Source organism: Pituophis catenifer, unplaced genomic scaffold (assembly GCF_029215685.1).
Source record: "Pituophis catenifer annectens isolate HBS135680 unplaced genomic scaffold, rPitCat1.0.hap2 SCAF_1, whole genome shotgun sequence".
In the NCBI taxonomy this organism is placed as follows: domain Eukaryota; kingdom Metazoa; phylum Chordata; class Lepidosauria; order Squamata; family Colubridae; genus Pituophis; species Pituophis catenifer.
Genome location: NW_027256881.1, coordinates 179,419,232 through 179,563,410, shown reverse-complemented (window position 1 = coordinate 179,563,410; position 144,179 = coordinate 179,419,232). Strand labels below are relative to the sequence as shown.

Here is a 144,179-nt window from a genome sequence, read left to right as displayed (position 1 = left end):
GTGGAGCTGTTCAGCTGGGCGGAGAGGCACCTGCTCTCGATCAGGGCAGACCATATATCAGGGGCAACCAATGTCAGAGCGGACTGGCTCAGTCGAGAAACAATAGATCAGGCGGAATGGCAGCTCCACCCTCATCTGTTTCGACAGCTCGCCTTACGTTTCGGAAGTCCGGTGGTGGATCTCTTCGCAACCCCGGCCAACGCTCAGCTCCCCGGGTTTGTGTCACGCTACCCGACACCACAAGCGGAGGACCATGATGCTCTGCGCTGCAGGTGGCCCGAGGGTCTGCTGTACGCATTCCCACCAGTTCCTCTACTCCCACGCCTTATCCGGAAATTACTGGCAGAGGAGGCCGATCTGCTCCTGGTAGCCCCGAACTGGCCCCGGAGACTATGGTATGCCGACCTAGTGGCGCTGTCTATCGTCCAGCCGTGGGTGATCCCCCCACAGCAGCTCGTTCTGTGCCAGGGGGCGGTCACACACCCAGACCCCCAGTGGCTTCAATTAGCTGTCTGGCATTTGAACGGGTCATCTTAAAGAAGGACAACATACCGGACAGCGTCGTTGTCACCATCCAGGCGGCTAGGCGCCTGTCTACGGCACGCATCTACGAGGCATCATGGCAGACATTTTGTCGCTGGAGCGCCCGCCAGCATATCGATCCAACTTCGGCAGATATTCGAGATATCCTGCGATTCCTACAGGCCGGCCTAGACAAGGGCCTGGCTCCCGCAACCTTACGAAGACAGACAGCGGCACTGTCGATGGTCATCTCATGCACCCCGTATCAATCGCTCTCGCACCACCCACTCATTAAGGGGTTTCTGCATGGGGCCACTAACCTGCGACCACCCATGGTTCACCGCTACCCATCTTGGGACTTGCCACTCGTATTGCGGGCTCTGTCCAGACCACCATTCGAACCTTTAGACACGGTTCCTCTCAAGCTCCTGTCATTTAAAGTTACCTTTTTGCTGGCTATCACCTCGGCCAGGAGGGTCTCAGAAATAGCAGCCCTCTCGGTCCGCAAAGATTTGTGTATCTTCCGTGATTCCACGGTGACGCTACACCTAGATCCGGCCTTCATTCCGAAGGTCAACTCGTGGTTTCACCGGGCCCAGGAACTCATCTTACCGGACTTCTGCCCTTCACCTCGAGACCCCAGAGAGAAGAGGTGGCACACACTGGACGTTCGTCGCGCAATCCGCATTTACATCTGTCGGACTGCACCCTTTCACCGCACAGAAGGACTCCTGGTCTCCTTCAACCCGACGTCTATGGGACAGAAGATATCAGCAGCCACGGTCAGCAGATGGATTAAGGCCTGCATCGCCATGGCATATGACCTGAATGCCAGACCAGCTCCTGGCAAGATACTACCTCATTCTACCCGCAGCGCGGCCACCACGGCGGCATGGGCCACTCAAGCCTCCGTCATTGACATCTGCAGAGCAGTGACTTGGTTGTCCCTCACACCCTTCATCCGCCACTACAAGATCGACGCGTACAACTCAGCGGAGGTGTCGTTTGGCCGCAGAGTTCTCCAGAAACTGCTGACGGATGAGAACTGTGGGGGCAGTCAGCTTCCCGCCCAGGGGGTTTGAACTTGGGTATATCCCATGCATGGATAGTGGGAGCAGCGCACAGGAAAATGGACGTTGTCTTACCTGAATGTCCCTTTTCTGGGCGCTGCATACATTATCCATAACCCTCCCTTCATGGCTGCCTTCCCAGCAGTGCTGTGGAGTCGGAGTCGGAGTCGGAGTCGAGGAGTCGGAGTCGGAGGAAATTTTGGGTACCTGGAGTCGGAGTCGGAGTCGGCAAACAATGCACCGACTCCGACTCCTACTAAATTTAGATTGGAATTTTAAAAAAAGCAAGTTTAAATGTCCCAATTCACAAAAAGTTATAATTAATGACTTCTCTACTGTAAGAATAAAGACCAATGCATGCAGTGCCTCACGTAACCGCAAAATGAACACGTTAAGTGACCGTGAAGAAGCATGCTTTTCATGTGCTTCACTATAAGGCACGCAACGCACAATTAGGAGTGGCAATACTTATACTTTCCATAGTGTTGTGTTCTGCTGTTACAGGGAACGCAGCGCCCATGGGTAACCTAGCCTCTCACTGATAAGGGATTAAGTAAATATGTTTTTTGCAGGACTAGAGACACTTGCATAAGTGAAGGGAATGGAGGGTCAATAGTTCAAGACTGAAGCTGTAAACCATTTATTGCCAATAAATAGTGGTGGGCGAGGGGCGGGCGACCCAGCAATTTAACAAATGGTTCGGTGGTTTTTTTGTAATTTTATTGGCCCACGGAGCTTCAGCATAGGCTAATTAGCCCTTGATTAGATCGGCTCCCGACCCCCAGCTGATTTGCTCTGAGCTGTTTTGCTCAGTGCTCTTTTGCTTGCTTGGAAAGACTGCAGATTTTTCCCCCCCTAGCTATACTGAAAAACGAAAGAGAAAGTAAAGCAGGCTGTTGGTTTTGCATGTTAGAAAATTAGGCAGGCAGATTTCTTTTCTTTTTCCTCACCAAAAAAGGTAGGTGCAAACAACGGGAAATTTAGGGAAAAAAGGAGATTTTAAAACACAAAAGAAAAAAAGCTCTATTTAACTAGGGAATTGTAATAATTGAGATACTATTAATTGTATATTGTGTTGAAAGCAGAAATGGTTAAGTTGTGGTTTGGAGGAATATATGGGGGAAATTATTTGGTTTATTATTATTGGTAAATATAATTAATTGATTTGTAAGAAATTGGATTGCATGGAAATAATTGGAATATTCATGTTCATATTGATTAATATACAAAAAAGGTAGTTATATAACTAATTGATTTATATTAAAATGTTGAATTCATATTAAACAACTGTAATATTACATAATTAACCAATGTGAGGATGGATATAAAAATAGATGACAATGGGAAGGGGTATAATATAGAATAGAAGGGAAAAATTGAATTTGATTAAGATTAGAGATGAGGATGAAGGGTAATATTGGTTTTTTACAAAAATAGATGAGGAATAAATATGGCAAAAAGGAAATATAGAAATTGTAAATTTAATTGAAATGACTAAACACTGTTTAAATTTATGAACCGGCCAAATACTCTGTTCAAAGAAAATACATTGTATGTTTGTATGTGTGTTTCTAATTATTGTTATTTATTCATATTTGTTCTCTTTTATTCTTTAAAGTTTAACAATTCATTCTTTATCTTAATATCTTTATATTTGTTTGGGGTTGGCTTTCTTCCCTTTCATCTTTTTTATTGTACAGCAATCTTTCTCCTCAAACCTACCACCTCTCTCTTTTCTTTCCTTCTTACTTTCTCTTCCTCACCCTCTTCTTCTCCTCCCTACTTCCTCTTCCTTTCTCCTTCTCCTCCTCTCTTCCTCCCTCTCTTACCCTCACTCCTACTCTAATTTCCCTTCCCTTCCTTCATCCCTCTCTATTGCTGTATCCTTTTATGTATATGGACTACTCAGAGGGCTGAAAAAGTTATTTCTGACTGGTCCTCTCCCTTTTGACCAGTCCTCGAACTTACGACTGTCCTCACATTTTACGTTTTTGCCCTATCTTGTCACCATGGTGAAGAGAAGCAGTTGTGAAATGAGTGACATGGTTGTTAAAAATGCTGCACGGGCATAAATGTGAGGATGGTCATAAGTGTGAGGACCAGTCAAAAGTGCGAGGACCTGTCAGAAATGACTTTTTTCAGCCCTCTATACACATAGCCATGGCCACCCGGTCACATGACCAGCTAGCCACACCCACCCAGTCACATAACCTCCAAGCCATGCCCACAAAATAAGCCACGCCCACAGAACCGGTAGTAAAAAAATTTAGAACCCACCCCTGGTTGGGGGTCACCACAACATGAGGAACTGTATTAAAGGGTCGCGGCATTAGGAAGGTTGAGAACCACTGGCTTAGAAGAACTTGGTGGAACAGCTTCTTGGATTCAACTGTAAGTGTTTATATTGTATAGGACAAATCATGTCTAGGTTTAGTGCTGGGATATATAGCTTATTTGTTTGTATAAAGCCATGTACGTACAACTTACAAGACTGTGTATGTTGATATTAAAAATCTAATTATATGCCAGTTAGTATAACATATTTTATATTTTAGGGAAAGAGGCATCCTAAACAATGGCAAAAAGACTGCTAACAACAAACACAACAAAGTCTACTGTTTATGAGCACTTTGCATTATCAAGTGATGGAAAACATTACGTGTGCCAATGTATTAGAAAAGATGATGATGGTGAAAAACAATGTGATGCAAAAATTAGCAGTTTCAGTGGGCCTGATAAAAATGCACCTACAAGAGCATCAAATTTGAAAAGACACTTACAGCGTTTTCATCCCAAAGTGTTAGAAGCCGTGAATGAGAAAGATAGCAATGAAAACATTGCATCTACTTCTGTGACAAAAAACGTTCAGAAATCTACTGGAGAACAATCACAAATAAGAAAATTCTTTATATCTGACAAAGTTACCATAAGGATGACACCAGAAAAATTCAAACACCACATTATTGAAATGGTAGTAAAGAATAGTGTACCACTATCCTTCTTTTCACAGACAGCCTTTTTAGGCCTAAATGGAGAAATGGCAAAAAAACTTGGTGTTTCTCTGGAAAGAGAAAGTATAAGGAAACTTATAATTGAGGAGGCCAAATGTAAAAAGGAAGAACTACAGAAAGTTATGAAAGGACGTTTTGTCTTCCTTAAAATGGATGCATGCACACGTCACAGAGTCAATTATTTCGCTATTAATGTTAGATTTGTGGATGAAAATAACAAAACAATAACACGGACCCTCGGAGTAAAGGACTCTCAGGCACATCACACCAGTGATTACCTTCAGAAGTTAGTGGAGGGTGTTCTAGAAGATTTTGAAATTAAAAAGGAACAGATTTTATGTGTTGTGACAGATAACGCTTCTAACATGTTGAGCACAATTGAGAAGATGAAGGCAGATGAAGAAGGTATCAAACAGATATTAGACTTAGAGGAAGACAGCTCTGCAAGTATTAGAGAAAGTTTAGAAACTGAAGAGAATGCTGACATTTTTTTAGACAACTTTGTTGAAGAAGCATTGAAGCTTGCTACTATTCATCATATGCGATGTGCTGTTCATACACTGCAACTTGCCATAAGAGATGGATTAAAAGATCGCCATGCAGCTACATTAATTGGCAAATTACGGCAAGTAACTTGCAGCCAGGGCCCCAAAAACAGATGCAATTTTGAAAAGACGTGCAGGAAAAGGAGCCATTTTGGATCAAACAACTTGCTGGGGAAGCACTTATTTAATGGTGAAGCGTTTGCTTGAACTTAAAGACTTCATAGAAGAAATGGACAATGAAAATCTTGCATTAACTGCAAGCCAGTGGACACAAACAAAAGAGCTGGAGAACCTTCTTTCTCACCCCTTCACTGTCACCAAGAGGTTGCAATGTGATGATCTAACCCCGGGTAAATTCCTCTTGGAATGGAAGAGCCTGTTATATCGCCTGAACAAAAATGGAGGGTTAATAGCTGAGGGCATTGCATCTTCAATGATGAAAAGAGAGAGTCTTTTGCTGGAAAATGAAATCTTGTTAGCGGCTATTTATGTCGACCCAATGAGCCGACTTTTATTGAACAGTAAACAGATTGCTACTGGGAAAAAGGCCCTCTATGATGTAGCAGTTCGCATGAAGGGATTACGACCTGAAATACCTCCACAGGAGGATGGAGTTCTTTTAAGCAATAGTGGTAACTCAGAATCATCTTCTTCAAACGAAGAATTAGACTTTGATTCCTTCTTAGACAAAATGGAAGTTGCTAAAGGAAAGCGACGTCGCATAAGCGTTACAGAACCAGTAAATGTCCAAATAAAAAAATTCCAACAGGAGTTTTATAAAGCACTAAAAGAAGTTGAAAAGTATGATCGCTCATCAAAACTTACTGTTGAAGAAGCCATCCTTGTTTATCCAGAGATCGTTAGTGATGTGGCCAGAATAGTTACTGCAATGCCACCCACCCAAGTCAGTGTCGAAAGATTATTTTCAGCCCTAAAAATAATAAAGTCTGATTTAAGAGCCTCTATGAAAGAGGATCTGGCAGAGGCAATTCTCTTCCTTAGAACTCTACATTGAATTGATTTGCATTTGCTAAGCCTATAACTACATTTCAAGATTAATATAAACCATTTCTAGGTTTTACAGATTTTGTTTTTGGTTCATATAGATAAGCTTTGTTTTTGTTCTAAAACAACCAAATAATGTGGTTTGTATTTTTGAACTGGTAAAGTTCCTGTTCCTGATGTTTATGCCTGCTGCTACTATCCAGCAACTTGATTAATTAAATTAATAAAAAAAAATTAATAAAACTTTGTTGTTTTCATTGTGTTTGTCTTTTGCTTAAACTGTTCAATACAGTAGACTGTTGGCTTCCCAGCCAGTAGTCCTGTGGTAATGACATGTATGTTGCCTTTCTTTCCTTCAAGGAATGTATAAAATACATTCGCATATTAATACAGAGGAGTCGGAGTCGGGGAGTCGGAGTCGGAGTCGGAGTCGGAAGTACAAAAAACTGAGGAGTCGGAGTCAGAGTCGGAGTCGGAACATTTATCTCCCGACTCCACAGCTCTGCTTCCCAGCCTATAACTAAGACTAGTTCTTTCCTGTTATGTTAAGTTGGTGTTAATAAAGTTGAGTTTAAAAAGTACTTCATGATTTGGTTCCTTGTCTGCTGCGCCTTCATTCAGACTGGGGGATCATGGGATCAGGGGCGCGGCTTGGGAACCGGAAAGGGGAAAAACCTTTGTTCTTTTCACTCAGTTGTTTGCCAAAGACTGAAGGATTAACCCATGCATGGATAGTGTACGCAGCGCCCAGAAAAGGGACGTTCAGGTAAGACAATGTCCATTTTACTGGAATAGTAATTTTATAAAAACTTCATTGGCTTCTAAAATATTTCTAGTATAAGTTCAAGTTGTTAGTACTGAAGTGACAATATGTCTGGCCAATTTTTTCATAGTATTGAGATTGTTATGGGAATTTTTTTATGTCCCATACTTAGGAGTCTTTCAATGATTTAAACCAAAATTAATCATAATGAATTATTCTGTTCTCCAGCGCGCTGCTTGGAGAATCCAAAGTGTGGGTAATGTTCACGTTGAGTTTGTCAGAGACTGAGTGTATCACTTTAAATTTTCTGCCTCGGTTCCGCCCCTTCTGCTTAACTGCTGTCAGTTTAGTTCACTCAGTCGAGTGGAAGAGACTGAATTTTGGCTTGCTCTGACAATCCTCATCGTTCTCAATTTTTTCTACCCACGCTTTGGGACTCTTTTCTTTTACCTTTGTTGTTAGTATTGTTATTTTCACATTCTGGATTGCTCGTATTGACTTGACTTCGGATTTCCAATTCCCTAAGAGGGGGTGAGTTCCCCCTCAGGCTTCAGCCTGCCTGGGACAATTCATTCTTCTTCTCAATTTACCTTCATTTGACGTTTGCTTGAATTTCCGCCAGAAGCAAGGCTTCCTTGTCTGACTTTAATCCTCGCTAAGCCTGGGGCGCGTTTTTCAAACTTTGGACTCGATTGGAGAACGCTTAGCCTGAAGCCTTGTGCCTGGCTAGTGTTTCTCGCGGCTATTGGCTATCTGGTGTTGCTGGCTTCCGTGGGGAAATCGCTTGAGCGACCCCCGGATTGTGCCGTGGATTTTATCTCGGGGCTGATCGACCCGCCGTGGCATCGCCCCGATCGATTTGCCTGCCGCTTGCCCTGCCTTCGCCTCAGACTTGCCTTGGAGCGTTGGTTTTTCCGCCCGCCGCCATTTTACTTTCTACCTCTCCCGCCGGCGGTTGCACTCGCCTCTTCGTTTCGGAGGGATCTTCACTGAGACCGTGCTCTTCTGCCTTCTGGAATTGACTGCCGGGCTGCTCTTTGCTTATTTGTAGCGTTATTTTATTTTCTAAGTTGGCCCAGCCTTGCTCCGCTCGTTTCGGCATCCAGCGCATGCGCAGAACCTTCCCCTGCCGGCGAGCACCTCGGACTTCTCAGTGCTGTTCTCGGCCTGCCTGGCGTCATTCCCTCCTACGCCATTAGTTGCCTACTCATTTCAGCCATATAACACATGCGCACAGACTGTTACCCTCTGCTGTAATTGTACTTCTCCAGGAGTGTTAATTCGTTTTCTGTCATCTACTCATTGCTGTGTCGTGCTGCTCCACCTTACAACTTCTCACGTCTCCTACGACTTGCATTGCTTCCGGTTGCTTCACTTTGTGACCACCGTTTCGCTTAACGACCAAAAAAAAACATTGTATCTATACTTACATACTTGATTCCTGTTGTTCTCCCTTCTGACCTCCGCTTCGTTTAGTGACCACAAAAAAAAACAGAAAAAAAACCTCACCTGACTTCCTGCCTCCTTCGATGGCGACCCTGGACCTTTCTTCTGACCCTGACCTCTCAGACGATCAATCTGTCATGGATCCTCCCCCTGCAAAAAAGAAAACCAAGTCACAGTCACGTTCTGCACGGGCGGTTTCCGCTCCCCCGCCATCCTCGATGCAACCCGTTTCCGGGGGTTCCCATTCATCTAAAGATGAACAACGCCGACATCGCGCTCTCGAACGACAATTCCATGTCGCACAACAAAAAGCATTGGCCTCTGCTGCTCCGCCTTCGTCGGGATCGGGTCCTTCCTCTGCATCGATAATGAATCTTCCGCCTCCCGCCAAGTCCGGGAGTGTTTTCGCATCTTCCCACCCTGAGCCGGAGTCCGGCTCGTGTCAATCGGCTAGCCGGCCTGCCCCATCGGCTACATTTACGCCTACTGCTGCTGGTTTGCGACAAGCAAATGCTTCTCAGCCTGACCCCCCTTTGGATGTCCAATCCATCGTGGCGGCTACTATATCTAATCTAATGGCCTCGGGCGCCTGGGCTCCCGCTGTTACCCAGGCCTCTCAGTCATCTCAGAACCAGCCCCAGTCTTTGAATTCTACGTCTTCCAGGCGTTACTATGACTATGAATGCTACCAGGACTCATTCCACAGCGAGGACTCCACCTGGGAGGAAGAGGAACATATTGACTCTGAATTTTTGGAAGATGAGGGCCTTCCGCCGGATAGACCCCCTCTGACCAGACTCTTCCGACCGGCCTTGTTTAAGTCTCTCCTTCACAAGGCCAAGGTCTCTACTAATTTGGCGGATTCCTCTGGTCAACCATCAGCGTCCTTGTCTGCCTCCCCCTCTGATGGGCTCTTTAATCTGCAGACTGCGGCTCAGGATACTATTCCTTGTCCTCAGCTGTTTACGGAAGTCATCCAACGCCCATGGAGCCTACCGGCCTCTTCGCCAGCTCCGAACGGCCTGGACAAGAGGTTATACTGCTCGGCGCCTAATCTGCAGGAGATGCTACAACTGCCTTCCGTGGATGCGCCCGTGGCCCAACTTACGGCGTCGTCAGTTCTGACCGGCGACGCTGCGGACGGCTTACGTGCTGAGGACAAACGGGCGATAGCCGCCTGGGCTATCAGGGCTGCTACGTCCTCGTCCTTTTTCAATCGCGCGTCCCTCATCTGGCTCCGCCAGTTGCAGGATCGCCTACCCCAGGACGACAAGCGCTTACACCAGGATATTAATAAACTGGTTGCGGCAGCAGAATATTCGGCGGACGCATCACTGGACGCAGCCAAATTCGCCTCACGATCCCTCGCAGCCACCGTCGCTTCCTGCCGCCTCCTGTGGCTTCGACAATGGAGAGCTGACAACAAGTCAAAATGGCAGCTGGCTTCAGTCCCCTTCAAAGGGGCGAGCCTTTTTGGCGAGTCGCTTGATCCCATACCCGTTGAGGATAAGGAGAAGCAGAAGGTGATGCCGACCTCCTTCAGACGCGGGGATCGCCGTTATTCTTCATACCCTCAACGGCCGCCCTTTCGGGCAGATTCCGGACCCAGCGGGTCCTACCGATACCGTCCGCCTTCCCAGGGCCTCTATAGACCCCCCCGACCATGCCAACTTTCGTGACAGGGGCCATCGCCAGTCCTCCTTCAAGAGGCCTTACCAGGGCTCCACCTCCCACCACTACAGGAGGGGGAAATGACTCCCTCTCTTTGGCTCCCATTGGCGGTCATCTACATCTTTTCCGGTCTCAATGGGAGCAGACTACGACGGACGCTTGGGTCCTCCAAACCATCTGCCTCGGCCTCACCTTAGAATTCAGTTCCCTCCCTCCTCCCAGATTCATCACCTGCCCTGTCCCAGCGAATCCAATAAAACGGGACTTGATGGTGACGGAGATCCAACATCTCCTCGACATTCGGGCTATAGAGGCGGTCCCCCCGAGTCATCAAGGGACCGGCTTCTATTCCGTCTTTCTCCTGGTGGCCAAAAATTCCGGAGGATGGAGGGGAATTCTGGATTTAAAGGCGCTCAACAAATTCATAAAATACCATCAATTCAAAATGCAGACGCTGCGGTCGATAATGGACTGTATTCATCCGGGAGACCTGATGACTTCCATCGACTTGAAAGAGGCCTACCTGCATATTCCCATTCGTGCAGCACATCGTCGGTTCCTCAGGTTTACCTTCGACGGTCTGCATTACCAATACCGGGCGATGCCATTTGGCCTGTCGTCGGCTCCGCGGGTATTTACGAAGTTGTTGGCAGCGGTAGCCGCCTCTATGTCTGATCCCCATTCGGCTTTATTGTTACCTCGACGACATCCTCATCCTGTCGTCGTCGCCCGACCTTGCCATGAGGGATCTCGAATTGGTGACATCTTCCCTTCGTTCACACGGCTTCACCCTGAACATCAAAAAAAGTCATCTTCATCCCACCACCAGGATTCTCCACCTGGGGGGATTCTGGACTCTCAACTGAGCATGGTTTTCCTGTCGGAGGATCGTCGCCTCAGCCTTCGCTCCTTGGTCCTCCAGATTTTGTCACTTCCCTGGGTGCCGTTGCTGCTTCTTTCGACCCTTCTCGGCAAAATGACATCCTGCCTCTTCATTGTACCTTGGGCCAGATTCCATTCCAGGCCTCTGCAATGGTACCTGCTACCATTTCAGAAGACACACCGAAGCAACTCCAAATCCCGAGTCCGGCTACCTCGAGCAGTTCGCGATTCCCTACGTTGGTGGATCTCGCCATCAATGCTCTCCGGGTGTTTGTTCCAAAACCCTCCGCGGGCGACAGTGACCACAGACGCGAGCTTGCTGGGCTGGGGTACCCACTTTCAAAACCAGGTCACACAGGGTCGCTGGTCTTCTGCAGAAGCAGCCAACGACATCAACTGGCTGGAGCTTCGTGTGATCAGGCTCGCGCTGTCTCACTTCCAGCATCTCTTGAAAGACCAACACGTCCGCGTCCTCACGGACAACGTGACGTAAATCGCGAGGGAGGAACATGCTCGGCTCCCCTGATGGCGGAAGCAACGATGCTCCTGACTTGGGCAGAACTACACACTCGGTTGTTGACGGCGGACCACATAGCCGGAACTGACAACTGCCAAGCGGATTGGCTCAGCCATCAGCAGATCGATCAGGCAGAGTGGCGACTCCATCTGTCCCTCTTTCAAGAACTGTCCGCCAGGTTCGGTCGCCCCATAATCGACCTGTTTGCCCATCCGGCCAACGCACAACTTCCAAGATTTTTCTCCCGGTTCCACTGCCCCACAGCAGAAGGCACCGACGCCCTTCTCTGCCCCTGGCCACGGGGCCTCCTATATGCCTTTCCTCCCCTCCCGGTCTTGCCGAGGGTGATCCGGAAGATCCTGCTGGAACGAGCGGACATCCTGCTTGTCGCTCCCCATTGGCCGCGCAGGTCCTGGTTCGCCGACCTGATGGACCTTTCGGTGGCCCCTCCGTGGCAAATCCCGGACCACAGGATCTCTCTCAGCCAGGGGGTCATACTGCATCCAGAGCCTCAATGGTTGCAGTTGACCGTCTGGCACTTGAGAGGATCCTTCTAACCAAAGACAACTTGTCCGGAGAAGTTGTTTCCATTATCCAGACCTCCAGGAGACCTTCTACCACCAGAATTTACAATGCCACTTGGCGCTCTTTCGCGTCCTGGTGCGCTGCCAGACACTCTGATCCCACTTCTGCTTCGGTCTCCGACGTGTTGGAGTTTCTACATGCCGGTTTTAACAAGGGCCTCGTGGCAAACACACTCCGCAGGCATGTGGCTGCCCTGAACACCGTTCTCTCTACCGATTCGGATGTTCCTCTGTCTCACAATCAACGAATTAAGTCTTTTCTGAGGGGCGCCTCTAATCTCCGCCCTCCATGTGTCCATCGATATCCATCCTGGGACCTCCCACTGGTCCTTCGGGCCTTCATGGCCCCTCCTTTCAAACCCTTGGGGTCTATTGGTCTGTGTTTTCTGACACTCAAGGTCGTGTTCCTGATTGCGGTGACATCGGTCCGACGGATATCTGAGTTGGCCGCTCTGTCAGTTCGAAAGGACTTGTGTATTTTCCATTCTAATCGAGTCGTCCTCAGATTGGACCCCTCATTTATCCCGAAAGTCAACTCGATTTTTCACCGTACACAGGAGCTGATCCTTCCCGATTTTTGTCCGGATCCCAGACACCCGTTAGAGGACCAATGGCACACCCTTGATGTTCGGAGGGCTCTACGTCGGTACATCAAGAGGATGTCGGCATTCCGTCGTTCTGAAGCTCTCTTTGTTTCATTTCTTCCTGCTTCTCTTGGCCAAAAGGTTTCGTCTACCACGATTGGACGATGGCTAAAAGCATGTATCTGCAAAGCTTACTCCGCGTCAGGCAAGCCTCTTCCGGGCAAAGTCTTTCCTCATTCCACCAGGAGTGCCTCCACATCAGCTGCGTGGGCAACTCAAGCCTCGGTTTCAGAAATTTGCAGAGCAGCCACCTGGACCACCTTGAATCCGTTCATCAGACATTATAAAATTGATTCTTTTGCGGCTGCTGATGCTGCCTTTGGACGCCGTTGTTCTCCAATCGGTCGCTGCTCCACTGCCTGCCCCGGACCTGTCTGATAACCCCCCCTAATTAACTTGCTTGGGTACATCCCACGCTTTGGATTCTCCAAGCAGCGCGCTGGAGAACGAACGTTGCTTACCTGAACGTTCCTTCTCGGCGCGCTGATGGAGAATCCAACCCTCCCTACCTTAAGGTTTCAGGTCCGGCGCTTTGATTGTGGACTACCGTCGTCTCCTTACCTGTTCTTCGTGAACTAAACTGACAGCAGTCGAGCAGAAGGGGGGGAACCGAGGCAGAAAATTTAAAGTGATACACTCAGTCTCTGACAAGCTCAATGTGAACATTACCCACGCTTTGGATTCTCCATCAGCGCGCCGAGAAGGAAGTTCAGGTAAGCAACGTTCGATTCTTAGCAAAAAGAATCTTAACTGTAGTGTCTTGGTTAAAGAATATATTTTCCCTAGAAGCTTTAGTCAATTGTTAAAAGCCAAGATACACAAAAATCTAGAATATATCAAGTTGAAGGTAGTATTTTCGAGAACTGAACAGAAAGTCTCCAAGTATTCATTACTATTCCAGTAAGAACCTATTTTAATAATCTTTTAGGAAAGATTTGCTGAATGATTGCTTAATACAGAAGAGAACCAAACCATAAGACGTTTTCATTTATGTTGTATTGTACCTAGAACAATATGGGTTTTCATAGTTTAATTTGTTTTCTTTCATGCAGTTTCTTGCTAACTTTAACATTCCATTGTTCTGAAGAAAATAACATTTTAATAGATAACCACATTTAAGAATATGTATCTGTTGGAAGATTAGTTTAATTACTTTACCATCATTCCTGTGGAGACTAGTGGCAATCAATTTAAATTAGAATGTTGTTTCTTATAGACCTCTTAGTTCCAAGACACTACAGTTAAGATTCTTTTTGCTAAGAATCAGAATAATTCATTATGATTAATTTTGGTTTAAATCATTGAAAGACTCCTAAGTATGGTACATAAAAAAATTCCCATAACAATCTCAATACTATGAAAAAATTGGCCAGACATATGCTCACTTCAGTCAGTGATGGCACCAACTGATTGGTAAAAAAGAAACCTTTGCTAATAGAACCTGAAAATTTTCACCTCAAACCCACATTATGGCTTTTCTGAGAGTTATCCTCTGTAACGTAACCTCTTGTAGGAAATCTACCTTTTCTGGCTTCCTGATTCAAAGATAAATTTGGGTCTGGCATATGGCCAGCAATTTGTGGAAGACTTTATTTTCATCATTGCCAAGTCAGACAATATAATGAACTATATTTAAATATGTAAACATTGTTTCCATTTTCTAGATTCTAATACAGGTTTTAAAGGAGCTAGTACTGTTTATTTACTAGCTTTTACTAGCCCTTTCTAAGAAAAAAGGGAATTTTGCCATCTTTGGTGAATATTATTTTAAAAATATTTTACGTTGAGGTTATTTTTATTGTGACGAATACATTAGAGATAAGTGTAATACTGACACTGTTGAAAGTGATCAGTCTTTAATTTTTTCAGAAGTACTTTATTATTATACTGTAGTTTAGGGAATGTTTCTTTTTGCATTGTGGAGAAATATGAAATTATTAAAAGTACAAACAATTTATTGAAATTATATTCGGTCTCTTATTCCCATACATATTTTTTTAAGAAATAAAATGGGATTTGACATTGTTGAATGTTATTTCAGTCATATTGTTATAATATAAAGTATTTCCACTTCCCTGCTATAATACATTTGCAAATCTAACGATGAAGATTATTGCTTGTTTTGCACCAGTTTGTACCAGTTATATAAAATGTAGGACAGAACTCCTAGAAAAATTCTGTTACACTTACCGGTATTATGATTGATTTCATCTGTTAAATGATTTATGAAAATTTCATAAAAATGAAAGCTACTTACTTGGTAGTCAGTGAAGGAAAAATTCCAACATATTAATAGTCCTTCAATTTTCCATTCAAGCTCCCTCCAGAATTGAAAATTTGTACTTATATTTGTTAGCAAAATGCTCAGAAATATTTTGGTTTTTTATTCAAATTGAAAAGTACCCTTAAATGGTCTGCTTTTCTTGGGATGGTTTGAGAGGCTTCTAGGAAGTGAACTGCTACCATCTCTATTCTTTGCCCTGTCCTGAAAAGCACGTTTGAAAGATCAATAGATAAACTAAGGCACTTCAGATTTTGCCTTATTACAAAGAAGTGATTTGATTGCTGTGCACCCTAGTTCTTCTACTTCTCTGCCTCCCAGTTTTGACATTTAAAATTCTAAATGGAGTTTTTCAATGTTGTGTAATCTTCATGTCACAAGAAATTGGGCTATTTTTTTTACTTATTTTTATTATTTCTTATTTCCTTAAAGGTATTTTATATATACATTTGTGATATTCTCTATAAACTTCTTCATGTTAAGAATTTCCTAAACATGTACAAATTCTATTTGTCTGTCCATCCATCCATCTCCCAAATTGGGAGTAATTATTACTCCCAATTTGTAATTATTACTTTTCATACCCTACAAATTAGGGTATTATTTCTAATAATATTGCATTTTGCATTTTAGAAAAACAATCATATATCATGAAAATCTATATCAGGAGTTCGCCGCCGCTACCACCTATCGTCGCCTCCCTGCATCCCATTTTCGGCTTCCATGCATTCTGTTTTCGTCCTGTTCCCCGCTGCCTATCCCCACCACCTGGAATGGGCCAAAAATGGGACACGCGGAGATGGCAATGTATGGCAATGATGGCGATGGGCGGCGGCGATCCCCGCAACTTGGAACAGCTGATTGGTGGTATTCTGGGAGGTAGATCCAACCGCCAGTCAGCTGCCCGTGCTAAATCAGGCTGTGCTGAAGCTCCCCAGTTTGCTGTTTATTGCAAGGAGGCAAATTGCTAGGAGGCAGAGGCCGAAGAGTGGGCGGGGCTTCAGCAACATTCGCTCTATAAGACGCACAGACTTTTTTTGGGGGGAAAGTGCATCTTATATTCTGAAAATTACGTATATCTCACCAATAAGGCAACCTCTGGGAGGCTTATATGTGTTGGATGGTGCATAAATCATGTACCCAGTGTAGCACACATAAGAAGCAGATACCTATCTTGAAAGCATTATTAAAAAATGAAAATTCTCTGCTAAAATTAAAGTCAGCTTAGTCTTTTTTTTTAAAGCTGCTGGAGGGTGTCATGTATCGCAACATTACCAGCTCATCTTCTAGTATATTGTGCAGTATAGTACTCACTTTGGTAGTTATTTTGTGAAAATGCCATAACATGCTCTCAGTATTTCAAATGAGCCCACCCTGATAGGTTGTACTGAGCACTACTTTAAAAAACAAAATGTAAAGCTTTGAATTATGTAATTGAAGTTAGTGTTAGCTGACTTCAGGTAATCAGCTTACAGTAGTAAGAATACACTTGAGATTGGTTAAAGTAGAAGTATAATTATGTACTGGTTGACTCCAGTTTTCTTGCTGGTAGACAAGTCAGTTGAAGGTAGTCTTCAACTTATGACCACAGTTAAGTCCAACATTTCTGTTGTTAAGCAAGACAGTTATTAAGTGAGTTTTGACAAATTTTACAGCCTTTTTGTCACAGTTGTTAAGTGAATCACTGCAGTTGTTAAGTTAGTAAAATGGTTGTTAAGTGAATCTGCTTCCCCATTGACTTTGTTTGTCAGAAGGTTGCAAAAGGTGATCACATGAATCCAGGACACTGCAACCATCATAAATACATGCCAGTTGCCAAGGGTCTGAATTTTGATCATGTGTCCATGGGGATGCTGCAACGGTCATATGAAAACAGTCATAAATCACTTTTTTCAGTGCTGTTGTAACTTTGAACAGTCACTAAATGAATGGTTGTAAGTCAAGGACTAGTTGTACAGTACAGAAAATCCTTGACTTACAATCATTCATTTAGCAACTGTTTTAAGTTACAATGGCAATGAAAAAAGGGACTTATGAAGAGATCAGTCCTTGCCTTTATCACCAGCATCACCAGAGTCACCTGAGCAGAATTTTGGCATTTGACACCTGGCATGTATTTACAATGGTTGCAGCGCCCCAGAACCATGTGATCACCATTGGCGACCTTCCCGGCCAGTCATCTTCTGACAAGCAAACTCAATCAGGAACTGAATTCACTTAATGACCATGTGATTGCAAAAAATAGTAAAAAAGATTGTAAAATCATGTGCAACTCATTTAACACCTGTCTGGTTTAACAATGGAAATTCTGCTCCCAGTTGTGGTCATAAGTCGAGGACTGCCTGTAATGCATTTCAAATTATGAAATAATTTGGAAACTAAAAAAGCAGAAATGCTTTTTTTTCCTGACTACGAACAATACTAGAACCAAGTTACAAATAGCATCTGAATAAATCATTTTTTTTGCATATTAAATGAATTGGTGATTGCTCAGAATTACCAAGTGTGATTAAGATTACATTTGTTACTTTCATAAATAGTTCAAAATCAATTAGAGGTAGGAAACTCCTATCTCTATATGGCAGATTTTCCTTTAAGCCAGTTCTTTTATCTTTTCTTTGATGCCAGCAATTTATATAATAAAATATGAAAGAACAATTTGACCTAAGAAAGAAGTTGTGAGAAATGACTATAATGTGTATATTGGCTTAAAAAGTTGGAAGATGCACAAATTGTATATGAAAAATGTACAGTTTTGATTATTATTTTTTCTTTAGTCACCAGATAAACAACGGGCTCTAGAAGAAACCAAAGCATATACAACTCAGTCCTTAGCTAGTGTAGCCTATCTGATCAACACTTTGGCAAATAATGTTCTGCAAATGCTGGATATCCAGGCATCCCAGCTTAGGCGAATGGAATCATCAATCAACCACATTTCCCAAGTAAGATAACATACTTACTCACTTTATATTTAAGGCTCAATGTAATACAGAGAATATTGCACTGTTTCATGTAGGCAGATACAATCTGCTGTCTGTTAGTTTTTATGGAAATATAATTTTTTTTGAAGAAAATAAAATAGACATTTTTTGAATAATAAAATAACTTCTTTAGCTAGTTTTACGGTGTAAAATTCATACTTGAAATGTATGATTATTGCAACAAATGCTGAATATTACTATTACTATCCCAAAATGTTCATTTATGGCAATGAGTTTCTTCAGTTTTTGGAACCTATAGCATTAAAAAAAATCTACAAAGAACCTGAAAATATAATTGTTTTCTATGATACTGTCTCACATTAGATAAAAACAATATTAGCAAGCATGGCATAAATCCTTTCATTCCAGGAAGTCCATATTGGGACAGTAGTATGTTTTGCACAGTTGTAACTAATGTTAAGTTTCTGTAGAGATCTTAGAGAGCAGCAGACCTAGGTATCTATAATAGACGGTAATCAATGTACAGCAAGAATCCATGATGTAACACTGTTAATCACATAGAATGATTCATGAACATAGAATGATGTTTCTAGAAGGAATATATTTTCACTTAATGTTAGGGAAAATGTAACTGTTATGAAAATGTATGTCATTATTTTCAATTATCAGTGTCATTTGTATTTTAAAAGAATTTGTTTTTTTCTTTAATTACTTAACATCAGTATAAGGACTATTCTGTATATCTCAGAAGTTTTTGTATGAAATTAAATTCTATTATACCAAAAGAAATAAAGCATGTATCAATTGTAGCTGTTTTATTTAATGATCTTTAATGATGATTTTTAACAATGTATATATTCATTATGCCTGCAGACAGTTGATATACACAAGGAAAAAGTGGCTAGAAGGGAAATTGGCATCTTGACTACAAACAAAAATACTTCAAGAACTCACAAAATCATTGCACCAGCCAACTTGGAGCGACCTGTTCGTTATATCAGGAAACCTATTGATTATACAATTCTTGATGATATTGGACATGGGGTAAAGGTAAGTGGTAAGATGAAATAATTCAAATGAATTAACATGCCTGTATATTTTAAGAATGCAAAAATGTTTGTGTGGAGATGCTCCCTTGCATTCTCCAATTAATAGCATGGTTTATTTACCTTTTATATTATTGATTCTGTACTGTATTGTTCTTTGTGTCTCAATGAGCAAAAAATAAACAATTCATTTGTCTCCTTGATTTTGATTTGGTTATCTAGCAGTACTGACTGACAATGCAATACTTCTTTTCTTTTTGCTTGTGAACTAAACTCTTGTTATAATACCATTGCAAGCATGATATTAATCTTTCCTTTGGTCAGACCAATTTATTTATATTTATTATATGGATTTGTCTGCTGCCTACTCCCTTGATTCTAGACTCAGTTAATTCCAGACTTGCATAATAAACAAAATTAAGGAACTAATCTTTGAATATCCCTTTAAAACAGAAAAATAAGATAAACCAGAGAAAATCTCTAGGATCCACTGGGTATATGGCTCTAACAACACCTATGATTTAAGTGTTGCTAAATTACAGGGAGAATTACATATTAAATTTGTATGCATGCACTGTGTAGCTACACATTTAATTGCACGTGTAAAGTTTGTTTGTTTTCTTGCATGCATCTCTGGAATACAACCTTAAATATACAAAGTAATTAAAAGATGTGAAAACACCAATGAGAAGGAAAAAGTTAATGTAAAAAAGAACAATTTACAGTACTTGCAGTGTTTAGGCAGCATAGTAACAGAAAGGACAAAATAATATGAAGTAGTATTTTCTAGGGAATTATTTATCTTGCAAAGAAATGCATTTGTTTGTGTGGTTCTTCATGAACTAAGTATATTACTGTTTACTTCACAATCCAGAACGTAATGATTCAGATTCTACGGTGAAGCTAATTAAATTTGAAATATATTTAAATACATCTTTCTTCAGTGAAAACATTTACTATGTTGATTATAATATAAAACTATTCTGAAAGTGCACAATAACCTTTGACTGAAATGCTTACTTTAAACATTAGTGAATTTTCTAAAAATTGCATGCATAGGACAGTCGTATGGTGAAAATGATTTATAGAGTAAACTACAGCTATTTTTCTTATTGTTATCATATCTTCAGGTTTTATAAAACAAATACAGAGAGTTTCTGTAGCTGTTACACATATTTACATTTGGATTGTAGAAATAACATAACATCTTTGATTTATGAGATAGCATGTTTGGTTCTGTTTTTTTCCAATAATGCCATCCTGGAGGCAAACAATAATCAAATATATGTATGTCAGTTTGCACTATCTGAAATAATATTTGAAATGCAAGTTTAATTTGCAACAACAGCAAAAATATATAGCCATGTTATATCATATTTAATGTAATCATTATGAATTCTATCTAATCTATCAAAAATTCCTGTTCTTCCATATATCTTCTAAATCTGTTCTGGAATGTTAATTAATGTTCTGGAGCAGATTAAGGAGTGTGGATTGCTCACACAGAAAAGGGAAATCTGCTTTGCCAACCGTTTCTCTTGTGCTGGTGGATAGACTGATTAAATGCAGTTCAGTCGCTGCCCCTACCTACAAGATAATGGTAATGAATAGTGGAGGTAATGACCAAATAAAACCTAATTTTAAGGGAGTATACAAGCAATTAATTTAATTATTCTGTAACATGAATGCTATAAATAGAAAACCAGAATAAAAGTATTTAGGAATAAAAATTATTTATGGAAAACAATATAGTCAGAACAGATTTTGATAATGCCTTACTTTACCTGTGCTAAGCAGAAAGTCTTAAACAGAAGCTGTGTCCAGGTTATAAGTTACTTGTGATACCTGTTTGAGAACCCTGATTCAGGGAGCATATTGTGTGCTCCAAAGCATCTATTTCTCTTTAAATCTGAACTGTTGCAAAGTCCCATGGGTGACAAGCTGCTAGGCTTTTTTAATCAAGTGAAATATTATTATTTGAGAGTAACTTTATTATTGAGTCTACACATGGGTAGGGGTATGTACTTCATCAGAATATTTAATAGATTTCATTGGCATCCTTCAGTCTCAAAAGACTATGGTATCGTGCTCTGGAAAGAGGTCCTAAAACAGCATCTATAGTGTGACTAAAAAGGCCAATTCGAGAGTTGCAATCCCTTCCACACTGAGGGCAGACACATTCTGTCCCCTACCCAGCCCTCAGATTTCGCTGGTTCTGGGACTGCCTAATAGATTTAGCAATAGAAGAATGGATAAATAGCAAATCCTGTATAGCTGAATAAATTCTTTCAAACAAGGAGTTTCAGAATATAAGGAATCATGTATAAAGAATCTCTTTTTGATTTATTAAAACAGTTGTGTCCTTTTGTACACTTTTGGCTGCTTCAGAAGCTGTTCTCAGTTGTCTCTGCATATGTGTGCATGCAAAGCAGGCAAAAAGCAACTGGAAGCAGCTTGGTTTGTGCAGGTATATAGAGTTGGCTGGCACAGCAGGTGTGGGAGCCCAGAAAAAGATGCCACTGTTTTAATGATCCAAAGAGAGCTTTGTTTTAGCATGGACTGAACCACTTCTGAAGGATTTTCATAGCCCCTAAAATCTATATTGGGTGAACTTTTTCCTCAGTATTTTTAGCATGTATGAGATTTATGAATATGCTACATGTGCAAAATAATAATTTAGAATTCAATTTATCATTGTTATTTGTTAACAGATTTGTTAACAAATTCTGTTAATAATATTTTAAAACGTTATTCATTTTGAAAACCTTTATTCATAACACCTTCTGCTTTAATCACTCTTTCTATGATCTATTGATACATTATTTAGTTGATGCTAAGTGCTTAACTTTTCTTTTTCCCTTCTTTCTCCATATCCTGAAATTTCAACTAACCTTTCAATGCTTTTCTTCCTTACCTCTTTTATTTGCTTCATTTATGCATTAAGTGGTTGCTTAGATTTAAGGTAAGAAACATCAGGGCTGGATTTCATTCTTATATTTGAGACTATTACATATGGGGAGAACGTTGTTTCTTGCCAAGCTCATGGGAAGAAAGTAATCTTTAATATATTTCTTGTGTCTTAAAAATATGCTAGATACTGAAAGAACTAGATATCTAGCAAGGCCTTCAGCAATCAGATTTTACATGAAAAAAATAAAGACTTGTGACAAGTCTTCTCTCCCCCTGTGTAATAATATATTATTATTTATATGATGTGATTTGATCTCATTTATGAGCCAAGTTTGAATTTGCAAACTTATTTTATTTTGCAAAATCAAATATAACTTGGGGCATGTTTTATTTTATATGTTTTGAAGTTATACTATCAATTATTAAGCAAACTTTTGAACTGCTACATCAGTCCTACTGTTAGGCTGGTGTTGCAGATCTATATATTGTAGTTTGGAAATATATACGTTTATATATTTTCTGCTATGTTTGTTGTCTTCATTATATTAATTAGAATTTAAGGTTACTTTTAATGTTCTCAGTATTTTTATATTAAAATACACTCATGCCCAATATATTTACAGTTAAGTAATATAGAACAGAAAAAATGTGTGTGCCTAAAGTCCATTTGCAATCAACTCCTTGAGTGCACAGAACTAATTGCCTACAAATTAGACAATTGGGCAGAGGGAGTCATGCACTGAGTAATTCTTCCCTTTTTTGGGGGGGTGGAATATAAAGTAGGAATAGATATAACAATATTATAAGTACCAAAATGAATCTCCTAATTATCCCGAGCCCTTTGATTATACTTTATAAGTAACCTTTGTTGGTTTAATAATGTGAACAGTCCTCATGAAATTCAACCTAGTGCTGGTAATTTGTCCCTTGTGGCTAACATAAGAGATGTAGATGAAAGATGAAAGGACAATAGAGCCTCTAAACTTGTGCTGAATTGAACATAATGGGATTTGGTACCGAGTAGCATGTGCTGCCAACTTTGGCTTATTTATGTAGTGACTTTTATGTATAATTAACCAGTATTTGCATTTGGAGTTCAGTTCTGTACTGTGCTAACTATAATCTTCAGCCACTCACATACTCACTTAAATGTAGTTTACAAAGTTCTTGTGAGTCTAAAGTGGGATTGTCCTTAGGGATATTACTGTATTCTTGCCCCTGGAGGAGTTGGTCATTTAATAATGTGGAATTGATTTTTTTAAAAAGACAGTATAACTGATGACAAGAAATTGCACTTATGCCAAATACATCTTAGAGTCTTAAATGTCAACATATCACAATATATCTAACAATTATCTGAAAGGCAGTCTACCAAAAATAAGAATATGGAGGACTTATTTTCTTCTGAAGTAATCCCTAAAAGCTTGCATTTCAGCAATGGACACAGCCATAACTGCCTCACATGGTCTTTACTAAGGTCACCACAACCACTATTACTTCTCTCCTATATTGCTGTGTTGTGAGGAATAGTGAAACAACTTGTCTGCGTTTATACTGGCTGGAAGATTTTTTTAAAGAAAAATCTTAGAATATATTCAGTAATCTTGAATTAATATTTCTGTATATTTGGCATTGATTCCCTGGATAGTGTATATAGATAATCTAAAGTTACCAAGTATTCTGCATATATTAACTACTAATTAATTATTAGTATTGACAATCTTGTTTAACTTGATGCCATCCAAGAATTAGATTTAGCTTCCATCACCTCCAGGTTTCATAACATTCCATTATAATGGTAGCTGCAGAAAGCCACGCTTCATGGACTTTATTTATTGTAAAGGTATCCCCTTCCTTCTATATTTTTAAAGATAAATTTTACATGTTTGACAAACTAAACAAACAAACAAACAAATAAATAAAATTCAGAAGCTTTAAACTGTAGGGTGTCCCATAAACTTACAGACACCGTGAATGCATTATTAGTGTTGCTTTTATGGTAAGGAAATACAGTTGAATAACTTTATAAACGCCATGTCAAATCCCAATTCTTAAACCTAAATTGACTGACCCTCCAGTGATTCCTTCATTTAATGAGCTTTTTTTTAATCTACAGAGAAATAATCACAATTTTATCTATCATATTTATGATTGATAAAAATCCTGCTTATTTCATAAAACATTCTGTTGAACATGAGACATTTACTGTTTATACCTTGAATTTATAGCATCATTTATATAGTTTGATTTACTGATATGATCAGTAAAATTATTAACTGAAAAATTGAGGTAATTAGTGCATTAATTATAACTTGGGTTTTTTTGTATTTACTATTAAGTAAGGAAAATATTTTTTACAGTCTTGTATACTACTTATTTTATTTGCATATTGATGCAATACAATTATACATTAAAATATTCATGGTAAAAATAATTAAGAAAAAAATTAATAATATCCCAGCAACATAATAAATATAAACATATTTATCCTTTGTTACATAATACGTCATAATATGTTTTCTATAATTCAATTTATAGAAGCTTCTGGAAGTGTAGTAATATCAGTGTGAATTTAAGGTTAAAATTTACAAGTATATTTAATATGTAACGCTTATGAAAACCATTTCAAAGTTTATTTAAATATTTTTTTCTTTGGGGCAATATTGGATTATTTACCTTATAAACTCAGAATGAACAGTCCTTTCGGAAGCTACATGCTTGAAATTTTAATTGCCCTTTGAATGTATGATATTAGTAATATAACCCAGCTTATTTCTGTTTTATTAAGTATGGCTTCAATAAATTTATATAATTGCAACTAAATTTAAATTTAGTACCTGTTCTTTGGGTCAAATTCTTCTGCTCTTCATGCCAAGAATGAATCCCCCATCTCAATATTCTTGGGGAAATGGCTTATGAAGAATTACATCACAAGCCATATAAAGGGAGAGGGACTGAATAGAATTCTTATCATGATGATGAAAGGACCTTATATGGAAAGGACAAGGGAAGCTGTTGGATTGGCATTTATCACTACTTCCTGTTGCTGTTGACTCCAGCAAACCTTTGTGTCCCATTAACAAATGGTGATATATGATTAATTGGATTGAAAAGATAATTGGATTCATATTTCTCATTCCAATTTTGTTATAACACTTATTAATGAGACCTCATACACTTTAGGATTTTCCCTGGAATATCTGATAAAATTATATGTAAGGCATTAATGAAAAGAAAATTGTTCCTGAAAGACACCGCTCAGAGGCAATAAAATCATATTGGATTTTCATATAATATACAGTTGTAAATTTGTATTTCTTACCAAGAGTATGTGTAGCAAGAATCAAGCTCCAAACCAGCTTTTGAGCATGTAATTGATTACATGTAGTTGAAAAACTCACATGCATATAGTATAATTAAAGCACAGCCAATAAAATGTTTCAGATACAGTTACCTTCCAATCTCATTGGAGTAGACAACTAGGGTACTGCATTATTGCAACGGTAAATTTAGGAGTCTGAAACTCCTAAGTTGAGCCTAGAAAACTCAACAACTTTCATGGAGATAGATTTGCCATGCCACATTGCCAGTGATCTATTCTGAATGTAAATGTAAACTCTGGCTCAAAGCCACACCACATATAACCATAATTTAAGTGCACCTAATAATTTTAACGAGGGTAGAGTTAGCACACATATGTATGACTAGTTTGGTTTTTTTCTTTTCCTTTTTTTGATTTGCACATTTCCTTGTCTCTTTAATGTAGTAGATCAAGTCTTTAAGGACTCTTGTTTAAGTCTGAAAAGTTTGTGAGGTTATTTTTTTCCCATTACATCTTACACAGGTTAGCACGCAGAATATGAAAATGGGTGGTCTGCCTCGTACCACACCACCCACCCAGAAACCACCCAGTCCGCCAATGTCAGGGAAAGGAACTATTGGGTAAGTATAATTGCATTTACATCAGAAGGTGGAGGGAGAGAATGTAAAGGGGAAATCTAAAACTTTCTTTTAGCTTTTACAATTGTCTCTTGGCATAAAGGTACTTAAAAGCTGCAGTCTGGGTTTTGAAGGCAAGCATAAACTTATCCATAATATCACCAAGAGGTGTTACGTAGTCATTCTGTGGAAGCCTGTGGGATAGTGCTTGCAGTTTGAATAGCTGTACACTATTTTCTGCTGTATTTGGAAAAAATGACCAGCCTGGATATCCTGTGATAGATGAATAGAAAATTTCATGACCCTGTACCATAATGTGGGGATTTTTTTTTATCTCCAAAGAATCCTATTCTTTCTTCCTTTCTTCTGCATAGGGATGCCTGTTACACGTAGCATGACAGACCATCAAGGGGAATAGGAACTCTGTGCATGCCTCTTATAACCTAATCCCATCTGTCCTTTCTGCCCCAGTACATAAATAATCTTGAGGAAAAAGGGAGGGAGGGATAGTTTATGGCAGGCATGCATGGATCTCTTTGTGAATTATCTACAGAGATGCCAGCTGGGAAAGCTGGGCCTAAGGAAATCCTACACATATGCTACTCCTGCAGTGCATTGGATCCAGCCCTGTGCATTTTTGAGCAGAACAATCTAGCAGGAATTCTGCACTGCCTTGGCCAAAAGGTTTTTGTATTTCATTGTCTGAAATTGCTTCCATACATGTTTTTCTTGTGTAGGCGTCACTCTCCCTATCGCACACTGGAGCCAGTGCGTCCTCCAGTGGTACCAAATGACTATGTACCTAGCCCTACCCGTAATATCGCTCCCTCGCAGCAGAGCCCTGTTAGAACAGCTTCTGTGAATCAGAGGAATCGCACTTACAGGTATTCACTCTGCTCCTGCGCAAAATATTAACAATAATTAAGACAAACTCGGTTTATAGCAATCTGCTTTTAACCACCCCACCCCACTCCACCCCACCTCTCCACTTAGAGCTTCATAAATTCATGTGATTTCCTGGGAAATCCATTGGGAGATAGAGAGACACCATGCTGCTTATACTACGTGTTGTGTAGTGTGAAGTTGTTTGTCTTGGAACAGGTTTTTGTTTTGTTCAGAAGCAATATACAATACACTATTGCATTGTGTAACAGATATACTATTATATTTGATGTATTTATTTTTACTGCCTACTTTCTCTTTATAACTGGTGTGATACACAGCTTCTAAATGTGGTACCTGCTAACAAGAATACTGCAACTGTGAAGTTTATGTACAAAATTCTGAAGTGGTGAAATTTTGATGCTTGTGAAAGTGCTGCCAATTTTAAACAAATGTGTAGTTCAGTTGACTTGAAATGTGGCTAATATTATTTATTTCCATTGACCCTTAGAAGGTATATTGTAACAGTAGGAAAATAGCCTTGGTAAAATAGTTTTTGCAGTGTGGAATCAACCTGCAGAGCAGGTCAGCAGTACACAAGGGGAAAAAAAGTTAACATAAACTAGAGAGCTCTCATGGCCATTTACAAAGAAAACTATTTTATACATAGATGTTTTTAGTTCAAAGAGCATTATGCACTTTAAATGAAACAGCTTCTTTCCACTGAAGGTCCATATTACCAAGACTTTCAGAAAATGCTCTTGAAGGTGTTTTTCATCATTTCATCTGTACTATTGATCCTGAACGATGTTTCCTAATTTTAGCTGAGGCATTTTAAAAACATACCCAGTTTTTATTGGTCTCTGAAATGGCAAATTTAGCAAGCTTCTATAAATGTTGTGTAGCTGTGGTTTACCTGTTAGAGAATGGAATATAGTTACTTTGGTGGTTTGGATTTCTTTTAGCAGCAGCGGAAGCAGTGGAGGGAGCCATCCAAGCAGTAGGAGCAGCAGTCGAGAGAACAGTGGGAGTGGAAGTGTCGGCGTCCCTATTGCTGTCCCTACTCCATCCCCTCCCAGTGTGTATCCAGGTAATGTCCCTTTTATTCCTAGTCCTGTTTTGTTCTTTTGATTACATGCTCAGTTAGCCAGTGGTTTGGAATTGCAATGAAGTGTGTACAATTTACCATATCTTTTTAGTACTGTTTAAATGGAAGTGAATATTTTACATTAATTTGGAATGTTAAGATTTATTTATAATCTTAGCTATTTTGTTTCACTATTCCATGTGACTTAATGTTGTAAGCCTCCCAGAGCCTCCTTGTGGCGAAATGGGCAGAAAATAAATTTAAATAACAACAACAATAATAATGATGTGACTAATAGCAGATATAGTTAAAGCTAGATTTTGCTAGTATTATAAAATACATACTGCTTATAGGTAATCCTTGACTTATGATCACAATTGAGATGAGAATTTTTGTTGTAAATTGCAATTGTAAATCAAGTCATCATACACAATCAATTTTATGACCATTTTTTACGGTGACAATAAGCGAGTCACATGCTTGCAAGTGTGAATCCAGTTTAATCAATGGTATTTTTTGCTAGAAAATAGCGAAAAGTGTCATATCTAGTAATCATGTGACTATGGGACACGGCAAACAGTTGTAAATGCAAACTGGTTACCAAGTGCCTGAATTGTGATCATGTGACTATAGGGACAGGATGATGGTCATAAGTTCAAATTTAGGTTTTAACTGACTTTTTGAGAGGCTGTCATTAATTCAAACCATTGTTATGTGAACAGTCATATGTTGAGGATTACCTGTTAACACTTTGAATTTCAAAAATTCCTCATCGAAATCTCCTGGACCATAAGGTTCTCTTATGGATTGGTATGACTCAAGATCAGGAAGTAAAGATCAAAAATAGATTGATACTGGGGTTCCCTGAGCAATTGTTTTGGGGTTGCAGCATTTTCTTTTTGTCTAACCAGATGTAACAATGAACAACAATGTGGCCAACTTTGAGGAAATGGCTTATTTATCTCTGTGTTTATTTGTATCCCACTTTATTATTTTTACAAATAACTCAAGGCAACGAACATGTCCAACACACTTTTCTCCTATTTCCCCACCACAACAGCCCTATGGGTGAGTTCTTTCTACTTAGAAAAGAAGAGAATAAGAAGAGTCTGATATAGGTTTGGGGACTCATAATTGTAGATTGTAGAGTCATCTTCTTTTAAGCATGTTGTTGGAGCCATACAGCAGAATCCTGGTCTAATCCTGTGAGCTTTTGTTACAATTTTATAAAAGCACATTAGTGCACTTCTAAAATGTCCTTCTTTTGTTTTCTTAGTAAAAATAAGTCTTGTTATATCACCACCGGAGCCATATATTTTCAAATGCAGTTTCTGTATTTTGCCAACCACAATGACAATAAACATGCTTTTGCTACAACTAATTTTTTCAAGGCTAATATGTTATACAGCTTACAGATTTGTTATAAGGTATATAGAAGTCTATGGAGGCATTTCTATCTAAATTTTTAGAGCATTGCTATGAATTTCTTATTGGGATGGAATCTCATGAATCTGGCCCAATTTCTGTGGAAACTTGTACACAGAGAAACTTTGCTACTTGAAATAGCACTTTTTTTGTGGGGGGGGGGATGGCAGCTGAAGAATGTTGTGGAAGTGAGGCATTCTCACAATCTGAAACATCACCAGCCTACTGTTTCACTTTGTGCAGCCCTGAGAGAAGCTGCTATAAGCTGAAGCAAAACATCCTCAACACTGATACTCAGTATGACCTAAGCAAAATTCCAGTGCTATATGGAAGGAGAACATTTTGGGAGATTCTTTCCCACACTAAATGCTCAGCAAAGATCTTTATGCCCATTCCATAAGAACCTTTTCACTTTTTTCCATTACAGTGTTTTGCCATCCTTGCTGTTTAAGAGGGAGGATTCAATAGTTTCCCTATTTTGTCTTGTCTGCTTGCAGAAATGGGAACCGTCTGTATAGTTTGGTGATCCAACCTAGTAAATGCTCTTCTTACTTCATTCTTATGCCATTTCCTTTTAGCTAAGAAATCACTATCAAATTTCTAACTATTTAGCAATCTTGGTAACTTTGAGAGTTTCTGTTCTGTATCTGTTTCTATCTAATCATCTGGTTAGTACAGTATTTCTCTGTTATGTTTATTTTGGTCTTTGTGTGTTTGTTTTGGTCTAGTTGTGGGATTAAATATGGAACTGCATACCTAAATTTCTACTAGTACACAAACTTAACTTGCTGACTTATTTTTTAAAAGGGAAGGATTTTCTGTAGCAAAAAGCTATATAGTTTGCATGCTAATTAAAAGCTTTACACTCCTTCTGCAGTTTACCATTACTGAATATGTGACTATCTCTTGTGAAAGTTTATCTATTGTGATATGTGACTAGCATACAGGATAAAATAATGCAAAAGGAATCCCAAAATTAATTGCTGTGGTACTTGGTGTTTGTGAATTTTTTTTTTAAACAATAGAATATCTATAAGATACAATCTATACATTGAAGTCTACAGGTGAATATGTATGAATCTAAAATCTCTATATCAGGGGTGTCAAATTTGATTTCATTGAGGTTGTGTTTGACCTCAGAGAACCAGGGGTATGGGTGGGTGTGGTCATAGTGGGCGTGGCTGGGGTGGGCATTTGACACAGGCCCAAGATGCATTTCCCCCCCTTCTCTTATTTCTTTCCATAGTTCTTTACGATAACCATTTCCCTATCTCTTCTACCAGATATTACTTCTTCTTCTTCTTGTGCCATGTCCGTCATCGGACGTTGGCGATCATGTTGGCAATCCTAATTTTTTCAACAGGCGTATGAAAAAGTGCTGCTGAGTTTTGTCCAAACCAGTCCCTTAGGTTTTGAAGCCATGATGTTCTTCTTCTGCCTGGGCCTCGTTTGCCTTCAATTTTTCCCTGGAGGATTAAGTGAAGGATGCTGTATTTTTCTGGGTGTCGCATCACATGTCCAAAATAAAATAATAACTTTATATTACTTTATATTGCCAGATATTACTGGCGAACATTTATTACTTATTCTTCATACTCCATTAAACTTTTTATTTCTAAATTTATAACCCATTGTTTAATAGTAAATTGCTTTTCCAGGCAGAAAAGCTATTTATACTATATATAAATAGTATAAAAGCTATGTATACTATTCAACTAATAATAAAAATATGATAGCATAAGTAACATGATAATATAAGTTCTAACAGCAGAGGTAAATTTCCAGGATAGTAAATAGAAATGGCTGTCAATTATAGATTGTTGATTGTAGATTAAATGGACCTACAGTATGTAAAATCTGGCATTAAACTGTAGTATTAATATAGGATATTGCTTGTTTTCTATCCAGATCAGGCACTTACTTGAGGCCACATAATTGTAATCCAGTCCTCCTGTAGCACTCTACCGGCCAAAAATGTTTTTGGCTGGCACAGTGCTGAAAGAGGTTATGGTGGCTGAAAATGGGCCACATAAGGCCTCCTGTTGGAGGCCTGGGAGGCCAAAAACAGGCGGCGGGGGAACCACACGTACCCTTCGTAGTCCGTTTTGGCTGGCAGAGGCACCGCGGGCCAGTCCTTTGATATTTCCAGGCCGGCCCCATGAGCAGATTTAAGCACCCGGCCCACGGGCCTTAAGTTTGATACCCCTGTTCTATATTGTAAGGTTTATATAATAAAATAGCAATAAGGCTAGAATCTATATAACTATAAATATAGATTGTACGGGCTAGTTATTGGCATATTATTCTCTATTATACAGTGAGCATAGACTTAATTTGAATACTGTCAAATTATTCCATCCAGATCAGAACTATCTATTTTGCTTGGTTCCAGAGGATGAGGAGAATTGGAAACTTTCTCACTCATACCTAAGGATACTGTACATTTCATCTGGCACTATTTGATTGGAATTTATATTCTTTTTCTAACTCTGTTCAACTTACATTTAACATTTTTAGCAAGATGGGAAAGGCATTTTATACAATTGATTATCACTTCATCTTTTTGAATCACCTCATCAATTATCAGTCTACTTCAGATTATCATTAATATAACTGTTGGGCTGTGAGATGGCTGACTTGTATTAGCATTTCCAAAACTTGTATTTTAATGAATTTCTCCCTGAGGTCTTTATGGCCCTGCTCTTTCTGTCACTGAGGAAAACTTAAAAATCCTGGTTCTCCCAACAGGCCCTGGGTCAGGGTGATTTGTGATCTTATATGTATTTACATATATGTAAATACATTGAATCAGGGAAATACCATAACAGTTAAAATACACACAATACATACACATGTATTTACATACATACATACACACATACACACATACACACACACACATACATACATACATACATACATACATACATACATACATGTATTGTGTGCTTTTTAATTGTTATGGTATTTCCCTATTCAATGGTTATTTTAATCTGTTAATTTATTTTAATCTGTTTAATGTTTTATGATGTACTTTTAAATGTTTTCATGTAGTGCTTTGAATTGCTCATTCTGAAATGACCTTATGAATAATAACAGCAATAATAATAGCAGCAGCAGCAGGTCTACAAATAATCAAGTCCTAAGTTTTAATGTTTAAACACAACATTAATTTATACTTATAAAAATTTAGTAGTCACATTGAAACATTTCATTCATATCCACATATATCATGCGAAGTAATGAAGGTGAAGGCTGATTCTAACAAGTTATTGCCATAGTTAGAAATCTCTTGTTTGAATTGTTGAAGCCAGCCTATCAGTTGCACAACAGCTACCAGAATCAAATGCATAGCTAATTGCATTTTAAAATTCAGAATATGATAACACCGTTTAATGCAGTGGTCTTAAGTTTTGTTTGTTTGTTTTTTTTAAAAAAAAACCTGACTGATAAGCAACAAAATATTTGCAAAGAAAAAAATGAGAAGTAATGAGTTATATTATTCTACATGTTCAAAGGACAGAGATAAATGTTCAACATTTATGTGAAGACGCTGGGTAAGATCATCCGTGGTTTTGGGGTGAAGTGTCATCTGTACGCTGACGACACTCAGCTGTACATCTCCACCCCAGACCACCCCAACAATGCCCTTGATGTGATGTCTCGCTGCCTGGAGGCCGTGCGGGTCTGGATGGGGAGGAACAGGCTCAGACTCAACCCTTCCAAGACCGAGTGGTTGTGGCTTCCGGCGTCCCGATATAGTCAGCAGGTGCCATCGCTGATTATTGGGGGTGAATCTTTGCCCCCCACAGAGAGGTCTCGCAATCTGGGTGTCCTCCTGGACGCACGGCTGTCTTTAGAAGAGCATATGACGGCCGTGGCCAGGGGGCCTTTTATCAGGTCCGCCTGATTCGCCAGTTGCAGCCCTTTCTGGACCGGGACGCCCTGCGCACAGTCACTCACGCCCTTGTTACCTCCCGGTTGGACTACTGTAATGCTCTCTACATGGGGCTCCCCTTGAAGAGCACTCGGAGGCTCCAACTGGTCCAGAATGCGGCCGCGCGGGTGGTTATGGGTGCAACCCGTTGCGCCCATGTGACACCCCTCCTGCGCGAGCTGCACTGGCTCCCAGTGGTCTTCCGGGTGCGATTCAAGGTGTTGGTCACCACCTTTAAAGCGCTCCATGGCATAGGACCTGGGTACCTTCGAGACCGTCTTCTGCCACCAATAGCCTCCCACCGACCAGTCCGCTCCCACAGAGATGGTCTCCTCAGGTTGCCATCGGCCAAGTCATGTCGGCTGGCGACACCCAGGGGGAGGGCCTTCTCTGTGGGAACCCCAGCCCTGTGGAATGAACTGCCCCCAGAAATTCGTAAGATTTCTGATCTCCGGGTATTTCGCTGCGCACTCAAGACCCTATTGTTCCACCAGGCTGGGTTAGCAACATAATTTTATATTGGATGTTTTAAATTTTTGGGGTTTTAAATTAAGCCAAATTTATTTAATACTTTTAAATTATTTTAAATTGATGTCTATTCTGTTTTTAAATAGGCTGTACACCACCCTGAGTCCTTCGGGAGAAGGGCGGTATAGAAATAAAATTATTATTATTATTATTATTATTATTATTATTATTATTATTATTATTATTATTATTATTATTATTATTATTATTTCCATGTATGGAGTAAAATAAATATTTTTATTGAAATATAAAACAATGCATAGCATTTGTAATACTTTCTTTTATAGTAAATCTAATTTTATTAAGTAAATGAAATAGGCCTTTCCTTAATTTTGTGTTATTTTAATGGGTGGGGAGATGGCAGTAAAAAGGAAAATTATCCATTCTTCAACCCCAAATAATCAGAAGCTATTCTCTTTGTTGGTGACATGCACCTTGACAGTAAGATTGGGTTTCCCATCATAGCTCCTTCACCTGATAAAAAGAAAATTGCAGTCTTTTCTTATTTCATTCCAATCGAACAGAACATTGAAAAAATGTAAATGTGTTTGTAATTCTGTCTGAGGGTCTGTCCATCAGTAGGATAGAACAGCAGCAAAATTGGTATGAGGAGAAAAACTAGTGGAAGTACAATTGCGTACAAAAATGGACTGGATTTGATTGGAGGCTGCCGTGAAATACATTCTAGAACATCACCACCCCTTGTGTGTCTTCCACAGTTGGGCAGTAGCTTAGAATGCTGCTGACTGCTCTGTTGTAAGATTCCTGTCCTGCAGCCTACCTATTGCTGTTCAGTAGCAATTGCAATAGCACTTAGACTTATATATTGCTTCATAGTGCTTTACAGGCCTCTCTAAGCAGTTTTACAGAGTCAGCATGTTGCCCCCAACAATCTGGGTCCTCATTTTACCGACCTCGGAAGGATGGAAGGCTGAGTCAACCTTGTACATGTAAACATAGATGCAACGTGAAGTGAGAGCAGAAAGACATGTATAGAGATGCATCTGTCTGTCTGTCTGTCCACCCATCTACCCACCCACATATTGTATAATAGGCTGCCTGACACATATACAAAATCAGGCAACATATATGTAGTCATTCTAAATAGACCTTTTTCATGCACACCCAGGCAATGCACATGCATCCACTCTGATTGGATCCTGAGACACACACAAATAGATGCAATATGAACTTATGAGGAGAAACATACACGTATCATGTTACTTCGTTACGTAGAAAAAAAAGTCAGATGCCACCTCTGGAAGTTGAATTCCAAACAACATGGTTCCCCTGTTTTTCCTCCTCCTTCCCTTCAAAGAGGGAAGATATTAGAATCGGTGGGGTCAAATTCTTGCTTTAAAAATTTTATTTTGCGTTTTGGGTTGGGCTTTTGTTGAATTTGATTAGGAGTCAAATAGTTAATAGAAAAAATTGGCCTGGGACCATAAGCAGTAGGTCCAATTTGCCCCCCCCCCAAAACACCAACATGTAAAACCACATCAAACCCTCCCCCCAAATCTGCCCTCCCCACACAAATTTTGGTCCTGCCTTCTCTGAGGCAAAGAATCACACTGTGTGGCAAAGAACCACATGGCACTCTTGTTCTATATCAACAGCTAAAACAAGACATGATTTAGGTTTATGAGGTTTTTTTGTATAGAATGCATTCCTGTTCCTTTTGTTTTTTTTTTTGTTTTTTTTAGTTTGGTGTTTAGCTGTATATGTAATGGGAAACTCCTCAGTGTAAACATTCCTGCTCTGTCCATTTTTTTTTCTTTCTTTTTTTTTCTTTTTGCTAATTTTTAAAGAATTGACGAAATCTAACAGCAATGATTCAAAAAGCTTTTCTCCTCCTTGCTAACCTGAACTATTCCTTAATGCTGCCTCTTCCTCCTCTTTCAACATAGCCCCTGCCAGTTCTGCTGGCACTTCTCCTCTTCCTGCTACTTCTGCCTCTGCTTCCGCCCCTCTCACTCCTGCTACTGCCCCATCCTCTGCTACCCCAGATGTTGCTGCTGCTGCAGGGGGTCAGCCCCTTGCTGATGGCTTCACTTCTCCAACTCCCCCTGCTGCCTCTTCCAATCCCTCTTCAGGTGAGTTTCTGCTGCTGATTGCTGACAACTGAAAAGTGCAATTCCTGCCTAAAACTGACCAGATGTTTTGAGCTTTTAGATAGATGGATATATCCATTGTTTCTCTTTTTCCTTCTTGAGTGAGGAAAAATGCCTTTTCCCCTAGAACCATATCAGAATGAAGATGATTCATTTTGGAGCTAGTGGCTTTTATTTTTCTGATGTTCTGGACAAAATTAGAAAGATGGAAGCTCAAAAGAGAAGATATTATAATGAAATGTTATATTTAATGTGTAGTAGATATGTATAAAAATGTATTGATTATATGAATAAGTATGTAACAAAAAATGTGTATGTATATAGTTGGCTGAAAGATAAATAGGATATTACTAAAAATGCCGGTATTGGAAAGCTGTAAAAGTATAACTAAGATTTAAAAGATGTAAACGTTAAATAAAAACAATTTAAAAAAATATCAAAAGATGGAAGCTACAATCAACCAAGATGCATTTTGCCAGATTAATTCTGTGAATAGCAAACTCTGGGATATGCTCTAGTTCATATTATTAAATTTATATATAGTTTTATTTCTTAACTTCATATAATACAGCTTCTGGTATCAGCTTGGCTTATTTTATTCCTATATAAGAAGTACATAGTTTTGGAGTGAAATAAACCTTCCATATATAATAAAGCACAATTGGGCTATGTGAAATTCATATGTTTTAAATTACAGCTCTTAGAAACTCTTATTATATTTGCACATAGAACTTTGGATTTTTTTTCTTTCTTCCATTCAATCATATCTAATTATCAGAGACTGCCTGGACAAATCCCTGACGTTTTCTTGGCAACATTTCAGAAGTGATTTGCCATTGCCTCCTTCCTAGAGTGATCAGCCCAAGAATACCCAGCTGACATTGTGCTAATGCAGGACTAGAATACAGGGTTTCCTGGTTTTTAGCCCAGTGCACTGTACCAAACTGGCTGTCATTCTGCATTACAGTATTTTCTATTTGTTCTGTTGACTGTGATAACAACTGCTCATTAATTATGATCACATATTTATATTAAGAAAGCTGAAAATGATTAAGATCAAATATCTCACAAGATTTGAGATGGTAATGCTGAATGAACACTGATAGTTTTACAGTTGGCAATATTTTGCTATTTTTAAAAAATATTTTTGGCAATCAATCAGGAGAATATTTATGATTCCCAGGAGCCACCAGTGATCCTGAGACTACCAGTTCCAATCCATTGCCCTTGATTTTACCTTGGTCCTGACTTTGAAATGTTGACCTTAAGCTAGTCAATAATAAGATTGTGGAAATTATTCAAAAAAACATTTGGGCAAAGCAAGGTGGCAGCAGACTGTCCTGTACTTCTGCGAAAGAGCTGTGCATGCAGAAACAACTCTGGAAAGTCCAGGCATGAGAAATTCAACATTCTGTAATTAGCGAAACCCATTCATATGGTACTTGAGTAATACCCAACTGCTTCACAATGCAATATCTGACATGAGATTCTTCTGCATTCTGGCTCTTTACACTTTCACTGTGAAGCACTGTGGCCGGTTATTAAATAATTAACTTGCATGTTATGTATGTATTGAAATGCTGACTTCCAGATTATCCATCAAGTTATCTACTTCTATATTTGGCCACGTTTTTTCAGAGTCAGAATCAACTCTAAGAATGTTTTCTTCTTAAATTTGTTTAATATACTCTCATCTACATAGGATTTTTTTCCATTAGAGAACTTGATGGAAACATATGTGTTTTTAACCACTTAATTTGAATTGCATGCCTAAATTGAATTACTTCATCTAAAAATGCATTGCTCAAGGTTTTATATTTTTTCTAACCTGTCAAAATAGGTCATCCTGTTCAGTTCTACAGCATGAACAGACCTGCTACTCGGCACACACCTCCAACAATAGGGGGTTCTTTGCCATATAGGCGCCCTCCATCCATCACTTCACAGAACAGCCTTCAAAACCAGGTCAACGGAGTACCATTTTATAGCCAGAATCCAGGTAAGATAGGCCCTTGTAGAATTCCCAGTTCTGATCCATTATAGAAGAGAAGAATACTAACCAGAAGTAGCTGGATATGTTTAGCAAGAACCTTCTATATATCATAGCACATAACTAAGTCCTGGCTTTAATTTTTTTAGTATGTTTGTTTATACTAAGGAATTGGTAATGGAAGAATCAAATCCAAGAACACCTAGTTCACTCGCTTTAAGTGTCTTTTGACACAGTACATAATGGCATTATCATAATCCCTATATAATGCCTATAGAGGCATAGAATGAATAGAAAGGTACCGTACATTACAGCTGTGGTGCTGCAGTGGCTGGAATGCAGTATTGCAGGCTAATTCTGCTGACCGCCAGCGGTTTGATCCTCACGGTTGAGACTCCCTTCCATCCTTCCGAGGTCAGTAAAATGAGATCCCAGATTGTTGGGGGCAATATGCTGACGCTTAGTGCTGTAAAGCACTGTGAAACAGTTTATTAAGTCTTAAGTGCTATTGATATATATGCACAAGTACATACATGTTATGTTCAGATACATATATTTCCCCTTCCCCAAAACTTGCATGTACTTTTTAAAAATGTGAAGTAAATTGCTTAGGTTTGGACACTTTTTCTTCTGCAAAATTTTTTATTTTCTTACTATTCAATATATTTGGTAGAATACTTTGTAAAATAAACTGTTGGAAGATAAATTATTGACATTTGTTATTCCATTGTTGATATATCATGGAAACTACCCAATACAATAATGTATAATAATAGTAATGTAATCCCAATTCAATTTATCTAATCAGAAGAAAAAAATTATTTAAAGTTGTTGCTTACATTGATTGTAAACTTATAAAAATATAAATATTTTAGTAAATGCAATTCAGGACTTAGCCACATAGTCACACTCTTTAAATGCAGTTAAATTCTCAGCCCTAAATTAATTTTGATTAAGCAGAAATGGATCAACAGTCCATATTTATATCAAATTGATAAATATGGAAGAAGAAACATTTCCTCTTAGCAGCATTAATAGTGTAGCAATATTTCTATTTGCCACAATAATGTTGTATGACATTTTATTAGCTATAATAAAATAAGTATGATTTAAATGGGGCTGTTTCAGGAATATTATTCTGTAGATACTGTAGATGTTTCCCAGAATTCTAAAAAAAATTGTTTCTTAAAAAATCTGGTTATCCATTTTCAAAGTTCTGCACAATTAATATTACCTAGTTTTTAATTATCCAGTCACTCCATTGGATTTAGTAAGATGCCACATTGTCTATCCAGTTATTTCATATTTCTATACTATATTTCTGATTGGAGTCTATTTGTACTTCTTCACTGCAGTGTCTCTTGCACCACCTCCTCCCTCCATCCTACAGGTAACTCCTCAGTTACCATTAATGGGATTTGTGGCCAGAGTTCAGGAAAACAGTAAGTTTGCCTTTTTATTGATCTGTGACTTAAGTAAAGGTCTTTCAGTTTTGCGTTTTGCTTTTAAAAGAAAAAAAAAAGCCTCTGACGATCAGGCAACTCAGCTGGGATCATCAGAGCCTTTTAGTAGCATTTTTTTTACAACCTCTTTGGCCGAAAAGGTTGTAAAAAAAAAATGCTTTTAAAAGTTTTTTTAAAAAAAAGTTGGCTATGCCCACCCAGTCACATTACCCCACACCAAGCCACGCCCACAGAACCAGTAGTAACAAATTTTACATTTCACCACTGGGTCAACCAAATTGGGGTGGTGGTGAGGTTGGTCTTAGTTCACTTGTGGCTACATAGAGATCCTAGATCATTCCTCTTTTAACTCCAACCCCAGATTCTGCCGTTCCTTTCCCTACAGTGCTGAAAGGTATATGATATCATCTTTGACACCATACTAGCTAGGAGTTGGATTTTAATAGCTGATGGATACCAAAATTATTTGATTATCTCCATTAAACAGATTATGTACATTAGAAGAAGGGAAGCAAAGGAGTCTTGCAAATTCTTTGCTACAAAACAATCTATATAAATGTTATGCATATAACTAGCCCTCATTATCTGTAATTATCCACAAGTTTGTTTATCTGTGGCTTTGCTCATCTATCAATGAAAGTTTTGAAGAATGAAGGAAAATTTGAAGCATAATCTGTAATATTATTTACAAGATATCTCTATATTTCCACTTCGGGTTTCATGTGTAAAATTTATTACATTGCTATTTATATAAACATCTAAGTCAGGAAACTTGAATGTTTTTTTATTTTTTTAGTTTCAGACACACCTCCCCCTCCACCCCCTGTAGACGAAGCTGTTTTTGATGAATCTCCACCGCCACCCCCTCCTCCAGAGGATTATGAAGAAGAAGAAGCAGCTGTGGTGGAATACAGTGATCCTTATGCTGAAGAGGATCCACCATGGGCACCAAGAACCTATTTGGAGAAAGGTTAGTTGGTTGGAGTTATAGGAGGGGATGGAAGTTTGTCTCCCTTATTGGGTCTGAATTCAGTGCAGTACATTATACAGATGCCTTTTTATCTTGAGAACTTGAGAGTCACAGGTTTTCTACTTTTTGCCAAGTAATAGCACTAGAAAAATATTTTGTTCTCTTATGTGATGTCCCAAAGTGTGACTTCTGATGTGATTGTGAAATAAAATTATTATTAGCCATCTCCAACTCCTTTTAAACAAAATGTAACTGGCTCCTTTCCCCAAGAACCCAAACTACATCCAGATATGAATGTAATTCAGAAATTTAATTTTATGCATTCAGTTTTTAAAAATGCTTCCCTATGTCAATTACTAATAACTGTGATTGTATTCCATTTCATCTGTGTGTCATATGTAGTCTTTGACCTACATCAGCAATTGGGACCAGACTTTCCATCATCGAGCAATGCAGTAATAAAGCATGACTGCATCTTTTAGTGATGCAGTCCATATAATCCTGATTGCTATTGTTACCATACTTTTTGGAGTATAAGACACACTTTTTCTCCCCTAAAAGAAGGTAGAAATGTTGGTGCATCTTATACACCGAATACAGCCATTTTTGGCTTCCTGAAACCCTGCCCTACATGTCCCGTTTTTTGCAAAAACAGGGCCTGCAGAGAATTTGGGAGGCCTGCAGAGTGCTTCTGGGGACTGGGGAGGGCAAAAACATGACACGTAGGGTGGGGGTGGGGGTTGGGAGGCAAAAAACGGGCCTGTTTTTTGCAAAAACGGGCGTTTTTGCCCTCCCTAGCTCCCAGAAGCACTTTGCAGGCCTCCCAAACCCTCTGTGCGTCCCATTTTTGTGAAAAACGGGCCTGTTTTTGGCCTCCCAAAACCCCCATGCGTCATGTTTTTGCCCTCTCCAGCCCCCAGAATCACTTTGCAGGCCCCCCCAAACCATTTACGCATCCTGTGTTTGCAAAAAAATTGGCCCATTTTTTGCAAAAACGGGACACACAAAGTGTTTGAGAGGCCTACAGAGTGCTCCTGGGGGCCGGGGAAGGCAAAAACTTTTTTTTTTCTTGTTTACCTCTTTGAAATCTTGGTGTGTTTTATATTCTGAAAAATATGGTAATTGAAATCCACAGTTGTTAGGTGAGGCAACTTCTTGCTGGTTTCTTACACCAAACTTAGTGGAGAAGCTGACAGGAAGTTGCAAGTCCTAGGCCGACAGGCAGGTAAGTTGTTGCTGCTGGAGGTGAGTGAGATCAGAGACCAAGGAGGTGTGTGGGGATGTAGGGAGGGAATCTGCAAGTGGTGCTGGTCAGGGAAAGTGTGAAGAGTGCATGAGAGGCTTTGTGCAGGTCAGTGAGAGAGTGGTGGGTTGCCTGAGAATTGGAGCGAATTAGATGCATGAAGTTGCATGAGAATGAGGTGTGAGAATGTTGAATGAGGGCATGCATGACATGCCGATCCAAGAGGGTATTACAGGGAGGTGCAAGTGGCTGGCACAGCATGATTGCAGGGGGCTGGTGCACAGGTGAAGGGGACTTAGCCCAGTGACTTGTGAGATTCCCTGTTGGCCTCCCCATCGACTTTCTGGAAAAGTTAGCAGGGGACATCATAGATGGCGATCATATGATCACATGGTATTTGGCAACTGGTTATGTGATTGACTGATTGTGTGAGTGTTGGTTTAGCCAGAACACTGACGATGAGTCATAACCCTCGTCATTCAGCACTGTCATAACTGAACAGTCGCTGAATGAATGGTCATAGTTCAAGGACTACCTGCATAGTATCTTGTGGGGGGGGGTTTGTGTGTGGGGGGGATTGCTTTGACTCAGGGTTTACTCCTGGTTACTGACTGGATAACTCAGTTTATTTTTCTTGGCAAGATTTCAGGAGTGTGCCATTGCCTCGTTCTTAGAACTGAGAGTGAGTGAGTGGCCCAAGGTCACCCAACTGAAATTGTGGGGCTAGAAGTTTGGTGTTTGAGCACGAGGCAAAAAAGTTTTTGAAAAACTATCCACTAAATCATTTTTGTGCTTTTCATTTCATTTTCAGCCATATGAGAAATAATTAGAATTTAATTAAGTCACCAAAGCATTGTTAGTAGTCCTGCACCACATATCCTGGAAAATCACTGTTAAAGGAAAGATGTATGGATTGAACTCCCACTTCTATTATCAAAGAAACCTTGTTGCCCTGTCTGTGGACAGTTTTGAGGAATTAGTCATTTAGTAAAATTAGTCATTTTTTAAAATTTAGTATTCCATCATTTTAGAATCAAAATGTATACATGTCTATGTTTTACAATGTTGTGATAGCAACTGTTTCTGTAAATGGGAAGGAACTCTTGCATGAATAGCCAGTAAAGAAAATGCCTACTTTTTGATACAAGAGACCACTTAAGTGAAAGCTGTAATTGCCTTGGGTTCAACTGCTTATTTGAAATGCTAATTTTGTTTTTCTTCTTGTTCCTAGTTGTGGCAATTTATGATTACACTAAAGACAAGGAAGATGAACTTTCCTTTCAGGAAGGTGCCATCATCTACGTCATCAAGAAAAATGATGATGGGTGGTATGAAGGTGTGATGAATGGAGTAACTGGACTCTTCCCCGGAAACTATGTAGAGTCCATCATGCACTACTCAGAATGAAGACCACTATGGCGAGAGACAGAACCAAAAGATTGTTGAGCTGCCCAGGTCCCATTGGCAGCTTGGGGGAAACCTGGGCACCTGAAGGAAGGAAGGATCATTGTAACAAAACCACTCCCCTTTCTTCCTTTTTATAAAATGGTGATTTGAATTGTTTTGAAGAATGGCTCTTCCATTTGCCAGCAGCGACCAAGCTGAATGACCAATATTAATGAGCTGACTGATCAACATGTAGATACAGAGATGTAATGAACTTGCCAGTAAAGGGATCCATTGCGACCCATTCAATCAAAATATGGGATTTTTTTTCCTCAGGAATACCATGCCTGGTATTGGGGCATCTTGGATGTTAGTGCTGAAGGCTTTGTTAGGCTATCTGCCATCTTTTTCCCCCTCTTTATTCTGCACATATTACTGTTGGATGTGTGTTATTGTACTGGCAAACATTCTGAGATTACACACCAACTGTGTCTCAGATTGGTTCCTTGCATCTCTAATACAGCAATTCTGCAATTGTTTCACACATATAGCTTGATCTAGGCTTGTAAGGAGCTGTTTCATTTCTTCTTACAGGAGGACATAACATCAGAGATAATCTCCCAATATATTGAGACTTCCAAGTCATAAACTGAGCTTCTTTTGTATCATTCAATTATTTTTAAGAAGTTGGACTAAAGATCATGAAGGACGATAAAGTTTGACATTTTAAAAATGGCCTCTGTCCTTCATATAATTATATAATAAGCAGCCTTATTCAGCCCTCAGTATGCAAAATATTTGTGAAATAGTTTAAACCTGCCCTCCTGATAGTGTTCAAAAACTGCTTTTAATCAGGTTTTAGCCCTGATTGTTGTTACAAAGGCTGACAGCAATGTTCTAAAATTACCTCATGTTTCATAATTTGGGAGTTGGAAAGGGACAGAAGTATTTTATAGAGAAAGGCTTTTGTCTGAACTGATTAGCCTGCTTCAGTTGACTATAGCTTGTCCAACTCAGAATAAGTATGTACTAATGAAATTGGCCATTTGTTCTATTTCAGATTTTGATACATAGCATAAAGGACCTTTGAAGGCAGACAAATATTGCTCAAAGATTTCCAAATGCTGTTGGTTTTCTTTGAACCCTAATTTAGAAACTGGCAAAAGTGTAACTGCTTTTTCTCCCACCAGTAAATATGTGGGTGATTTTCCAACAAGGGAATGAAAATCTGCTATAATGTCTGTAGGCACTTTAGCAACAAGCTAGAAGATATACAGAATGTGTTTATTTTTGTTATCCATCAATCATGGAGCTATCAGATTCAGGCATGAAGTGAGGGGGAAGGTGTGGAACTTTTTTCTATACTGTAGACCATAGTCCTTATGAAACTTGCTTTTGCTTAGCTGCTGGTTTTATGCTGATAGCAGCTGAATTGGGGGGATTATGAGCTCTGTGGTGTATTGTGAGAAGTTAAGTTTTAATCCCAGTCCAATTCTTCGCTGCTGATTAACATAATAAAAGTTTTCCCAAATACACAGAATAAGATATTTCTTTTTAAGGCATTGTAAACATTTCATACTTCTTACTCTTAGTTGATTTGCTGGCTATATTGCTCAAGATAATGTTCATTAATCATGTGCTTGGAACACTGATTGTAGTGGTCAGCCTTCCTTTCTCACATAAGCTAGCTCTAAATTTACTAACAACTTTCTGAGTTATGCAGATTATGTTGGTATAACTTCTGTGGCTTCCTCGGTTGCTTGTTTGTGCCATTAATAAACCTCAGGTGCTACCAAAAGTCATTAACTTAACATCAATTGTTGTAGCTCCCATTAGTAGGACTGCTAATGAGATCCAGGTCCCTTCAAAGATTACTGTTTCAAAGCTTGAGACCTACTGTGATAATGTTTGTCACTGGCATCCCCAAAAAACAAGATGATCATCAAAGCTGCCTCCCCTTTTTAATGTTGTCGATATTGCAGAGGTACAGAGGAGTGGGAGTTCAGTTACATTCTGTGACCATCAGTTTGCCTTTACTGGCACCCCCTCCCCCCAACAGATGCCAGTGTTTATAGTATAAAGATGACTGAGGACTGGCTTGTTTAAAGGCATCCTGATTTGATTTGTCCAAGAAAGATTGGTATCTCTGAAAGCTGGATATATCAGTAGATGTTGGAATACTGGAGCCATTTCTTGCATAAACACTGGACCTCCAATTGAGAATGATTCATGAGAGCCTGATCTGTTAGGACAAAGGGTAGATTTCTACAAAGGACCAAGCATGATGGGTATGCATATAGGCTTTACTGTATAATATCTTATGTGTGGTGTTATGGTGTACAGTCTTGAGACACAACCTACCATATGAAGATGGGAATTCAACCTCCATCGATATACTTGTTATAAGTGGCTGTCACTGCTCCATGGGGACCCAGCTAAGAGAAGACTCTGCTCTGAGAAGTTGAAAATGCAACTATAATACTTGTTTGGCGCTTTGGAGTAGGATTCTGCTTCAAAGATCATCAGTGGCACCCTGCTTTCTCCTGAGTTTTGCAGAGCCTGCCAAGAGGATGAACAAAAGAAATCAGGGGTTATGGCAAATAATTCTGGACAAATTTTGTGGACTTGCGTGGGATCAGTTCTGAAAAACTAACATTTAAACATATTGGGTGTTGTGCCTGCAGGCTATGAGCTGTGTTGCAAACAATTTCTTTAGAATGGAAAACCTGAGCCACAGCTAATTAGGAAAGCAGCATAAAAACATAGTTTATTCAAATTTCCTCTCCCAATTTTTCATATTCTCCTTTTTTTGTCATTATTGATGCAGTTATTGTCTGGTGCCGTGATTTTATGGTTCCATCAAATTCTGAAGAGTGCTCCCCCCCCCCCCCAAAAAAAAATCTTGTTTTCCTTTTTCAGAAACAGGTTGCCTTAACAATCCTTCACATGTGGTGTCTTCTCTGCTGTTCTGGGAAATGTGACACTTGTTTTTGGTTGTAGAAAAGACTGCTGTTATGCCTGGAGCTCTCATGTTGAAAAGTCAGTAATGTGAATTCTTAACTGTCCCTTTGCAAGACCTAAACCATCAAATTTTATTCCTAGAACAAATAGAAGTTGGAAGATGATTCTGCGGCAGAACATAAATGAATCCTGGTTATGAAAGGGAGGGTTGGAGTGGGTTTGTTTTTTATTGATAGCCTTTTTGTTTTTCCTGTTTAAAAGTGCTTTCAGTATCACATGATTTTTATAAGATGCTACTCATTTGCTTGTTTGGGGAGAAACTGTACAGCTTCTATGGAGGGCAGGGCCACAGTTCCCTTATAAGAATTTGGAACTCTCTGATTGTATGACTGCTTCCTGTATCCTTCACGGGCCAAGATCATCTTCCTGCAAACTGCTGCAGAGGGTGTTTACAGATTCCTTGCCTCCTGCTGGTTTAATGCTTTTATTCTGCAATACTAATGTTGTGAAAATAATCCTTGGATTTTATGCTTATTTTTTATTTTGTACAATTACAATTTTGAATTCTGTAGAATGCCTATGGATGATGCTATGTACAAGGCCCAAAGTAATCAGACTCTGTGTGTATGTAATGTTACATAGACTGCATGTTATATCAAGACAGTGAGAGTGGTTTTTCAAATATCATTTACTATTTTTCCCAACTTATCTTTTTTCCCCCACTAGTGTTTAATTAAGAAAAAGGGGTGAAGAGGAAGGGCCTGGATTTCTCCCTTGTACCTATCCTCTTTCCCTAGTCCTGCTGTAAAGCTATTAAATATGTTGAACATTCCACATTCTGTTTCAGTATCTTGTGGGGAAAAACATGTAGTAGGGAGACCAAAAAGAGCTCAGTGTCAATTTTTTAAGCTTTTCCTTGACCATAAAATGGCTTTGATTCCCTCAGCGCTCATTTTTCCAACCATGCAATTATGGCACATGTATCCATATTCATGAACATTCTTCTGCTTCTTTTAGAGAACAACATTTGTTTGCTATGGTATGAATTAGCAGCCCTTTGGCTTCATGTAGCTTCTCTACATCCAGTTTGAGCCCCTACCACTGCGAGACATGCTGTCCAAATTCATAAGCCAAGTAGTTGAATTTAAGATGGGCTTTGCCCAAATTAAAGATGGGAATGAATGGAAATGTGAAGCATGACAACCCTAATTCTTATCTTTCCATTCTCAACATATAAATGATTTGGGGAGATACCGTAATGTAGGGCCTTGGATGCATTGAGGGCAAGAATAGGAGCCTCTCCTGTTCGTATTTCCACAGGTCAAAACTCTTGATCCTATCCTTTGTGGGAGAAAAAGATTGCTCCTACAGCCCTCCAGAAGATTGGGAAGTTGAGCTTTGGCCCAAAGCCTTCAAATATTGCTGTCCTAGAGGATCAAATCTTCCCCTATGGAAAACTGTTTTTTGTTTATCATAAAAACAAACTATGTTGGTGCCTTCAGGCCTAAGGATTATCCTTTATAGGGGCTTTCTTTCCTTCAGTAGAAATGGAAAATTTCTTTTCCTCATTTGAGAGCTGGCATCATAGTATAGGAGGAAGAGGCAAAGAATATGATCCAGAGTCTATTATATCATTTGGCTGCTCTTTTGCTTGAATTTTACATGGTTTATAAGAATGGCATAGAGATGTCGCTTGTGGGTTTGTTATTTTACCTTGTTAAATTGGCAACATTTGGGAAGGGAGAAGGATAATTTAATGAGAAAAGTGAATGTTCTGGGTGATCTCTAACAGCTAGGCTTTTGTAGGGAGTTGAGGGAAATCTAACCTTTGCAGATTGTGTTGTGGTTTTACCTTTTATTATTTTCATAATTTATTCCTGATTTCTATGTGGAGTGAAAAGTGAAGAGTTAAACTTTTTTCACATAAGAACAAGGACTTAAGAAGTGTTTCTGGTGAACAGGACTTTAGGCATGTTTTGCTAGAGAAAAATTAAAGGTATAGCTATCTTAGATAGTTTTGCACCACTCCAGAAGTTAAAATGTAGAAGAAATGAAGTGTGTTAAATTAATTAATAATGACAGCATGTCTTCCAGTTTTGGGTTGTTGGAGCAGCCTTTGTTTATAGCAGTATTTGAAAATGTCATCAATGAAGGGAATGTTGAATTAGATAGGATTAAATTAGCTATGTGATGACAGATTTTGAGCATCCACACATATTCTGTGAGAGCTGATGTACTAATTAGAAAAATATAGACATTCTCTATTATTTTAGATTTCTCAGAGATTATACACCTGTCTTAACATTTACAGTATTATACATCACTTTTATTAGACAGGATACTGCAGTAAAACAAAAAACAAGTTGTTGTTACTCAAAACAAAGAACTTAGACTGGTGCATTTTTTTTAAAAAAAATGCTGATAGATTCGAATTTGACAAGTGAGTCCCCTTGGAAATTCAGAGGGAGCTGTTAGGTTTACCTATGAAGAGAATTTGTAAGGTCTTCTATGCCTAATTATGTATACCAGATCAATGGCAATGCTAAAATCCATGCTATAGAAGAATGGTGCCCCCCCCCCCCCAAAATATGCAGCAGAATAGGCAGCAATTCAAGGCAGAAAATATCGTGATAAATCCTGCCTGGCCCTAATGCACTACTATCACTCTTTTATTCATAGACACCATTATATTCTTCATCTATAACATGGGAAATAGCACAGAGTGATTTCAATTGGAGTCTTTCAAAAATCCTGGCTGAAATTTCATCAACATTGGATGCTGTTTTTCAGATATTGAATTATGTGCCTCGTGTGGCAAACTTCATTTGCTATCATATAAAAAAAATAGGCATTTGATTTAAAATCAGCCACTTTACTAGTAGTGGCTCTGGCCTCTGAGCTCTTTAAGTATCCCAGTAGGGTGAGAACAGTGGGGGATTTTAGGGAAGGAGGCCTTGCTGGTTTTGATTTATTGTGTGTATCATTAAACCATTTGGGGGTGGGATGAGGGAGGAGACATAAATTTTTAATTTTTTAAAAATTGTATTTGGAATCAATTTGTTGCTGTGTACTAAACCCTCTTGTTACAAGTCCTAATAAATAAATCCCCCAAAACTTGCACTGCCCTCTTGACAATTGTCTTGAACTTTTTCATGATTAATTTTTTGCTGTGCACCTAAGTTATTACTAGATCTAAACCTATTGGTTTCTGGCTTTTTATATATGCATCTCTTTTTAGTAGTTTAAGAATTAAAATGAAGGGTCTCATAAATATTTTAAGTCTAAAAAATTATGATATGTGCTTGTTAACACTGATGTCCTTAGTGTGGAAGAGGAAAAAAGTAGATGTATTGAACTGCCAACCTAGGTTGTGGTCAGTGTCCTTCTTTGAACATGGACAGGTTGATCAATTTGAATATCTGCATGAATAGGCTGGTGTCCAAGTCACCTGAATCTCATTAGCTAAATCAGTTTTCTCATGCAGTGTTGTACTAGCATATCACCTCTACCTCTAAATAGTTATACCCTACTTTAAAACTAGCCAATTCTCCAAATTGTGTGTTATTTGATGTCAACTGTTTTCTTTAGTGTGTTCACAAGAAATGAACAGTGACTGTTTTATGCTCAAGAAGTAAAAGCACTTAGTGAAGTTTCATTGCCCCTATCTTGAGTAACTTTGTTTTGGAAATATCTAAATATAGGTGTATAAATATCAGGGTGTTACTAAAAGACCACATTTACAAGATAGTAAAAACACGTGCTGTCAGATACAATATGGTTGCTTTCGCATTTTCAGTATGCTAGTTCCTTAAAAGGAGTTGAAAAAATGATAGTTTGGGCAACCTAGTTTTAAAACCTCTTGATACTGTTTCAAGGCTTTTGAAAAAAGGGCTCCCAAGATTTGGTGTGCTTCATCATCTGTGTAGTTTCCATGCAGCATTCTTTCACTGAGTTCTACTTTTCTAGTTTAATAACTATTGGGCAAACCAGAAATAGCAAAGACAGGCAAAATATTAAAACAGGCAAGATATTCTCCCTCATGCAATTAGAAAGATGATAGTATTCCATTTTTAGAAATATAGAATTCAACACAGGTGAGAATATGTATTTCGCTATGTCTACATACAGAGAAAGCCCTTGAGTCTTCCAATTCAGAGTTCTAAATTGGGATAACTGGTTCCCAGAACATTTTTTTAAAGAAAGATTACATTAAAATTCAGTGAAAATCATAATGTATAATCTTTTTAATGATGTGTTTTTTACTACATTTGGAGGTGGGAGGGTAAAATAAAACATATTTAACCTCTGGTGTGCTTAAAGAACCCCTTTTCTCAAAAAAGAATAAGTGCAGGCCCAGCCTCTTCCCAAAACACTGACACTGTTGGAAAAGAGATGTCCCTCCTTCTGCTGCAATCTTGGTTGCTATATACATTCCTTGATGCTTTAATTTAATTTACATACTGCCTTTCCTCATTAAACCCAGAACACTGTTTGGAAACAGAACTGTAGCACGGTTTACAAGAAACTGAAGTCTGCACATATTTTAAGAATCATTCTGGGTCCTGGGTAGATAAGTTGTGGTGATCTCAACCTTGCTGAACTACTATGAGAAGATCCAGCTGAACAGCCACAAGTAGGAGGGGAAAACTATTTCAACAACTTCTAAAAGTTGACTGCTCAAGCTGTACAGCACCCAGCAAGGACTTCTACTTCACTTTGGACTGCCCAGGGCCCTCCAATATCCATGCACGAATCAGCCAATAAAGTAGCAGCAGTGATGCTTTGCTTGTTTTTGGATGCTTATGTGGCAAATAATGCTATGGCCTCTGACTGTTCAGCTTTCTGTCCCTACCTTCTTCTCTGTTATAGAAACTTTAAATTTGGGTATGGTAGAACATGTTACTAATTTCCCATCTATGTGATGAACAAATCTTAAATTTTTATTTGGAGTCATCATATGAAAGAATATGAATTTCCCGAATATTGGTGGGCAGTTTTGCCAGGTAGATGCCTTCTAGAGCAGAGGCAAATTATCCCTTGAAACAACCTCAGACAAATTTAACTATATCTTTATTGACTTGTGCATATTCCATTGTATAATGATTTCTTAGTACTTTCCATGAATGCATTTTTATTTCTTTACCCATGCTTTAAAAAAGTATATTTATACATATTTATAGAATATTTATATAGAAAGAGCTCTTCTCAATCATAAGTTCTTACTTGCAATGAGCTTTCATTCTTAAAAGGAAAGGATATGGGGAGGCAGTCTCAGAAAGAATGTGCAATTTTTTCCTGTAAAGCGGTAAACATACGAATATATTTACAGCACATAGCACACATTGGCTACACAGACAAAATCATTGATTTAACATTGGTGGTTTACATGTGCATAATCAGATACAAGAATCACCACCATTGACTCCATCCAATGGCTGCAAAACAAATCAAATGTTCTTTCCCACAATTTACAATCCTAAAATTTACAATTACAAAATAGGAAAAGCAGGGATAAGCAGACAAGTATTGACCTCACCCATTTTCTGGTGACAAAATACAAAGATTGGTGGGGGGAGGGGGAGGAGAAAGTATGTTGCAGCAGCACAGTCACAAATAGGTACCTTAGAATGATACACCCACATTAAAATAAAAGGCAATACCCATTTGGATCAGAAACCTTGTTTTCCAAAACATTTGTACTATGGCCTGCATTCATGAAGATATAAGCAGTCCTTGAGTGGTCGCAGACTATCCTATTTTTCTTTGGTAGACAAGGTCTCCCCCAATTTTGCGGGGCTGTCCTATTCACTGCTGAGGGCATTGAATACCGTACAGAGGTTCTCTTAACTCTCCAATCTACACATTCTAATTTCCACCAGGCAGAGTAGGCCAGTCATTATAACAATGCAAGAAAGTACTACATGAGCGAGATGCTCCTTCCTGTTACATTTGTGGAAGCTTCTATAAGCTTCAAATGTATGAACTAGGGAAGAATACAGTATAATTAGTTGAAGGAAACCCAGGAACCAAATTTTAACTGAACCCTACACTGAAGCAGCAGATACCAAATAACATTTTGTACATCACGTAAGACTGTAGATTACTGATTTGATTGAAATAGTTTGCTATCTAATGATAAGTTCCATAACCACAAATGGCAAGCATTTTATGCTTTAACAAAATGAGAGCTATAGTTTTAGATGAGAATCGGTTCAGCTATAATGTATCATAGGACCAACCATCCATTCATGTAAGGTTAGAGGTATACATGTATAACATATGCAGCACACATAGAAATAGTTAATAGTAGGAGATAATTGTGATGCACAATTTTCCTGCCCAGGGACCTCAGCCCAACTGTGGGCAGCCATAGGGACTGATGGAAATTCCCTTTGGTCTTAACACATTCCTCTCAATAAAGATAGAGTTTCATCATATTTTAAAAATATTTTAAGCTTTTATATATTTTCAGAAATTATTCAAAAGAATAACTTATTAATAGGTTTAGAGGGCATATAGAAGTCACTTAAAAATATTGTGAAGAATCATTTCATCCTATTAGACAGTACCTATGTATGTTAGACATACCTGCTTGCAGAATAATTCTAAGAAAAAATTTGCTTTTGGTTCTAACCCTGTTTTTTTTTTTAAATCTAAAACCCAATTTATATCTTTTAAGAATTAAGTATTTAAGGCTAAAAAGCTGTTCAAATTTATATTTTACTGATCAATGTATGAACCAAAAAAATAAATGCCAGTGGAAATGAGATGTTTATTCATCAAAAGCTGAATTGAGCCATAATTCAGACATTCTCTTCATGATATTTAGGCATTTAACCATCTCTGGTTTAAATATACTTGCGCTTTTTGATTTCTCAGTTTCAAAGTTGATATACCATAATCTCCCAGATTAGAGCCTTTTGGGGAAAATTTTGAAGAAAACTAGCCCTGAGCTAAAGACATTAAACGTATTTAAAGTCCTAATTCAAAAAGAAAAAATGCTTGAACAATCTGATACAGAACTGAGGCCTTTGGAAAGGAATTACATTAGGCTCAGGGCAATGATTCTAGTGGAAACTGCAGCCTACCTATTTGGTTCAAACCAATCAAATTGACACTGCTCTGTGATGCTTTATCACTTCTGATACTTAACCAAAGGCCCTTGAGAAGGGTTGAAAAAGGAAGAGCCGCAAGGGCAGAAACAGTGATGTACTAAAGCCAGAGGGGACAAAGAAAGTAGGTAATGAGACTTCATTATGTTGGTAATAAATACATACCTCCTTAGAGAAATAAAGTGTAGAAACCTACCTGCAAAATGGGAACAACCGGGAAAGAAAGTTCTATATTAATATTTTTTTTAAAAGACTGAAAGTCTGGGAAAAGGCATCCCTGTGCTCCTCCTCCTGCTGCCGCTGCCCAGGTCAAATTCTGTATCAAAAACCTTCCTTAGCACATAATTTAATTTGAATGCCTCAGATATTTAACTAGTACAATTTTCTTTGTCATAGGTGGGTACTGCTTATTTTTTGCATATGACAGTATTTTGTTACAATTAGTGAATTCAGGCAGTACTTCAACACTGCCTGTCTTCAAAGGAACATGAAGGTTCAAAGGAATGAGGTAAACCAACTGCCCCACAGAAATTCTCTGTTTTATATCCACAAAATGAGACCTTCTCTCCCAGAGCCAACAAGCGGCAGCGGCAGCAGCAGCAACCAACAGGAATAAAAAGGCAGAGCACCAATGCATTCTCAAAGCAAAATTAAAAAAATAAAGACCATACCATAAGACATAAACCAAATATGTGTTAAAGTACACTAATGCAAAAGTGGTTAATAGCTAAGGACACTTTGTAATCCCAAACACTTTGAAAGATACAAAAAAAGTGCCTTCTAATAGCAGTACTTTAAAAATGCACAAAATGGTATATTTTTATTGCTCAGGTAAAATATTGTCAAATAGGAAAAATATGCCCAGGATACATCTGGGGCAGAGCAAATCATCCACTATGATTTCAGCATCCGATGACATAGCACCACTTTTCTGTTGTTAAGGGTTATTTTTGAAATCAAGTTCTACAAAGGAAAAAAAGTCACATTTTCTTACTTCTTTCTAGAACAAATACTCTGTAATGAATTTTTTAATAATTCTAACAGAAGTCCAAGTGTGTGTGTGTGTGTGTGTGTGTGTGTTTTATAGTCATTTTAAATGTCTAATCTTCAGAAGTAACTTCTGGTTACTACATCCATACCTGGATGAGACTGTGCTAACCTTTGAGGGTTCAAACTCTAATCCAAACTAGTAACTCTGGCTCTTCTTTTAAACCAGTGTTGATGTCTTCATGAACTATCAGTTACAACTGCTAATTTAAAAACACATTTTTACAATCTCCTGTATTGCACAGCACATGCACAGTAGTTATTTTAAGTTGTTTTATACATCCTAGGATATTTCTGGTTAAAACAGTGGTCCTGTAATTAGCATTTGACTTACCCACAAACCTTAGTGGAAGAAGAGCTAGTTCAAAGGCTAAAAATTGTGAGATGGCTGAAACCAATGCTTTTCTTATTTAGTTTTTATACCAAAATGCACATCACTCCTGTCCTTTCAACACAATTTTATAGTTGTTTCCTCTGATACTTTTGATTTAAGCTGTGTGACTCCATGGTGTTCATCTGCCATGTTCTTTTAAGGCAAGCTATTGCATCCTCACTATTTACTGGTTTTGAATGTTCATAAAGGATTTTCCTTTTAAGAGTTTGTAATATTTATATGTTTGATTAAGTTTTATTCTGAAGAGAGAGGGGGGGAAGAGAGAGCGAGAGAGAGGGAGGGAGAGAGAGAGAGAGAGAGAGAGAGAGAAAGAGAGAGAGAGAGAGATGCACCCGCTATATGTAAACTTGTACACAGGCAATTTGATGAGCAGCACCAGTTAAAGAGAAATGGTGATCAGACATGACAGCAGCATATTTCGAGTGCCTTCTGGTACACCATTTTCACTTAACCAAAACAGACATATATGTGACAGTGAAATAAATGTTAATTTAAATCGAGCATCACCAGTCCAAATAATCCCATTGAGGGTTTGGGGAATGATGATCCGGTTTCCAATGCACAACATTCTGATATGTTCAATTCCTTACACATTCCTCTTTAGAACATGTGACTAGAACATTAAGTTTAAGCCCAATCCTACCAGTGTTTATTTGGGAGAAAGTTCTGATATATTTTAAGGGGCTTTTCCCCCTGAAAGAATTCTAGAACAGAATGCCTTTATTACCCAACATCTTAAACTGCAGTCCCACCGTACAGCATTTTTCTTTTTCTCTATATGGATTTCTCTATTCAGTAGTATTACAACCAGAATGTTTTGGTAGACTGTCTAATTTTTTCAATCAATTGATTCTGCGCAGAGACTGACAGAATTTGGCAGCCCTGCATACCCGTCACCAACTGCCCAAAGAGGTTTCCAATGATCTAAGGTGCCCCAACAATTTTGTTTTCAAAAGCAAATGACTTTTCTAATACATCATCCAATTTCTGATAAAAATCTCAGTTGACTGAAACAATAAATACAGATGTACAAAAACATTCTGGTGAGCCTCTACAATTCCAACAAAATATTTCACAATATATTATATACCTACATTTATAATACATGCACCCACATGTCCCACACTGACAGACAACAGTTATTTCCTGAACAGCAGGAAAAATAGTGTTAAAGATTTTGGTCCAATCCTTATGTAGTATTTGAACTTTGAAGTAGTACTCATCCCATCCTTCACCCCAATACACAGAACACAAATAGGCAAAGCTTCAGGGACTCTTTCTGGAAGTGAATGTGGTCACTACCCACAGCTACTGTTAAAACAGACTTCAGTTCACTCATTAAGATGAGGCATCTCAGTACCAGATGTGTCCCGGTTAGGGTTTGCTGGCAATGCAAAGAGGGTCTCCTAAACATCACCAGTCCCTAGACAGTTTGGTGTTTTGATCCCTCTTTGGAGGTGCTGGAGGTGGGCCCCTCCGTAAGGTTGCATAGCCTAATATATGACTACCCCCAAAGTTGCTGGTCTTCTGCTTGTCTGTCAGAAGTTCTGGTGGGGGTGGGGGCAAGGCCATGTCATCCATTGTAGCAGTTGGCTCAGCTCGGGATATCCGGGCAGAGGAGAGGGAGCTATGTCGAGTGATGGATTTACGCTGCAGAGTCCTATTCAAATCAGCCAGAAAACCAGGCTGAACGCTAAGGCCGGACTTGGGCGAGGTGGGCACTTGTGCACTGACAACAACCTGTGACTCCGCCATTTCTGCTTGCGTGAGACGGGTGCTGTCGTTGCGTTTGGGACGTGTTGGAGGGGGAGCTTTCTTCCCAGATGACTTAGACCACGGCTGAGGTTGGGGATTGACGACAGCAACCTTTGGCGAGGTATTGCCTGAAAAGACAGCAGGAATTTCTACGGGAGGTAAAGGAAGATCAATTTCAGGTGGTGGAGGGGGAAAGTCTGAATCTGATGGAGGAGAAGGAAATTCCTCGGCAGCACCCTTGCCTAGTGCTCCTGTGGCAGGTGCTTTTGTTGAAATACCTGCCTGCTGAAGAACGATAGGCAGGCAGAGCTTTCCTGGCTTTGGAGGAGCTGCAGGTGGAGTTGGGGATTCCTTGCCAGGAGATCCGGAGGGCTCTGGGGGATGTGCAAATTTGCTAACTAAGACATCCACTGAAGGTCTCTTAGGTTCACTGGACTCAATTGAACTGTTTGATTTTATACTGGAATTGCGCTGAGGTGTAGGAGGCGGCTTTTTTCCTCCTGGACTGGAAGTCTTACTACCTTTTTTGACTGGAGAACCTCCTGACTTATCTGGTGTAGGGGATACTATTAATGGAGAAGAAGGAGAAGGTGGAGGAGGAAATGCTAGGCTACTTTCCGGGGGTGGAGGAGGAAAATCAGGGGACGGAGCAGAGGTTGGCTGCCATTTTGGCTTGGCTTTTACAGCTGGAGGAGACTGAGGTGGTACACTCAGAGGGGCAGGTTTTAAAGGCTGGGGCTCTGAAGCTGGCATGGGAGGGGGAAACTGGCTGGCTATTTGCTTCACAACGGATGGCACAGGAGACTGTGGAGAGGGAGGAAGCTTATTAGAGTGATTCTGCTGCTTGGGCAGAGTAGGTGGAGGAGATGGACCTAGTGAAGCAGGAGATAATGGAATTTGTGGGGTGGTGAAACTTGGCTGCTTCTTTACTGCTGAAGGAACAGGAAGTGGCAGCACTGGATGTGTTACGACTGCTGAGATAGATTTTGCAGTGTTTTGTGTAGCGAGAGTCATAGTAGGCTTAGGAGGAGCTTGTGGAGGTGGAGGTGCTGGCCCTGAAGGTGGCGGAGGTGGCAAAGTTGCAGACTGAACAATGTTCTGGTGAACTTGATGAATTTTGAGAGGGGGAGCAGGAGGAGGTGGCGGTGTGAATAATGGTACCGATGGGTGGGAAGACACAGGTTTCATGAGCTGTGCCATTGCTGATCCTGGGGTAGGGGGAGGAGGAGGAGGAGGAGGGGGTGGGACTATACCATTTGGAGGTACTAAAATCTGAGGTTTTCCTGGAGGCGGGAGGGGGGATGGTGGCTGCTGTATTGTGATAGGTGATTTGTAGAGAAGCCCACCATGCTGAGAGGCATTCTGTAGTCTTGTTATAGTGCTATATTTCACAAACACTGTTGCTGAGCTGGTTCCAGATGGCACAGACTGACCAGGAAGAGGGGGAGGAGGTGGGGGTGGAGGAGGCGGGGGTGGAGGTGGGGGAGGTGGAGGAGGTGGAAGGGGAGGTGATGGTTGTGATGCTGAATATGGAGTAGCTGTTTTAGTTTGTGGAGATAAAGGCGATACAAGTGAAGTGAAAGGCCGGTTTATTGAGTCCATTCGAGCCTAAAGGAGAAATGAAAGCGAAATGTTCAAAAAACAAATTCATGCAAATATCATTTATACTGGCAATTATGATCCTGTGTGCTCAATATATCTAATTAAGCTGAACTATGAAATACTGAAAAAAAAGTGGCATTTAACTAACACAAGACAAAAAACTACGCAGCAGCTCGTGTGGGATCGCAATTCCACTAAGGAATGTGGACATTGCAAAAAATCTCCCTTTGAGATATTTCAAAGTGCAATTCCTTCACAATTCTAGGAAAAAAAATACGCCGAAGAGCTGAAAATATATGTGAACAAGCAATTATGATCAATAGAGTGAGCGCAGAGTGAAAACTATCAAAACCTCCATATGATAGCATAAGGAAAGGCATGCACAAATATTTTGTGGGAGGAAGCAAGTAGTCAAGGAGAGAAACAGAACAGAAGGTATTGATGCGTTCTGGTCAAGGTGTTAAGGTAATTTACTTTGTAGCATGTTTGTATTAATGTATGGAACCGAAATAAGCAAATCCACATTAAAGAATGCCTTGCCCTCCTGATTATGCAATGCTTTCAGTTAAATATTATAAAGCCAAGAATTCCATAGCAAAAAAGGATCTGAAGTTTGGCAAGCAATAGCATACTGGAGATCTTCCATTCTGGGCAATGTTTCTCAGTAACCCAGGCTAAACCAGAACTACACAGATTAATGTGGGTGGCATGATAGGGTCAAATTATACTAGGACAGGTTCAAGCACTTGTGAACTGATCAACAAATCTAAAGATTAGAACTTGGGAAATGTTAGTTTGCATGATTTGGGTTGCATCATTCCCCCAGGTTAATAGTTCAAACAAAGCCCCTGACCTTAACTCTACCCCTGCTTAAGCCATCACTGCAGTGGAGCTCAGAGCTGTTCCAGGTTTTGCTTTTGCCACATGAGACTGCAGGGCAACAGGAAAAACAAGAACAAAAACATAGCATGAAACACGGGGGATCAGGGGACAGGGAAACCAATGGGGGACTTCAAGCAACTTTTCCCCACCATGACCCATTTTCAGAAGTCAGGAGGCTTTGTTGGTTTACACTTTACACTTTGGCATTTTGCATTAAAAAACAAAACAAAAAACAGGACCTTCAAATAAGTCCAGATTTTGTAATGGGGACATTCCCTTGCAACAATGATTATACTTACATTAATCTTGCTAGACTCTTCCAACTGAGTTCCCCTCTTCCAAGCTTCTGAAAAGATGGAGCTAACAATACTTTGGGAACGGACATGTCCTGTTTGAGTGTCTGAAACTCCACTGTCAGATTGATTTGAGTGGTTGGACTGAGATTCTGTCAAAAGAAATATTGAAAAATATTTGCAATTTTTGTCCTTGTTAAAAAAAAATTCACAAGTACATTGGCTTAGATGGAGTATATCACACTACATTAGCATGGTGAACTGGATGGTATATAATAAAACCTTACTAAATTTGTGTGTGTGTGTGTGTGTGTGTGTGTGTGTGTGTGTGTGTGTGTGTGTGTGCAAGAGCAAGACAAAGCAAAAGCCAAATCTAAACATACTCTCAATGTACAGATTCTTTTCACTTAATCACCAATTTAAAATGTATCATTTAGGCCATCAAGCTCAATGAAGAATTCTAAATTAAAATACTCCTAATTGAAATTGCTGTAGTTTTTGTTTGAACTCATCCATTATCGGGAACTCATTTCTTCCTTTGGTTCTACTTTGAAAACATTTTTTGACACCCCTCCGCCCCCAAATAATGAACCAGAATCTGATTTTCTGTAAGGTAATTAATCGGTGTCCTGAATTCTGGGTTGATGGTGAACACATCTTGACCTTCTTCCATATGGCATACTTCCTGTTTCTTGAAAAACGCTGTAATTTTCTATTTTCTTGGTTTATCTTCATAAGACTTAGTTTCTATTCCATTCACTACCCTTATTGTCCTTCTTTGAAACAGTTTTCCTTTCTCCGAGTATGAAAGTTTGTTACAAAGAATCTCACAAAGAAACTAAATTGGGGTCTAGTCAAAGCAGAGCTTAGTGGAATAGCCATTACTTGAATACTTCAATTCAAGCAGCTTTAAACTATATCTGCTTTTTAAGCAGACATTCTAAAAAGGTTGGAGCCAACTACAGGAGAAATTTTCTGACAGTGAGAACAATCAACCAATGGAACAGCTTGCCGTCGGAAGTTGTGGGAACTTCATCACTGGAACCTTTCAAGAAGAGATTGGACTGCCATTTGTCGGAAATGGTGTAGGGTCTCCTGCTTGGGCGGGGGTTGGATTAGATGACCTACAAGGTACCTTCCAACTCTGTTTAATCTAATCTAATCTAATCTAATCTAATCTAATCTAATCTAATCTAATCTAATCTAATCTAATCTAATCTAATCTAATCTAATCTAATCTAATCTGCCAAGACCTTTTCCCATGTATCATCATCAAACCATAAAATTCTCATTCTATATCTGAGCAACTGACTTTTTCTTTGGCGAAGACTTCTACATCTTCCTCTACTAAGCTTCCCTTGCTATTGCTAACTTTACAGGACAATTTGGTAACAATTCGGTCCCAAGTATTATTAAATCATTTAAAGACAAAAAGTTTTGGATTTCATGCTATATGGTATTTATAACATAAAAAAGCTTCCCATATCAGATTTTTTTTATCAGGTACACCTGATTCGCCAGTTGTGTCCCTTTCTGGATCGGGACTCGTTAAATACGGTCACTCATGCCCTTGTCACTTCCCGCCTGGACTACTGCAATGCTCTCTACATGGGGCTCCCCTTGAGGAGCACCCGGAGGCTCCAGCTGGTCCAGAATGTGGCCGCGTGGGTGGTTATGGGAGCGACGTGGTGCTCCCATGTGACCCCCCTCCTGCGCAAGCTGCACTGGCTCCCGTGGTCTTCCGGGTGCGCTTCAAGGTTTTGGTTACCACCTTTAGAGCGCTCCATGGCCTAGGACCGGGGTATTTACGAGACCGCCTTCTGCCACCAGTAGCCTCTCACCGACCAGTACACTCCCATAGAGAGGGGCTTCTTAGGGTGCCGTCGGCCAAACAATGTTGACTGGCGGCCCCCAGTGGGAGAGCCTTCTCTGTGGGAGCACCTGCCATCTGGAACGAGCTCCCCCCGGAGATACGGAGGATCACTGATCTGCACGCTTTCCGCCGTGCCCTCAAAACATTCCTATTTCAGCAGGCCAGCCTGGCCTAACCTCTTCTAAAATGTTTCTTAAATTTTTTAAATTTTAAATTTGTCATACAAAATTGGGGTTTTTAAATTTTGTTTTCTGGGCCAAATTATTTAATTCTATTTTAATGGTTTTTTTTAACATTTGTATTACATGTATTTTATCTTTTGGCTGTTCACCGCCCTGAGTCCTTCGGAAGTAGGGCGGTATATAAATTCAATAAATCTAAATCTAATCTAATCTAATATGAAAGCTGAATTTGTTTCTGTTTCTGTTCTGAAATAGGATCTATTTCACATGTGCTATCAAAATGTCCATTGATCACCCAAAGACAATCAAGTTTAATACTTCCAATTGTCAATAACTTTGCTATTGTGATCATGAGATTGTTACCTTTCTTATAGGTAACCATTCTTCAGAAACCTCAGAAAGAAAGTTGCATTTTTTAAAATTAATAGCTCTAGCTGATAGAAATCATCTAAATCCTCCCTTGTGGTATTGTTAGATGCTACGTGCTTTAGGATTTTCTTATATTTTAAAATTTCTTTTTTATACTTACTATATTATATGCTGGTCTTTCTTTGTGTTTGGTCTGGGACTATAAATAAATTTATTGTGTCTATTAAATTCATTCTGTATTTTTAACCCTTCCTCTCACCTATAAAGCTAATTTCAAGCCTGGCTTCTAGAGAGTATCACTGGCAAATCTAGTAAGAACTTTGAGGAGGAGCAACTGGTGGGTTGTTTCTCTTTATTTCAGTGGGTTTCCAAGTCAACTGACAAATATCTTTCTGCAGTCAAGATGTTTTACATTTACAGCATTTTCAAAATGTGCTAAGGCAATTAACTGATAAAAAACTAAATTAAGATTACAGGTAGTCCTCGATTTATGACCACAATTGAGCCCAAAATTTCTGCTGTAAATTGAGTTTTTCTCCATTTTACGACCTTTCTTGCCACAGTTGTTAAGTGAATCACTGCAAGTGTTAAATTAGTAACACAGCTGTTAAGTGAATCTGGCTTCCCCATTGACTTTGCTTGTCAGAAAGTGATCACATGACTCCGGGACACTGCAACCGTCACAAATATGAGTCAGTTGCTAAACACCTGAACTTTGATCATGTAACCCATAGGGATGCTGTAATGGTCCTAACTGTGAAAAATGGTCGTAAGTCACTTTTTTCGGTGCTCTTATAACTCTGAATGATCACTAAATGAACTGTTGTAAGACAAGGACTATCTATATTTTAAGAAGATATTTTCTTAAAAAGTCCACATGGATTACTCCTATTCACTGCTTTTAAAACGCAGATTGCATATTTTTCTTCCACATTAGTCTCCAGGCATAATTTTGATACCAAAGGGGATGAGGTAGAGAAAGAGAAACACAAATATTTTCATTAGTCACTGAATCAATACATATTCATTATACGTAGAAACAGCTATTTGCATTAATTGGTCTATTGGAGGTTACCTGGTAAACTAGATGAGCTGGATCCAGACTTAATACTGGAACTGGATAGGGATGTCCAGTCATATGCTGATTCTGTCCTTTTCAGAGCTTCTTGATAGTTTATATATAATTGCTTTCCATACTGTACAAAATACAAAATATGAATGCTGCTTGTTATACCATTTCCAGCTGTATGATTCAAACCCAAGACAATCCCACTGCACACTCTAATTTTATGAAAACAACTATTGGAATGTTTCTTTTTAACTTTGATATGCCAAAAATGTTGAACTGATTAGCTTCACTAAGAAACAATAAAATAAAAATGTTAAAACCTGAATGTATTTGGGAACAAATAAAGGGGTTCCACCCATTGGTTGCACAAGCAGAAGGCAACCTGAGCAACCTTCTTCATCTGAAAGAGATTGGTATACTTAGAAAATAGCCAGATATGTTGCCCTTAGTTTCAGTATGAAGGGGTGAGGAAATTGCCTCAAATTTGCAACAGGAAGTTTCCCTCCCCCCCCTCCCCCCCCCCCCGTTTCTAGAAGATGCTGGCACTACCTTCAAGTCATTTTCCCTACATATAAACTGAGCCAAACAGTCTTCCCTAATTTTACAATGGCACTGTTAAGAAAAATAGCAATTTAAAGAAGTAAAAGTATATGGGTAATGGGATCGTGTTTCAGATTTTGCTCACAAATACACTCCACAATCATGATAAATTATCATTCATTCTTCAGAAAATGCATTAATTGTAAAGTTACAGTTACTACTTTAAGTTCTCTCTTTCGTGTCCCTTGGGATGTTAGGGGTAGATGGGAAACGCTTTTAGCATCAAAGGGCAGGGAGAGAGATACTGGGAGCTGCAGCCTGGCTGCTACAGGAAAGTGATGGGTGCTGATGGCCTTCTTCCCTCCCAGACATCAGGGCAATCAAGGTAGTCTAGAGGTCAATGATAGTCTGTTGTCAATTTTTATTTTTATTGTATTCATTTCATTTTGTTTTACACTCCGTATTCTTTTTATTGTGCATTGCCTTACTAAGGATCATAGATGAGAACGTTTGTAAATTGATGCTCACTGCCATCCAGAGTACATCTGTCATGATATCGGCTTGATTTAATTAGTATTAATCAGTTCTTATTAAGAGTGGCAGAAGAGGGCAATAATTAAAGTAGGAGAAGATAACAAATTCAGTTTTTTTATTTTTTATTATTATTATTATTATTATTATTATTATTATTATTATTATTATTATTATTATTATTATTATTTTATTATTATTCACATTTCTATGCCACCCACTCTCCGAGGACTCTGGGCGGCTTACACCAAAGACAGTATACTAAATAGCATATTGCCCCCAACAATCTGGGTCCTCATTTTACCCACCTCGAAAGGATGGAAGGCTGAGTCAACCTTGAGCCAGTGAGATTTGATCCGCTGATCTGCTGAATTAGCAGTCAGCTGAAGTAGCTGCAGTACTGCACTCTAACCTCTGCGCCACCTCGGTTCAAGTGTTTCCCAAAATTGCAGTGAATAAAATTAAGTTATTCTAATATAGAATTAATGCTAAAGAAAAACATGGACAGAAAGAATACCTTAGCAATACGGATGCCATTTATCCACTGATGAAGAGTTCTGATATCATCACAACATAAATACTTAATATATTGAGATTTCTTCTGAATTTGGGGATGCTGAAAGAGAAATATTTAATCTATTTTGATCAGATTAAAAATAAATAATTACAGAATTAAAATTAACCATAATGGAGACCAGTTGAAGCATATTCAAAATTAATACTATTGTCTGTATGTTATGTTTTCATAAAAAGATTAGAATAAATCTTCTAAATAAAATGAAGATATTGTGATTTTTTTTAAAATAGGGAAATAGAACCTGTACTTGGATTAGTTTTAAAGGAACATTAAAACCTCTTAAACAAAACAGCACAGGATGATATAGCAGTCATGTCATGAAATTCATGGCAAATTATGGACAATTTTCTTCGATGTTTATTCATTTGTCACATCAGAAGTATTAAGTCAATAATTACCTTTAGTACCAGACAATAGTCTGTAGGAGCTTTGTATTTGTTGCGATAATCTTGTCCATAGTAAACATTAACATGATCCAATTGAAGAAAGCATACAAGATCTCGTGAGACCTATTAATAATGACATACTTGGTCATGGACAAAGAGATACAAATCATATTAACACAATTCTGTCAAGGCTACTTTCTATATACAGTACTATAGAAAAGTACAATACATTTGGTTGGGCACACCAAATATTGATTTGATTTGGATTTCTCTTCTGTTCTTTTTCTTTCCATTTTGTTAATTGATAAAAATAAACTATTAACACTATTTCTGAAAGCATTCTTAATTTACACCACTTTTGTACAGTACTGTACATGCGCAACTAAATGAATAGTGCAACCTTTATATAACAGAAACATTATTTGTATCTGTTTATTGATGAAATTTATATTTTGTCTTTTTGTTTAAGAGTGTATAAAGCATTGCTTCCTTTTCTCCAGCACATCTCTGTGAAGCAGGTTGGGCCAAGAGTGAATGCTGGTGCAAACACCAGTCCAATGAGCTTTTGTGATTGATGGTGGAGCAAAACTTAACTCTGCCAGTCCAACATCTTAACCACTACTTCAATCTCTTGTTCCAAAATATGGATGAAGGGGATGGCTCGTCCATTATTCCCAAATGTCCTGCATACACCTGCATATGTAACTGCATATTACATCATTTGCAAACATTTATGTTATTTCTGTAGTACACCATTATGCAAATGATACAAATCACAATCCTCTTCAGAGATCTGCATCACAGTATCATTACATATACATAATATATCATTAATATAACTTTAAATGCCTTGTTTGTATTACTATATTTTGGGTACAAGACCATTATTTTGGGAGGAAGTCTGGGCAGAAATTTGGTCAGATGCATCTGAAGTCTCCTAAACAGAGTCTGTTTAATAAAGGTTTCACTGCATACACAAATGATGTATCCCTCTGACAGAAATTACCAATCACTATCATCATTTAATGATACCCTCTGAAGATTAGGTGAATTTTTAATCGATAGATCCAGCTTTGAAAGAAATCATCAATATTGTGTACACTACCCCAATGGAGTTTTGGGGTTCTATTTTTTTAAATATACCTATAGCTTCTATTATGATTGCTGGGATAGTCTTGTTTCATCTAGGCTTGGCACAAAATTTTGAAACATTGGCAATGGAATCCTGAAATCCATTGTTTCAAACTCAGAATCTTTTTCAGACCACTAGTCAATTTGAAAGTGAAGGCTTGGCTATGAACATTCCCAATGGAATGTAATATTTTTGATGCCTGCTTCATAAATAAATCATAAAAGTGCATTTTACATTGTGTTTTGTCTAGTAAAAGTCGCAGTCATGCCCATTTGAAAAGATGAGACTAAAAAGGGATTTCACCTTTGCTTTTCCTTTTGGAACATAGTAGATTCCAGAAGCTCGCAGAAGAAAGTAACGTTTCTTCCAAGATTTTTTACCATCATCTTTCAGCCACAGGACTCCCTCAATTTCTGGCACTGTTACTGAGCTTCCACAAAAGCACTCCTAGAACATATGGGTAAAGGAATTGTGAAAAATGATCTTTATGTATTCACAAGAAAATGTTTTGCATTAGTTGTCTCTTCAGTATTTCCTTTTCTGTCTCTTAAGAGTGAGGATGGGGAACTCCCTAACCCTGAGAGTATTCAGTATTCCAAGATTCTGTTAGGCCCTATTTCTAAGTAACTGACACTTCCTCACCAAAAATCTCAATTATGGCACATGAATATTATAATACTATATTTTTCCCCTGGCAGATAGATTTTAATGTTGAATTCTGTGGATGAGTTCTGGACTGTTTCAAGATATTCATACAGTAGAGTTCCCTTTTGTAGCCCTTGGTGAAGTAGTTAACCTATAATCAACTTACCTCCAATAGTACTTCCTTGTTCCTGTCTGCCATTTCAGAGGTTTCTCTTTTCCCAAGAAGATAATTCTGCAATAGAGAAATAGAAGCTACAGTTGACGAATGTAAAATAATAGAAATGAAATAGTTATCTTAGTCTCATCTTTTCCTGATGCTAACAAAGAGTGCTATTTGTGAACAAATCTTTTCTATATGGAAACAGATAAATTTATGGGAATAATATGAAGTCTAAAGGTAGGTTTTTTCTCAGATACAAAAACTGGTCAGAAATTTAAATGCAAATATATTTTTAATGTTTCTCAGAATTTTATTAGGAGGGGAATAGAAACATCAAAATAAATGTAAGAAATACTTCCTTTCAGATCACAGTTATGGTTTCAATAAATTATATTTAATAAATCGTAGTGCATTAATCATGTAAAAAAAAACCCATAAAAATGTTTAAGCCACAATGGATGTTCAAAAGTAGAAAAAAGAGCTTTATTTCCACCCATTGATGATCTCACCATTATTTTTAACACACTATTAAGTCTTGTTTTGTTTTGTTTTATTTTAGTATTTTAATTTTTATTCTGGTCTATGACAATAATACAAGATTGAAGGAAAATCATTATACTTACTTGGGGATTTTTAAAAAGGGCATATTTTTCTATACGTTCAACAAACATGAGCTTATTTTGACTATCTCTTGTCCAGTTCAGGAGGTTTTCAACTAAATTTTCATGGTCTTCAAAAATCCTCTCTGCATAATTACAGAAATATAACAACTGTTTTAAATTCAAAATCAAGTCATCTAATTTTATAGTCTAAAGTCCTTTCTCTAAAATCCTTTCCCTAATGTCACATGACAATGCATATTAATAAAAAAGTAAAATTGAAGAACATGTATCTTTCATATTTACCAAAGACAGGTAAAAGTTTATTTTCCAATTACATGATTTCTATAATGCATAAATAAATATATATGTTTTTTTATTAGTGAGAACATATTCTACAAACCTATTTTGCATACAAATGAATCTATGTGTATTCATTATATTCATTTCATGGAATTAGGAGGCTACAATTTCAATCATGGATGAAGTCCAACTCTTTGGTTCTGATTTTGCTTACTTTTATCCTGCAATCTAAAATCAATACATTGGTAATTATGTACCAATGACATACATTTTCACTCCATTATTGTGAAAATAATAAAGAAACGTTTTTCAAAAGGGGGAAAAACTACTCATATTTAGGAGTACAGAAAAAGGAATCTTAGACGTATTATTCTTATTGCAAATAATGTATTTTTAATACGTTCAATTTAATTCTATGATAGGAAATCAACTATAATAATAACAAAACCAACAGATTGCACCACATTTGGAACGTGTTTCTATTTAAAACTCATTGCAATATTTAAGTAGAATACTAAAAATCTTTGTATACAAAAAGATGAAAACAAATTATATACTGAAGCTATAATGCAAAGGCTCTATCCATATAAAGGTATTTTTAACAGGCTTAAAGTAGCAAAAACATCAACCATTTGTAAGAAATATGTTGTTGACTTTTAAATAAAAATGTGGATAAAAATGTGTATAGGTAAAAGCAGTATGGTATATGAAGCATGTAAATAAATCTGTATCCAATTTAATACCTTTCCCAAGAAAAACCAAGCCGTGACTATTTTATTATTGTATTTCTGATTTGGTTCATTGAAAGCTTGTGGTTAAGTAATCAAAGTAGTAACACCAAAACATTATAGAAGTTTTAGCAAAACCCAGAACTTCTAGAATTATTAAAGGATCTGTACAAAAAGTTCCAAGCAAAGAAAAGTCTGTCTCAAAGCAAGCCAGCTACCTAAAGAAAGATTAGAGCAGATGCACACAGCAGAGGTGGGTTTCAGCAGGTTCTGACCAGTTCTGGAGAACCGGTAGTGGAAATTTTGAGTAGTTCGGAGAACCAGTAGTAAAAATTCTGACTGGCCCCGTCCCCATCTATTCTCTGCCTCCCAAGTCCCAGCTGATTGGGAGGAAATGGGGATTTTGCAGTAACCTTCCCCTGGAGTGGGATGGGAATGGAGATTTTACAGTATCCTTCCCCTGCCACGCCCACCAAGCCATGCCCACAGAACCGGTAGTAAAAATTTTTGAAACCCACCACTGGCACACAGGCACTTAACGCATACTGTATATGCATACGCTGCCCTAAAATCTAATGAAGAACAAAGTTTCGCCCCACCCATTGGTAGACAAAATAAGCAACTTTTTAAAATGTAGCATATCAACTCAGTAATAAGAGCGAACCATGAAACAAGATCATACATACAAAAAGAGCCTGGTGGCGCAGCAAACTAATAGCCTGTTATTAACATTCAGCTGCCTGCAATTACTGCAAGTTCGAATCTCCCCAGGCTCAAGGTTGACTCAGCCTTCCATCCTTTTTAAGGTAGGTAAATTGAGGACCCAGTTTGTGGGGGCAATAAGCTGACTTTGTATAAATATACAAAAGTATGAAGGCTATTGCTTAACGCATTGTAAGCCACCCTGAGTCTCCGGAGAAGGGCGGCATATAAATCAAATAAAAAAAAATACATTATAAAGTTTCCATAACAATTTGGTACTGACAATAAATCTGAACTACTAACCCATTTGTAATTCAGAGATTGTTTCTACCAAGGACCAATCTAAGCTAAATCCACAATGTGACTTGTCCATCAAGTTGTCTAACACTTGTCTTACTGTCTGTCGTTCATCTACCATCATTGTCTTCGAGCTGTCATCGGACATGTGGACTCTTATCACAAGCTGCAGCAGAAATAAAGAAGGCATTAAATTTTGATGAATTTTTGAAACAAAATTTCTACTCAGTACAGGTAGTCCTCATTGACTGACCACTCAGTCATCAAGTATTCATGATACTTGATGACTTGATACCTCAGTATCAAGTGGGAGTGAGGGAGACTTATGATGGGACCTCATATTTCATATCAAAATAAAATAAATAAATAAAATATTTGAGGCTGTCACAGCATTCATAGGATTATGTTTTGGGAACTTTGCAACCACTTCATGATTATGATGTTGCAGTATCCCAGGGTCATGAAATTGCAATTTGTGACCTTCACTGCAAAGTTAATGAGGAAGCTGGCAGAAGGTTGCAAATGACAATCATGTGAGCACAAACTGCAACTGTTTGGGATTTGTCTAATGAAAGCACTTGGGACTGCTGTAACTGCTGTTGTAAGTCGGTGTGGTCATGTGACATCAGGGCCAAAATTATTTAATGTCTTTTAAACTCTTTTTTAAATTTTATATGTTATGTTTTATCTCGGCTGTTCACCGCCCTGAGTCCTGTTGGAGAAGGGCGGTATAGAAATAAAATAAAATAAAATAAAATAAAATAAAATAAAATAAAATAAAATAAAATAAAATAAAATAAAATAAAATAAAATAAAATAAATAAATGGTTTATGACTGCGTTCCTTAGTGACAGAGTCGCCAGTCCCAGTTACTACTGTTAAGCAAGGAGTACCTATACTAGATTCTAAGAATTTTCAATGATACAATTGTATGTATAATTTTACATTTCCAACTCTATAGTTAGTTTGAGATGATTCTACCCTTAATTAGCTCCTATCTTTATGTGTCCCTAGATGCCCTGCAAAGATACCCTGAGGCCTATGTAGCAGATCAGGAGCCACACAGGAGTTGTGTGGGAGGAGGAATGGTGATAGGGTGATTCAGGGCTGTCAAACTCCTGGCCCATGGGCTGGATGCATCACGTGCTGGCCACGCATCCAGCCCATGGGCCAGGAGTTTGACAGTCCTGATTCACCCTATCTCCATTCCTGTTTAACTCCTGTGTGGCTCCTGATCATGTGCAGGCCACGCCCATGCCCGGTTTAGTGAAGGGGGAAAAAGTCCCAATACGTCACATGACGCCACCATGATGCCTTGAGTTTGACAAGGCATCACGACTATAATGGATATAACGGTGAATGGATATAACTGGATACAACCCACATCCTGGAATCATTAAAAGGGAACTTTCTGTTGCTGTAGTCCAAGTTGAATATGTTAAAGTTGCTTGATAGCTAGAATTGCAATGCAATATAAACTGTAGAACTAGAAATATAACCTAAGAAACAAGAGTTTTAATGCCGTATATTTTCTTCAATAGGAACTAATTGTTTGCATTGACTTTAAAATATATTAAGCAAGAACAATTTACCTTTTTAACTTGTGCTTCTTTAATCTTCTCTAAAGCAACTCTGATCTTTTCAGCCTTCAGTTTAGCAGCCTGTTCCTCCTAGGGTAAATATTTTTTTTTTGGTTTAACACTGAGCGATATAACTGGATTGGATACACATACATAAATATCAATATATCAATGATTTTCCCATCTTCCCCCTTCCCAATTATATTCTCCAACAGAATACTTGAAAGAAAGAAAGTAAAGACAAAAGACAGAGTTCTATGAAATGGATTTCTACTGTAAAAGTATTTTCAAAATACTTTTGACATATACAAAAAGGTACCACATGCAGGAAGAGGGTAGAGGTGGGAGAAATACCTAGATTGAATAGCCAAGAAGCAGATTCTGACAGAGATAGAGATCCAGGAGAGGAATTTGGGAGGCAAGTTAAAAAAAAGCATAGCTATTAAAGTATTGAAGCAGACAAGAGATGATGGATAGATGATTTTTCTTCTCTGTTGTTGGTTTGATTTGCTTTCCTTTTCTCTCTCTTTATTTTCTTTTTTGTTTTAGGTAGGTGACATGACTAGAAATTAGGTAGGATAGAAAGAAAATGGTTTTTAGTAAAAGGTGATATGATTAAATGTTAGAATAAGTGATAGAAATAAGAGAAGGGGGAATGTTAGTGTATACACTTTTATATAATAAAACAAAAGTAACAATAAGAGAAAACATGGAATAATTGAATAATGATAGATTGCAACTTATTATAATTGTGTATCATTATTAGAAATATATAAGTTGATTGAATCTAATAATTATGATTAATTTTATTAGTATTTGTATTAGAATGTTTGACAGCCAGGTGGCACACTGTTCACGCATTGATTTGATACGTTTGTAAAATAAATAAATAAATAAATAAATAAATAAATAAATAAATAAATAAATAAATAAATAAATAAATAACTTTAAAAAAAAAGATACCACATGCTAATCTAATGTTTACAGGAAACTTCCCATCAGTATGTGCTATTCATATGCACCTGGTTGAGCACAGGGATTTTACAGTATAGTAACATTTACTATATGCTGCCTTTTCTATTCTCATGAAGATTTCTGAATTATTCCTTAGCTCTCTGTAGCTGCCGCCTGCCTCTTCAAGTTCCATCTGTATTACTGTCCAATTAATAGTGAAAAAGGCAACAGCTGGCAAAAGTAATGTTCATCAGAAACATAGTAATTTTCAATGAAACTAATGAGTAAATTGATAAGAGCAAAGATAAATGAGGCCTGAAACAGTATCTAAATAAACAATTATAAAGGAAACAAGATTCTGGAGGTCGGATAAAAGCTCATCATATCCAATACAAAAAGGATTTCATGTAGTTTGAAAACAAAAATGAGAGAGAGAGTTCTGTAGCACAAATCCCGTATGGACTCAAATGGGAAAAATATTCCCAACAACTCAGCACTTTGTATATAAAATAAAAATATTGTAGATGCAAATGAAGTTTAAAAAAAAATTGGGATAATCAGGCTTGATGCATAGATTATAGAAATTATATCAATGCATCCAGTACAACTGATTGGTACATTTCATAATTGGTATGTTAGTATTTACCACAGGCTTACCTTTATAGTCTTTCTCATTTGGTTTTTTTAAGCAAAATCACCTACCCAAAATTATTTAATTTATGGATCAATCATACTGTTATTATGGATGCATCAAACAGGATTTTATAGCCAATTTCTAAAAAGACAAGTACTTCTGATTTAGTAAAATAAATGTAGTTTTATTTATTAAATTCCCATCCTAGTGATTTCACAACTGTCCAGAAATTTTACAATCTTATTTTAAATCACAACCACAAATATTCTAAAATCTCCTAATATATATTAAAATGATAGCACCTACTTGTTACATCCTCTCTACCTTATATATATATATATTTCAAATCAAAAGTGTATCATTTCATAATATATCCAATGTGTTTCATATTCTCATGTTTACTCTGATATATGACTGAGTATACAATCTTCAATCACCTCATCTGATTATACATTTTGACCACGATAAAGTTAATCAGAGTAGAAATTACAGATAAACATTTGGATAAAGCATGTAAAGAATACAGAGAGCAGTAGATAAATAATTTTGGTAATTTTGGCAGGTAGAACAATATCCCCAATTATTTATATGTGCCTATATTAAGTCACAGAGTCAAATCCTTTTATCAACTTGTCCTTACTGAAACAAATTATATTTGTTCAGCAAAATTATAAATGAGGAAATGCACAAATATTAAGCAACAGCAGGGAAAATTATAATGAATTATGAAAATAATTTCAAATCTATATTATGGATCTTCATCATGGATAATATTGTATGTTTGTTTAAGATAAAAGAAATTCAGAAATTAGATTTCTGAATTTGCAAATTAAAAAATTGTAAAGAAAAACATGAAACTGTCAGTGTCAATGGCTCAACATGGAGCCGAATATTATTAGATAACTCCCCTAAAGCCTATTTCTGTGACAATGAACAAAGCGCAGAGAAAGTTTTATTTCTGATACTTTTAGTTGGAAAGAATGGAGTACAGCTTTAAAGGTAGAGGCAATAACAAATACAAATTCCAAAAAGCAAAGGAACAGCCCATCTCTGCTAATTTTATCCCCAATTCTTTAATAGTCAGAAATAAATCCAATCCTTAATTGTTGCAGAGGAATAGTTTGATCTAGTGATTAAGGCATCAGGCTACGAAGTGGGAGAATGTGAATTCACATCCCACCTTAGCCTTGAAAGCCAGCTGGGTATTTTGGGCCAGTCCCTGTCTCAGCCCAATCAACCTCACCCTGTGGGGAAAATAGGTAGAGGAAGGTATGTTGGATATGTTTGCCACCTTGAGTTATTTGTAAAAATAATAAAGGTAGGGTGCAAATAAATAAGTAAAATAAAAATAAATTGGATATGAAATACTAGCCATCATTTCTCCATCAGTATCTACTGTAATTCATTTTAACACCATTCAAGCAATACATGTTTTTTGCTGACATTTCAAAGTCCTACCAATGAATCATTGGAACCCATTTAACTATTTATATTCAGACTTTAGTGAAGTAACAATATTTTGATAAGAATCGCTTTTTCTGGTGAACACTCTCCATTCCTTTCACTTTGGAGTGATTTCTTCAAAAGGTAAAAATAATTTAGAATGAAAAAGTAGGAACAATTGTGGGTTTTTTTGTGGTGATTGAATTGTGAATAAAAAAGAAGCCATGTTTGCAGAGTGAATTTACCACCTACCCAATATTTTAAGTTGGGTATTTTTTATTTTTTACACATTAAAGAACAAAATATTTAATTGAAAAAAACCTGTTCTGTTTTATCTTAAAATAATATTGATTAGTAAAGCTTAGCTAGCCAACACGACAATATTAGCCCAATTTAAAAGCTGTTAACTATTCTTCAAACATTTATAATAATTTAATTTGGGGTCAATCAGTTCATGACTTAATAAGTTCACACCTTTACTTGATACTACAATCATTACTACATTTTTGATGGAAATTAGTCTGAAAAAAAACTGGCTACATAATTGCTTTAAATTCTATGTGCTTCTAAAAATGCTATCATCATCTCACCATTAAAGAATTTGTTTTTCAGACTGTATTTATTCTATATTTAAATGCTCTATAATCCAAAGCAACTCAAGGCAACATGCAAAAAAGGATATAAAAAACCCACTGTCAATAAAACAAGTGTTTTACATTTTCCCCTTTTAATTGACAATAGCAAGCTATGAAGTATGAGGAGCAAAGAAAAAATCACAGGCAGTCTGTTTTCTGAATTAACTGATTTTGCCCTTCAGAATGAGACAAGGTTAATTGCACAATAAGATCACATGTGCACACACTTATACCCTCCCCTCTCCCCATACAACGTAGTTTGATAAAGTGAGACCAGCATAGTTGCAAGAAATGAATTAATGCAAATGAAATATTGCTCTTTCTATTCAAACACTGCTTAAATCTGAACACAATAACAGTAAGCAATATAAGCACATTTTTTTTATTGCTCCCTGGAGTTTTTATTGAAATGTCCAAGGAAAATTATAATGGCAGGTAGGAGTTTTTTCCTGACTCCACCCTGTAAGAGAGAAAGGGGAGGGGATAGATTCAGTGGTGGGATTCAAGTATATTAACAGCTGGTTCTCTGCCCTAATGATTTCTTCCAACAACCTGTTTGCCAAACTGCTCAGAAAGTTAACAACCGGTTCTCCCAAAGTGGTGCGAACTGGCTGAATCCTACCACTGGATAGATTATCAGAAAACTAGCAGATAAAAATGAGACCATCTTCAAAAATGATACTTGTTCAAATAAGTCATTCTGAATTAACAAGTTAAAAAAAAAAGGGAAAGAGAACATGGTGAATTTAAAAATATTAGGACAATTGCTTTTTCATTGCAGGACAATTCTTTTCACTCTTTTTATTATTTTAGATACTGGATAGATATACAATTTGATATAGTCATATACTTCTTTTGGGAGGTGTAAATTTGGTTTGACATATAGCTTCTTACATATAGACTTTATAGCACTTAAAGGGGTATGAATAATGCATACTTTTCAGTAATAAAAATCTCTGAGAATAATTCTGAAACTCAGAATAATTCTTCATTCTAAACTATGATCCGTATTCTTCTGATTCTTTAAAAGCATTAATTAAATAGTAGTTTGCTTATTTATTATTTAACTAACTAAATGCATTTCAAACTTCAGTAAAAAATATTATTAAAAAAGCTGAAGTTAAAAAGCTTTATACTTTGTAAAGAGTTATGGTTATTAGTTATGAAATTCATCTCTTTAGAAACATGTTTGCAAGAATACTAGAATGAAAAATATTTTGAATTAAAAAGTTGTTTTTAAAAAATGCATTAAAAAGTGCATATAAATATTTGCTACATATAGAAAACAATAATTAAAAATAATGCAGATTATTAGTATACTAGTTTGTTCTTCTGTATGCATTTTTCATTACCAATATCTTTATTATAAACACTGGACAGTATTAAAAATAATGCAATGATATTAATTAGTTTTATAGTTCTCTTTCACAATTTTTTTCACTTCAAATTCAAGCTTATTTCAAAATTTCATATTTATCTTCTGCTTTGGCATAGACCTAACGAACTCTTTTGAATCTTACCAATTATTTTCACAAGATTTTCACAAGACACTAGCTGTTGGGTATTATATGCTATTCTTTAGATGAAACAAAGGAAATACTTTGTTACTGTTTTGTTGATTTTCCCATTTGATTTTTAGTATTAATTAAATGTGCAAGAAAAAAACATTAAAATACAATGCTGTTTCTAAGCAAAATTTTAAAACAGCAAATTAGCTGTTTTAACAAATTAGCTAACATAATTGCTGAAAACAAAATTAAAACTATAATCTTTATTTCTATGGCATGCATCTAAACCAGTGGCGGGACCTGCCCAGACGTCATCAAATACGATCTGCACATGCGCAGAACCTTCTGCACATGTGCAGACGGGGTGGCATGAGTGAAGTGAGTGCGTGGACGCGTGCAAACCAGTAGCAAAGGTAAGTGAAACCCACCCCTCATCTAAACATGCATCTAAATGTTAAAACGATACTACTATTTAAATTGCACAAAGGATGAATTATATTTAAACCAAAGATTGTGAAATAGCAGAAAATGACTTTTGTTCTGGAATGTTAGTTTTATTTGCTACAGAACATTAATGATGAGGTAAATAATATTTTAGTCTTTATATCTAGGGGATTCATATGGTAAAACATCACAGAATCATCCAAATAAAAAGAATGTATTGTAAATTTCGAGATTACCTATTAAACTCCAACACAATTTAATGAACTTGTTGAAAATCAAATTAATTTTAAACATACTGTATTAGCTTATTAAAATTGTGACTGCATAAATCTTAAGATTGCCTTAATACTTTCTGCTGAAGTGCAAATGTGATCAATTACGCCCTTAAAAATGCTGTCACTCACTTTATGTAATGATGTCTGTAAGGAACCTGAAACTTTAGTAGACTGCTGTAGCCTAGAGCAAGATTTATGTGGCAAAGCTGCAATGCACTTAAATGTTGCCTAAAATCAGCTGCTGGATTCTATACCATCTATCCATACTAACTGGCAGGGAGAAACCCACAACCCAGAGTCAGTGTTCCCAGATTTTGCTAAAATAAATGTACAGATCTGAAATCTAACTTACTAAATCAAATATTCAGTTAGGCTTCCTGAAATGAAATATAACAAGCCTTGATTGCAAATTCTATTCTTTATATGATATGAGGACACCAGAACCTGCTTCATATTCCTGTCTATCTTTTTTGTTTTTCTTATTGATGTATTCTGTGTTCTTTTTCATTGTTTGTTTTATTGTTCTATTATCTTATTTCTTTTCTGTTTACACTCTTCATTTCTTCCTTTTTATTGTAAGCTGCCTAGAGTGACCCCACAGGGAGTTAGCCAATAAATAAATTTAACAAATACAAATACATATTTTAAGCTAGGATATGATGGCTGAATTCAGGACATTGTGGTTTGGTAAACTGTGGTTTATAAGGGCAATTCTGAATTCAGAATTGAATTGAATTGAATCCTAAATTTATCCTGGATTGTTCTCAACTTTATACGGATGTTAAGAAGAAGAAGAGGAACATGATAAGATTGTGACTTTTTCATATGACTGGAAAGCACAGTTTCCACATTATATTTGAAGTAGGCCTTTGGGCAGTTTCACTCGGGTATTTGCCATGTGTGGAGAGAATAGTGCACAGAGGGCATATCAGCACTCATGTTTGTTCAATATGGGGACATTACTTTGGCAATTTGGGAAAGCTACAGATGGCAATGGCAGCTGTCTTCATATTCAAGCACACCAAAGAGATTCCTCTTAAGATTCTTGAGTATTCAAAAGGGAAAAAGAAACAGGGGTGGGACATCTATGTGTCACATTCTCTTCCCACCTGATGTAAATGCCTTACAGGGCTTTTATGGTAGCAAAATTATACATTTAGAGGCTTCATTATTTCAATTTATTTTAAATGAATTCTTGCCAATCAACAAGTTCCAAACAATGCCAGCTTTTCTCTAGAATAGAAAGCTATTTCTACAAATTAAACTAATATTTTAATTTTCTGAGGGAAGGAGCAATTAACTTAATCTGTTGTGACAAATGCCATGCAGAACCTTGTTTCAACAGTAACATTTATTGCAGCATAAGCTTTTATGAATTATAAATTCATATTTACATAAGGAATAAGTTACTTTCTCCCTTTCACGAGCACGGGGAACACCTATCTGTTTATGACAATAGATACAATGATACAGCCATGAGAGGTAAACCTTGTCATAGACTGAGAAACTAACTTTGTCCCGGTATCTACTCTGACACTAGAAGACTTAATATTATTAATAATAGCAAGAATTCACAAATCTGATCATCATCCACTTTAATGTAGTCATCATTACCACTAATAGCTCACCAAACTCTAGGGAGGACAACTGATCTGGAACATATAGGAAACAGATACAAATTTAGCATCAGAAATTTTAATTTCCCCAAAATAACTGCAGAATACTCCAGCTTTCATGGATATTTTGTAACTGATCTCAAGATGACCAAGAAAATAACAATTTATTTTATGATAAAATAATTGAGATGAAATTTCCATGGATTAAATAGAGACAAAGATATCAAACTTAATGAATTCATTATCTCAATAGTGCAAAAACATCTGTCACACCAATATATAGAGAGATTCTATTGAAAAGCACAGTAACACTGAATATACTAGCAATATTTCATTTCCCTGTAACCTTTTACTTTTTAATCTTCTCCCCACGTATGGGCAGGCTATAATTCAGAAAAAAATTATGCTCTAATAAAAGGAATTAGATGTTAAGATGTACAAAATTTTCAATTTCTCATATATCAGTGACTAATCTCTATGTCTGTCTTTGTTGTCTAGTATCAAGAATATGCCAAATGATACATCTTGAAGATTAAGTTCCTTCCATATAAATTACTTGTCTGTTCTTCTTGCTGGCTTTTAGCCATAATAATGTTTTGATTTGATCTGATCTATGGTTGGCTTCATTTATCTACTGGAAATCAATGACTTTATTATTTGTGGTGACAATCTATTTCCTTGTTAACTGACAGCAGTTTATGGATTATGATTATATACAATGATAACTACACAAAGATTTAAAATGAGAGAATTGATTAGAGCATTAACATTTATTTACAAACAGATTTCCTTAAATGATTTCAGGACCATTTTGACATTCATTAAAGCTATGTGATTTCTGTATTTGTTTTATGACACCTGGCAACAATAAATGCATTTAGATTCTATGCAATATAACATTTTGATTTAACAAGGGAAATAAACCATGCAAATAAATTTCATGATGCCTTGCTCATCTTTGACCAGAGGAAAAATCATTTTCATAAAACAAAAGCTACTAGATATAAAGTCCAAATTTACATATACACACTATACAAATTCCACTACTATCTAGGATTAAATGGTCACATGCAGGTGGGAAGTAAGTAGCATATCACCTTGGTCAGCAAATGAGAAGGCTTTCCTGCAATGTTTCTCAGAAGAAGGGAGGTTTCCCTGTCCAAATAGGAGTGCTTGTGCAGAAAAGAAAAGAAAAGAAATTAAATCACAAGAAAGCCAGTGCAGTCATTTTATAGTGTATGATCAGCAATAGATAAGAACAATTTCTCTTCTTCAACTGAAGCACAAATAGGATTTTAGGTATATTTCAAGCAAAGTATTAAGCAAGCTGCCAGAATGGTGCCATAGTTTAAAAACATCTATAAATTCCTTTCCATCCCAATTCTGAAATTTTCTAGGAACTACTCCTTAACAATTTTATAGAAATATTCTAGCCTACAATTTTAGCCAGAATTTCACCCACATAATATAATGAAAAAATGGTATTTCAACCATTTTAAAACAATATAATCAAATAATTATAGCCCTGTTCAGGACTGTATTATCCAGAATGCTCAGCTTTAATCTATTCCCATTGTCACTGAAACTATTTTCTATTTCTTCTATACTAGGGGAACTCAGTATATTCCATCTATTATCATTTTTGTGGATAAACCTGTAGTACACTATTCTTACAGGATGAAATGTAAACTCTTCTATTAGCGACTATTCAGACAAACCTTCTAAACAAAGGCTTCCAAATGGTGTTTTGCTTTCTCAATGCAGCACTGGAGGTAGACCTAACAAAGGCTGAAATGAGGATATTTAACTTTTGGTTAAAACCAGAGGTGGGATTCAGCCAGTTCGCACCACTTCGGGAGAACCGGTTGTTAACTTTCTGAGCAGTCTGGTGAACTGGTTGTTGGAAGAAATCATTAGGGCAGAGAACCGGTTGTTAAATTACTTGAATCCCACCACTGGTTAAAACTGAATTTTTCCTCACAAAGCCAGATGACTGTTTCTATGTATCCCGGAAACTAATGTTAGAGCAAACTATCTGAGGGACTGTTTCTTCTTGCTGGTCACATCTACCTGACCAATCAGAGTGGGGAGGCAGGGAATGTTGTGGGTCCCATCCCTGAGGGAGATACACCTAGTGGGACCCAGAAGAAGGGCCTTCTCCGTGGTGGCTCCCTCCCTCTGGAACATCATTTCTCCAGAGATTAGAATGGCCCCCATTCTAGCACTCTTCCGGAAGGCGCTGAAAACCTGGTTCTTCCAGCGGGCCTGGGGAACCCAGAGCGGAATGGAGCCCATTAAATGGCTCGTGTGATCTGTCGTCGTCGTGGCAGGGGGTGGCAGGTGATTTTGTTATATTGTACTATATTAATTTGATTCTTTTTGTTAGTTTTTATTGTTTTAAATGTGATTTTATATTCTGTAAGCCACCTTGAGTTGCCATGGGCGAATAGGCGGCAATATAAATTAATTAATTAATTAATTAATTAATTAATTAATTAAATTGCTGCAGAGATCGTGTTCTTCCTAGATGTTGGTAGAAAGGGGCAGTGGCCAAACAAGAGATGCTAAAGCAGACACTTGAGAGATATGGCCAGAAACGAAGACTGAGGTAGAATTTTTGAAATTTTCAGATGTTCTTTTTGACTTTTAGGTAAATTATCTACTTGGAGACAAAGATTCCAAATAACATGGCCAGACTCATAGTTCTGTTTGGCAGTATAGTGAGCATAGCAACATTGAAAGGAAGAGCAGAAAGTGCAGAAAGACAGAAATCAGGGATCTTCCTTGTGTATTATTGCATATTACCAGTGGTGGGATTCAGCCAGTTCGCACCACTTCGAGAGAACCAGTTGTTAACTTTCTGAGCAGTTTGGGAAACTGGTTATTGGAAGAAATCATTAGGGCAGAGAACCAGTTTTAAATTACTTGAATCCCACCACTGCATATTACTCTATTTCATATTACTTACTCTTTAAAATATTTGCTTTCAATATTTTTGTTACTACCATTTTAAACCTACATTTTGCTTTTTCTTAGGTAATATATTAGGAAATGAACTAAGTAAAACCATTGTGTTAAATGACTAGATTTAGCTGCAAAATTTCGCAAACCAAAGCAACTGAAGGCAAGCAAATATTTTAAGGGGAAATGATTAAAAACTTCAATAAAAAGCAAAGTAACAAAGTTCTATAACCATTATCATGTTCTTCTAGAAATGTTGTTTAAAAGCATACTTAGGTAATTTATTATGCTTTTGCCTGTGCTTACTTTAAGATATTAATTTTGTAAAAAAAAAAACCCTTCATCTTTTAATGTTTTGGGTGATATTTAGTGGTTAAGACACCAGGCTAGAAAATTGTATGTATGTATGTATGTATGTATGTATGTATGTATGTATGTATGTATGTATGTATGTATACACTGCCCTATATATAGCATTGAAACACAGGTGATATGTGCTAAATGTCATTTTAATAATTGAAAATAAAATTTTAAAAGGGAAAAATGATTTAAGTACTTTAATATGCAGCTAGCTACATCTGTAGTATACTTAGTTACAGATACACAATACATAAGGGTACTATTGCTACTAACACTATCACTACCACATAAATATTATTTTAAAACATTAACCTACCCAATTTTAGATAACAAAAAAGTCAGATAATTTTCTAGTCAGGAGATGGCAGTAATGTGCCTTGGATAATTAGTCAGCCTTGACACAATTGCTTAACCTAATCCTACACTGCAAAACATTCACAAGCCTCAGAATGAACAACCTATACTTGTTTCATATTGTGACAAAGTCAGCTGCAACTTTTCGAGATCAGAATAGAGCACCTATTTCTGAACTAGATCTTATTTTCACTGAAACTGAAAGGACCTCCCTGTCAAAACTACTATTTGAAACATGTAAAGTTAAAGGGGTGCTAACCCCTTAACTCTTAGGAATTGTGTCTAAACTATTTTCTTAGTAGCATTACAAAAGTAGCTTGTGCAGCTAAAAAAACCCTTCCCAGCTATCCCCCATGCAAAAATAAGCCAGGTCTGCGCACACTTAATTTTGTGATTGGCCCTGGGAACTAGGTGCTGTCTTACCTTGAGGGATCAATAAAGAGGGGATTTTCTTGGCCACGCTACAGAATTCTTTTGCTATGGCTTTCTTCCAGGATGTGTTTTTGATTCTCTGGTTGATTTTACAAGCCAAGCAACGCGTGGCCACATACTACTGGCCAGAAATGCTGTTTGGGCTGAAAATGGCAATGCTACTAAATTACAATCCAACACACGTCTTAAAAGACTGCCAGTTTTTACCATTTTATGAACTTGCCAAGCAAGATTTCCATATTTTATAATTTAATGCTTTTGGGATGAACTGTACTGGAGAGATTCAACCTTCATTTATACAGATTATGGATTTTAATTCAGGTACTGTTAATTTTATTCAACCCAGCAGTTTAAGTGATTCAAAAGGGTGAGAAGAGCAAATGTTACTGTACTGCTAAACCAATTAAGAATTTGTAGCAGAAGTGGGCAGCACAGAGCTACATACCCCTACACAGCCTCTGACCACAATTGACAACAAAATACAAGAATACACTAATGGGTGAGAAATAGGCAAAGCGGTATGAAATAAATAACTTTATTACTTTTTTTTAAAAAAAATGGAAGAAAAACAATGTTGTATCACCTATCAAACCAGGAGCATGGAAGGTAACCGGAAAATCCTTGTATTGTGTGCTCTTAAACTACCATGAATTCATCCTTCTGTCCCTCAACAGTATTAACGCAGGCCCAGCCACCAAGGAATTGCCCACCCTGCTTTACAAATTTACTTGCTTTCTCCCATAAAAACCTGCCTAAAATTTGAGAGACTCTTCTCTGAGCTTCCTCATCTATGAGACCATATTTTTCAGAATCTATTTTAGTTCCAGAGCACCTGCATTTAAATATTTAGCTTTATATACCAGGAAAAATAAACACTGTATCTACACTGGTCTTTTAAATCAATTTTCTGGTTTACATTTTATCAACTTTTCAAATTTAATTACAGTGCCCACTGCCGACAATGGATTTGGGTTTTTGTTTCTATTAATTTTTTAACTCATTGCTTTGATTCTTTTAATGTTTATTTCATTACTTCACAAAGAGTTCTGAGAAAGGAAGTAGAACTTGCCCTCTTCTGAGTTATCACTTTAATAAATGCACCCTGTAATAGTGATGACACATATTTTAAAATAAGGGCTGAATCAGTTATACTGAGATTGCTAGAAAGATTGGGAAACTGCTGACTTGTTTTCTACAGAACATGCTTTGCTAAGAAATGCTATGACTCAAAATTTATGACTTAATGGAAAATAGTATGTCGGTATATTAAAAAAAAAAACCTAGCCTTTTTCTTCAGTTTCCCAATATTGCATGTAAGTCAGACAGTGATATGTTAAATATGTGACCAAAAAACCTTATGAGTGAGTTTCCTTGGATATTATTTAAAAACAAAAACAAATACTGGAATAAAGTCAAAAGCTGAACAAAAAGTGAAAAATTATACAGCTGTATTATCTTGATTATTTGTAATTACAATCAAAGCTTTTAAAATGTTTGTTTATAACTGATTGAATAAATAGTATATAAAATATAAACACTAAAGAGCTTGTTATCTATAAAGCTTCACCAATAAATACGAAATTTTTAAGATTTATGATTTCCTATAGGTTGAACTCTTTGCTCCAGAGAGACTGTTTTTAATGAAGGTGGCTTAAAAAACTATTGACAATATGTACTCATTGGGTATCTTATTAGAGAGTCTGCAAATTAGGCTTCGAAAATGTCAGAAATGCTCTCAAGCAGCATATCTGGGACATTGACCTTCTGACCAATTTAAGGTTAAGTTCTAGGCCTATAGTTTGGGAGATTCTTCCAAAAGGATTTGTGCCAGCCTACTTATCATCCATTACAATATGGTACAGACCAGGGTGGATTTGATTTAAATCGAGTTGATTTAAATCACAATTTAAATCATGATTTAAATCACTAGTAAAAAGGCTTGATTTAAATCAACTTGATTTAAATCATAAATTTTAAAGAGCAACTGTCATCTCTGCTACTCCTTTGACCCACTGTTGAGTCACCGATAGTCCCAGTGTTGCAGAATATACAGCCTCATGCTACATAACTAAGCTCCATTTCATGCTGAATAAACTAAATTCTTTGTGTATCTTAAATAGAAAACTATCTTACAATAGATTTTTTACCCCAAAAGTTTTTTATTAAAATAAATTTGATAAAAATAAAAAAAATCCAATTTAAATAAAAAAAATCTGATTTTTTTTTATTTTTTTTTTAAAAAAATCATTGATTTTTATCCACCCTGGTACAGAAATTTCATAGGGCATTTACCTTAGCCAAGCCAAAGGCAATGTGCTTACCAATCCTCCTTGGATACTATAAGGATATCTCTGCATGACAGCGCATAGGCCCCTGTAAAAATGGCTCAATAGCATTTCTGAGCCATCTCCATCTTTGACGTTCCCTTTTCAAGGACTCTCATCTATCCATCTAGACAGGGGTGGGTTCTAAATTTTTTTACTATGGTTCTGTGGGCGTGACTTATTTTGTGGGCGTGGCTTGATGGTCATGTGACAATTATTTAGGATTTAGCAGAGGTACTGGTCTACCAGGTTTTTAACTGCTTGCAGAGCTATACCGGACTACCCATTTATTTTTGCAGGCACTGATCTACTCATGTATTTTTGCAGGCACGGGTCTACCCATTTATTTTTGCAGGCACTGGTCTACTCATTTATTTTCTTTTAACACTGATCAGCTGTAGGGTGGCCCTTTGAAGTCCCGCGGCAAGAGTTTAAACAGTTTTTTTCCCTCTAGCCATCAGCTGGGACTCAGGAGGCAGCAATAGATTGGGGGTGGCAATAACCGGTTTGGTGATGTTATATCGTCACTGCTACCAGTTTGGCAGAACCGGTTGAACCGGGAGGAACCCACCACTGCTTCTAGAAGAGGGGTGTCAAACTGGTGGCCCGCAAGCTTGATGTGTCACGTGCAGGCCATGCCCGCCCAGGCTCCGCAAATGGGGAAAACGTTGTGAAACATCAAGTGATTGCGATGTAACACGGCGAGTTTTACACCCGTGATCTACAGGAATTACCAGGTATTTCTTCTATTCACCTTACTTGTAGGTAAAGTAAATTATTCCATTTGCTTGAATTTTATTTTCCTTTATTTTATTCTGCTACTTTACTACCTTTTTATGTTATATATTTTACACTTTACACTTTATTATATATCTTATATTTACACCACTGACATACAAACACACATACATACAGGTAGTCAACTTACAACCATTCTTTTAATGACTGTTCAAAGTTACAATGAAACTGAAAAATGTGACTTACAACCAGTTCTTGCATTTACAACTGTCGCAGCATACATTTACGATGGCTGCAGCACCCCAGAGTCATATGATCACCATTTATAACTTTGCCAGCTAACTTCCAATAAGCAAAGGCAAAGGGGAAGCTGGATTCATTTAATGACCTTGTGATTCACTTAACAACTGCAGTGATTTGCTTAACAATTGTGGCAAAAAAGGTTGTAAAATGTTAAATCATTAACAACCAACTTCCTTAGCATAGGAAATTCAAGTCCCAATTGAGGATTACCAAGGACTACCCTGTACAAGATGTCACTTGCTGTTTTTTTGGTGGTAGCAAGTAAAAGAGTCTCAAGGTTTTTAAAATTACCTTAATTTTTATGAGCTCTAAATTATAGATATTAAGCAATAAGGCATTTAGAAAAAATAGGCAAATAATATGATTTTGGAAAGATGTATTGAAAAGTACATGTAAATTTGTGTCAGGCCTCCAGCTAAAATATTTTACAGGAGTCAAAAGAGAGACCTTTCTTCGCTTTTTGTTAAAACTTAGAAATCCTGTTCATTGCATATGCAGATGTTTCTGCTGATTAGATGTCTTCATGACATCTTTTGGTGTGGGTTCACCCCTATTATTTATATGCATTCCTTAAATGTTTCCCATTGCTAGTATGTTTTTTATCTTATGCTTAACTAAAGCTTTAATTTGTATTTCTAATAAAAATGAAAATTGAATCTGATTTCAAAAATAAATCCACAAACAAACAAACACTGTAATTTCAGATCCGATGTCAGCAAAAGTCCATTATGGTTACCAGAGATAACAACATACTGATTTTAGCTTTGATGAAATAAATCAGCTTTACTTCCTCTTACTTCTAACAATCTTAATCTTTGGTCCATTAATAAAATGTAACACAACTTGAATTCTTTTAATTTTTTCTTTATCCATTCTCCTGAGATTTTTCAAAAATTTAGCAACCCCCTTGTAAATCCAATATAAAACAATTATCCAGGTCACTCTCTTGGTTTATTGTTTGTATATCCCTTTTAATTATTAAGACATCAGCTGGTTTCCTTTATTATTTTTATTTTATTTATTATTTATTAAATTTTTATACCGCCCTTCTCCCAAAGGACTCAGGGCGGTGTACAGCCAAGATAAAAAAACCAACAATATAAAAGTTAAAAACAATTTAAAATTATTAAATAGTTTGACCAACAATCTAAAATAAAATAACCCATTAAAATAATATTTTAGGCCAGCCCTGCTTGATGGAATAATAGTGTTTTAAGAGCACGGCGAAAGGTACGAAGGTCGGGAATCCGACGAATCTCCGGGGGCCGCTCGTTCCAGAGGGCAGGTGCCCCACAGAGAAGGCTCTCCCCCTGGGGGTCGCCAGCGACACTGTCTAACCGACGGCACCCTGGGGAGATCCTCTCTGTGGGAGCATACTAGTCGATGGGAGGCTATCGGAGGCAGAAGGCTGTTTTGTAAGTACCCAGGTCCTATGCCATGGAGCACTTTAAAGGTGGCGACCAACACCTTGAATCGCACCCGGAAGACCACCGGGAGCCAGTGCAGCTCACGCAAAATAGTGTTACATGGGAGCATCGAGTCGCCCCCATAATCACCTGCGCGGCCGCATTCTGGACCAGCTGGAGCCTCCAGGTGCTCTTCAAGGGGAGCCCCATGTAGAGAGCATTACAATAGTCCAGACGGGAGGTGATGAGGGCGTGAGTGACTGTGTGCAAGGCGTCCCGGTCCAGAAAGGGACGCAACTGGTGGATCAGGCGAACCTGATGTCATTCTTGCCATTCATTTGTGAATTCACTTTCAACTACGTTTCTTGTCACACAGAACTTGGTCCTCTTCCATAACATCTTTTAGATAGTCTCCCCAAAGAGAAAATATCTCTTTTGACACTATTAACGTTTGAGTCCATCATTCAGAATATCCTTTAATATGTCCAATGTTAAGACTATTTTGTTTCATTCTATAATTGTAAATTGAATTTATCATTTTCTTTCTTTTGCCAACTGTACAGATACAGCTCACTAGTGGAGGTGGCTGATGGGGTAAGAAGACCTCATTGTTCTCCTGTATATCTCTTCACTCTCTGAGTTTCAGTTTTAGTAGAGTTTTAAATAATATTTTAATCTGTATCGTTTTAATCTTTTAATATTTTCAAACTTCAAAAGGCAGGGGGAGACCCTTTAATTATGTGTGATGTCATGATACACAGATGAATGGGGTAGAGCTTTTGTATTGTGATGGCCTGATATTTTTGCCATTTTCCCTCTCCCCCAATGCCACTCTTAACGCTTACAAACTAGGGATATACATAGACCTTCAAAGGACATAGTGTAGTTCTCAGAAACTCTTCAAACATTTTTATAGAATTTGGGTCAGACTGTATTGCTATAACAATCGTTTCTCTCCTGTACACCAACTTATCTAATAGTCTTTGATCTGCTACCATATTTAGCTGCCATTTGCCTATCTAGCAGACACAACCTATTTAAACCACACAAGCAGAGGTGCACTAAGTATGGCTGCATCCTTGTCTTCTTCAGCCAACTGCTTGGGTAACTACACTTAATCCTCCAGCATCTCCCTTCTTTACATATCTCTCCCTACTTGTTCATTTGACAAATTCTGATTTCTACTACTACCGCTTGGCTACTACATATTGAGGAAAGAATGCTTCTCATTGCTAGGCTGCATTCCTACTGATTTTCCTTTCCTCCTTAATTATTTATTTTGTTTTACTGATAATACTGCCTTGTTCCCAGATCCTTTACAATTCAAAAACAACTAACATAATGGAAAATATACATTACATTTCTGACCCTCTCATATTATTATTTAGGACTATGTTTAATAACATAGAAAAGAAAGAAAAAGAAACTATGAATCCCTCATTACCATATTTTAAAGTAAAAGAGCAAATTCTGATCAGGAACTAACAACATTAAATAGTAATGTAGGAGTAAAATCACAGGCTTAAAACACAGTAGGCAATGTTCATCAGTGTAAATGGATTGCCACTCAGAATATTCTTAATCCTTTCCTTCTTCCTGAGTTTCATTTGTCATTCTGACATTTATGTTGCTCACAATGCTGTAGGCCAAAATAATATTAATAAACATATTCTTAACATTAATACAAATATGAATTGCATATAAGGAAAATTTTCTCCTTTATTTCTAAACAAACAAAATTACTGCAAATGGAGATTCATTTTTTAAAAAAAATAAATGAACATATAAATCTTACAATTCTCACACCTTCTAGCCTAGCCAATTCTAGCCTAGATTTTGGGACAAAGGAAATTTAGTAATTTAGAAATGATAGATTTTGTACACATTACAAAATAAACAAGGATCTGGAATGACTTTATCTTCCTAACAAATGAGATCAGATGAATCTAAATCACAGTGTAATCACTGAGCGCTATGGAGTATTGATAGCACATAAAGATAGAGGGGAGAATAATGAATTAGGGCTGTTGGTTAATTGAAGTTTCTTTGATTCCCCACCACAATATTTTTTCAGATTCCCCCAAAATGTGGAACAGGAAATGGAGAAAGTGGGGGATGGAGGATTGCACATTCATTTATTACATCTATATGTCATTATTCAAATTCAAATTCACAGTAGCTTACTAAGAAAAATTAAAACAAAATAAAACATCCGTACAAACAATAAAACATGCATTATCCAACTCATTCATCATGTAAACTGGAAAAAGTCATGTCTGTGGGTTCAGCTCACAGTGCAGTGATTAGGATTAGGCCTGCAATCACTTTTTATAGAACCTATTCATTTTCAAATTCCAGGCTCTTTTTACTTGTCTCTTATTAAGGCTTCCACATTTTTTATCTCCTTTACCTCAGACAATATCTCTTTCTCCATTACTTGTTCTATTTCTTTCCATACCTCAGTTTTCCTCTTTGCAGTCACAATCCAGTTTACCTATCTGTCACCTCCCCAACATGGCTTCCAGGGTGGATAAAAATCAATGGTTTTTTTTAAAAAAATAAAAAAAAAATCAGATTTTTTTTATTTAAATCGGATTTTTTTGATTTTTATTGAATTTATTTTAATAAGAAACTTTTGGGGTAAAAATCTATCGTAAGATAGTTTTCTATTTAAGATACATAAATAATTTAGTTTATTTAGCATGAAATGGAGCTTAGTTATGTAGCATGAGGCTGTATATTCTGCAACACTGGGACTATCGGTGAGTCAACAGTAGGTCAAAGGAGTAGCAGAGATGACAGTTGCTCTTTAAAAATTATGATTTAAATCAAGTTGATTTAAATCAAGCCTTTTTACTAGTGATTTAAATCATGATTTAAATTGTGATTTAAATCAACTCAATTTTCAAAAGAATTCATACAAAGTTATGAAGTCAACTAGACTAATATCCATCTGGTCTTTTTCTTTGCAGTTTTGGTCAATGGAAAGGTCTGTGCCATAAGAACAACTTAGCCAACATCAGAACACTGTGCAATGTAGATTGCATTAGTTAATAACAAATTGTGGTTTGTTTTTTTTTGTTTCAGATAATACCACAGAGCATCCATAACATGAAAATGGATGCTTATACTGTATATCTTGGGGAAGCCCATATTTAAATCCTTAGCTGTGCAAACAAACAAGCAGTGTTATTAAAAAGTTATTGTTTAAGATTAAATATCACTTTGCTCTTGTATCTAAGCACTTATTATCATAATCATTAATGAAATTTGTTATGGATGTCCTCTCCAGAACACTCCTATGCAGCAACCGATAAGAGGAAAACAGGAAAATAGTTAAAAGCTGTCTCTTTATTTTATAAAGGGCCCAGAATGAACCAATGAATTATATTTTGAAGCTTAATTGCTATGAACAATCAACCATAGTTTACCTCACTGATGGGCTGCCCGTGGGAAGTCAACTCCAACTCTTGAGGTCTTGTCATCTTGTCAATGTCCAGGGAGTCCATACTGGATGCTGCAGATGTGATACTAGATCGGGAGGAATTACTGATAGATCGGACTTCAGCATCACTCACAGTACCAGCTGATGCAGTCCTCCTATGTTGAATAGCAACTACAGGTTTGCTATCTTCAATTATAGATTGCTGAGCTGCTTCATCCATACTCAGAGACGCTTTCTCTAACTGTGCAGTAATGTCATCCAAAGAGAAGACAGCATGTGAAGGCTTTGTTACTTGACTAGATGAAGATAATCCTTTCATGCTACCGTGCTTGGAAGGAAGTCGGCTACCACTTGATGGTTTCTGGGTCATTTTCCCTTCTATGGGAAAACATTTCATTGATGCACTGTTGGCAGACTGTGACCCAATGCTACTGAGCTCCTGCTCTATGGAACAAAGATCTGCCATAAGAGCATCAAGATCTACAGTCTCACCTTGGTTCAAGGCTTCTGCAGTGAATGACAAGAACATAAACAATATTCCAATTCCAATTATCAGGTTCCACTATATCAAAGATATTTTAGTTTAATGTTAGATTTACTTGATTAGTTGGACCATGCAAAGCCATCAAAAAGAGGTTCTTTGGATTTCCCCCACTCAAATTAAAACAATTATCTCTTCTTCTAGATTCATGGATCAGGTTCAGAACTTGTTCACAAGTGTCTCTGCAGGCATCTGTATGCACAGCCACTTTGTTTTGCTGGGGAAAAAAAGATGAAGTAGCTGTGCATTCACATGCAGGCAGAAATAGCAGCAGTTTGGGAAGAAATGTGACTGCCTTAACAATGTTATTGATCAATTTATGGAAATTATTGTCAGGCTTTCTCTTTTTACTGCATGGGCTGTTTTTGCACATACTGTTAAGAAAAAAAAAATATTTTAACCATGGTCTGATAAACAAGTTAATGCTATTTTTGTAGATGAGCGAAGAAATAATGAATTCCTCATGTCCTAATTTGTTTTCTCCATATCTTCCACTTCCCAGAGAAAATGGGCAGAGAACAAATTAATTAAATATTCTGGATTAAAATATAAATCAAGCCATATTTAGAACAAGTCAAAATTCACATGCTAATAAACAATACTTATGGAGAATATTTTACTGACAAGAATAAACAATAAATTTCTTTATGGGCTGCATTCATATGTATCATGCTGGGCCAAAACCAAATCAATCCCATTGGTTTAGCATTATGTGTAAGTCAAACTACTAATTTATCTGATGTGTTTAAATTATTTCTGCTCCAGGAGAACTTTATTTAGAAAAATAATATGTACTGTATACTTATAGACAAAATAATAAGATTTCAATAGGATTTTTTATTTGTTTTGTACTCAAATATATAACTTTATTTTCCCCCCCAGTTGAAATAATTTATCAATCTTACCATTCAGGTTGTACATGGAAAAGCGATAAGAGAAGTTGGCAATATTAGCATCCTGGCGAAGAGGGGATCTTTTAACTGGTTCCATAGGTTTGTCTGTATCCAAACTCTAAATAAATAAATTTGAGAAAAATAATCAAGAACCATATCATATATAAATGAACATAAATACTTACACCTCAACAGGTATTTTTTCTTAGAAAAAATTGTGCGTACAAAATGTTTAATGGCTACCAATAATTAATCTATGTCAAAATAAAATATTTTTATGGACCTTCATATAGGCAAGGAAAAATGTATTCAGTTATCTATGATATAGGGCCATAGTTACTACTGATTTAGTATCAGGGACAGTGGTGGGTTTCTACCCGTTCGCCCCAGTTCGGGCGAGCCAGTAGCAGCGATGGTGAGCTGAGAGCGAACTGGTTTGCTCCGACCATCAACTGGGCCCTCCTGCCCACCCCTGTGCTATACCTACCTACATTTGTTCGTTTTTAGCCCAGCTGATAGGCGCTGCAGAACGGATTGCCGTGCCTCAGCTGTTCTGAAATGCAATGCACTTGCGCAGAGGGAACCGGTTGTAACACTGGTTGAAACCCACCACTGATCAGGGACTGTCTTGGTCAAGCAAAGTTGGTGGTAACCCTTAGCACTGAAATGAGCACTGGAGCCAAGGCGGGGGTCCACAGACAGGGTAAGAGGAAGAGGAGGGAGTGAAAAGTGGGTTAAATGGCTAGGCCAGACACTACCCTAATGGTTGGAAGTGTATTCATTGGGAAAAAGGGAAATAGGGAATTTGTTGTCCACCTCCTCTTCTGGCCGTCTTCTGCCTTGTTGACTAGTGATAGGGGATTATTGGAGACTCAGAAATTATATAATAAGCCAGAAATCCAAACACTGACATAATATTAAGCATTCCAAAGGGCTAGGGGTTTTTTTTAGCCTGGTGAGCTGCTTCCAATGATAGGAAGAACAACATAAGAGCAATTAAATATTCTGTGTAAAAATACTGCTTGTAAATTATAATCTCTCTTGCTGATATAACCTATATTATCAAGAGCATTGGCTATCAATGAATTGGCTAGTGGATTACAGCAGTCACATTGGCTGAAACTAAGGAAATTTTTACTATACACACACTCTGAGGATGCAAGTTATAGAAAGCTGTTATAGCAAGAAAGAGTGATCTCTTTTACTGTTTGCAGCTCATAGAATTATAAACAATCTTTAACCTGTGTGAGTTTATCCAACTCTCCAAGCCAAGCCCCAAACATCTTATCCAGATCCTGATCTTCTTTATCACTATCTTCTTCTGCACCATGATCAAGTTCTTCATCTGAGAGCTGCTCCATCTAAAAGAGAAAATGATTTTTAGAAATGTAAAAGCTTTAGTTGTTATCTCCCATATCATTTGTTCCCACCAATGTTAGCAAGAGTGGATAATAGTGAAGTTGAAATATGAAGGTCCCAGGATACGTGTCCCAGGAAAATGTTGCAGGATCCAATTTGGGTCGGTCCATCGAGAGTGAAATTTCACTGAGTTATAATATCTTAGTAGTTGTTCTATCCATCCCTGGTCTTTGCTCCTGACAAACTGCCCATTCAATGAGCCAATAGGTCTAGCTGGCATATATTTCAGTTTTGTCATAGCAGCAAGCCAAAACTATCATTGCTCTTTTCTTTGTAATCCTATCTGGCATAGTTGCATGCTCTCTACTCTTTAGGGAACTACCATTCTGTTTCCCATTCTTCCATAATCTCTTTTTCTTCTCTGAATGCTTAAAGCATGTTTCATCTTTAAGGGACTAAAAACTTTCCAAATTCCAATGGTGCAGAATATCTTTCCTGAAAGGTCAAAAAGGACCAAGAAGAGTGCACGTTCCCGTCCATTTCCCAACAAAGGTTATCCAACTACAGCAATCAATGGTGACTCAATCCCATACCCAGCTCAGAAACCAGATTGTAAGGGATCTGGATAATCCACTTCCTCTAAGATAGTTTTTAGGTGAATCGCTATGTTAGTCCAAATCTTCTTTTGTGATGGTTGGGACACCAGAACCAATTCCTACTTTCCTGTAGTGATGTTCTCTCCAATACAACTTTTCAGATGCATGCAACAATTAACACAAAGGTTTGCAATTTATTCTCGTTAATGCTAAATATCTTTTTTTTTTACCCATATAAACTGCTATTTTATTAAAAAGTAGCCTCCTCATCTAGCAAAATGCCCTTGTGCTTTATTGTTTCCTTGTTATTCTCTGACTGTCCTGGCTAATTTATCTGCTTAACTAAAGTCAATATTCATGAAACAGGAACTTAGTGAGTAATCCTACTTTCCTACACTATACAAAATGAGTTAGAACAATGTTCGGGTACAGAGTTCACTTACCATCAACTTTTAAAACCTCATGTAAAAGGTAAACTAGTTTTGATTTCTATAGATATTTAAATAAATACCTATTGCTTTTTAAAGATTAAACTAGCTTGGATTTTTTTCCCCATTCAGAGAAATATTTCTTACTGCATGTGTTTAGTATTAAAGAGAATGTGAAACTGGAATCTAAACTATCAGCGGAACATTGCTACTCACTGTCAAGCAAATAATCTTGATATAATATAAGCTTGAAAACTTTTATGTCATTTTAGTTTGGAAGAAAGAGGAAGACATTGGCAAAAAAAATGTATTGTATTTTCCAACATGGCACTGGAACATCTGATGCTGGTCTTAATAAATCTAAATAATGGAGATTTTAAGCTTAGAAATATTTTGTCATTAAAACAGTAAGATTTTTTTTACATTATTCTTTTTGCTTAGAAAATACCTTTATAAGCATATTTTGAAAAATTCTGAAGGGCTAATACTAATGCAACTGTGTTGTAACAGCATTCAGTGTTTAAATGACACCCCCACACCTCCCATCATTGATAATGCTCTCCTGTCCTACTGCCACCCACTGCCATTGTCAGACTGGTGGAACATGGCCCGCCAGCTGTAAAATGTCCAGGTGGGTCTGCACTAGACCAAACTGGGAGCAGTAGATAGCAATTTTGTATTCTGAATGTCAACATTTCTGGATAGTAGAAATAATTTTCCCAGTGTTGCTCTATAGCTGTAGAACTCCCTTTCTATGTTACTATGAACTGACCCTATAGGAGAGAATTTCAAATATACACCAAATACTCACCAATGTTAGTCTGCTGTTTTTTAATTATATGCAATAACATGGATTCTTTCTCTGTGATTTGTCAGAAGTTTTCTAATTTAACATCTTCTTTAACATCTTAATGATTTAACATCTTCTTTTACATATATTTCATCTCATTGTTATACACTGTTGTCATGAGCTTTGCCTTAAAATCCAGCATGTAAACATGCTGAATTGTAAAGATTCAAAATTGTTTTAAGGTGTTCATGTTATTCATAAAAACATAAAATATAAATTTGCAAGCAAACATTAATCATATGTTAGATCTGGACAACTATGAATATATAATATCCATAATTATGTAGTTTTTCTAAGACAAAGTAGGCATGGAATGTGTCTGATTATTACACCATATCATTTTTGGATGTATTGAAAACAACCTAACTGGTTATTTTCTAACAAAACCAAATGCCCAATTTGACAGAATAGCCGACATATTTTTGCCAACTCCTTTTAAAAATTATTTTAATTATAGAATTAAAAAGAAAAACGAAGTGTGGTACAGATAAAATAAATCAATACAAACAGATAATACAGAGAACCAAATAAAATTAAGCCTTTATGAAAACATTTAGATATGTCTATAATATATCCTTACACATCAGTGCTTCTTTCAAATCCAAAATGTTGTTCTAGATTTCTTAGCCACAGATTCCAAGTGTCTGTTATAATAATATGCTGGATTTTATTTTATATTATTTTAATTGTTTGCCTTAAAATTTGTCTTGACTTCTGGCAACCGGTCTGGACAAGTTCATGCAGTTTTCTTGGCAACATTTTCAGAAGTAGATTGCCACTGCCTTCTTCCTAGGTCTGAAAGTAAGGGAGTGGCCAAAAATGACCCAGATGGCTTTGTGCCTAAGGCAGGACTAGAAGCCATGGTCTTCCTGTTACCAGTCTTAATCACCAAACCAAACTGGCATTTGGTAATCACCAAATCTGCTGGCATTAATACATAAGAATTGATGCTTTTTCAAGGACAACATCCCCCTATACATTAATAAAAAAGAAAGCCACAAGAGCTGCTCCTTACAGAAATATGTCAACAGTAGTATTTCCGATGCAGAACAAAAAATTCTCAGGCAAGATATGTATTTAAGGAAGCACTTCACTTTGTTTCAAGTAGAAGACAGATATATTATCTTGTCAGGACCTTATGATTATTGTCTTAAGGAATACATGTTTAAAACCAAATGAATAGTTTTTCCTCAATAATTTATGTTGGGTTAATGAAAGGGAAGAATGGAAAGCACTCAAAATGCAGGCAATAACCACATTAACAATGACAAAGCAGCTTAATATAACTTGTCGAAGATGTCACTGTCCTAGATTTCTTCAACAGAAAGATATGTAAATAAAATCTTTCGTTTGGCATGTAGGCAGATTTAAAATCTGAAGAAGACATGCATATTGCCAATACTGACTGCTCAAAAACTAATAATATCTGCCCATTTCCATAATCTGTTTCTCTAAAGGTCAGAGGATTTACAATTATATTTATCCAGGGGAAAGCATAAATTTAATTTTCGTCACAGATTATGAAAGCTTTTAGCAGGCCTAAACGTTTATTTATTTATTTCCCCCCAAATCGTACGAAATTGGATCTTATACTAAGAAGAGCCACCAGCTGCCTTGAAATTGAGGGTGGGGGACGGGGGAGAGCAGAGACCCTATTCTCCTCATCCCATCACTTTACTCAGGCCTCTAAAAACTTCACCAAGCAGCCAACCTAACATGGATATTATGTAAAGGAAAAAGAAACAAACTCCAGTCTCATTGATTATAAGAAAACTGAGGCTTGAATCCTGTTACCTTCCTTTGAAAGCTACTAAAAGCATGCTGAATTGGTATTTGTTTCCCTTGTTTTCACCAACCCACCAAGTCAGGGTTGAAATAAAAAGGGAAACAAAAGAGAAGGGAAAGGAGAGAGATTGGAGTAGAAAAGGGATTATACATGTAAATGACAGCTATTCCATTGCTTTATTTCCTAAATGTTAATTAATACTTTATTACTGATAATTTATTGTCTTTATTTAGATAAAGTTAAAAATCTAATATCTATATTAAAAGTAACATACTCATTTATCTATTGTGTTAATATACTGGGAGAAAAAATGCCACACAGCAGAAGTTAAGAGCAACTGTACAAAGGGCTGGTGGTGTCAAATTTGTGCCATGGACACTTTGCCCCCTTTGTTCTTGCTTTAGAGCACTGCATACAAGCACACCTGCTCATGGTATCAGCATTTACGGAAGAGTGATCAAAATGGGCAGGAGGGCAGCCCTACCCCCCAATGGGTATAGAATACAGGTAGTCCTCAACTTACGACCACAATTGAGCCCAACATTTCTGTTGCTAAGCAAGCCAGTTAAGTGAATTTTGTCCCATTTTACAATCTTTTGTGCCACAATTGTTAAGTGAATCACTGCAGTTGCTAAACTTAATAGCACGACTGTTAAGTGAATCTGGCTTCCCCATTGACTTTGCTTGTCAGAAGGTCGCAAAAGGTGATCACCAGGACACTGCAACCATCATTAATATGAGTCAGTTTCTAAGTGTCTGAATTCTGATTAAGTGACCATGGAGATGCTGCAAAAGTCGTAAGTGTGAATAATGGTCATAAGTCACTTTGTTTAGTTCTGTTGTAACTTTGAACGGTCACTAAATGAGCTGCTGTAATTCCAGGACTACCTATAACCAAGTGTGAATTGATGAATCTGTTTTGAGCAAATGGTGTGTGTATGTATACACACACACACACACACACACACACACACACACACAAAGGTAAAAGATAGTAAATTCCAGTATCTAATGCCAGACTAGATTAAAATTTACAAGAATCCCTGCAGCAAATCCAATATTTTGTATTTTAAAAAGCAGACTTTTTTGTCTTTTGCTTTGTGATAAAAGATTTACCACTCCTGGCAAAATGTTTTGAACAAAAATTTGGAAAAGCAACTAATCGTCTCCATTTCCTCTCTCTAGCATTCTATTGGACTCCAGTTGAGTGCCAATGCATATATAGGGAGAATTTTTCACAATGAGAATTTCTCAGAGGGGGAAAGGTTAAAGTGGACTCTTTCTGCAGTTGTCTCTGCTCTGGTAAATTTGAATATAAGCACTGAGGTGAGAATATGGGCAGAGGTATGGAACATGAGATGGAAATGAGAATTCAAAGGAATTAAGTTACTGTTTAGGACTCAAACCATTTGTTACCAAGTTTTGCTGAACAAGGCATTTATCTTCTCCCCTCATCAGTCCTCCATTTACTTTGCCTTTTTTTGGTGGCCTGGCAAAACTAAATTCTGGACCTGAGGCGCAAATATTCTAGGGACATTACTCCTGGGAAATAAAACAATAGCAGCTCAATTCAATCTGACTGCTGTCTATTAAACACTACAGCCTAGATGTTAAGCAGAAATAAAACCAGACACACTCTGCCCATAATCTTGCTATCTGAAGACATAGCATGCTGGGGGAAATGAAACTGAAATTACCAGATGCCAGTCTACAGAATGCAAATATTACTCAGTCTCAGAAGGTTAAATATGAGTGCAAAATTATTAATATACTGACTACCTTTTATATTTATACAAGGAAAACCTTTAAAAGAAAAGCTCACTTACGAAAACAAAACAGCATTTAGATGCTGCAATTTTTAGATTATTTTTATTTTCTTTTTAGTTTTTCCTAAAACCTGTTCAGTAGGTTAGAAAAATGAAAATAGTGGTAGCTAGACTATCCACATAAAAGGAAAACAGTACTGTAGATGTTTAAGTGAGCGCATTGATCATGCTGAAATAAAACAAACAAACAAACCGAACAGCAGGGTTATTTAGCAGCTGCTCAAAGATGGCTTTATTTAGATAAACAATGCCTTGTGCTACCAGAATTTCAAGGATCTTCCCCAAATTATCAGAAGAGGCCTTCTGAGAGACTGAAAGAACAGCCTAGAATAGGAGGGGCTGAGAGGTCAATTCACTCCTGTCATCCAAGTCACAGAACTGCTTAATGAGAATACTTAATGATAAACTTCTTACAAATAACCCTCCGCTTTAAAGATATTCAAAGTGTAGTAAACAATCTAAAATAGAAAATATGCATTTACAGTTATATATTACTCTCACAGAATCAGTCACCAAGTTTCTGGATTTTTCCTTTTTCTAATTCAAGCTTCAAGTTAGTCTATACAGCTTTACATTTGGTCCAACTTAAAATTCAGGAGCTGTCTCTCTGAATACTGACATCCAAAATACCGTCTGCCAAATAAAACACTGCTTGCCAAATAAAATGGACTACACTAGATTTGCAAGTTTCTGTCCAAAGGTTGGAACTGCAGAATTTTAAGAGTGGAACAAAAATTATTACGATTGCTTATGTTCATCTTTTCTTAAACATCTGACATTATATAGATCATTAATCTTGTATTCATATTTGTTTATAAAAATTTGTAAAAATATTGTACAAGAACATATAATGGACACAGGACCAAACATTTCAAAGAATTGTTATTTTGCACAGCTAAATTTAAAATAAAGTTTAAATTGACATAAACAGACTTTTGAGACCAACTGCCTGGAAAAGACTTTCAATAAAATTTTAAGAGTATGTTTTAGGAGGTAAAAAGTACTCTTAATATCATCGCAGGCATTTTTATTGCCCATCATGATTATGAAGAAGCAATGACTATTTATTTCTTCCAACTATGAATCAATACAAGAACAATCCTAATACAGATGCTCTCTGGTATGGTCCTGACAATACTTAGCCTAAAAACAATGTGCAAGGAGTTGGAAAACCATACAATCCACAGTCTAAGAAAAAAACAAAGGAAATACAGTGAAACCTAAATTCAGCAGCTTGGTGATTGTTATTCCCAAACTGCATCAATTGCAGTTATTTGCATAATTTGTGTGATGACATCATTAAATGAATGACATAACCTGATGGAAATGATAATTTAACTTTATAATTTAACGTTTATTGCATTTTAATTTAAATTTATTGCATCAACTTGACTAATTCAGGTGCAACCAACTTGTCCTTTATTTCTATTTCCAGACAGAAAATTTGTCTGTTGTATCTGAAGCCTACTGAATGGAGTTTGTTAAATCCAGCATTCAGTCCACATTATCTATACACCCTGGAATAAAGTAGTGGTTGCCACACCAGGAAAAGGCACCCTTTGTTCAGTTGTTGGATTTGTGCCGTGTCTGTTTATATGAATGTATTTTTAAAAATTGGAGTACATAGGCTGATTAGGGTTTCAGCATCAAACCAGTTTTTAAGAAGAGATATTGAGTTTTACATTCAAATTGTCTCTCCTTACATTTACCATTTAGGCAAGTGATAACCATTAATACAGGTAGTTCTCGACTTACAACCGCAATTGGGCCCAAAATTTTTGTTGCTAAGTGAGACATTTGTTAAGTGAATTTTGCTCCATTTTATGACTTTTCTTGCTACAGTTGTTAAGTGAATCACTGCAACTGCTAAATTAGTAGCATGGTTGTTAAGTGAATCTGGTTTTCCCATCGACTTTGTCAGAAGGTCACAAAAGATAATCACATGAACCCGGGACACTACAACAGTCATAAATATGAGTCAGTTCCCAATTTTGATCATGTGACCATGGGGATGCTGTAACGGTCATAACTGTGAAAAATGGCCATAAATCATTTTTTTCAGTGCTGTTGTAACTTCAAACAGTCACTAAATGAACTGTTATAAGTCGAGGACTACCGTATTAGTATCTTGTAGTGCAGGGATGTCAAACTGGTGGCCTGCAGGCCGGATGCGTGACATGCAGGCCACGCCCACCCTGGCTTCAGGAATGGGAAAAACATTGTGAAACGTCACGTGATGCCTCGAGTTTGACACCCGTGTTATAGTGGATAGCAAAATATACAGGCAATTCTGCTGATGTTGCATTCATCTCACAGGCTATAAGCATAATGTCAATTTTTCCTTAGTGCTTACAGCGACCATTCACAGACACATACAGCGACCATTCACAGACACAACAGTGATGAAAACGTTATGACTAGTTCTCACATTTACAACCTTTGCAGGTCTGTAAAGCAAAGGAAAGCTGAAGTAAGGTTATAAGCACACTCAGTTTCATTTAGCAACTGCTTTGCTTAATGACTGCTGTCCCAATTGTGGTCACTAAACGAGGACCTCTTGTAGTCACAATTACTTTTGCCTAAAATACAAGGTTTATTCTTGACTTTTAAAAAAAGTTCTTGGCCCTGATGCATTCAACTGTCCTGGGGAGAAATATCTAGGTCAATCTGAGAAGAACAGGTGATCCTGAAGCTAGACATAATTGTTCCCAAAAATAGTGTGTTATTCTTGCAAGCCATTTTGAGGACAAATTAAATTGGATGCAATGCCTATTAGATTTATCTAAATTTGTAGGGTCTCAGAATATAGACAAGATACTTGAATTGGTTTGACTGGCTTCTCTTTTTGGTTATTAGTTATTGGATTGTTAATATTAATTTATTGGATTGTGTGAAGTTCGTACTGATTCAGCAGTATAAATGTAGAATAAGCAGTATTTTTTTTTTTTTTGATTTATATACTGCCCTTCTCCGGAGATTCAGGGCGGCTTACAATGCGTTAAGCAATAGCCTTCATACTTTTTGTATATTTATACAAAGTCAGCTTATTGCCCACACAATCCGGGTCCTCATTTTACCTACCTTACCTAGTATCAGCAACAACAACGTAAGAAGGATGGATCAATGACTGGAACCAAGCAATTTGCGAAGTCGTGTCCAATCTATCGTGACCCCATGGACAATGGAAGGCCTGGAGGCCTACTATCCTCTGGAGTCCATTTAAGCTCACGCCTACTGCTTCAGTGACTCCATCCAGCCACCTCATTCAAAAGAGTATGGCCCTAAATTTGAGGGCAGAAGTGTGACAACTCCCGAAAAACATTTACTGGATTGGAAAAATGTTACTAATAGGCTGGTGGCAAATATGTTCTTCTTAAGATGTTGAGCACAAAGTAGTAAATGGGATCCAGATTTTTTTAATGGTACTGGTTTTCTGAGACCAGTTGAAATGGGGGCCAATCTGGAGTTGGGCACATCAGCTCTGACCAAAATATTAGATGGTCTCATCAAAACAGGAGTGATAACTCTTAATGGCTAATTTGCATTCAATACCACACACCTTAACAGTCTTATGGAGAAGTTAAGAAGAATGGGAGTTATCAGAAGTAACACTGTTATCAGCCTTTTGTGTCCAAGCACAGTGCCACTGAACTAAACCCTACTTTTTAATGCCCTCTGCTCTCCTTGCTACTCAATGTATGTAGCAAATGTGGAAAATTCCACCCGAAGAGGTTCAGATACTGAAAGGATTAATGAAAAGCTAGTTTAATCTGTCCATCTCAGGAAAATCCAATGCTAAGGAACAAATAAAAAAGATGATTTTTCCTTTCTTGGTGGGCTTTCAGAATCAGAAGGAAGTGCCCATTTTATCCAAGAATCACTGAAAGGAAAAGTCCTCAGGCAAGGAAGCTGAATCCAATGAATTAGAGTAACAAGGTCAGATCAGGGAAGCTTGAAAAAAAGCATTGTCCTCAAGCTGATAGTTATTCAGAAGCCATTCATTCTTTTTTTTCTTTAAATTATCTTCTAGGTCTCTGACATACACATATAGGCATAATCGCAGACAGATTCTAAATGAACGATCTAATAGTAAATAAACAAACCAGTTTTGCTCATCCTGGGAAAGAAATTTAGCCTTTAAGTCTTGCTGCCAATCCAGTTAATGAGGGAAGCAAGTAGTTAATGGCTTCCACCCTGAAAAATCAGCAGCAGGGAGGGTTTCTCTGGATTAAGTAGCTGATAGCAAGCATACAGTATCTATTTGGCCTTCCCCCAAAAACTCTGCAGCAGAATTTAGGAAAGGGCTGTGTGTTATATTTGTAAGGCCTCACTCACTGCATACTATGTATTTGTAACCCTGCAAAATGTTTAGATTAAACCAGAGGTGAAATGCTTCCGGTTCGGCCCGGATCACTCGATCCGGTAGCGATGGAGGCGGGTGGTTCGGAGAACCGTAGCAAAAATCCCTGTGCCGAAGTTTCTACAACTTCTTCCGCCGAAAAAATGCTTTTAAAAGTAAAAAAAAAAAGCCTCTGATGATCGTGTGGCTCAGCTGGGATCGTCAGAGCCTTTTCAAAGCATTTTTTTAACCACCTCTTCCCCGGAAGAGGTTGCAGAAAAAAATGCTTTGATCATCTGAGACTTTTCAAAGCATTTTTTAAAATGATCAGGCAACTCAGCTGGGATAGTCAGAGAGACTTTTAAAGCATTTTTTTCTGCAACCTCTTCAGCGGAAGAGGTGGTTAAAAAAATGCTTTGAAAAGGCTCTGGCGATCTCAGCTGTGTTCCTGATCGGCAGAGGCTTTTCAAAGCATTTTTTTGCATTTGCAGAAAAAATGCTTTGAAAAGTTAAAATAAAAAAAAAAAGTTGGCCACGCCTACCGTCACATTACCCCCCCCCCCCCACCAAGCCATGCCCACAGAACCGGTAGTAACAAATTTTACATTTCACCCCTGGATTAAACCCCTCAACAAAATCTTGTATAGATAATTTTCAGGTTACGACAGCAAATGGGCCAAACAGGTTGTTAAGTGGGAAGTGACAAGAGTTCCAGATAAGGAGAATAGGGTGGCATTGTGTGTGTGTGTGACAATGGGGGTTGGGGAGGTGCTGTGACAGGCAATGCAGCCCATGCACAAATGGAGCAGGCTGTGGAGCTATGCAAGTGCAGGGAAGCCAGGGGAAACGGTGCAGTGCCTTATGAACATGGAGAGTCATGGGACAGAGGGTGTACATCATGTGAGTTCAGAGAAGCCAGAAGGACCTATTGAAGATAACCGCAACCTTTTCTGCCAGCTTCCCCATTGATTTTGCTTGTGGAAGGTGGTAGGATAGTGCAAATGGCAATGGGATGGCAATGGCATGATCATGGGGTGTGGAAACCATCATAAGTGTGAGCCAGTTGCCAAGCAGCCAAATTGTGACCACCTGACTATGGGCATGGTGCAATGGCCACAACTTAAAGTATTGGTCATAAGTAATACTTGTTTGGTGTCATCCCAACTTCAAACAGTTGCTGAACTGCAAAAAGCTTACCAATGGTAAGTAAGCAAGGACCAGCTGTTCAGTTTTAGAAAGCAGTATTCAGATAATACATAGCTTCTTTGTTTTTGGCAACAGGCCCGGCAAAACGAATGGCAAAATGGTGCCCGAAGGCAGTAACAGACTGGATGGAAGTTAGCAAATGAAGGTTCAGTCTGGCCAGGGCAGAAATGTAGAATTCCTCAAAGTGAGACAGGAAGCTATTCAACCGTTGTAAAGGGTGGCAGGAAGAGCCACCTGAGCTAAGCTGGTTGGAAAGGGGAAGAATCCCTGTGATTTAGCTTCAAATGTTTGGAAAAAAAAGTCACCAGAAGCTCAAATGGCTTGTGTAACTGTGATTCTGAAGGCGAAAACTTTTTTAGGGAGCAATGTCTGTCTGGTACATATATTTCTAAAGCAAACAAACAATCTGGTCGAAATTACCCACACTCTGGTAACTTCCCAATACAGGACTGTCGTTAAGGATGATTCAGAAACTTGTGCTACTACATAATTAGATTGTGACTGTTTTAATAAGGGGTATAATGATAATATTATATACTCTCCAATGCATTTCTGTACTTAGTTCAAAATGCTGTTTGTTTCCTTTAGGTCATTTTGGTTTTTAAAAGTAATCCTATGGTAACATGTTCATATAATTTTTCTTTGTATCTTTTGTGCTTTTTCATCCTGCAAGTGTACAGAATATCTACCCTCTTCCTTATGAATGCCTTCAGAGCAATGCTTATAGGGTAAGCGAGGAAGTGATTAGCCACTTAAAGCAAGGGTCCCCAATCCCCAGACAATGGATTGGTGCTAGTCTGTGGCCTGTTAGTAACAGGGCCGCACAGCTGGAGATGAGCAGTGGGTGAGCGAGTGAAGCTTCATCTATATTTGTAGCCGCTCCCCCAGAGCTAGCATCATCTTTCCAGCTCTACCTCAGATCATCAGGCATTAAATTCTTTGGCTTTGCTTGTCAGAAGCTGGCTGGCAAGATCACAAATGGCAACCACATGAACCTGGGACATTGCAACCATTGTAAATACATGCTGATTGCCAATTACCCAAATTTTGATCACATGACTGTGGAGATGCATCAGTTGTAAGTGAGAACACCAGTTGTAAGCAACTTTTTTCTGTGTGACTGTAACTTTGAACGGTCACTAAATGAATGGTTATAAGCAGAGGTAGTATTCAGTTGGTTTGGACCGGTTCTCCTGAACCAGTAGCGGAAATCGCGGGTGGGCCCGCCCACTCTGACTCTATGCCATCCTGTTTAGGCATGTTTTTAAGGCCGGGCGCATGTGTGGAAGGTATGCGTGCCAGCAAAGCACATGTGTGGAAGGCCAGGCGCATACACGCATGCACATTTGTGAATTGGTAGTGACAGTAAGTGAATACCACTCCTGGTTATAAGTCAAAGACTACCTGTGTATATCTACAGACATAACCCACAATTACACTATATCTCTTATACCTGCATGGCTTTTTATCTATCAGATGCCACTGATACGAAGACACAAAGTGACTTTTAAATAAACTGTTGTTTTAAGAAATTATAGTTTGGAATAATCCTTTAATAAAAAAAATATCTATTTATGAATGTATTAAAGAAACATGGTCTCAAATCTATTAAACAAAGCGTGTAAAGATTTAGCATTATTGAAAGGGAGAAATAATGAACACTTTCTTATTCTTGCTGAAGGGACTCTTTATATAAAGATTTAAGTGGCAATTATGCTAGTGCTTAGTTTTTAGATTCTCTGCCATAAGAGACATTGTTGAACTGTACAATGTGAGTACTTATCCAGTAAAACTCCAGAGAAGCTGCCAAATTCCTTTCAACAAGGACTCAGTATCAGCATTTCAACTGTGGCCTGTTTTTCGTTTTTATAAAGATAGATTCAGTCTTTTAGCTGCTACAGTAAAAACATTTCCCCATACTACTGTGTGTGTGTGTGAGTGTGTATAATTACAGCCAACTACCACTAAGGCTAAAGTCAATGACACTCTGATTCCAGTTAAAAATTCTTGTTTCATTAACAGTCGATATTTTTTGCTAAATTACACCTATTATACATTTCTATAAAACAAATGCTTTAAGGAACTAGCAAAAAGAAAACTGCAGGCTCTGCCTGCTTATATTTGCATAAGCTTCTTTAATTGGAGTTTTAACAAATTACTGCAAAGAACACTGCATTACTAATGAGTCTCACTTTTAACCCTCAGTCTGTGGCATTTTTTCCTGCAGCCATTCATTAATATTTCAGCATATTAACTTTACACAACTCTTTTGAAATCCTTACTTCTCAAGAACCTTCCCATTTCCCAGCTATCTTTACTTTTATAAATATCTGAAATCAACACTTTATATTTCTTGGAAAAAGTTTAACAACCTGCAGTCATTGGCTATTTATGATGGCCTATCTGTAACTTAATAGATCTGGCTTTCTATATTGTCTGATGCTTGCATAAAATAGTTAATAACATTTTATAATCTGCAATCCAGCTAGTCCTTGACTTATGGCCAGCCATTTAACAACCATTTATAGGTATGACAGACCCTCAAAAGATACCTACAATCTGATTTCAAAGTTACAATGGCTACACACACATACATACACACTGAGCAGTCACATGATCACATTCGGGACACTTGGCAACGAGCTCACATGATTGCAATTTTTAAATCAATTTTTACTGGTTTTCAGAATTTACTTCTGATTTCCAGCAAAAAATGCCTATTGAGTATAATGGATTCGTTTAACGATGACCACATTCACTTAATGACTTCTCTGCTCATATAGTGACCACTGCAAATGTAATAAAGATGGAGTGCCTTCATAGGGTGAACCACTTCAGAAGGAGCATTGGTCCTTCCTGATACGTTCCTTCTCGTTGAGTGGAGACAGCAGCCAGTGTGGGTAGTGCTCATCCAATCAGCCTGAAGGACTGAGTCTACCAATTATTCTTAGTCCCGCCCTTGTTGCCGGGCAGGCCAGCTTTTGGCGAAGACTTGAAGACAGACTCAGCGTGTGGGATAAGAAGAAACACTAGAAGACAGATAGGACAGGAATACAAGCAAGGTCCAGCCCAAGAAAGGGAGGGTCTGGCTGATGTCTCCACTCAACGAGAAGGAACGTATCAGGTAGGACCAACGTTCCTTCTCCATTGAGAGTGGAGACAGCAGCCAGTGTGGGACATACCCAAGTTCACTGTCCCGTAGCTAGGGGGGGATCATGCTGGACCGCAGCACCTTCCCCGGCAACAACCCTTTGAAGGACCCGGCGTCCAAATGCGGCCTCAGCCGATGCAAACTGATCCAGCTTGTAGTGTCGAATGAAAGGGGCAGGCGAAGTCCACGTAGCCGCCCTACAAATTTCCAGCAAAGGGGCCTGCGTCACCCAGGCTGCCGTCGTAGCCGCGCTGCGGGTGGAGTGAGCCGTCAATCTTGAAGGACACGGGAGAGACCGAATATCGTAGGCCGAGGCAATAGTCTGTCTAATCCAACGACCGATGGTAGACGACGAGACTTTACATCCTTGTGAGGTAGGTAAGAAGGAGACAAAGAGCGATTCCGATCATCGGAAGGGAGCTGTCCTCTTTAGGTAGATTCGTAATGCCCGCCTGACATCAAGGGCGTGCCAACGCCGCTCCCGTGGGTGAGAAGGCCGGGGGCAGAAGTCAGGTAGGACAAGTTCCTGTGAACGGTGAAACACAGAATTGACCTTTGGCACAAAGGTAGGGTCCAAACGGAGGACCACTCGGTCTGCGTGAAATACACAAAGGTCTGAACGTGTGGATAAGGCAGCAATTTCTGAGATGCGGCGGGCCGAAGTTATCGCTACCAAGAAGGCAACCTTGCAGGTGAGAAGCCTGAGACTGGTGGTCCGGAGCGGCTCGTATGGAGTGCCCGTAAGGGACTGCAAGACCAGGGGAAGATCCCAGGTAGGGTATCGATGCAGCATAGGAGGGCACAAGTTCTTGGCACCCCGTAGAAAACGGCGGATCAAGGGGTGCATGCCCAGGGACGACAAGGAACCGCAGGTAAGCACCGAAGATAAAGCGGCTATTTGCCGGCGGAGAGTGTTAGGAGAGAGACCTTGGCCAAGGCCCTTCTGTAAAAACATGAGAATATGTACAATAGATGGTTGGAGCGGTGCTACGCCGATCTGGTTACACCAGTCGCAAAAAGTCCGCCATGTGGTCGAATAAATGCGGTCCGCAGAAGGGCGGCGGGAGGATTGTAATGTTCGAATAACGTCCACTGGAATGTGTACCGCCCTCAACGTGCTCCGCTCAACCTCCAAGCGGTCAGGTTGAGCCAGGCTAGGTCCGGGTGCGTCAGAGCGCCCTGCAAGAGGGCATTGTCCTCGAGGGGTATGCGCCACGATGGGGCCACCGATAGGGACACGAGGTCGGCAAACCAGGGCCTCCGAGGCCAGTGAGGCGCCACAAGGATCATTTCCGCTCGCTCGGATAGAATTTTGTGGATCACCCTGGCAATGAGGGACGTCGGAGGGAAGGCGTACAGGAGGCCCGACGGCCAGGGAGTCCGAAGAGCGTCGACCCCGGCTGCACGAGGGTGCGGATACCAGTAGACATTTTTTTTTTATTGAAAAAGTTTTAAAACAAACACATTTTCCCCACAACCCCCCCTCCCAACCCCCCTCCCCCTCCCCGACTTCCCAGAGCAGAACACAAGGTATTTCTATTGATCTTTAACAATAATCTAAATTGCATAACCAATCATTAAACTAACACCCCTATAAAAAAATTTCTTAACCCCCCATATATAAAATCCTATTTCTTAAACATAATACTTCTAATATCACTTATATAACGCTTATACAAATAAAAGAAATCATTCATAAGCTATTTGATATTTTTTGGTCTGATACTTATTTTGTATATAATCAATCCATCTTCTCCAGTCCTGTATGTACCTTTCTTGTGTGTGATCCTTCAGATATGCTGAAATTTTAGCCATTTCAGCTAAATTAGTTACTTTCAATATCCAATCATCAATAGTAGGCAAAAAGTCCTTCTTCCAGTATTGTGCTACCAACAATCTTGCTGCTGTTATCAAGTTCAAAATCAATTTAGTCTCTGCGACTGTACAGTCCGTAGTTATACCCAGTAAAAACAACTGTGGAGTAAATTTCAGTCTCTTTTTTAAAATATTCTGCATCATCCACCAAATCTTTATCCAAAATGCTTTGATTTTTCTACAAGTCCACCATATATGATAATAAGTTGCATCATCACAGTCACATCTCCAACATTTAGCTTGCACATTAGAATACATACATGATAATTTTTTAGGATCTAAATGCCATCTATAAAACATTTTATAAAAAATTTCTCTTAAATTTTGTGCTTGTGTAAATTTCACATTTCTAATCCAAATCTTTTCCCAAGTTTCCATCATTACTGGCTCTTGAAAATTTTGTGCCCATTTAATCATACAGTCTTTAACCAATTCCGTCTCAGAATCTATTTCCAATAAAGCATTATACAACCTTTTAATATGCATTTGTTTTTGATCTCTAATTTGTTTTACCAAATTCTCCTCATTTTGCACAAAGCCAGTTTTTTGATCTTCCTTCCATCTAGCTTGAAGTTGACCATACTGAAACCATGTATAAATTATACCTTCTTCTCTCAGTATATCTAAAGATTTCAAACACATTACCCCCCTTTCCATAATAAGAAGCTCTTTATAGGTAATCACCTCCTGTTTTTGTTCTATACTTATATTTTCTATTGCATGTCTAGGATTTGCCCATAAAGGTATCTTATAATTTAATTTATATTGATATTTTTTCCAAACCCTTAACAAAGCATTTCTTAATATATGAACCTTAAATACTTTATCCACTTTTTTGTCATATAACAAATAGGCATGCCATCCATATAACAAATCATAACCTTCTAAATTCAAAATTCTCCCCTCAGTTAGATTAAACCAATCACTAATTTGTGATAAAACCGCTGCTTCATAATATAATCTTAAAGTAGACATTGTTAAAGCCTAGGAAGCAATTCTCTACATTTACATATATAGGTTAGTCCTCGACTTATGACCACATTGTGCCCAAAATTTCTGTTACTAATTGAGACATTCATTAAGTGAATTTTGCCCTATTTTATGACAATTCTTACCACATTTGTTAAGTGAATCATGGCAGTTGTTCAGTTAGGAACATGGTTGTTAAATGAATCTGGCTTTCTCATTGACTTTGCATGTCAGAAGGTCGCAAAAGGACTGACTGCAACTGTCGTAAATATGAACCAGTTGCCAAGCATAAGCATTTTGTTCACGTGACCACGGGGATGCTGCAATGGTCGTAACTGTGAAAAATGGTGATAAGTCACTTTTTTCAGTGCCATTGTAACTTTGAACAGTCACTAAACGAACTGTTGTAAGTCTAGGATTGCCAGTATTTCTTCAACATGAAGAAATTTAATGCAGCTAAGAATATTTTGTTTCTAAAAAAAGTATTTCATTGAAATATTTGAAGGCTCACCCTTCCTTTTCCTTAGGAGATACATGAAGCATTTCCCCAGACTATGGCAAAAAATGTGAATCTGTGCTATATCCTATGAGCCATGGGAAAAAATATTTCCACCGCCACCAGACATGAAACTAACCGTTCAGCCCAATGCTTGTTGTTTATGTGAAAGTAAACAGAGCTGAGCTCAGGCTTAGTTCTTAATGTAACTTAGGTCTTGCTGCATTTTTAAGTTCTAGAGAACAAACAGGCTTGGGCATTAACTATGACAACAATCGATAAAGCTTTCAGTGCAACTTTTTAAATTGTAGCATTATAGGAATGCATATATAAAAATCATTCACAATCATTTTTATAAAGAAACAAACATCCCTAGATTGTCCAGCCTAAGTACATTCTTATCTGTAATTAATAACAAGTCATATCTGTGTTATTTCAATAAAAATATAAACTCAAGTGCATATTTTAGAATCAAGATAGAACATATTTTCTGGATCAAATAACCACTAACCATTAGTGCAAGTTTTCTAAAGCTTTTCAATTCCAAACGTATTTCTGAATTGCAAAATACATCTGGAATAAATATCTTGTTCCAGACAACTAAGTTGCAAGCATACTATATTTTACATGGGACAAAAAAAGCAGAAAATGCACTGCTGTCTGTAATCACAAGCTCATTTCTGGACCACCAGACCATCTTTGGAATGAGCAATTTCCATTTAAAAATAATGACTATGTAGAGTTTTTTAGTAAAGAAATGAATCATAAAGTACATAATATAATCTGCAATTTCAAGTATGGCTGATAACACCTGATTTGATAAACAACTAAAAGCATCAGAATACTAAAACGTAACACCTATAATGTTGAAATCTCACTTGTAATACTCTAATAACCTTTTCTGCATATTTATTTTGATAATCATTAAACAATAGCAATGTTGCAACTGCTGAACAATTCTGCTTGAGGCAAAGGAGATTCTTAACTTCATTTAACTAAATTCTTTATTTAACATAACCCAGCCCTAGTGATGTTAATCTTGTACTAGATCAAGAATTATAAATATAGTTAGATACAGTTTAAAGTAATACAATAATGAGGGATTAAGTCACACAGAGCTTTGACTTCATTTGATATGCAATCCCAACCATAAGGGAATTCTTGCTCACCTGCTTATTGATGTCCTGGTATATACACTGGCTACTCCAATGTGGGTTAGCCACATCTCTACGGCAGTTACATCTTTTTGTAGATGGACAAAGTCTTGAAATCAGTTAGATATAAAACCAATAGTTGACAAGAGTCACTTTGAATACTGAGTAGCACATAAATTAGACAGACAGACAGCTATAGAGAACATCATATAAATGAATAATACCAGATAGGATGGAAATACTTAGTGCTGTGCTGGACTACACTTTCTGTGTAAGCTCATTATAGCATCAACAATTAGTAAATGGAATTCATTCAGAATCCCAAAATTATTAGTTTCTTTATTTAAAAATCATTTGTCACAGATGTCCATACTTCAATTGCTAATTATTACTAAAGTAACAAAAATAACGTTGCTAATGTTCACATTGCAGTAGAATGACTAGTCCAAAAACAAATTATTTTTTGTCTCTCTGAAATAGAAAAACAAAGTTAACTGGATAAAAAATTAACATTTTTAAAAATTTGGAATTATTTCTTATTCTTGAGATCCAAAGCATTCTCTACAATCTAGCACTACAGTTCAAAGCCATGTACTTTTCTTTAGTCAGCCTTTCACATGATCTGTTTTTCACAAGCATACATTACAACTGGGAAATCATGGACTTGACAAAGTATCTTTTGCGGTCAATGTGACATCTGCCCATTGGTCATAGTTTTCCTTTAAGTAGCAGCCATGTCTATTTCATGACTACAATTGTAAACGGTGTGAATGTTTACTCCTAGAAAGACAAAATCTGTTATCTATTTGGTTTCGGATAGGATGGCCTGTTTACATGGTTTTTAAAATACTGAACTGCAGACTGGCTTTTGCATTTTCTTCTTTCACTTTTAACAAAAAACTTATAGTTACCCAGCCTCTAATCAAGCATGCAAAAATTAGAGGTTTGGGGACAATTACATAGTTCAGTATCTATATAGTAAAATATGCTAATTACAATATTTAAAAAACTGTTTCATAGTGAACCGTAACTTCATAATGATTCATCTCAAAAATCTTTATCTTACATGTTGCTGAAAGACATACAAACGAAGAAGGAAGGAAGTTCTTACTCTTGGTTAAACAAAAAGCCTATTATGTCATTTTAGCAGCTGTGCAAAATATTGGCATGGTTAGATGGACACTGTGTGTGAATAACATCCCAAAACAACAATTATTTTCCTTTCTTCAAAAATATCTTCTTTGGCATGAAGACACAGATCTGTTAAGAATTACATGAGCCAATTCTAGGACACAAGGTACAGACATTCATATTACTGTAGTTTTAACACTAAAAATTACCGTATGAAGAACATAACTGCAATCTGATTTGAATGGCCATAATGGTGCATTTGTTAGCTTAATAAAATGCTTCAAATTATTACAGAATTATCTTAAATAATTTGCACATGCATTTTAATTCCTTTAATGTTTTAATGCATAAAACATTATTTTAAAAATTTGGTAGTGAAGAATCATAATATGCTAATCCCTTTTAAAATTGTTCCAATAGTTCCATATGAAGTTCATAAATAGACCAATTGGAAGCAGAAATTATTAGTAGGTGTTTGTTCATTCGTTTACTTTTAAAGTTATCTGAATCTACTGATCTTACATGTTCTTCTGGCCAATCAGTCAGCTATGAGTGTGATGGCATTTAGGGTAGACTCTAATATTGCCAAGGCATTACAAAAAATATATTTGAGTTCTAGGAATGTAGAATACACGCAAATGAAACTCAAAATAATTTTACTTCAACTGTGTTAGGTATAAATTGAAGTAAAAAGGGGCTGTGACTGGGATTCAAAACTTAAGGACGTTACTTTCCAAGACTCCCAGCAATTCTCGTTTCCTGGCCTTGCCTACCTCACAAGGCTAACAATGAGAAATGACTGGCTGCAGTTAGACCACATACGGTACATTTTCTTCTTCCACAACAAGGAGTTTGTAAAATAGTTGTTTACTATCTGTATTATGTTCTAGAGTCTTTTTAGCTCATCTGCAATAATTGAAATATTCTATCATTTTAGTGAGCAATAGTCTGCTCACTAAAAAAAAAAAAAAACCCTAAATTTTCTGTTCAGAGGATATACATTTACAACAGAAACTATTTCGCATTGATGACTAACAAATGATTTACTACAGGATGTATTCAGAATTTAGAGCTAAGTGAGGATGACAGCCTAGGCTCCTCCAGATGTTGCTGAAGTCCCAATTCTCATTAATCCAGTCACCATGGCCAGTGTCCAGGAATAATTCTGTATGATGCAACTTAATCTAGCGATTGAGAGGGACTAATCCAAAGATATTACCCTTGCATTATAAATTCTATAGGCTCTTTTGGTCAACTATTCTAATAGCAACAAAAGTGTAATATAGCCATTTGTTGCTGAAAGGTAAAGTTTGCTTTTGGTGTATATACCTTGCATATCACACATTTAAAAGGCTATTCTGTTCATTACATGTCTCTGGATTTCTAAGACTATTCAGGAAGAAAACACACCAGATAGACTAAGCTTATATATGCCAAATGCACATCAAGAAAACTAATGAAAAATATTAGGTGGTTATTCCATGACAAAAACTTAATTTTTTTTTTAAAAAACTTCTTTCAAGAAAAGTCTCTAATATAAATAAAAAGTAGAAAATCTAATAATATAAATACACACACCAAGTTGCCATAATTACATTGAATAGTGATCATTGAAGTTTAAGCAGTTTTTCATTAGAATGAATTACTAGCATACTGAAGTGGAAACAAAAGAATTGATATAAATTTTTCACTACGTGGGCTTACTTCCATGTTTTATTTAAATTAAATACAGCTGGAAGGTTTTATGTAGCAAGGCTAAAAATAGACTTCTGTCTATATGACAGGGGAAATACTTTTGCCAAACTAATTTCTCTTGTGAAATAATCATCTGCAGAGCAGTACATTATTCATTCTCAAAAAAGCTGTAGAACATCTTCTGTGCATAAAAGTGTCCAAAATAAATTCTGTAAACCAATATCCAAAGGTTAATCAGTTTTTATATAAAATTAAATTTCGTGAACCTAAAGAGAGAAAGTGCAGTAATCAAGAAGACAACATAATAGTTTTAACCATATGAATGCTGAATAAGAATTGTCTCTTGCCATTATAGAAATGAAGCAGTTCATTAGGAAAACCTTTTACATGCTTATATTCTCAAGATAGCAGAATGCTAAAAACTTGCTCTAGTTACAACTATTAAAAGCAAAATGTTTTAGTTAGTACATGACTGATTTTCCTACATGTTTAGTTTCATATTTTCCCTATCAAACAACACAGTTTTACTAAAAAATTTTTTAATATGCTTAACTTAGTCTTGATTTAGATTTAATGGATTGTATACCAACAATGTTTATACATTGACAAACTGTAATCTGGAACAAAATCATACCATATTACTCCAATTCATCATCACTCACATACGATCGAGAAAGTTAGTGAATTTTGTAAAATAATACACAGGGTGGTACAGAAGGGAGGTGAGCAAAGGAAGTCCTATTGTATGAGTGGAAATCCGTACATATAATATTGGATATAACCCAATATGTGCACCATGTGAATTTGTAAAAGGAAGCAGTTGAAAACTTCAAATGAATGCTGTAATTTCCTTAGGATTGTTACAATATATTTGAAAAGTTGTTCTTCCAATGTTTTTCCAATGTTCTCAAACTGAATAGGTTTTACAAATGAAATTTGGAAATGACATGAGAAATGAGCGCTTTGGAATATTAAATTTTTATCCTGCCTTTATTACTTTATAAGGAACTCAAGACAGCAAACAGACATAATATACCTTCCTCTTCCTATTTTCCCCATGACAACTTGTGAGATGGGTAGGCTGAGAGAGGGTGACTGGCCTAAAATCACCCAGCTGACTTGCATGCCTAAGGCAGGACCAGAACTCACATTCTTGTAGTTTCTAGGCAAGCACCTTAGCCCCTACACCAAACTGGCTTTATTATTAAGTAATATTTAATAATTATATTAATAATATTAATATAGTAAAAATAATAATAAAACACCATTCCTTGCAAACGGGAACTGGTGAGAGCACAAAATAGACAAAATAATAGAAAATGAAGAAAAATAAAGAAATAAAAAATAAAGAAGTTCTCTGGGACTTTAGAATTCAAACAAGTATCTGCCATATAACACCAGATTTAACAATTGTTGATAGGAAAGACAAAATAGTCTGGATAGTGGATTTGCAGTACCTGCAGACAGCAGAATAAAAGAAAAAGAACTGGAGAAAATAACAAAATACAAAGACTTGCAAATAGATGTAGAATGATTGTGGCAAAAGAAAGCAAAGATAGTTCCTATCTATAGGTGCCTTGAGTGCAATCCCAAAACATCTGGAGCATCACTTGAACATCATCAGTATTGACAATCACTATCAGTAGATCGCAAAAGGCAAGGTTACTTGGAATAGCTTACTTCCTACAATATCAAATTACATCTACCTATCCTTGGAAAGGACTTGATAGGTGGATTAAAATGCCAAATCTAGTCTAAATATTTGGCTATGCAACTAACAATAATTAATATTAATTGCTTTAATCTATAGTTTCTTTCTTCCAAAATTCTATTGATAAGCACTAATTTTATTTTTGACCTTTACATTTTGTCACAAACATGTGACAAAACATGTGATAGTATTTCTATAGGATTCAAAACAAGTAAAATCATGAGATACATTAGATTTGATCCAGACTTGTTCTCCAGCATAATTTAAGTCTTGTTTATTTTGACTATCTAAGTATGATTAAATATAGAATTCACTGCTAGTCATCCACTAGTGGATTCACAGGAGAAAGATCTCCCTCTACAATCACAATTTCTGTAGCTTTAAAAAGGAAATTATTGTTTTGCTATCAAATGGTATCTACGAGACCGCCTTCTGCTACCAATAGCCTCTCACCGACCAGTACGCTCCCATAGAGAGGGGCTCCTCAGGGTGCCGTCGGCCAAACAGTGTCGACTGGCGGCCCCCAGGGGGAGAGCCTTCTCTGTGGGGGCACCTACCATCTGGAACGAGCTCCCCCCAGAGATACGGAAGATCCCGGACCTGCGCACGTTTCGCCGTGCTCTCAAAACTTTTCTATTTCAGCAAGCTGGCCTGGCCTAACTCCCCTCTTTTAAATTCTTAAATTTTAAATTTTTGAATTCGTGATTTTATAAATTGGGTGTTTTAATCTGTGTTTCGGCCAAAATATTTAATAATTTTAAGGGATTTTTAATATTTGTATTGTCTGTATTTTATCTTGGCTGTTCACCGCCCTGAGTCCTTCGGGAGTAGGGCGGTATAGAAATTTGATAAATAAATAAATAAATAAATAAATATGTAGTTTGTCAGCAGAAGATTGGCATTGAATTTCAATAATATTTATCCCATTATTAAGGCCCCCAGAATGTAGCAACATAATTCAAAACTATGTGATGTGCTTTCACAAATCAGTTTTACCACCACTACTATTTACTCTGAAGAAATTACAAGAAGCCCAGATGTTTTATTTTCAATTGATGGCACCAATACCACAGCAATGTAAACATATTTGACAGATAATATTAATAAAGTAAAGCTTCCATTTGAATTTCAAATGCGTATCAATTATTTTCTCAACTATAAGTTCAACTAAGAATTACTTAGAGCCAAGTTAGATTGACTGAATTTTTGAAAGTTAACACAGGAAATGAAATAACACATTTAAAAAGTAATAAGGACATTTCAAATTTTATTGCTCCCTTTGTCTAGGCATCCTTAGGGCAATTGCAGTGAATTTATTTCTTTTTCTACAAGAATATCCTAGTAGAAAAATTGTCTATGCTGTGATTTATAAAGAATGCCTAGAGTTGCAGCACCAGTACAGTTGCATTTATTCAATAGTATTTACAATAACATAAATTATATACATTTTTAATCACATAAATTATCTACTTTAACAATTTACAGTTAAGAAGTTAACATTTTACTGATCAAATTAATTAGCATATAATTATGTTTTGAATTATTTGGCAAACAGTTGACAACAGGATAAATTTGGTGTATCATAAGTGTCACAGGTGCAGCATAGTTCAATTTCTATAAAGCATTGGGTAAGTTCTTTCATGATTGTCTTCATTATTGACACGATGTACAATGTGAGTTGAATACTGTTAATTTCTGGTAAATGTTTTCAGAGAATATCCATTAAGCATCAAATAAAATTTTGCAGGGCTGTGTGCTGGACTCAATGTCAGGATTCCAAGTAACACCCCCAATGAAAGAAAACTCCAAGGCTTGAAGTTCCTCAAAGTTCCATTTTATTAGAGATGTCATATTGGCACATCTGGGAAAATCTGAATCTGAAAGCTTCCAGGTTTTCCCCACCCAAAAGAAAGTCCAAGTCCCTGCCTAGCACTCACATGTCCATCACATGGTCCAATCAAAACACCGTCCCAACTGGATATGCCTCCCAGTTCAAGCCCTCCAGGGGCAGGGCAAGATGTCCTTGACTCTCTGAGAAAGGAATGTTAGTTGGACTATATATCACACATGCTGCATACAATCCCCCCTCCCAATTTCCCACAGTAGTAAATATTGCATTGCAGGCCTGAAGGCCCAATGCAAAAGATGGCTTCCAGGCCTGACACTCTAAGCCAGTGATGGCTAACCTTTTTGCCATCACATGCCGGGAGAGGGGGGGGGGCGGGGGAGGGATGCGTGCGCAACCCGCTTCCCCCTCCCCCCCCCCGCTCCTGGCACATGATGGCCTGGTAGGCCTGTTTTTCTTTCTTACCTGGTTCCAGATCCTCTCTGTGTATCTGGGAAGGGCGAAAACAGCCTTTCCCACTCCCTTGGAGGCCCTATGGAGGTTGAAAGGGCCCATTTCCCAACTCTCGGTGGGACAGGAAGTGACATTTTTTGCTGTCCCCAGCCTCCAGACCTCTCTAGGAGTCTCTAGGAGCCTCTCTAGGAGTCTGTAGGAGCCTCTCTAGGAGTCTCTGGAGGCTGGGGACAGGAAAAAACGTCACTTCCTGTCCCACCGGGAGTTGGGAAATGGGCCCTTTCAGCCTCCGTAGGGCCTCCAAGGGAGTGGGAAAGGCTATTTTTGCCCTTCCCAGATACACAGAGAGGATCTGGAGCCAGGTAAGAAAGAAAAACAGGCCTTCCCCACCCTGCCCCCAGGCCCTCCAGAGGCAGGAAACAGCCTGTTTCCCTACTTCTGGTGGGCCCAGAAGGCCCGAAAATCAGCTGCCGGCGTGCGCATGCGCCCCAGAGCTGAGCTCGCGTGCCCACTAATATGGCTCCGCGTGCCACCTGTGGCACGCTTGCCATAGGTTCGCCATCACGGCTCTAAGCTATTCAGTATTTTGCTGATGGAATAGTGAGACTGCTTTTAACATTTGCAGGTGATACAAAAGCTAGAAGAGGTAGCCAACTGATGACAGAATCCAAGATGATGGCAGCAGTAGGTCAAGACCACCACCAAGTTGAATTTTGCTTTTTAAGTAAAAAACAAACACGAATATGAGGGGAAATCATCCCATTCCGCAGCACTCATGCATCAGACTTGTAGCTTCCTGCAATAGCTTCCACATTGATTTTACTTATTGGAAGTCAGCAAGAAATTGCATATCGTGGTTATGTGAGGTCCTTGCTTAACAATGGCAATGGGACAGGGTGATAAAAATCAATGGTTTTTTTAAAAAAAATCAAAAAAATCAGATTTTTTTTATTTAAATAGGATTTTTTTTTATTTTTATCGAATTTATTTTAACAAAAAACTTTTGGGGTAAAAATCTATCGTAAGATAGTTTTCTATTTAAGATACATAAATAATTTAGTTTATTCAGCATGAAATGGAGCTTAGTTATGTAGCATGAGGCTGTATATTCTGCAACACTGGGACTATCGGTGAGTCAACAGTGGGTCAAAGGAGTACCAGATATGACAATTGCTCTTTAAAAATTATGATTTAAATCGAGTTGATTTAAATCAAGCCTTCTTACTAGTGATTTAAATCATGATTTAAATCACAAACTCGATTTAAATCAAATCCACCCTGCAATGGGAACCGTTTGGATTTCCATTGCTAATTGATGAAGTCATGTGAAATTGTAATATATGACTGCATTGCTTAAACACAAATTCTGATCCCAATTACCATCAATAATCAAAGATTACTTATCCTGCTTCTTTAGTAGAACACACTGCTGGGAAGTGCTGGAGGCATTTAATAAAGACTGAAAGACCATGTATTAAGGATGTTGTAGCAACATGTTGCATTAAGCAAAGACTTGAGCAAAAGCAAAGACAGTACTGATAAATAAATCTATCCAGGTTAATGAGATTCACATGATTCACACTGGAGATGCTCTCAGGACTAGGAGTGCCTTTTCACTCCTGATAACCTCTTTGCTAGACTAATGCAATGTACTATACATGGAAAACCTTTGACAATTGTTTGTAAACTTTGGCTAGATCAAACAGATGCATAAGATAAGTAACTCAAGACTGATAGATGTGCTCTTCCTGTGACTATCTCCATCAGATATCCAGTCTGACCTAACTGAAAACGATCTCTGGATGCCCTTGCCAAGTAAGAGTAAGGGAGCTATAATGGAGATGGTCTTTTGAGTTATAAAAAAAAAACACTTATAGAATACTCTCTCTCATAGAGGCAAGTCTGGTTATTGCTGTATCAGTTTTCAGCATCATGTAAAGGTATTCCTTTTCTCTCAAGTATTTCTATACATCTGTCAACCTATTTAGGTAGTCCAGACAGGAAGCAAACAGATGGACTAATTCTACTTTATTATAAGGTTACATTAGCAGACTACTGCAACTCTGAAAGTAGCTTTTCTCCCTTTGATTTTTCAGGACAAGTAGCTAGAGAAGGTCTCCTCTGAGACATTTGCCACGTTGTCCACATTCCTTTTGCGAGCTAAACTGCCTCAGGTCCAACCTGTCTCTCAAGGACATTCTCACATGCCTACAACATTTATACCCAATATGGTTTTAAGTGCCTGCGGTAAGCTGAAATAACGGGCATTGATATTCCCAAAGTACTTATAAATTCCACTTTATTGTTGTACAGATTAGAAAATGATTATACAAAAAAATTTTTATTGAAAAAGTTTTACAAATACAGATTTTTCACCCCTTCCCCCCGCCCTTTCCCTCCCTAACCCTCCCTTACCCTCCCCTACCCCCATGACTTCCCCAGGGTGAAATCCAAATCCAAATCACATTATATAATACTTTACCGCCCATCTACTCTACCCCCTGTGTACTATACATTTCTTCCTAACATACAACTATTCTACCCCATGTATACTATACATTACTACACAACGTTCAGCTAAAAGTTATCTGGTACATCCTGATTTAATATTTATTCTGCATAATCCATCCATTTCTCCACTCCCATACATAGATCTCTTGGGTCCGGTCTTTTAAATATGCTGAAATCTGGCCACCTTCAGAGTCCAATTTTAATGCTTTAAGTAATATTGTAATTATTTCAAAAGAACTTATTTTGGAAGGCATCTTAAGAGGATTTTATTTACCCATATATACAGTAGAACCATAGCTATGTCAGCACAAGCATCTATATTTCTAGAATACCAATAACGGCTTATCTTAGAAGAATTTATCTGACTTACTTCTCTGTAAATATAGGTATAATATAAAGAAGAAATGAATTACAGAGACAGTAATATTTCTGTTTTGCATCTTATTAAGTGAATAATGCTACCTGAAATAAATATGAACATTTTAAAAGCATTTTAATATTAAAGGAAAAACCTCCTTCCTATATATTCAATCCAAGCTATATTTCAAAGAAATTAGGGAGCTAACATAATGCAAAAAGGTAAATAATCCTGCAGATAAGTCGCCTCAACATTAAGTTTGGACATTGTAAAAGAAAGAGTTGAGCGGTAGCACTGAAAAAGAAAAGCAATAAAGATTATATGTGTTAAAGGAGGATATACAATGATGCTGTTTAAATAATTTGTTCATATTTTCTTTTAATATACAAATATTTCTACATCTACATGTTGAAAATTGCAGACGAGACCCTGATGCCCTCCTGACATTTTGGACCAACTGTTACCAGCCATAATCTATTTTGTTAGTAACAGGGAACTGGGTGATAAGTATATTCTGGGCCACTATGATAATGAAAGAATCAAGACTGGTATAAGCAGGAGATAATACAGTGTGGATTTGTACCATAGCCATAAAATACACAGAATAGTACTTCTTTTCAAAGTGTTACACAACTTTTATATATTTTGCTTTGCACAGCTGCTTTCTATATTCCATGGAAACTGGCTCTTGGAAAGTTCCACAGAATACTAATGTGGTACAAAAAAAAAATTGAAGAGAGGAAAAAAAGGGAGAAAAATCATAAGACCAAATTAATTTTTAAAACTGTATAGCAAAATAGGTCCAAACAAACTTTTTGCCACATAAGCAGAAAGTCCTTAGTGAGGATATAATTTAATAGGAAACAAAAAATAATGAGATTTTTCAAATTACAGAGCATTCTACCATTCACTTTGGAGTGTTGTGCTACAGTAAAACTGAAGGCATTTAAAGCCACTGTGAGTCCATCAGAACGTAATGATTTATCCATCATTTCTGAAGGATAGTAGTAAGTTCTTCCCTTGCTGGGTATACAGCCAGAGGTGGGATAGCACTGGTTGAAGAACATATATGGTCTTTGCCCTTTGGCCTTTCTGTGTACAACTACAACCTCTGTTCTTTCACTTTTGCCCTTTTTGAGACAAAGGAGCCTCAGATTCACAGGGGATTTATGGCCATGATTTTCCCTTACTGAGGTTAGATTGCTCTCCCTGACTACAGAGATGACAATACAGAACAATCCATTGGTCCCTACTATATACTTCAAGAGACAACAGGAATTTAAGAAGGTTTTCTGGAAGAAAAATTGACACCAACAAAATAAAACAGAAATCTCCATAGTCATACTGAAAGATATAACAGAAGGAATATACAGAGTTGCTACAATATTTATGGGTTTCCACAGATGTGAAAAACTTATTTTATGCCAGGGAAAGTATATGGGAGAATACTCTGAAGTTGTCATAGCAAGTAAAAATAAGCAAATCATCCTTAATAATCCAATGGTGAAGAACTATTCAGATTCATGATTCAAAATAACTGACAGAACAAATGCAATTTCTCCTGAAACCTATACAGGACAAAGAAATTAATCAACCAATGTCCTTGCGTTATAAAGTTTATGATATGTTACTAATGAAAATGCATATTGACTTAATGTTTTGACTTAGTAAGAATAATGTTTGGATGCAATGTATAATATGTACTGGAAGTGACATCTCAGGCTCAGATTCTGTCCCTGAGAAATCCAATGTACAGGAAGCCCCTAAGGGTGAAGAATGCTGTGTCTTTCAAGGGTGGTGGGAATGTAAGAAAGTAATGATGAGAGCATGGGAACATCAGTTAGAATCTTTTCCCATACAAAAAGAGAGAGAGAGAGAGAGAGAGAGAGAATGGAGAACAAAAGAAGGCAAGTGTCTGATTTCAAGATCTTTTAAAAAATCAATAATAAAGTCATATTTCTGGACTGATATTTGACAAGTTGTTCAAGTCTTCCAAAAAATGCAGGTGGACTGGGAAGGGATTTGCTTTCTTTAAAGAAAAACTAATTTATTCTAGATTATTTGTATCATGATTCAAGACTCAAATTCTGGATCTATCAGAAGATCTCCTGGATGCAAATCCATCTGGTCACAACTCTACTTCTAATGACAGAAGCTTAGAAAACACTGCAAACTACAGCAAATAGCCAGCATCTGAAAGTAAGGCAATTTTATTTATCTCTGCTCCCTTTCCTCCAAGCTTCAGCTCTTGCTTTGTAGAATCCCTTGAAACCAAATGTGACTAACATTGTGATCTCTCACCATTCACCCTATTTATATTCTACTAGAATTCTTGTGTTTGACTGTAACCTTCAATTGATGAAATGGTACGTCATAGAGCAACATTTTTTTGAGTTGGAATACCTCAAATGGGCTAAATTAAAGAATGTTTCCCAAATTCGGGAATCCATGACTTCTGTGGGATTGAAATTGGCAAAGTTGTGGCCACTCCAGTGCTGCCACATCACTACCTTGCTGCAGTCACATGATTGTATTTCTAACACTCCCTGTTGGCTTCCTACAAGGAAAGGGAATGGTAAGTCTGGCAAGAGAAGTGAGTCCAGCTCCCACTGCTTTCTTGCCCACCTTTGGTTATTCTGCTTTTCTGTTTAGCTAGGGAAAAATGTCTAAGCAATGATCCAATGGTCTCGGGTTGTCTCGCTGACTAATGTTCTGACCCCTCACCATTCAGCCCATTTCGACTAACATTCTGATCCCTTGCCACTCACTCCACTTGTTTGCATCACATATAGATCACTATCCTGCACACTAGATATAGCCAACTTTAGCATAAATATTATGTTAGCTGAAGGTATATACGCTATACCTAGTTTCTTTAGGTACATATTAATAGAACAGAAAGATATGTATTATCAATTATCAAAATATAAAATTAATTAATATTTGTATGCTTTCCTAAATATTTTAAAATATCACAAGAAATAAATATATTTGTAGTCTGATCCTATGCATGTGTATTCAGTGAAATTTACATCTTATTACCAAATAAAGTATACATTGCAATGTAGTCCTGCTCAGCAATACAGCCCTATTTACATGCGTAAAAAATGGAACCATTCCCTACTGTTCTTTTCTTGGAATATCTGTTTGGAACCAATTTGGCAAGATAAGCGAAGCAAGCAAAACCATTAGTGCGCTATACTGAATGCAAAGCCAAAATATGCACATTAACAGCCAACATTGTTGGCTGTTCCTGGAGAGAAGGGAAAAAACACATTTGAGACACTAGATTCTGATTCAGCATTTTCCACATTCTTATCCTTCTCTTCATCCTTCATTTATATAGACTTTTTTCAGCAAGTAAAATTGAAACAACAGTTAATATAGCATTTGTCACATATACATAGTTCTGAGTGCTCCATCATTGGAGGTCTTTAAGAAAAGATTGGACAGCCATTTGTCTGTGATGGAATAAGGTCTCCTGATTTGCGCAAGGAGGTTGGACTAGAAGACCTCCAGGGCCCCTTCCCAACCTATGAGTCTATGATACTATACAGTATATCCCTCCACACAATAATGAATTGAATCCCACTATCCATTTTCCACTGTATGATTACAAGTTTTAAATTTGAGCATTAAGAGGAAAAGGAACGATAACTGTGCAGACTATAAACAATCATATAAATTATTTATCAAGCTAGACGAAAAACATAAACCTTTTGAAGTCTTAATTTTATCATGTGTCCAGTACTAAGTAGCCTTTCCTCTAATCTGCTTTCTGTAACATCTTTGAATGATTAAGAGATTTTGAGATTTTATACATTTCTAAAACTTTCAGGTTGGCATAAGTATAGTTTTAATATTGGCTTAAGATATTCAGTACAACCAAACTATATATGACTGTGATTATGGATATTCAAGTCTAAAGTTAATTTTATCATGGATTTGGCAAGATTCATAAATGATTACATCCAGATATTCCCACTACAGTTGATCTTAGCCAAAATAGGGAGGGTGACATAGGGTATTTATATTTATCAAATGGATTGTTCCTTCTATTAATTATTTTATTATTGTGTTTAGCTCACTTACTGTAACATATTTAAAAGTTTTGTTTCTTTACTGTTAATTCACTATTTAATGTAAAAAAAATTCTTTTGTATTTCTCTACTTTTTAACAAATACCATTTAAAATACCAAAACATTCTAAAATTAAATAGATTTCCCCAATATATTTCAACTAATGTTTAGGCACAGTTTTGAAAACACATCTGCGTTCATCATCAAATGGGATTGGTGAATGCAATCCTCTTAAATTCCCTTGGTATTCCAACAGCTTTCAATATTATCATCCATGATACCCTTTCAAGGAAACTTGTCCAATGAAAATATTGCTTTGTGAGGCTTGTCTCATACTTGGGGACTTCTGGTCAAGCTTATGGTGTTTATTCTTTGGGGCTCTGCAAATCTCTATCACATATTAAACAGCTACTGAAAGTGCAGTTGTTCAATAATCTAAAATACAGTGCTAGCAGTTTGTTTTTTTTAGAAATTCCTGACGAGGCAGTGGAAGTACCTGATCATCATGATACTACATGGACCTGAAGATTGATAAACTAAACTTTAATCCAGACAAATTGTAATATTGGTAGTGGGCGGTTCATCAATCTATATAGATAGATGTTCAGCCTGTTGTGGAAGTATTTTCTGTAACATAGACTGCCTTTAACAACTTAGACTGGTTACCAGCTGCAATCTTTCCTAGAGGGAAACAGTTTGTTATCCGTGATTGTGATCTCTAATTTCTCATTTAAATGGCCACAACACATTATGTGTAGGGTTGCCCTTGAAGATGGCCTGAAAATGTTACCCCGTGTCTGCAACTGAGTTTTAATAACTATCTGTATACCACTAAACTCTATTTGTCTGTTTGTAACCTTCAATTAACAGGAATGGTGCATCATAGGGCAGCAATTTTTGAATCAAGATACCTCAAATGTGCTAATTTAAAGAATGCATACAAACTTTGGGACCCTTTATTCCCAATGAATTGAAATTTCAAGGATTTTCAGATCAGTTGTATTGGCAAACCTGTAGCTACTGCAGTACCACCCGGATCAGCTGCGATCACATGACTATGATTTTCAATGCTCCCTGACAGTTTCCCATAAGCAAAGTCAATGGGGAAACCAACAGGAAGTCAGAAGTTGCTTCCTGCTCCTGGTATATTATATTGCAACAAGTTTTGATATAATGTACTTCAAATCCCCTTATTTAAAGAATGCATAAAAGATCCCAGGGCCCATTACTCCTATCGAATTGAAATTTCCACCATGATCAGAGCAGTTTATTCCCACATTTCTGGCCATAGCAGTGTCCCATGGTCACATGACATACTCTTGAGATGATGAACATCCAGCATTCAGGTTAAAAAAATAGCCAGCCCAATTATGCCACATCACAGGATGACCCAACAGGTCATAGGTTGTCTAGTATTTACTGAAAGGAAACCTAGTTCACACATACTCCTGAATATTATTTTATGATCATTTTGAAATAGAAGCATCATCTTAGATTTGTTGACATTGTGACAATGAAGGCAGATTATATTGCTTTTTGTAGGAGAGTAAATAAATACAGGATCTTCCTTTATGGTTATCTCACATCCAAAATCAAAATGTTAGTGCTAGCCTTCATAGCAATGTTTCAAGTACTACCTCTTCCGATATTTTTCTACCTGACATAAGCATTAAAGCCTCTGCATTCATAATTCTTGGCTATGCAATATCAAACTGAGAAAAGGCAATAGCGCTATTTTTCAGCCCCAGCTAAAAATGTTTAATTTTCCCTTTTAATTGCGTACACTACTGATGCAACTAATAGTTTTATTTTTGAGGCTTTTTCTCTGCTACTTTCCAATTCTATTATAATTATTGTCCTGTAATAAATCTGTATTAAATTTTGCAGGATCCAATCTGGGTCCAACCCAGTAACCGACCCAGATTGGATCCTGCAACATTATCCTGGGACATGTCTATCTGCATTCATTTGTGTATTAATTTCAGCTCCACTGGCCAAGAGAAACTGTTAAGAAACTAAGCAGTTTTTTTAAAATTTCAATTTATTTTACAGATGATCTGTATACAGGCTTATGGAAGTTAGGTTAACTGCACTCAAGAAACTGTTCTAAATTAAATTTACCTAAAAACTTCATTTTATTCCTTTTTGCACATGCCAACATTACTATATTACTGCAAAAATCATCACTGTCAAGGTCAAATATTAAGAGACAATAATCTATTTCTCTATCACTACCAGCAATTTTCGCTAATCAATAACATCTTAGCTTTAATGAAAGTACCGGTAACTACCGTGTTTCCCCGAAAATAAGATCCTATCTATTTTTTTGAACCCTGAAATAAGCACTTGGCCTTATTTTCATGCACTCAAAAGTCCTATTGGGCTTATTATCAGGGGATGTCTTATTTGGGGGGAAACAGGATAGCTACAATCTCAAGATATTTCAGTGACCTAGCCTATCATTATTTTTAAAAACAGCTATGTGAAGGCATTCTAAAAGGCATGGTGCATAGCAATCAACTCTTATTAACTTTTATCACTTAACCCGTGTTGGATTCCTGAATAATTCCATACAAATTTAGATATATTTATTGGAAGCTGGGGATGAAAACTATATTCATTCAAGCTCCACAGGGTGGAGTCTCATTGGAAGCAGCAACATCTCTGTATCTCAGCACTGTAACAATCTTTTTTTTTTTTCTGCCTCAGTGCTGGACAAACCCTTTTGCAAGTGGCATTTGCTTTTTGATTATTCCGCTTGAATCTCTTTCTGCTTGTTTGACAGCTATCACTACGAATGCCACTGGAAGAGATTTCAGACAGGAGGGGGGCCCAAACAGAGACTAGGCAAACCCATTAAACGTTAACTGCTCCCAGAAGGAAGGCGTGAAAGGGGAGAAGATGGATCCACAGGCAGTGGTTTAATGCACTCATAAACGAGAAAAGGACATAACGTTTCTTTCCCTCAAGCCTATCCCTTCCTGCTCATCCCTTCCTACTCATGAAGGCATAATTAACACCCCCCCTCCCCAGTATAGTATCTCTTCTATGGGTGGTTAAGGGATTCTATTTCCATATGCACATGCGCAGTAACTACCCCAGCGCTCTTCAACCCACTCCTCATATAGAGTCTGCACGACAACCAGCCTTCGACCTGGCTCCTGCGTTTCTTGAAATTGTGTATTTCTTAAAAAAGATTTCAGGGAGAAATGGAGTGGGCCATTTGCATTCTTCTCCCGGGAGTCAGTTAAATGAATGGGCTTGTAAGCCCTACCCAGTCGGGAGAAAATGGGTGTTCCCCCCCCCATCTCCGAGGCAGGGAAAAAAAGAAAAAAAAAAGAGCCCGATCCCAGGCTCCCCTTTCACCCGGCACCTTAGTTGCTCGCCTAAGGCAGCCTCTCCGGTCCGAAGCAGCGGCGCAGCCACCCTAGCTCGGCTTTCGTCACCCCACCCGGGGCTCGACCGCCTGGAGACGGCAGGCGCTCCTTCGCGAAGCCTCCAAAGGCGAAAATGGGGAGACGGGGTGATTCGTCTTGCCCTCCCCTCCTTTTCCCCGGGTGAAGGAAAGAGAGTGCTCACGGCTGCGACGGTGGCGGCGCTCCTCCTTCTCCTCCTCCTCCTCCTCTCCTAACGCCCTTGTTGCTACCGGCGGCCGCTGGCTTGAGTGGCGGAGCAGGCTGCTTGTCTCCCTTTCCTTCGCTTCCCTTCCCGCTGTGGCTGCGCTGCTCTCGCACGCTCCTTCTGGAAGCCGAGCCAGACGAAGGTTCCTCCCCGCGCGAGATGCCTCTCAGCCGCGCGCTCCCTCGGCGCGACCGCAGCCACCGCAAGCGTCGGCAAGCCCCTCCGCCGGCCGGGATTTTTCCTCTCCCGCAGTCGGCGCTCACTTCCGGCGCGCAGGCCTCGCCTGCTTCACCGCGCCTCCCTCCTCCTCCTCCTCCTCCTCTTACACGCCGCTGCAGGAGGGAGAGCAGCCAGCTCCCGCCTAGCTCCATTCAAACGAAGCCCTGTCGCCCCCACCGCCGGCTCTCTTCCGCCACCAAAGACTGTTTCTAAACCCTGGGCCAAACTCTAGGGAGGAGAAAAGCGCCTCTGGGCATGTATAGAGGTCTTTCGGACTCGCGGCCGCAAACCACCAGCATCTCGAGGCTAGGGCCACCTTTGGCGATCTGGAATGGGGTGCAAAAACCGGACAGGATAAAAAAAAAAAGCGTATGAATCAGGACAGTGAAAACACCGATTACATTAATAAGTGCAACTGATGTAATTCTGGGTGTAATGCTTTAAGGCACATTTAAAATTGCACCTTGGTAGCACATTTGGAGGTGAGCTAGGTGCTGCAGGCTTTGGGAGGGAGCGCACCCGTGGCTAAAAGGAAAGAGCAAATCACGACGATGCTCAGTTTTTAATCGGCTAATCCAAATGGTGAACTGAATTGCGCACTAATAACATTTTTAAAAACTAGATTCCCTACTAAATAAATATTCATGGACAATTTTTTTTTAAAAAGTTATTACTATTACAATAAAAGCAAAATAAGCAGAAACAAAAATACGGGTGACAAATAAAACAAAACGTCATACTTTAAAAAATCTGCACTGCTTGCCTGATGCTGAGTTACATGATAGATGCTGTAAAAGAAAAGAATGGTTACTGCTGTTGTATATTGTTCCCTTGCAGTCCATTAAAATATTGCTAATTCAGGATCACAGGAATGGGGAAAGCATTGTGATATCTCAGACACTGTAATTTATCTGGCATCTGTGATTGTGTGTACAAAAATTAGTAGTGTTGAAGCCTGACTTGCAGATTGGAACTTCCTGTGCTCTGTGAAAACTGGGTTATATATTTTGACAACGTTCCTATTTTGCTTTGTTGGTTACTTTACACTCAAGTGGAGTAGAAAGTTCTGGGAGTATTTCTTCTGGGAATGAACTAAACATTCTCCAAATTATTATTTTTTTGGCACATCCATAGGTTCTTGGAGGGAAGAAACTGATTTGAAGGAAGAACTGATTTGGGAGGAGGGTTATTGTCTATGTTTAGAGATCATAGTCACTGTGGTTTATAGTTGCTGCAAATTCATTTAGTATGGTGTCTGGTTCCTGCCTGCCAGTTCACATAGAAAACAAATGGCTATTTTTTATTTTTTTATGTTGTTTACAGTACCATTGTCTGCCCACAATTTTTGTTTAGGCTTGTTTTCCTGGTTAATGAGGGTGGGAGTCATTGACAGATATTACAAGAGTTCTAAAACAAATACTAATCTAGAATCTGTAGTACCGTAGTTGGCAAGTTGCACAGAGAAATTTGTGTGAAAATGTGGATTTATTCTTAGGCCATACAACATAATGAATGTGTTATCTAAATATACACAGTCTTGCAAGTTCACTTCGTTACATTAAACAGGTTTTGCTGGTGTTTTCCCACAGCAGTAGTAATTTTCACCTATTAAGAGGCTGTATGACACCATACCATGTATCTGTGGAAGGCATCTTTCCTAAAAATGCATTAAGGACTTTTAAACTAAGGAACTTGCCCTGTCAAAACAGGTAAGAACTATGAGAAAATAAGAAAAGAACATGTTGTTATTTTAATTACATTTGCTTTGGCTTACTTAAAACAGGACACTAGCTACGGTATTTAATAGATTTTCCAGAAATGAACTATGTAGAAGAAGGAGAGATAGGCCTATGGAGACATTTTGGGAAGAGGTTCCTAGTAGAAGGGAGACTTGACAAGAAAGAATGAAGTTTTTCAGGCAATAAGCAATTGAAGGGAATGGGTTGGATGGGCAAAAGGAAAAGAGCCTTGGTAGTACAGTGGTTTAATGCACCCTGTTATTAACACAGCTGCCTGCAATTACTGCAGGTTCGAATCTTACCAGGCTCAAGGTTGACTCAGCCTTCCATCCTTTCTAAGGTAGGTTAAATGAGGACCCAGTTTGTGGGGGCAATAAGCTGACTTTGTATAAATATACAAAAGTATGAAGGCTATTGCTTAACGCATTGTAAGCCGCCCTGAGTCTCCGGAGAAGGGCGGCATATAAATAAAAAAAATTTTTTTTTAAAAAAAAAGGAAAAGAACTGTACTAGAATGGAAAGAAGAAGAAAATATGGTAGTTTCAAAGCTAAAAATGAGAAGACTTGTGTGGATCAGAGAATGGACAAAAAAAAAAAAACAGAATTGGGATTTTTAGGAGGCTTAACACACAGGTCAAAGTGACAACAGATAAGTTACATAAACACTAGAATATCAGTGCAGAAGATTGTACTGTAAACTTTTAAGTTAAATGGAAAGGCTCAACATAGTATAAAATCTGAAGAAATAGATCTGTATATTAAATCAATACTGTTATCAATATCAATAATCTTATTATTGCACATTTGGAGACTTGGATGTCTTGCCAAGTGGTAATATTTAGTAAGTTTCTGAGAGAGGTAAAATTGGAACTAAACTTCTGATTCAGCATTTAGCCTGTTCTAGAAACTGTATACCGATTCAGATTACAATGTGTCAGCTTGAGGATATTCGTAATGACTTTTGAATCTAATGGTTCATTCATTTGTGCGATGGCATTGATGAACTCAGTCACCAATAAAAAGGACATAGAGATACTATTCGGATGCCAAAAAGGAAAAAAACTCTACCGACAATTGTTAGTCAACCTGTTTGTCTGGTAGAAAACAGCTCCATGTCTGGCTCTAGCCAGCTCAGAGAGGCTGTCTACCAAGCAGTGCCAACTCAAGAGACACACCCTTGTAGAACCACTTGCCTGCTGGCCAAGGGAGGGTGCACCCATGGAGCAGTGCCCAGGCAAGAGTAAATATGGAAAAAACTAGAGAAAAAGCCAATCGCCCTCGGCCTAGACACAGACACACCTAGTAGCAACTGTCTGTCGATGTAAACTAACTGAACAGATAATGAAAGCAAATGTTATGTGGTTGTGGTGATTAAACAGGAATGATTAACATTTCTAAAGCACAAGAGTATTCAAGGTGCTTCATATACTATATTTTCTTCCTCTCTCACAGTTTTAGAACTCAGGGTTATCAATTGCAACTAGATGCAGAGAACTTTCAGATCATATTTATGTATTTATGTCTTTCTTCATATGGTACGTAATAAAATGGGTAGCGTTTGCTATTGTGGAAATGGCAATCAGTTTGGATGGTTTCACAAGGGAGCTGGGCAAATTCATAAAGGATCTGGCAATCAATTACTCTTAATAATGATGATTATTTCCCTCCTGAATCTTGGACAGTAATGCCTCTAGTAGCTGTTAGGAAGTGATATTGAGAAAGGTCTACTGGTCTACAACCCAGCTTCAGGAGCTTCCTAAATGACTATTCTGTGACACTGAATGGTAGATTAGAAGGGTCTGTGGCCTGACTCAGCAGGAGCTTTTATGTTCTTATGTCTCAGTAATCCTTTTAACTGTCCAGTAGGATAAACTGCATTGATTCCATGTTACAAATTTGATGATTAATCAAGAACGGTGAGACTTGTGACTTATCAAAGAGCTTTCAGAGGCACAGTTTGCCCACAATGCTGACAATAACATGGCTTGTTTTGTTTAGCAGGTCGGATGAATCCAAATATGTTCTAAACTACATTTCATTAATTAGCGACACAAAGAATTATTTAACAAATCATAGTTAAAACAGACTAAGAGCCGTGGTGGTGCAGTGGTTAGAATGCAGTATTGCAGGGTAACTCTGCATTCCACTGCTAGGAGTTCGATTCTGACTGGCTCAAGGTTGACTCAGCCTTCCATACTTCTGAGGTTGGTAAAATGAGGACCCAAATTGTTGTGGACAATATCCTGATTCTGTAAAACATTTTAGAGAGGGCTGTAAAGCACTATGAAGCAATAGTGCTATTGCTATTGCAATTGCAATTGCTATGGCTTGACACAATTAGCTTATCTGTCCATGAATTTATATTTGGAGCTGGGGAAATTTTATTGGAAAGACTAGGCTCTTCTGTGGCATCTCTGGTCTGAAATGGTTGCTAGCCCTGCCTTGTGGGCTTTATTATAAATCTTATGAACGTCTATGGAATATTTTATTATTTAATTGATGAAATATATTGCTGATATGAATAGACCAGTAATCAGGTTTGTTATGATTACTGATAAAAATTTTTCATATAAAACTATAAGATTTAATTGCCTCTAGAATATGTAGATTATATTTAAGGTAGGATTTAGCAAATGTAAGTATGTGTTAGATATGGTTCTAAGAAATTGTAAGACATAGTTTGGTGGAACTTGTTAGATATCGATTCTGACAAATTATCTTTGCTTTTGAAATGTACTTCAGTGGATGGTTATGTACTATAAAATGTAGACATGGATATTATATAATGTCTCCTAAATTCTGCTGCATGACCTCATGAGATCTTCCAGGGAGGAGTATGCCAACAGGATCACCCAATGCAAACTGTACAGCTAAATCAATCAGGCACCTATATTGGGCAACAGCAATATAAGAGACCACTCTACACGGTCTTCAAAGACTAGGTTGTATTGGTCTATTGAACCTCACAGCAGCACTGAAGCAACCACAGATTTGCCAAATTTCAATCCCATGGGAGTTATGAGCCCCAGATTTTGGATGCATTCTGTTGGTTAGATTATTTGACCTACCTTGGTTCAAAAATTGTTGCCCTATGTTGCACTGTTTTGCCCAGTTAAAGATTATAGAGTTTTAGTATATAGATTTGAAACTGACAGAACATGCAAGCAAGGTGAGTTGTTTCTGATTAAAGACTGGAATGCCAAAATTGGATATACCTGATTTGACTCTATAACCTAAGAAACCAAAATGAAATGGGAGAAGAACCGGTCAATTTGTATCACTCTAGTCTAGTGAATTCTTCATTGATAACACAGTTGATCAGCAACCACAACTCCTGTATATATGGACTTTTTTTTACTTCATGGAGTACACAGAAGCTGAACTAACTATATTATTGGGGGAAGGAGATGGAAAAACTCAGTTGTAACAACAGAAATATGGCCAGACCTGAGTGTGGCCAAACTGCTCCTGTGCAAGTTCAAAGTTAAGTTAAAGTGGAAGAAAAAAGCTAAAAAATTACCATAATGTGATTTTGAACATATATCCACATTTTTCAAGGAGAAGATCAGAAAATGCTTTGAAGTCATGAACCTCAATGACAGGAAATCAAAAGAACTGTGAAATAAAATCAAAGAATTTGTTAAGGATAAATGTAAAACCAGACCAAGAATCAAAAAAGCATAAAGAAAAAATAGTGGAAATTGCCAAGAAATGAAGAGAAGCAGAAGCCAAGAAAGACAACAGTTTCAGGATGGAACTTAGCAAAGAATTTTAAAGAGCTGTTAGAAGAGGCAAGAAACTGTTACAGTGACATCTGTAAATACACTGAAGGTAGAAACACATAGGAAAAAAAGGAAAGTCTTTCAAAAGACTTTGGTCTCAAAGGACTCAATGAACCGCTGAATCTTTTTCTGCCATCAGTTTTCTACATTTCTATGTAGAGTTATTATCAAGTTGGAAAGCTATAAAAATTGATGGATTATATAGAAATTTGGCAAACAACAGAAGAAGAATCTATAAAGGTTCTAATTAGGGAAATCTGGAGAATGACACAGTGACCAAAAGATTGGAAGAGGTCAATCTATATACCAATGTCAATGCAAGGAGATTTAACAGAGTGCATGGCAGCATACATTTGCCTTAATTTCACCTGCTAGCAAAATAATGATTAAGATCATCCACTGTAGATTAGAACCCTATGTGGAAAGGGAGATACCAGATGCTCAAGTTGGCTTTTAAAAAGGCCAAGGAACAAGAAACATTGCAAATGCACATGGATAATTTAAAAAGCCCAAAAAACTCCAAAAGTAATAATTACAATATAATTTATATATATTTATATATATATATATATATTATATATTTTATATATAAAATATATATTTTATATATATTTATAATAAATATAAATAAAATATAAGAAAGACCAAACTATGACAACAGGTACAGCAATAGCCTGAATGAACAATGACATTAAAGTGGTGCATAGCTTCTACTTTTTAGGATCTAGTTTCAACAGTGGAGGAACCAGCAAGTCAATAAATATCTTGCCCTCTGTCATTTGGCAGGGAAGCCATGAAGTTCTTGGAAAAGAAATTCTGATAGCAGGATATGTCTATACCTAAAAAGAGCAGAGCAGAGCAGAGCAGGCAATGTTTTTCTTTGTGACTCTCAATGAAAGTGTAAGTTGGACTTCGAAGTAGGAAAGAAGGTATTGATGCTTTTGAACTTCAATGAGAAGACTCCTGAGAATTCCATGTCAATGAGTGGGGGAGGGGGAGGAGAAACAATAGAATTATTGAACAAATCAATGCAGAGTTCTCACTCAAGGCACAAATGGCCAGGCTCAAATGATTGTACTTTGGACCTATTATGTGAAGACCTAGTTCTCTGGCTCTATTGATGGGAAAAAGGGAGGGAATGAGAAGGAGCAGCAGCAAGATGAGCAAACTCAAAGCGGCTACTGGTGCACCATTAGAAGATCTGAAGGGCCAGGTTAGACTGGCATGGAGAAAACTGATGTGGTTACTAAGAATTGACATTGATTTGATGGCACATAATCAATCATATAATCACAATGTTTCTGGGTTTTTTTATGGCTTCTTACCATAGAAAGAAACAATCACAAGAAGCCACATTCTCTTTCCAATTTGCTCTATATTTATCATATTGACAAAAATAGTTGGAAGAAGGCAGTCACATTTTATGTACCAATATAAATCTAATGCATATTTTAAAAGGCACAAACCCCATATTTCATTAGAAATGCATCAAATTACCAGAGGATTCAGCATTCAAATATATTAAAACATAAGAATCTTGCTGGATATTTTCAGACAGTTTAAAGACGATTGATATTAAAATTGATAAACTAACTTAGGTTGTTTTGACCCAAAGGCGTCTCTTTCATGAGATTTTTCCCAAGTAGATATAAATCTCTTTTTCCTTACAACTCTTAGTTAATTTTTTTCAGCACATCTTTTTCATTTGCTTCATTGTGAATTTCATTTTTAACTGTCTTACAAATAGAAATCTCAGTATTTTTCACTTTGACTATGCATTGCAACTAGTTTTCATTTGCTTATTTAAATTTGGCCAAAGCATTTGTCCCCATTTTTGCAGCTGCTTAAATTGTTGGCCTTATTCATAAACCAAGCTAACATCCATGATTGAGCCTCGGTGGCGCAGTGATAAGAGTGCAGTACTGCAGGCTACTTCTGCTGACTGCCAGCCGCCAGCAATTTGGCAGTTCAAATCTCACCAGGCTCAAGGTTGACTCAGCCTTCCATCCTTCCGAGGTGGGTAAAATGAGGACCCAGATTGTTGGGGGCAATATGCTGACTCTGTAAACTGCTTAGAGAGGGCTGTAAAAGCACTGTGAAGCGGTATATAAGTCTATGTGCTATTGCTATTTCTTGTCAAGAGCATCTGACAGAAATCAGACAATTGAGACCATAAAAACAATTACCCCACTTTCTAGATTTTTTTTAAAAAAATAGTATTATTACTGTATTTCAGAATTTGTTGCATTAAAATCAAATCCTATAAATGTTTTTATTCATTAAATTATCTCTGTTATTTCATATCTTGGCATTTTAATTTTTTTGCATTAAAATATCTGAAATTAAATTTATGTTATGAACCAATCATTCCAGCAGATAAAAATGTTGAATTCAGTGCTGAGTTTGTTCCATTAGGAAATGCAAGCTTTCCTTCTAAGTAGCATGGTCTAAAGTGCAGTTCTAAACGGTGACTTATTCTATCTCTTTCCGATAGATTAAGAAGTAGGACACAAAGTTCTTATCACTGCAGAGATGATCCTGCTGACCAGCAACATTGTTGTGTAGAATTTGAATGCGACGATCAGTATTGTAAACCAGCTAACTGTATCTGTAGTCCTCAAGATGTTCCTTTTTTTTAAATCAAGGACTTAAATTTGTATCCAACTGCTTAAGAGATTCTTGAACACCTGATAAGAAAAGTTCACTTGCACCCACTTACTTAACGATCTTAGCAAACTCCTCATCCCACTGCATTACTTTTCTATTGTAATTTATTTTCAGTACACTTTAGCTACATTAAGAACAAACTACTAAATACTGCTATGAAATAAAAACATAAAAAATATCTTCTCTTTTATCTGCTATACAGAGCAGATTGAAACAAACTGAAGGATAAAAACTGGGCTTGCAAAAGCAGCTACATATAATCCTATTTTCTTCGCACAAGTTTATAATTCACCATGCATTTAAGACCAAAAGAAGTACATTTTGGAGAGAGATGAAGAACAATGAGATACACTTCCATTAAAGTAGGACATTTTATAATCTAATAAGGTTTTGTTTAGACAGCTGGTATTCTGGTTCATAAAAGTGCTGTTGATTTATCTATTCGGTTTCAATAAAGTGGCTGACATGAGCAGAAGTGTTGTGGCCACTTTAGAGGTCATGAAGAGTCAACCTGATCTCAAGATTCAGGGTTCCATTAAGAGTGGTAGAATGTGAGACTATTGAGATGGATCTGTCTCACAAGGGTCTAATCCATTAGAAAGCTCTCTTCTACATGATTTTGTTCAGCTTCTACATGGGCATACAGGAAATCTGCCTAGGAGCTGCTGTCCACTGTGATTGGCAGGTAGAGGTTTTTTTGCATATTCTGGAAACAGTTATTTCACTATTCCTGAATTTCTTACCAGTGATAATAGAAAGGCTTCAAAATGTGTAAAGTTATATGTCCATGCATGACAAATTTGGGAATAAAATTGATTTTTTTTTATATTCACTGATACATTTTGAATTGTCTTTATATTGCCCATGTTTAATAGTAATCTATTCCAGTTGCTTCCAGGTTTGTTTGTTTTTTTAATTTGATTTATATGCCGCCCTTCTCCGGAGACTCAGGGCGGCTTACAATGCGTTAAGCAATAGTTTTGAAAATTTCTGAACATGTCAACTTCAGGTCCTTAAATTCCCATCAATAATCATGAGAAAAGAAAGGGAAAGGGAAGAAGGCCTATAAGAAAGAGCCACTATGTAATTTCTTAATTTTCTGTGATTTCCTTGCTCCCCTAAAATATAAGTCATCTAGCATTTTTATTTTCTAATAAAATAAAAAATCAAAACTATCTTGACCTTCATTTTACAAGAAACAGATTAAAACAATCTAAGAAAATAAAAGATCTCAGAGTTTGATGAGCACGGGGATATGGAGCATCCCGCTTACAGACACAATTCTAAGGATTAGAGTACTGTAATAGGGCCTTGGAACCAGGAGGTTGAGCCAATGACTACAGAGGAAAGATGTATTTTTAGGAGAGCATTTGAAGGAAGGGAGATGGCCCCATACCATGGTACACATTTTTATTAACCTGTACACTAATTTCCATAATTAGGTGGTCTCTTCAAGTATTGGTTGGGTCGAGCACAAGGGCTGGACTGCAGAAACATAGTAAGACTATATTAGGGGCCCCACACTTCATATCTTTGCAGTACTCTAGAGGCAACTCCTGAACAGCCTATCCACAAAATGCCCCATTTGGAAACTGGAATTTGATTTGTTTTTTCTTACTCCGTTCCAATATTTGAAAGTGGAGCAAAGCTGGACCATTGGCTGTGGCTTGAAGGTGGAATGGACAACAGCACTTTCTAACTTGCAGGCCCAAGGAAGCTATTATTTTGTGTCTACTGCAATTAACGGGGAAATGGGAAAGCAACTAGGAAGCTTAAAATAGGGAAAATGGAATAAGCTGGAAATAGAGGCAGAGGAACCAAATTCTAGATGAGGGAGATGCTTCATCAGCAAAAGCTCTCGGGAAATGCCACCTTGTCCCACCGCATGCATGGCCAACCCCCACCTTTATCCCCCAATATTGTGGTGGCAGTAGGCTAACTCTCACCTACAGCTCTCCCCAGAATGTGGGTCCATGGTTGGAGGTTTGATGACAGACTGTGGTTGTGGTCCAGAGTGAATCTCTTACTGCCTGTGATATGTGGGGATGGCTTGGTAAACAGGAGAAAGATATGTAGCCTAGGCAACAAAATGAAAAAAGACCTCTCAGTCTGTAATTGGGGGAAGCATGGGAACCATTTCAGAAAGGATCTCCAAGACTAAAAAGAGACGAAGGGAGAAATATTTTCAGTCTTTCAAGATCCTGTTTAATGTAACCGTACAGTAAAGATAGTGCCGATGCTCCTAGTTGTGCTTCTCTGAACTGCCTCAAAGGGCTAACATCAATCTTGCAAGACTGAAAATATTTTTCATCATCTTCGTTCTTGCTGTTTCATTCTTTTTCAACAGTGGTTCTGAGCTGACCTTTGCAAAGCAGAGCTGCCTGCCCTATTTCTACTCACAAGTCTGTAGAAAAGTTTCAAGAACTGACTTCTGAATATTAATGCTTCTCCCTTCATCCCAGAATTTTAACTTTTTTAGTGGTACTGTAGAAGCTTGAGATTCTTTATTCCATTTAATTGTACTCTCTCTGCTTCCCAAATGATTGTATAATCTTGCAGGATCAGAGCATCCTCCAGCTAAATACCAGTTTATTTATTTAACCACCAACACCACCCCGCCATACTAAATAAGGACAGAAGGCTATCTCACATACATTTTAAGTATGCATCCACAAAAACTGGTGTCATTTGTAACTCTCATGAAATTCAGGGTCATACACAAATGTATTACAATCCAGGATATCTGGTTATGGAAGGTTCTCCCAAGAGATGATCAGCTAAAAGCCCGTTGCCATGCCTACGACATTGGGCAGTGCATATTTATCTGGAAGGCCTTCACCCACAATCAGTTGAAACAGTCCTGATTGTCCCTTACCTTGTTCTATTCTAAACCTTCAAACTGCAAATGTAATCCTTGATGCCATGACTATCTAATTCTTCTGTATTGCTACTGAGCTCTTTGCTGAATAGTTTTCTGAGTGAGATTCAGCAATTTTTAAAACCAAGCAGGTACTGGTAGCTTTGTTTCATCTAGGGAAGCATGTTTGCTAAGGCATAAAGAGGACAGTGCTTAGTGTTTGTTGCCACCTTGGCAGATTTTTAAAATTTCTTGTCTCTTCCAAAACATCGTTGTAGAACATACCTATCATATCTGTTGAGTGCATTTGTTATTCAGAACTGACTTTCTCATAAACTCACCTGTTGAATCATGTTCAAACACTTCTTGCCCATACAAGATTAATGTTGATGTTGACTTTCCAATCAATCAAAAAAAAAATTATCTGATGAGTTAAGATTCTTGCAAATTTTGAGCTCAAATTATCAATCTATTTTTGAAGTTTTATTGTATAGGCAGAATTACACATAGTAGCCATTTCCTCACTATAAATTTATATCATATGATTCCTTCTCTAGAAATTACAAGGGTCATGTGGTGGGAGCCTCACTAGCTTCAATGACATTGAGAATGACACCTGCATGTATTTCTTTTTAAAATGTTTGAAAATTACAATTAAAATGTATTAGTTTAATTTCTTAAAAGGCATTTACATGTTAATATTATACATAAATTACAAAAAGGCCTATATGTTTTAGAAGGAAAAACAATCTAATAAAGAAAAAGCCCTATATTTACTTAAAATAAAAAAGAAAAGTTAAGAAAAAAGATAATATGATTTAAAAAAAATAAAAAGATTGTTTATGTAAACTAGAAAAGAATAAAATAACTGTCAAATATTAATATTATATTACATTTTTCAAATTCATCATTATAGTGTAATTTGAAAACAATGAATTAAATCTAGATCATGCAGAATCATGTTCTCTGGTTTTACCTCTTTTGATAAATTGCTAATTCAAAGGCTGAATGTTGACAAATGTCATTAAGTCATCTTGTGGAGTCTACCACACAAATTTTCTTCCAGCAATACATGATCACCATTTTTCTGCATTCAAGTGCAATATATACAAAGAGTCATTTTTGAGTTATATAAATATATAAGAGTCATTTTTGAGTTATAATTTGACAAAATATTGACATCTTCAATCCATAACTTAAGAACCCATTTTGCCATAGTAGCAATATCTAATCACTAAATCAGGAGCCCTGGTGTCACAGTAGTTAAAATACAGTATTGCAGGCAAACTCTCCAGTTCAATCCTGATGGGGCTCAAGGTTGACTCAGCCTTCCATCCTTCCAAGTTTGGTAAAATGAGGAAGGACCCAGATTGTTGGGAGCAATATGCTGACTCTAGTACATTTAGCAACAGCAATACCATTTAGACTTATATACCACTTTAAGCAGTTTAACTGCTTAGAAAGGGCTGTAAAGCACTATGAAGTGGTATATAAGTCTAAATGGTATTGCTGTTGCTAAACGTTCTTGGATGCATGTGACTTCTTGTTTCAGAGTTCCTGGCCTCTAAAGTTAAGGGAACAATCAATCTAAGAGTAATGCACAGTGGCAACACAGGTAAATGGAACTCTGCAGTGTGAGAGAAGCTGTTCAACATAGAAAACTACTTCTAAACCGTTTGACCTTTCCAGGTCAATCATGTCACTACTTTCACAAAATAATAACAGCCATCAGACAATGTTGTCTTAAACAACGGACTCAAACGTCTCAGCAGCAGAAGTCCCAAACTGGTTCCTTGACTCACAAACAAGCAATAACAAATTACTCCATTACCTCCATGATACACTTAAGAGGGTAATTACCCCGCAATTTAAGAACCTCTAACAAAAGGACAACTCCAAGGTCAAAGTTGAAAGTAGTCAGTGGTAAACAATTTCTATACTGAAAAGATATGGACAAGTTCTAACATTGAGGCACGTTTTGCTGTCTAGTTATGAAACCACAGATCAGAAGGTGTAGGGGGAAAAAACTATCAAACTTTTGCAAATAATTCTGTAAATTGATCTGGTAAGTGAAAATGAAATGTACAATATTTTATATTTTCATAATAACTGATATTAAGTGGGTCAGAATAATTGGCCAGAATAATTCAGATTACTGGTTGGATGATGATAATGATGACACAAAATATTATTCGGAGCATAAAGCCATACGAAGAAGTACAGTGGCAATGATATACAAGAAGGACAGTACATTACTAAGTATATGCTCTGCTGAAACCCCATAAATGACAGATTCACAGCAATCAGAATTAGTGAATATTCAGCAAAGAGCAGTATTGTGCAAGTGCATCCTTTGATATTGGAAGTCATTAAGTAATTCTACAGCAAATTGCAAGAGAAGTTAAATGCAGTATTTAGAAAGGACATACTACTTTTAACAGAGTTGAAGAAATGGAAGAACGTGAAGTTATGGAAATACATGGATTTCAATAAAGCAGAGCATACATCTATTACCTATTTCAAGCTATTTTAAACTGAGAATTTGCACCTGAACACCACTAGATATAGTGGTTTTTAGATATACTAAAAACAAATCTACTTCTAAGAATCATCTAAGAAATAGATAGTGAAGAAATACAGTCCAATCAACTAGAACCCTTGCAGTGCAGACTGTGGAACAGACCACAAATTATTGGAAAATCTAGATGATAAGATTAGAAAATTAAAGTAGATAGATGTAGAGAATGCACCACATCTAAATATAAGATCAAAGCAGGGGTGAAATCCAGCAGGTTCTGACAGATTCTGGAGAACCGGTAGTGGAAATTTTGAGCAGTTTGGAGAACTTTGAGTAGTTTGGAGAACCGACAAATGCCACCTCTGGCTGGCCCCAGAGCGGGATGGGAATGGAGATTTTGCAATATCCTTTCCCCAGGAATGGGGGGGAATGGGGATTTTGCAGTATTCTTCCCCTGGAGTAGGGTGGGAATGGAGATTTTGTAGTATCCTTCCCCTGGAGTGAGGTGGGAATGGAGATTTTGCAGTATTCTTCCCCTGGAGTGAGGTGGGAATGGAGATTTTGCAGTATCCTTCCCCTGCCATGCCCACCAAGCCACACCACGCCCACCAAGCCATGCCCACAGAACTGGTAGTAAAAAAATTTGGATTTCACCACTATATCAAAGTAAGGGACAGATTTGCTCTATTTAATTTATTCAGAAGTGATTCTGAGGATTTATAGGAAGAGATAAAAGAGACACTCTGAAAATTGATGCAGAAAAAAACCATCCCAAAATTTCAAAGGTGGCTTTTAGCAAAGGCTATCATGATAGCTATGGAAAGGCAGAGAAAAAAACCTCGAGTGAGTAGAATAATATACAAGTGAATGAAGATGTTGTTAGCATAACATAAAGAAGGCTTAGAAGAACTAATTTGGAAAGCGAATGTGAAAAATTAACAACTAAGATGACAAAGGTAATGTCAATCAGCTCAGCTAATGTACTCATAGTTGATGGCAAAGAAATTAAGACTGATGATAATTGTTTTCTTGCTCAAGAATAGAGAGATGTATGCTGGAGACATAAAGAGATGAATCTTAGAAAAGAAGGAAATTCTTATCCTGTTATCCTTGGATTATGAAGCATAAGGATATTTCCCTGACAATAAAAAATAGAATAGTTAAAGCA

At 37.5% G+C, this 144,179-nt stretch overlaps 2 protein-coding genes across 11 annotated transcripts in view; one reads left to right on the top strand and one right to left on the bottom strand.

Moving 5' to 3' along the window:
* The window catches only part of ABI2 (abl interactor 2), a 78,607-nt gene extending 34,259 nt beyond the window's left edge, over positions 1-44,348 (top strand). The window contains exons 2-13 of one of the 10 annotated variants that reach the window (XM_070933234.1): positions 17,719-17,886; positions 18,760-18,936; positions 21,877-21,894; positions 25,687-25,784; positions 26,519-26,665; positions 27,629-27,753; positions 28,762-28,818; positions 35,548-35,733; positions 37,592-37,750; positions 39,097-39,183; positions 40,001-40,174; positions 42,649-44,348. In XM_070933234.1, coding sequence (XP_070789335.1) covers positions 17,719-17,886; positions 18,760-18,936; positions 21,877-21,894; positions 25,687-25,784; positions 26,519-26,665; positions 27,629-27,753; positions 28,762-28,818; positions 35,548-35,733; positions 37,592-37,750; positions 39,097-39,183; positions 40,001-40,174; positions 42,649-42,824 — 1,572 coding nt within the window. In that variant the 3' untranslated portion in view covers positions 42,825-44,348. The remainder of the gene's footprint in view (positions 1-17,718; positions 17,887-18,759; positions 18,937-21,876; positions 21,895-25,686; positions 25,785-26,518; positions 26,666-27,628; positions 27,754-28,761; positions 28,819-35,547; positions 35,734-37,591; positions 37,751-39,096; positions 39,184-40,000; positions 40,175-42,648) is intronic. The other 9 variants (XM_070933235.1, XM_070933226.1, XM_070933225.1 and 6 more) reach the window with 9 other exon arrangements.
* Positions 44,349-55,730: 11,382 nt separating this feature from the next.
* Positions 55,731-129,230, bottom strand: RAPH1 (Ras association (RalGDS/AF-6) and pleckstrin homology domains 1). The gene is made up of 14 exons (XM_070956804.1): positions 129,188-129,230; positions 93,030-93,149; positions 91,801-91,906; positions 90,341-90,861; positions 70,535-70,612; positions 68,949-69,108; positions 66,937-67,058; positions 66,320-66,385; positions 65,812-65,955; positions 64,389-64,499; positions 63,931-64,029; positions 62,349-62,469; positions 58,856-59,001; positions 55,731-57,680 (listed from the first exon to the last, which is right to left on the bottom strand). The coding sequence occupies exons 2-14, from the start codon at positions 93,147-93,149 to the stop codon at positions 55,731-55,733; spliced, it is 3,744 nt and encodes a 1,247-aa protein (XP_070812905.1). The 5' UTR covers positions 129,188-129,230.
* Between the last annotated feature and the right edge of the window lie 14,949 nt (positions 129,231-144,179).

Bases quoted from the DNA above. Each gene is read 5' to 3' on its own strand.
- RAPH1 (XM_070956804.1), bottom strand. From the start codon at position 93,149: ATGGAGCAGCTCTCAGATGAAGAACTTGATCATGGTGCAGAAGAAGAT. The intron at 69,109-70,534 runs GTAAATTGTTCT...TTTCTGCTGCAG, and splicing joins AAGAAGCACAAGTTAAAAAG to CTTGTGATAAGAGTCCACAT. The intron at 57,681-58,855 runs GTAAGTATAATC...TTTCTCCTTTAG, and splicing joins AAGAGTCTAGCAAGATTAAT to GCTCGAATGGACTCAATAAA.